The 137160-nt window shown below is 39.4% G+C and overlaps 41 protein-coding genes across 41 annotated transcripts in view; 18 read left to right on the forward strand and 23 right to left on the reverse strand.

Annotated features, from left to right (window-relative positions):
* Window positions 1–3711: 3711 nt before the first annotated feature.
* Window positions 3712–5763, forward strand: PKNH_0503100 (conserved protein, unknown function; the record flags this gene model as incomplete). Its single annotated transcript, XM_002258129.1, has 1 exon — window positions 3712–5763. The coding sequence occupies one exon, from the start codon at window positions 3712–3714 to the stop codon at window positions 5761–5763; it is 2052 nt and encodes a 683-aa protein (XP_002258165.1).
* A 103-nt stretch (window positions 5764–5866) lies between these two features.
* On the reverse strand, window positions 5867–8164 carry PKNH_0503200 (tRNA modification GTPase, putative; the record flags this gene model as incomplete). Its single annotated transcript, XM_002258130.1, has 1 exon — window positions 5867–8164. The coding sequence occupies one exon, from the start codon at window positions 8162–8164 to the stop codon at window positions 5867–5869; it is 2298 nt and encodes a 765-aa protein (XP_002258166.1).
* A 994-nt stretch (window positions 8165–9158) lies between these two features.
* PKNH_0503300 (KIR protein) lies at window positions 9159–11655 on the reverse strand (the record flags this gene model as incomplete). Its single annotated transcript, XM_002258131.1, has 4 exons — window positions 9159–9521; window positions 9633–10469; window positions 10672–11403; window positions 11647–11655. 4 exons carry the CDS (start codon window positions 11653–11655, stop codon window positions 9159–9161), a joined length of 1941 nt encoding a protein of 646 aa, XP_002258167.1.
* Window positions 11656–13512: 1857 nt separating this feature from the next.
* Window positions 13513–14814, reverse strand: PKNH_0503400 (NEDD8-activating enzyme E1 catalytic subunit, putative; the record flags this gene model as incomplete). Its single annotated transcript, XM_002258132.1, has 1 exon — window positions 13513–14814. One exon carries the CDS (start codon window positions 14812–14814, stop codon window positions 13513–13515), a length of 1302 nt encoding a protein of 433 aa, XP_002258168.1.
* Window positions 14815–15849: 1035 nt separating this feature from the next.
* On the reverse strand, window positions 15850–16668 carry PKNH_0503500 (adenylate kinase 2, putative; the record flags this gene model as incomplete). Its single annotated transcript, XM_002258133.1, has 1 exon — window positions 15850–16668. The coding sequence occupies one exon, from the start codon at window positions 16666–16668 to the stop codon at window positions 15850–15852; it is 819 nt and encodes a 272-aa protein (XP_002258169.1).
* A 1780-nt stretch (window positions 16669–18448) lies between these two features.
* On the forward strand, window positions 18449–20512 carry PKNH_0503600 (meiotic recombination protein DMC1, putative; the record flags this gene model as incomplete). Its single annotated transcript, XM_002258134.1, has 7 exons — window positions 18449–18544; window positions 18640–19035; window positions 19122–19283; window positions 19619–19694; window positions 19823–19975; window positions 20120–20246; window positions 20479–20512. The coding sequence occupies 7 exons, from the start codon at window positions 18449–18451 to the stop codon at window positions 20510–20512; spliced, it is 1044 nt and encodes a 347-aa protein (XP_002258170.1).
* A 163-nt stretch (window positions 20513–20675) lies between these two features.
* Window positions 20676–21476, reverse strand: PKNH_0503700 (trafficking protein particle complex subunit 2-like protein, putative; the record flags this gene model as incomplete). Its single annotated transcript, XM_002258135.1, has 4 exons — window positions 20676–20698; window positions 20856–20949; window positions 21067–21236; window positions 21347–21476. The coding sequence occupies 4 exons, from the start codon at window positions 21474–21476 to the stop codon at window positions 20676–20678; spliced, it is 417 nt and encodes a 138-aa protein (XP_002258171.1).
* Window positions 21477–22476: 1000 nt separating this feature from the next.
* On the forward strand, window positions 22477–25629 carry PKNH_0503800 (chaperone protein ClpB1, putative; the record flags this gene model as incomplete). The annotated part of the gene is made up of 1 exon (XM_002258136.1): window positions 22477–25629. The coding sequence occupies one exon, from the start codon at window positions 22477–22479 to the stop codon at window positions 25627–25629; it is 3153 nt and encodes a 1050-aa protein (XP_002258172.1).
* A 753-nt stretch (window positions 25630–26382) lies between these two features.
* Window positions 26383–27231, reverse strand: PKNH_0503900 (small heat shock protein HSP20, putative; the record flags this gene model as incomplete). The annotated part of the gene is made up of 3 exons (XM_002258137.2): window positions 26383–26453; window positions 26561–26933; window positions 27160–27231. The coding sequence occupies 3 exons, from the start codon at window positions 27229–27231 to the stop codon at window positions 26383–26385; spliced, it is 516 nt and encodes a 171-aa protein (XP_002258173.2).
* A 2030-nt stretch (window positions 27232–29261) lies between these two features.
* On the reverse strand, window positions 29262–30276 carry PKNH_0504000 (uncharacterized protein; the record flags this gene model as incomplete). The annotated part of the gene is made up of 3 exons (XM_002258138.1): window positions 29262–29279; window positions 29448–29611; window positions 29733–30276. 3 exons carry the CDS (start codon window positions 30274–30276, stop codon window positions 29262–29264), a joined length of 726 nt encoding a protein of 241 aa, XP_002258174.1.
* Window positions 30277–32016: 1740 nt separating this feature from the next.
* On the forward strand, window positions 32017–36031 carry PKNH_0504100 (conserved Plasmodium protein, unknown function; the record flags this gene model as incomplete). Its single annotated transcript, XM_039113902.1, has 10 exons — window positions 32017–32139; window positions 32293–32403; window positions 32521–32737; window positions 32860–32988; window positions 33111–33142; window positions 33241–33304; window positions 33441–33487; window positions 33588–33644; window positions 33943–33967; window positions 34143–36031. 10 exons carry the CDS (start codon window positions 32017–32019, stop codon window positions 36029–36031), a joined length of 2694 nt encoding a protein of 897 aa, XP_038969513.1.
* Window positions 36032–37072: 1041 nt separating this feature from the next.
* Window positions 37073–37720, forward strand: PKNH_0504200 (vacuolar protein sorting-associated protein 2, putative; the record flags this gene model as incomplete). The annotated part of the gene is made up of 1 exon (XM_002258140.1): window positions 37073–37720. The coding sequence occupies one exon, from the start codon at window positions 37073–37075 to the stop codon at window positions 37718–37720; it is 648 nt and encodes a 215-aa protein (XP_002258176.1).
* Window positions 37721–37913: 193 nt separating this feature from the next.
* On the reverse strand, window positions 37914–38787 carry PKNH_0504300 (phosphopantothenoylcysteine decarboxylase, putative; the record flags this gene model as incomplete). Its single annotated transcript, XM_002258141.1, has 3 exons — window positions 37914–38026; window positions 38157–38325; window positions 38464–38787. The coding sequence occupies 3 exons, from the start codon at window positions 38785–38787 to the stop codon at window positions 37914–37916; spliced, it is 606 nt and encodes a 201-aa protein (XP_002258177.1).
* A 971-nt stretch (window positions 38788–39758) lies between these two features.
* PKNH_0504400 (ribosome assembly protein RRB1, putative) lies at window positions 39759–41189 on the forward strand (the record flags this gene model as incomplete). The annotated part of the gene is made up of 1 exon (XM_002258142.1): window positions 39759–41189. The coding sequence occupies one exon, from the start codon at window positions 39759–39761 to the stop codon at window positions 41187–41189; it is 1431 nt and encodes a 476-aa protein (XP_002258178.1).
* A 694-nt stretch (window positions 41190–41883) lies between these two features.
* Window positions 41884–43878, reverse strand: PKNH_0504500 (dihydrolipoyl dehydrogenase, apicoplast, putative; the record flags this gene model as incomplete). The annotated part of the gene is made up of 1 exon (XM_002258143.1): window positions 41884–43878. One exon carries the CDS (start codon window positions 43876–43878, stop codon window positions 41884–41886), a length of 1995 nt encoding a protein of 664 aa, XP_002258179.1.
* A 1967-nt stretch (window positions 43879–45845) lies between these two features.
* On the forward strand, window positions 45846–49823 carry PKNH_0504600 (vacuolar protein sorting-associated protein 9, putative; the record flags this gene model as incomplete). Its single annotated transcript, XM_002258144.1, has 1 exon — window positions 45846–49823. The coding sequence occupies one exon, from the start codon at window positions 45846–45848 to the stop codon at window positions 49821–49823; it is 3978 nt and encodes a 1325-aa protein (XP_002258180.1).
* Window positions 49824–51292: 1469 nt separating this feature from the next.
* Window positions 51293–52592, forward strand: PKNH_0504700 (ubiquitin, putative; the record flags this gene model as incomplete). The annotated part of the gene is made up of 2 exons (XM_002258145.1): window positions 51293–52403; window positions 52540–52592. 2 exons carry the CDS (start codon window positions 51293–51295, stop codon window positions 52590–52592), a joined length of 1164 nt encoding a protein of 387 aa, XP_002258181.1.
* A 1421-nt stretch (window positions 52593–54013) lies between these two features.
* On the forward strand, window positions 54014–56304 carry PKNH_0504800 (eukaryotic translation initiation factor 3 subunit G, putative; the record flags this gene model as incomplete). The annotated part of the gene is made up of 9 exons (XM_002258146.1): window positions 54014–54026; window positions 54316–54378; window positions 54525–54658; window positions 54785–54877; window positions 55117–55290; window positions 55442–55507; window positions 55685–55809; window positions 55964–56075; window positions 56275–56304. The coding sequence occupies 9 exons, from the start codon at window positions 54014–54016 to the stop codon at window positions 56302–56304; spliced, it is 810 nt and encodes a 269-aa protein (XP_002258182.1).
* A 112-nt stretch (window positions 56305–56416) lies between these two features.
* Window positions 56417–58579, reverse strand: PKNH_0504900 (conserved Plasmodium protein, unknown function; the record flags this gene model as incomplete). The annotated part of the gene is made up of 5 exons (XM_002258147.1): window positions 56417–56495; window positions 56684–56822; window positions 56969–57362; window positions 57465–57784; window positions 57919–58579. 5 exons carry the CDS (start codon window positions 58577–58579, stop codon window positions 56417–56419), a joined length of 1593 nt encoding a protein of 530 aa, XP_002258183.1.
* Window positions 58580–59947: 1368 nt separating this feature from the next.
* On the forward strand, window positions 59948–60726 carry PKNH_0505000 (ATP synthase-associated protein, putative; the record flags this gene model as incomplete). Its single annotated transcript, XM_002258148.1, has 2 exons — window positions 59948–60154; window positions 60445–60726. 2 exons carry the CDS (start codon window positions 59948–59950, stop codon window positions 60724–60726), a joined length of 489 nt encoding a protein of 162 aa, XP_002258184.1.
* A 993-nt stretch (window positions 60727–61719) lies between these two features.
* On the forward strand, window positions 61720–62616 carry PKNH_0505100 (phosphoglucomutase-2, putative; the record flags this gene model as incomplete). Its single annotated transcript, XM_002258149.1, has 1 exon — window positions 61720–62616. The coding sequence occupies one exon, from the start codon at window positions 61720–61722 to the stop codon at window positions 62614–62616; it is 897 nt and encodes a 298-aa protein (XP_002258185.1).
* A 489-nt stretch (window positions 62617–63105) lies between these two features.
* Window positions 63106–64442, reverse strand: PKNH_0505200 (26S proteasome AAA-ATPase subunit RPT3, putative; the record flags this gene model as incomplete). The annotated part of the gene is made up of 2 exons (XM_002258150.1): window positions 63106–64194; window positions 64353–64442. 2 exons carry the CDS (start codon window positions 64440–64442, stop codon window positions 63106–63108), a joined length of 1179 nt encoding a protein of 392 aa, XP_002258186.1.
* Window positions 64443–65955: 1513 nt separating this feature from the next.
* Window positions 65956–67020, reverse strand: PKNH_0505300 (lysine decarboxylase-like protein, putative; the record flags this gene model as incomplete). The annotated part of the gene is made up of 1 exon (XM_002258151.1): window positions 65956–67020. One exon carries the CDS (start codon window positions 67018–67020, stop codon window positions 65956–65958), a length of 1065 nt encoding a protein of 354 aa, XP_002258187.1.
* A 2202-nt stretch (window positions 67021–69222) lies between these two features.
* Window positions 69223–70077, forward strand: PKNH_0505400 (50S ribosomal protein L10, putative; the record flags this gene model as incomplete). The annotated part of the gene is made up of 1 exon (XM_002258152.1): window positions 69223–70077. One exon carries the CDS (start codon window positions 69223–69225, stop codon window positions 70075–70077), a length of 855 nt encoding a protein of 284 aa, XP_002258188.1.
* Window positions 70078–70439: 362 nt separating this feature from the next.
* On the reverse strand, window positions 70440–73598 carry PKNH_0505500 (ubiquitin carboxyl-terminal hydrolase 13, putative; the record flags this gene model as incomplete). The annotated part of the gene is made up of 4 exons (XM_002258153.1): window positions 70440–70530; window positions 70701–70788; window positions 70936–73340; window positions 73504–73598. The coding sequence occupies 4 exons, from the start codon at window positions 73596–73598 to the stop codon at window positions 70440–70442; spliced, it is 2679 nt and encodes an 892-aa protein (XP_002258189.1).
* An 819-nt stretch (window positions 73599–74417) lies between these two features.
* On the reverse strand, window positions 74418–81466 carry PKNH_0505600 (structural maintenance of chromosomes protein 3, putative; the record flags this gene model as incomplete). The annotated part of the gene is made up of 21 exons (XM_002258154.2): window positions 74418–74444; window positions 74706–74814; window positions 74966–75016; window positions 75176–75305; window positions 75454–75540; window positions 75709–75799; window positions 75923–76030; window positions 76208–76281; window positions 76504–76564; window positions 76697–76817; window positions 76959–77083; window positions 77232–77279; window positions 77452–77544; window positions 77656–78174; window positions 78328–78714; window positions 78851–78972; window positions 79090–79192; window positions 79329–79451; window positions 79593–79709; window positions 80214–81211; window positions 81379–81466. 21 exons carry the CDS (start codon window positions 81464–81466, stop codon window positions 74418–74420), a joined length of 3582 nt encoding a protein of 1193 aa, XP_002258190.2.
* A 1048-nt stretch (window positions 81467–82514) lies between these two features.
* PKNH_0505700 (conserved Plasmodium protein, unknown function) lies at window positions 82515–87429 on the reverse strand (the record flags this gene model as incomplete). Its single annotated transcript, XM_002258155.1, has 4 exons — window positions 82515–82774; window positions 82964–83063; window positions 83196–83261; window positions 83431–87429. 4 exons carry the CDS (start codon window positions 87427–87429, stop codon window positions 82515–82517), a joined length of 4425 nt encoding a protein of 1474 aa, XP_002258191.1.
* A 7969-nt stretch (window positions 87430–95398) lies between these two features.
* Window positions 95399–96353, reverse strand: PKNH_0505800 (centrin, putative; the record flags this gene model as incomplete). Its single annotated transcript, XM_002258156.1, has 5 exons — window positions 95399–95414; window positions 95521–95623; window positions 95756–95926; window positions 96060–96192; window positions 96324–96353. 5 exons carry the CDS (start codon window positions 96351–96353, stop codon window positions 95399–95401), a joined length of 453 nt encoding a protein of 150 aa, XP_002258192.1.
* A 1816-nt stretch (window positions 96354–98169) lies between these two features.
* On the reverse strand, window positions 98170–99077 carry PKNH_0505900 (Rab5-interacting protein, putative; the record flags this gene model as incomplete). Its single annotated transcript, XM_002258157.1, has 4 exons — window positions 98170–98205; window positions 98419–98603; window positions 98733–98775; window positions 99009–99077. 4 exons carry the CDS (start codon window positions 99075–99077, stop codon window positions 98170–98172), a joined length of 333 nt encoding a protein of 110 aa, XP_002258193.1.
* A 1633-nt stretch (window positions 99078–100710) lies between these two features.
* PKNH_0506000 (conserved Plasmodium protein, unknown function) lies at window positions 100711–102569 on the forward strand (the record flags this gene model as incomplete). Its single annotated transcript, XM_002258158.1, has 3 exons — window positions 100711–100810; window positions 101107–101175; window positions 101533–102569. The coding sequence occupies 3 exons, from the start codon at window positions 100711–100713 to the stop codon at window positions 102567–102569; spliced, it is 1206 nt and encodes a 401-aa protein (XP_002258194.1).
* A 470-nt stretch (window positions 102570–103039) lies between these two features.
* PKNH_0506100 (RNA-binding protein, putative) lies at window positions 103040–105391 on the reverse strand (the record flags this gene model as incomplete). The annotated part of the gene is made up of 8 exons (XM_039113903.1): window positions 103040–103250; window positions 103398–103471; window positions 103610–103751; window positions 103956–104083; window positions 104259–104393; window positions 104554–104651; window positions 104793–104903; window positions 105205–105391. 8 exons carry the CDS (start codon window positions 105389–105391, stop codon window positions 103040–103042), a joined length of 1086 nt encoding a protein of 361 aa, XP_038969514.1.
* Window positions 105392–106664: 1273 nt separating this feature from the next.
* On the reverse strand, window positions 106665–107580 carry PKNH_0506200 (uncharacterized protein; the record flags this gene model as incomplete). The annotated part of the gene is made up of 2 exons (XM_002258160.1): window positions 106665–107360; window positions 107494–107580. 2 exons carry the CDS (start codon window positions 107578–107580, stop codon window positions 106665–106667), a joined length of 783 nt encoding a protein of 260 aa, XP_002258196.1.
* Window positions 107581–108932: 1352 nt separating this feature from the next.
* PKNH_0506300 (GTP-binding protein, putative) lies at window positions 108933–110804 on the forward strand (the record flags this gene model as incomplete). Its single annotated transcript, XM_002258161.1, has 1 exon — window positions 108933–110804. The coding sequence occupies one exon, from the start codon at window positions 108933–108935 to the stop codon at window positions 110802–110804; it is 1872 nt and encodes a 623-aa protein (XP_002258197.1).
* Window positions 110805–111557: 753 nt separating this feature from the next.
* On the reverse strand, window positions 111558–112208 carry PKNH_0506400 (conserved Plasmodium protein, unknown function; the record flags this gene model as incomplete). Its single annotated transcript, XM_002258162.1, has 1 exon — window positions 111558–112208. One exon carries the CDS (start codon window positions 112206–112208, stop codon window positions 111558–111560), a length of 651 nt encoding a protein of 216 aa, XP_002258198.1.
* Window positions 112209–114645: 2437 nt separating this feature from the next.
* On the forward strand, window positions 114646–117204 carry PKNH_0506500 (uncharacterized protein; the record flags this gene model as incomplete). The annotated part of the gene is made up of 11 exons (XM_002258163.1): window positions 114646–114675; window positions 114880–114955; window positions 115107–115189; window positions 115297–115396; window positions 115603–115676; window positions 115782–115836; window positions 116032–116157; window positions 116315–116381; window positions 116512–116587; window positions 116837–116917; window positions 117145–117204. The coding sequence occupies 11 exons, from the start codon at window positions 114646–114648 to the stop codon at window positions 117202–117204; spliced, it is 828 nt and encodes a 275-aa protein (XP_002258199.1).
* A 744-nt stretch (window positions 117205–117948) lies between these two features.
* On the reverse strand, window positions 117949–119082 carry PKNH_0506600 (arsenical pump-driving ATPase, putative; the record flags this gene model as incomplete). The annotated part of the gene is made up of 1 exon (XM_002258164.1): window positions 117949–119082. One exon carries the CDS (start codon window positions 119080–119082, stop codon window positions 117949–117951), a length of 1134 nt encoding a protein of 377 aa, XP_002258200.1.
* Window positions 119083–120197: 1115 nt separating this feature from the next.
* On the forward strand, window positions 120198–121400 carry PKNH_0506700 (conserved protein, unknown function; the record flags this gene model as incomplete). Its single annotated transcript, XM_002258165.1, has 1 exon — window positions 120198–121400. The coding sequence occupies one exon, from the start codon at window positions 120198–120200 to the stop codon at window positions 121398–121400; it is 1203 nt and encodes a 400-aa protein (XP_002258201.1).
* A 35-nt stretch (window positions 121401–121435) lies between these two features.
* On the reverse strand, window positions 121436–126781 carry PKNH_0506800 (conserved Plasmodium protein, unknown function; the record flags this gene model as incomplete). The annotated part of the gene is made up of 1 exon (XM_002258166.1): window positions 121436–126781. The coding sequence occupies one exon, from the start codon at window positions 126779–126781 to the stop codon at window positions 121436–121438; it is 5346 nt and encodes a 1781-aa protein (XP_002258202.1).
* Window positions 126782–129869: 3088 nt separating this feature from the next.
* PKNH_0506900 (protein kinase, putative) lies at window positions 129870–134118 on the forward strand (the record flags this gene model as incomplete). Its single annotated transcript, XM_002258167.1, has 2 exons — window positions 129870–132789; window positions 132935–134118. The coding sequence occupies 2 exons, from the start codon at window positions 129870–129872 to the stop codon at window positions 134116–134118; spliced, it is 4104 nt and encodes a 1367-aa protein (XP_002258203.1).
* A 675-nt stretch (window positions 134119–134793) lies between these two features.
* Window positions 134794–135420, reverse strand: PKNH_0507000 (coatomer subunit zeta, putative; the record flags this gene model as incomplete). Its single annotated transcript, XM_002258168.1, has 1 exon — window positions 134794–135420. One exon carries the CDS (start codon window positions 135418–135420, stop codon window positions 134794–134796), a length of 627 nt encoding a protein of 208 aa, XP_002258204.1.
* A 1515-nt stretch (window positions 135421–136935) lies between these two features.
* PKNH_0507100 (nuclear cap-binding protein subunit 2, putative) overlaps window positions 136936–137160 on the forward strand; it is a gene marked incomplete at both ends in the record, with an annotated part of 977 nt that continues 752 nt past the window's right edge. The window contains one exon of the mRNA XM_002258169.1: window positions 136936–137091. Within this exon, the coding sequence (XP_002258205.1) occupies window positions 136936–137091 (156 nt within the window). The remainder of the gene's footprint in view (window positions 137092–137160) is intronic.

Below are 137160 nucleotides of genomic sequence, written 5' to 3' on the forward strand. Positions count from 1 at the left end.
GGTTTAGGGTTTAGGGTTTAGGGTTTAGGGTTCAGGGTTCAGGGTTTAGGGTTTAGGGTTCAGGGTTTAGGTTTAGAGTTCCGGGTTCCGGGTTCCGGGTTCCGGGTTCCGGGTTCCGGGTTCCGGTTTTAGGGTTTAGAGTTTAAAGCTTAAGGGTTTAGGGTTCAGGTTTTAGGCTCTAGGGTTCAAGGCTCCGGCTTCAGGGTTCACCGTTTAGGGTTCAGGTTTTAGGGTTTTCAGGGTTTTTACGGTTTCGGTTTTTCAGGGTCTAGGGTTCAGGGTATAGGGTTTAGGGTTTAGGGTTCTTAGGGTTTCAGGTTCCTACGGTTTCGGCTTCCGGGTTTTGGGTTTAGGGTTGATGGGTTTAGGGTTCTCGGGTTTAGGGTTCTCGGGTTTAGGGTTCTCGGGTTTAGGGTTCTCGGGTTTAGGGTTCTCGGGTTTAGGGTTCTCGGGTTTAGGGTTCTCGGGTTTAGGGTTCTCGGGTTTAGGGTTCTCGGGTTTAGGGTTCTCGGGTTTAGGGTTCTCGGGTTTAGGGTTCTCGGGTTTAGGGTTCTCGGGTTTAGGGTTCTCGGGTTTAGGGTTCTCGGGTTTAGGGTTCTCGGGTTTAGGGTTCTCGGATTTAGGGTTCTCGGGTTTAGGGTTCTCGGGTTTAGGGTTCTCGGGTTTAGGGTTCTCGGGTTTAGGGTTCTCGGGTTTAGGGTTCTCGGGTTTAGGGTTCTCGGGTTTAGGGTTCTCGGGTTTAGGGTTCTCGGGTTTAGGGTTCTCGGGTTTAGGGTTCTCGGGTTTAGGGTTCTCGGGTTTAGGGTTCTCGGGTTTAGGGTTCTCGGGTTTAGGGTTCTCGGGTTTAGGGTTCTCGGGTTTAGGGTTCTCGGGTTTAGGGTTCTCGGGTTTAGGGTTCTCGGGTTTAGGGTTCTCGGGTTTAGGGTTCTCGGGTTTAGGGTTCTCGGGTTTAGGGTTCTCGGGTTTAGGGTTCTCGGGTTTAGGGTTCTCGGGTTTAGGGTTCTCGGGTTTAGGGTTCTCGGGTTTAGGGTTTAGGGTTCTCGGGTTTAGAGTTCAGGGTTTAGGGTTCAGGGTTTAGGTTCAGGGTTTAGGGTTCAGACTTTACGGTTTAAGGTTTTAGCTTCGGCGATTAGCCCTTTATAATTCAGCCTTCTAAATTCAAAGCGTAGACATAAACTATATACGTAAGAAACCTAAACCCTAAACCCTTCAAAACTCTAATCCCTATACCCTAAACCCTGAACCCTGAACCCTGAACCCTAAACCTTAAACCCTAAACCCTAAACCCTAAACCCTAAACCCTAAACCCTAAACCCTGAACCCTGAACCCTAAACCCTGAACCCTAAACCCTAAACCCTGAACCCTAAACCCTGAACCCTAAACCCTGAACCCTAAACCCGAGAACCCTAAACCCGAGAACCCTAAACCCTAAAGTCGAAACCCTAAACTGTAAAATCTATACGACTGAATCCATGAACCCGTCAATCTATGAAACCGTAAATCCATGAACCCGGTTTTCATTGTGCGTCCGCTAGACCTGTCTAATGCAGAGGAAAATTTTGCTTAAAAAAAGTAATGAGCTACGTGTTATTCGAACAGAAAGGTGTGCATTGAACAGGATAATGGAACATTGCACAACGTCGTAGGAACTTTGTTACCGATTCAGACCACCTTGTTATATAGAACGAAGGCATGTCTCCAAACCATACGTATGTGATATGCGATTATGTCAATCAATTGCAAGTACGCAAATTTATTTTTTTCCGTATATTCTTGCATTTAGCTTTAGCGTGGACGGGTCAAAGCAGAAGTTTTACACACAATAATTTTGTTCTATTTACGTAACGCGAACGGATTGGGGTGGGTGGGGGTAGAAAAAGAAAAGGAATAGAAGAAAAAGAAAAAGAAAGAAAAGGAATGAAAAGGAAAAAAAAAGGGGGGTTGCAAGGTTCATGAGTCCTTAAAAAAGGAAATTATTTAATTATACTTTTTTTTCAAAAATCCTACCCTTTTGCATGATCATATTTAAAGTGTACTTATCTTCGTTGCGCTTTGCGCGTATATGTATTTGGCGCGAGAATTCCCTTTAGAACCTCTGTCGTTTTTATGGACGTGAGCGGACGCTACACGCTTTCGCAATGTTCGTTTTTTCATTTTTTTATATTGTACTGTTTGTATTTTATTGTTTGTTTTTATTGTTTGTTTGTTTTTTTTTTCGTTAACCAACGTGTGATGCTATTGAACCAATTGGCACAGTTATCCACGGGATAACATGTTCGTGATGGAGTGTTAATGTGGGTAATGGACAAACGTATGAGCAACAACAAACTCTATGTAGCTGCAATTGCTGAAAAGATTTATCAAAGGGAATAAAAAAAAGAAGTTCACAGAAGGAAGCCTTCGTGGAGGGTTTGTGCGCAGATTGGTGGTTGTTTTAACGAACTTTTCATTTCTCTTCTTACAAGGTAATGTCGTCCCATTTATGAATCATGTAAGAAACAATATGGGCAATCGTTATTTTCAATTTCCATCTCGTTCCGTCTGCGTGAATGCGTGTTCATAGCGGCACAGTTGGTGAAGGTATAGTCAGGTATATAAACGTGTATTAAAATGCTCTTGTGCAATTATGTTCGCCGTGCACCTTTAAGGCGTTGCCCAAGTTGTGTGAGCAGCCAAGTCAGTTAAAAGCTCTTAAGTCCCGCGGTTTGCGATTGATAAAAACGAAAAAGAATGCGGAAATAAATTTAAGCAAAAACGAATTTTGCTATTTTATCATTTTACTATTTTTTTCCTTTCTCATTTTCATATATGTATATATATTTTTTTTTTTTTTTTTTTTTTCTGCATGCAGAGAAGGGACTCCTCCGCGCATTAATATTTTTTCATAACATGTGCGTTTTTTTTGGCTACATCCTCTTTTTGCCGCGTTTGTCCCTTTCTTGCCTGCTCAAGCTTTTGCGCCTTCACTTTTTTTATGCTCAATTTGGCATTTCAATTTATTTCGTACAAGCTTCTTAGTTTTAATTTGCGTTTGCCTTTGGATTTAATCTTTTGTAGGATTTTTTTTTTTTTTTTTTCTTTAATGTTAGTGTTTTTACCATCCGAGGAGGTGATTTCACAAGTGACGTGAAGTCGTGTTGCCTTCTTCCCTGTTGATCATGTTTCATCCTTCTTTTTGGAAACTTCAGTGAGTTGCCTTCATCACGCATTGCACGTCCCACCTTGCCTTCAGACGTACATGATAATGCCCATGTGGTGAATCAGAAAAAAAAAAGGGAGGGTTAGGAATTTAGCTTTTTTTTTTTTTTTTTTTTTTTTTTTTTTTGTAAAAAGCTACACAGAGAGAAGAGGTGGGATTTGCAGGAGACACTTCAGGACGATCCCTTCACGTAGCACCTGTGCGTAGAAATATATCGCCCCCTGAGGAAAGGTGGGTGTCCGTAGTAATTACTTTGAGAGGAGGACCAACGTTGGAATGAGCCCTACTTGAGTTGGAGCAGCTCATGGCATACAAAAGTGTAATGGTTCAAAGGTGTTCGGGGGAGAGGAAAAGTTTCTCTGAAACGTAATTGTTTCCACTACGTAGATGTACAACGGAAAGGCATAACTGATCCCACGTGTGCAGGGGGTGGGAAAACGCAATCTGTCACATCTACACACAGAGTTACTTGAGCGAAGGAAGGAAGGGGAAAAGGGCCCCCCCTGACGTGATGCTCCTGTTTACCCCACCCCCTATGGACCAAATGAAGAAAAACATTTTTAGGGTAAGATGCGCGGCAAGGATGTACGCCCGCGCGCGTGGAGGAGAGGCGAATGGAAGGAAAGCTGACGAAGGGCGAAAATCCATGGGAGGCACTGCTCCTGTTCCCGGGGTTGCCCCACCCCCTAGCGAAGGCAACTCATGCAGTGCCCCCCCGACGCTGGGGCGAGGGATAATATTCCCATCCATGGAAAGCGCCATAAAAAATTCACTTTGGGTACCGCACATGAGGAAATACAGAAGCGTGAAGATAAAAAGGAATGAATTTCCCTCCCTAAGTGGAATGAATCAAAGAGGAAAGGGAGTTCACAAGAGAAGATCCATGCTGTATCACTCCATTGGAAGTGACCGATCTGAGATGAGTCAAGTGTTAATTCTGTTGAACAAGTACCAAAGAGACATGTCATTTATTAAATTAATTTTCCTGGCGAACTGCGTAATTATGGTAAGTCTCATTTTGGGTTCTGTACATTTATTTTGGGGTGATTCTATGAATAAATACGTTTTGTCAAAAGTAGAAAAATTACTTACAGAGGTGAAGAACTCATCCAGAACGCAAACAATTATTAAAGGGATGGTGAACGATCTGTTGTACAGTATAGTAAATGATGAAAAGAACAAAAATATTACCGCCAAATTCGTCGTGGATACACTCCAAAGCTCAAAGACTGAAATGGGAAATGTATTCACAGATGTACTACAAACAGAGCAAGTAAGGAATAACCTGAGAAATGTCTTCATGGACATTTCCAATTACCTCTGCAATAATGACCAAGTGCAAACGAAGGTGTACCACCTACTGGCGGAAGCCATACACTTACCTATCGCTATCGAAACGTCTAAGAAGTGGTTGAACGATCTGTTCAAATCGGAGAGCGTAACCAGTAATGTAAGAAAAGTAATACGCGATGAAATCTTCAACAACGAACAGGTGCTTAACAACTCGGTTCTCTTCGTTCAAAATGCTCTCTTCAATGCCATGCAAGATAAGAAGACGAAGGAGATGAGTGAATTGTTTTTTTCTTCCCTCCTGTCTAACCCAGAGTTTCAGCAACAAATTTCTGGAAGTCTCTGGAAAATAGTTAAACTAGCTTTGTCTCCGAAGTGGATGACTTACGAGGGGGACCACCTTAACTTCAAAGTGAGTAGCCAAATACAGAACAAACGGGATGAAATTCACATGCAGAATCCGCTACTTGATGGGGGGAATAACCACTTGGGAACGATCAGTTGTGATGTTCTCCGAGACAGCGACGATGTTGTAGAGGAGGCTTCCACTAAAGAAGACATCTCTAATAGGGGAGAGTTACTACCCCTGGGGAGGAACATGGGAAGTGCACATACTGGGCGAGCCCCCTTGGAGAAGAACCCAATAGGGGATGTGGTACCAGAAGCGAAGGAAGTTATGAGTGAAATGAGACATGTGATTGACCTTTTTGAGAATACACAAATCTTTGACGGCCATACAGATGTAACGGAGTGTGAACAAACATACGTTGGACAATTGATGCAAACTGATATTGGAAGAAACTTAACAAGTGTAGACATGGAACACCTGGAGGATCTACGAACCTTTGTCTTTCCGCCCCCCACAAGTGAGAACAACTTCACCACCCTAAGTGCCATTCCTGTCTGTAAGGTTAGAAGCCTTAAGGAAGGGGGAGGTCATTTGACAAGTTTGAAAAAAGTTAACGAGTTCAATGGTTTTTATTTCGATAACAGGATAGATCCAAGTCATGTGGACGGGTGTGGGGAGATCCCCTCAGGGAAGGTACTTCCTTGTGAGGTATCCCTTGGCAAGACATCATCAAATCATGATGTAACTAACTACGCACCGAGTAGTAACCATGAAGTAATCCCCGCGAACGGTATCGCAGTGAGAGTTAAATTCTTCCTGCTCGACGCTTACAGATTCTACACACAAAAGTATTACTTCTACTACTATTACGTGGAGCGGGTCAAGGCGGTCCTTCAGAGGGCGCTGGGGGTTAAGTTTTTTTGAGGGCCTCCGACGAAACAGAGAGATGTTATCATGTGCCCTGCTCTTCTGTATATCATTGCCAGATATGTTCTGCCACATCCATGTTTTGCACATTAGTGAGAACCTACTTACCGACGCAGAAGGAGTCTAGAATCTCATTTAGTATTTTGGCCTGGCTGAATCCACCAATGATCCCATTGAGGGCTTTAACAGCTAACTTTATTTCCTCCGCGATGATGTCAAATGTTAGGAGGTGCCTATGCCGCTTTATAAACAACAGGTGCTTCAATGCCCGCCGCAGGTGGGTCTTGTGCCTCTCGAATGGGAGGAACGTGGGGGAGTGTATGTTTTCTCCTGTGTTTTCTTCTTCGTTTTTCCCTTCCAGTTTTCCTTCATTTTTTTTTTCGTTTTTTCCTTTATACCTCATTTCCATCACCTCGTTGAGACCCTTCAAGAGGGCGTCCACATTGTGTCCCTCCTTGGACGAAACGAAAAAAATGGTCTGCCAAACATTTCGATATATTCTTCTAAAATCGGGGTTCTGTAAATTCCTGTTTAGGATCTCCCATATTTTGATCCTCACCTGATCGTGCGTTTCATCAATGGATAAGTCGCACTTGTTCACGCAGATGATAAACTGGGGCAGGAGGAGGGGGGTTGTTTCCTCCATGTTGGATTTCCCCCTAAATTTGTTTTGCAGAATGGAAAGGGCAAATTTGAGCTCATCCACGTATTTCCTCACATTCAGTATGATTAGGACGCATGCGCTTTTCCGTAGGTACTTGATTGTTTTCTTTACGCCCATGCGCTCGAGTGCCCTATGTGGAGTATTCTCTCCAAAGGGGGAATCCACATTCGGGTAATCCCTACGTAGGAATTCCTCCCTTAGTACATGAGTACTAACCCCCGCAGAGTCGCAAAAGTTGTAGGACCTCCCTCCAATGCTCACTCCCTTCTGGACCACGTCAATGGTGCTCCCTTTAATCCTCGTAACGATGGAAACATCACTACCACAAATACGGTTCATCAAAGTGCTCTTCCCAGAATTGACCTGACCGAAAAGAAGAACATCAAGGGGGTTACTTAAGTCTTCCACATTTGGTTTCATTAAAATTTTCCTAATGCTTTCAATAACGTTTTCCAGATGGAGCTTTATGAATTGGTTGATATTTGTTCTCTCCTCTTTAGAGGATAAGTGTTCGTCCTCCAGGTCGATTTTAACTTGTGTGTACAGCAGAAGCTTCTTCATGTTATTGCGCAACGTTACGTAGACATTCCTTGCCTGTCCTTTTAAATAATTCAACGCAACTTTTTTTTGTTCTTTCTTCTTGCACCAAAGTAACTCCTTCAATCCTTCCACCTGGAGTAAATTCATTTTCCCATTTAAGAAAGATCTTCTGGTGAATTCTCCCTTCATACTTAACCTTATTTTGTTAAAAAAAAAATCATTTCGTGGGGTTAATAATTTGTTCCAAATTTCTTCTGAACATGTGCAGGTGAAATTTTCTTTTTTATCATTTTGGCTATAATACTTTTGCTTTTCAGTTTTCAGTAAGTTGCTGAACAGGGTATTTAATTTTTCGATCTCATCCATAATTTCATTCACAATTAGTGGAGATCCATGACAGTATATCTCAACTATGTCTTCTCCTGTGTAGGACTTGGGTCCCTTAAAGAAGGTGTACATTATCTGGTCGATCGGTTCGTTGGAATTGCTATATATCTCTCCGTGGTACATTTTCCTTTCTTCGAAGTCTTTCCTTAGCTTTATTACTTGGTCTAGGCTGTATTCTGTTTTTTTTTTCCCCGCGGGAATGTCCGGGGGGGGCTCCTCCGGGGAGAACTCACTATTTCCCTCACCGCATATCTTATTGCCTATATGATTTTCTCCTCCATGCAAGAGCACCTCCAGGACGATCCTGCTCAGGGAACCCGACATACGGACCACCGCTATGGCGCTCACGTCCCTGCCCGAGCTCAACGCATATATCGTATCTCCTTCGCTCAGCATCCTCGCAAGGTACTCCTCCCGCAGGGCCATACTGCAGGTATTAGCGGTATTACTAGTATTGGAGGTATTAGCGACATTACCATTATTGGAGTTATTAGCGGTATTACTAGTATTGGAGGTATTAGCGGTATTCATGACAGACGCGGCAACCGTGTCATTAGTGTTACCTCCCCCGGGAGAAATCTCCCTTGAGTCATTCACAGCGAATCTTCCTCCCTTCCTGTTCTCACAACTCCTCCACCTCGCTTTCCTCCCACCAGAGATGCCATTCTTCTCGTAAAAGAAATAACTCCGGGGGATGAAACAAACGAGAGCTTCTCCTCTGCGGTTACTTCTCTTTACACTGTTACAGGGGCTAACAAGGTGAGTTACAAAAAAGAACCCTACCAGTTTGGACAACGTTACATGCATGGGGATTAGTTACCCACATACAGAGGGGGGTGATTCTAACTCTGCGTGGTGATGTCGACATGGGGCGTGCCTCTCGTCTGGCTGGAAGATCCCCTGACATAACGGGCATACATTCTCACATGTGTAAATCACTCATGCGATACTTCATGCAAAGGTTCTCAAGCCCTTTTACTTGCGCAGAGGTGGTTAAAAAATGCGCCTACCCCTCAGAAAAAAAAAAATTATTCAGGTGAAACGAGCTAAAAATAACCCCGCCACCACAAAAAAAAAAAAAAAAAAAAATTTGCATCGTTTTGGCATTCCCCTTTTAGAAGGTAAAAAAAAAAAAAGAAGAAAATTATGAAAATACACATTTATACACGTGACTTGAGGACTCCTCAATTTTATTTCATTCGTCATTTCTTTAGAAGGATTTCTCATTTTATTTTTAATTGTTTTTTTTTTTTCTACTTTACTGAGGTGTTAATTTTTATGTGTACTTAATATAGGCCAAAGAACTTTTCTTCATTTCATTGGCCTTATGGTAAATACTTCACTTAACTGACTTGTCAGTGAACTTTTTACTTCACTCAGTTGCTTTCAATTTTTTCACTGACTATTCCAAATGTTCATGAAAAATTTACGCAAGCTTTTATGTTTATAATTTCTTCTCTTTAAATATTTCTTTGAAGAGGCCAACAATTCTTTGCATACTCTGTTTGGAGTACTTTCCCTTATTTAGTTAAAGATACAAGTCCAAGGGAATAAACAAAAAAAAAATAGAAGGGAAAAAACGAAAAAAAAGAAAGAATTAATGAAATAAAAAAAAAGAAGAAAGAGAATAAAGGAAGGAAGAAATGCCATTCTCCCTTCTTGCAAACTGTATATAAACTGTGCGCATGATTATTTATACATTCTTTTCCCCCTTCCTTGGGTAGGCAGAGGAAAGGAAGGGGAAATATTACACATTCATATATGTTACATACAATGTGTATTACATTCGAAATATGCGATGTTACATGCGAAAATAACTAATATTTTGGCCACTTCCATATCTATATTCATTGTCTGTTCTTTCCCTTCTTCTGGGTGGTGGCGGTCCTCGTCTTCTTCGTTGTCCTTGTTGTTGCCCACGCCGTCTGGGTTGTGATTGCGGCGATTCTTCATAATATGTGGTAGAATTATCTTCTATGGATTCTTCCAGTGGGTATACTGTCGACAGGTATGATGAATATTCCGTTGGCACTTCGGTAGAAACATCTTCTGTAAAATTACTAAAGTCAGGACCAGTGGATCTTCTCGCCCTCCTTTGACTGCTACTGATGCGGTTGCTCCTTCCACCAAATTGTTCGCGTAACCAAAAAGGTAAGGAAGTGTGCTACGATAGAGGTGTTGATGGCGGTGGTGTGTGTACATATATATATAGATATATGTAGTTGTATATATATATGTATGCATAGTACTGATTGCTGTAATTTTATTCACTTACTTTATATAAAAAATATGCAATGGCAGGAAGACCCACTAAAGCAAGTCCACTAGACGTTGCAGTGGCGGCAATGCCTTTGATGTCCGTTTCCCCTGTGGCGAAAGAGAAGGTGGTGTCTGTCGGAAGGGAGGCGGCGTTGGCCACGTTCTCTGATTCTCCGTCAATAATTAAACTTAAAATTTTCGAAAGCTCTAAACGTTCCTCTGCCAGCTGCGATGTACACTTTTCTCTTAGGAGTTCCTCAGGTTTGTTTTTTCCATACTCATTTCTGAATTTGGAGCAGTACGCTCCCTTCTTGGACGTATTGCCACTGCAGTATATATCTATAAGGTTATATCCTATGGCTGCCTCTGTCAGATATTGGTCCAATTCTGTACTACAGGAGTAATCGTCCTCCCCTAATTTTTCTTTTATTTTATCATGGTCTCTGTAATAATCATACACTCTCTTCTCCCATATGAAAAGATCCTTCTTAAAGTGGCTAAGGTCAATTTTGCATACACTCTCATCGGCAACCACATCCTTCAACTTTTCCCTCATTTTATCCATAAAGCTCCAAAATAATGTGTCATTCTGGAAGTGCCTGGAGAACGTATTCCCCACGTGATAATATAAATAATAACAAGGTGAATCATCCCCCGATAAGGTGTCTTTTTTTCCATGTGGGTAACAAAACCATTGCGCAACTTTATCGGCATCGTTTAAAAGTTCACTATGATTCTTTAATACATCCTTTACTCCTGATGTATACTTACCATCGTCCCCACAGGAGACAGTGGTACGAACAATTTCATCGTACGTCACTTTTGAAGGTAACCACTTGTTTAAATCATCTCCCTACAAATGCAATTATAAAGATGAGTACGTTTTTACGTTCTTAGTATATTGTCATGAATGGTAACATGTTACATGTGTACATAAATAATTCATTCAATGGCGAAACACACGTTAACTCAAGCGTGTATGCATGCTAAATGGGGGAAGTATGGAACCTATAGTATTTTTTCCCACCACTAATTACATCTGCTAAACCGATTACCTCTTGTTGAGCATCACTCAAAGAACCACTACTTCCTGCTTGGTTTGGATTTGGATTTGGTTTGAGACAAGTCTTCAATTGTTCTTGCAGTTCCTTCAGTTCTGTTTCACAATACTTCTTATACTTTTTATTGAAATCGTAACAGTATGTACCACTTTCATCTTCCTTCCCCCCCGGGCAATCTGCACCCACAAGCCTACATGCTGCACCAACTATTTGCAGGTACTTCAGATATTCCTCCTTCTCGTTAGTCTTATAATGGTTTGCATGCGTATTTATAGTAACATAGTCATAAAAGAAATCATGTACCATTTTCCTCAGCTTGAACATTACCCGGGGAATGTCGTCTTTGTAATTAACCTTACATCCATTTGCACAGGTAGTACCTTCGAATGCTTGGTAAATTGCATCCACGAGGTCCGAGAAATTATATCCACTCCCATCCTGAAGGAAGATATTCCCCAACCAATAATAAAAAAAACGACATGGTGCATCCTTCAGGTGCTGCTCCCCATCCTGAGTCCCGTATTCCACTTTTTTCTTACACCCATAACAATAGGCCTTCATGATTTTTTCCTTCATATTAAGAGGTCCAGGATATTCAGTTAATTTACCGCTCAGTTTATTCTCCCAATCGCTTGGCCAAACACTACTATACCCAGATTCATACTGGCCCGTGTCAAATTTATTGTAAAATTTGGTCTTGGAAGGTAAATTCTTCAAATCTGGCGCCTGCAAATATGTAATTCACAGGTAGGTGAAATATCTATATCTACATATATATAAATATAGATACATATGTACATATATACATATAAAGACATAAATACATGAGTCTCCCACATTTCCATTATTCTATACTATACTACGTGCATAAGGTACTATATATACGTATGTATAAATATATATATATGCTCCACCGTTATGTTAAAAAAAGTGGAAGTAAAAGGAGCAACCCCTTAATATGCTCATTACCGTCGACATTGTTTATGGACAGATTTATATATTTCACTATATACTTAATAAGTCTATGTTAAGAATGTGCTCTTCCTATATGTTCATGCATACAGAATTAGTATATATAGGAATTTTCGCCCCCCCTACCACCCCTCTCCTTCTGTAATAATTATGCATATAAAAAAACTATATGTGGTATTCCTGTATTTTTCACCAACCCCCCGATAATATGAATACCATTTATTCAATTTTCCCTTTCCAAGTAACGATAATGTAATATATACATATATATATTAGATATCCGTGTATATAACATATCGCAATTTATCCCTTATAAAATTTTTAGCATTTATATTATACAATAATTCCTTAAGGAGACAGAAATTGCTAATTAAAAATGCTTAATAACAATATTGCAAAATTTAAACAAAAAAGAAAAAAAAAAGAAATACATCTGCACCACCACCCTCTCTTCTTATCTCGTAATGCATACATTCTTACATATTCAGTGAAAGATATATATCATCTCACAACACAAGTAGAAAGAAAAAATAATATATATATATTATGCAAAAAGATATATGCTAAATTACTGTTCACAAAGGAACATGCTTGCCCCCATTACTGCAGTAGCTTAGGGTTTAGGGTTCAGGGTTTAGGTTTAGGGTTCAGGGCTTAGGATCTAGGGTTTCAGGTTTAGGTTTTCAGGTTTAGGGTTTCAGGTTTAGGTTTTCAGGTTAAGGTTTCAGGTTTAGGTTTTCAGGTTTAGTTTTTCAGGTTTAGGTTTTCAGGTTTAGGTTTTCAGGTTTAGGTTTTCAGGTTTAGAGTTTCAGGTTTAGGTTTCAGGTTTATGGTTTAAGGTTTAGTGTTCACGGTTTTAGGGTTTAGGGTTTAGGGTTTAGTGTTAATGGTTCAGGGTTTAAGGTTCACAGTTTAGGGTTCATGGTTCAGGGTTTAGGGTTCATGGTTTAGGTATCACGGTCTTAGAGTTCAAGGTTTAGGTTTTAGGGGTTCCGGGTTTAGGGTTTCAGGGTTTAGGGGTTTAGGGGTTTAGGGTTTCAGGTTTAGGGTTTCGGGTTTAGGGTTTCAGGTTTAGGGTTTCGGGTTTAGGTTTTCACGTTTAGGGTTTCACGTTTAGGGTTTCACGTTTAGGGTTTCACGTTTAGGGTTTCACGTTTAGGGTTTCAGGTTTAGGGTTTCAGTTTTAGGGTTTCAGATTTAGGGTTTTAGTTTTAGGGTTTCAGGTTTAGGGTTTTAGTTTTAGGGTTTCAGGTTTAGGGTTTCAGTTTTAGGGTTTCAGTTTTAGGTTTTCAGGTTTAGGGTTTCAGGTTTAGGGTTTCAGGTTTAGGGTTTCAGTTTTAGGGTTTCAGGTTTTGGGTTTCGGGTTTCAGGTTTAGGGTTTCAGGTTTAGGGTTAAGGGTTCAGGAATAAGGTTTTTATGGTGTTGGAATAAGGTTTCAGGGTTAGTTTTAGCCGGTATAGGGGGGGAAAGGAAAGGAGAAACTCCTCGCAGAGAGAACCGGGTACTGCGGTAACCGACGATGAATGTCGGGGTACATTTTCTATAGGGAGAAAAACTCTTCGAATCATCGGCCAGGCGGGCAAGTAAAGGAACTGGACATGCCTCCAACGTGGAAACGCTGATTCCGCGTTTATGTGGAAAAATTAAAAGAAAGGGAAAGAAGAAAGGTATGAAGAACGATGAATAGAGATAGAATGAAGTAAAAGGAAAAATATGGAAGAAAAGAAATGGAAGAAGTGAAAAAAGTAGAAAAAAAGGAAAAAAGATCTATGAGGTTGTCTGACGGCTGTGAAATTCTGAACGCGTAGTTTCGGCGAACTTGTAGGCCCCCTAGAATATGTTGTGCACTCCATTAACGTTGCTCATTCCAAATCTAGGAGGACAAGGAAGCTAATTTCCCCCTCCGTTTGGACATTCAGTTGGTCTCGCTCTTTCACCTTGCCACTGTCTACCAGCTGCCCGAATGTGGTACTCAGCCTCTCTTCGTAGACCTTTCCAACAAACCATCTGGACGCCATGAAGAGAATGGTAGAATCTGTGGAAATGCTCATTTGTTCTAGTCCGTACTTTTTCCTTATGTATGCAACAAATTGACTGAATTTATCGCTCCTCTTAAAAACAACATGAATCCGTTTTCTATTACATATGATACATTGTTGGTTCTTATATATCTTGTAATGGAGCAAGTAGAACCCGTTGTCTCCTACATAGAGGATGTCGCTGTAGTCCAGTGAACGTTTTGACACCACACGTAGATTTCCTCTACCCATTTGCGAAGCAATGGTTTGTATTTGACATGTCATTAGTGAAGAAGTAACCATTAGTGTACTGATGGTCGTTGGGATTGTGTTTTGAACGATCTGTCTGGTTACGTGATAGTCTTCATGGTCGATGTGAAATTGCTTAGCTCTCCTTTTGGCTTCTTCGTGAATCCACAACACATGCGTTCTATCGTTCACGTTGAGTTTCTCTTTCCTGATTTTCTCAAATGCTACGTGCATGGCGTGCAGGACACAGTGGGTGAAGTTCGTTGGTCTTCCTGCGATGGAGCATACGGGCACAGTATCGGCTTCACCTATACCCTCCCCCCCAAGGTCGTTCAGCTGGTATCCCCCCCCGGCGTAATTGCCGATGGTGCACTGCACGCAAGCGAAGTGGCTCCCTCGGTCCACAATCTTAACACTTCCGCGAAAACCCTCCACTCCACCATCGATGTAAATGACATCCTTGCGCAAAGTAAAGACTACATTATTCAGGTACATCCTACTGCTTATATTGTCCAGGCAACCCATTATAAAGTCGAAATTCTCAAAGAAATTTGTATCGAAAGATTCTACGTTCTGTACAAAGGAAGTGATATTGATGTAGGGGTACCTTTCCTTTATCTTCTCTTCAATCACGACTGCTTTGTTTCTTCCAATGTCATCACATGTGAAAAAAAATTGTCTGCTTAAGTTGCTCAATTCAACTGTGTCGTGGTCCACGACGGTTATATCCTTTACATTCTGATGTATAAGATTCTTCACGACTTCATTTCCCAGTCCTCCGCATCCTACCACTAGCACCTTCGTTGAGTCCATGTGTATGTGTGTGTATGTAACCTCTTCGCCTCGGTTGATTAACCCGCCTTTTTTTTTTTTTCTTTCCCTACGCATATGTACCATTTATTCGCAGATATCCCTCAAAATGGATAAAACTCTATAAAAGGATGATTTCCAATTACCCCTTTATTTATTTATTTATTTATTTGTTTATTTGTTTATTTCATTTCTGTAGGTGGAACTGTCTGAACTTCTCTTCACAGTACGCTGGATGAGTGCTTCTCCTTCTATTTCCCCTTCTTGGGACGAAGAAAAGGGTGTACACCATACCTCCCCCTGCGTATTGCTCCTGTTGTAATGTTTTAGGGACTTATAGATAGAAGTGCGCTGTGGCAACTGGTGGTGGTGTGAACTTCTGATCCGAGGCCATCACATATATTGGGCATACAGAATCGTTCGCCCATGCGTTGCGCTCGCGCTGGTGTGGATAGTCTTGTGCACCTTCATATCCTTATGAACGACCCTGATGTATGTCCCAGAAAAGGTGGGGAGACCACCCAGGGGATGCGAAGTGGGAAGTTCTTTCTGTTGACTCTGCTACGACGGGACAACTTACACCGCATCTACCGATGAGATGCGCCCCACATTCCTCACTCCAATTATTGTAGCGTGTATTTTTCTAAACAAAATGATGAAACCTCGGGGCCCGCAGTTTCCTTCCACCGGAGTTTTTAGCAAAAGGTATCCCCCGAGGGAGAGTTAAGCATGCATCAATCATAGGCAATTTTTTTTTTTTTTTTTTTTTTTTTTCACCTGAACCGTTCATGCAAAAAAAAAAATTAGCTATATATATATATATTTTTTTTTTCCCGAGTGAATAAAGTAGCACACAAAATTTCCCCCCTGCAGTGGGTGGCTGATGGGATTGCTCTGTCCAGTGGTTTCAGTTCCTAGTAGCGTCAAATTAGGGGGTAAGTCCCCCGAATGAAAAAAAAAAAAAAAAAAAAAAAGGTTATTGGAAGTGACCGTGCAGGCGCTTACTCAAATATTGGCATGTGCCATGTTAGAAGGGGAGAAACATGTGCAATGCACATCTCGACCGTGTAGAGTCGGCCGAGTGGGAAGGCGCCCTGATCGAAGAAGACCCTAGTCCACTTCTCAGCTGAGTCGTGTGTATTCGTGTTCCCCGTCTAGGATGGCGCATATCTGTGCGAAGGTCTCTTCGATGGACCCATTTCCGTCCACACTCCGGTAGACTGTTGGAAAAAGAGAAATAATTTTTTCCTCATTATGTTCATACAAATGAAACCTCTTTAAAAAGGTAGCCTCATCATCATCTGCTCTTTTGGATAACCTAGCAATGACTTCATCACTTATATTTTTAAATGCATCCCCCTGAGAGGATAATATGAGTCCCTCTTCTGGAGTTAAGTGTCCCCCTTGCTTTTTTTTTAACAAAACTTCCACCGCTTTCGCATTATAATTTATGTTCGTAACTGGGTCGACCATTCTGCTACTGATTCGGCTCATTAAGTTTTCCTTCTTCACCTGTATGTTGATAAAGCTTGTAACTTGGATGCCATTTTTTGCAAACAGTAGTGCCTGTTCGTATGTCCTCGGGAAACCATTAACTACAATGCCTGCACATGGTTTCTCTCCATTTATGTATTTTCCTAAACGGTGAACAAATACTTTTATAACAGTGTCGTCCGGCACTAATGACCCATCCTCCATGCACCTTTTTATTCTTTTAATATCTTCGTTTTTTTTTCCTATTTCTTCGATGGATTCATCATCTTTACTTAGACTTGTGCCCCCTCCTGTCTCTTCATTCTCCGAAACATACTCCTTTAACAACGTGCTGATTGTGATCACTGCAAAGTTGTACTTCTCTGCAATCAGCCTGCATTGGGTATCTTTTCCCGACCCCGCCGCGCCGTTCAGGATGAAAACTTTGGGTCCCTTCTTCTGCTCCATTTGGAGGTAACTGAGTCGTTAACGTGTGGAGGCGAACAACGACAAGGTGTGTATGTGTGTATGTATGCGTGTGCATCGTCCGGGCTTCTACACTGTATTAATCCTCATGCGAGTTTTATGTGTCGCGAGTAGCACCCTGCTCGAAAGAAGAGCACTTCTCTTTTTTTTATCCTGTCGTGAATTTGCACTCCTCATTTTTATTTTACTTCCGTAAGGGTGGCCCGCGTGATGATATGCTTTGCCTGGACCAATTTTTTTTTTTTTTTTTCTTCCTTTCCTCTTCGCCACTTTATGCCACTTGTTTAACCGCGCCGTGTGTATATAAAACGGAGCGGCTTCCATCCAATATACTTTTCGATGCCCCTTCGTTATGCTTTCCGCCCCCATTTTTCCTTCTTTTGCGGTTTACTATTCCCCTTTGTAATGTGAATTTCTGGAGAAGAGTTGACCAGGAATTCCCTCCAAGGAAAAAAAAAAAAGAGAGTGTAACTTGGGGGGACCATAAGACGCGCATGGGAAAGGCAAGGAGTGAGGAACACGGCTACGTTTATGTTTGTAGACCCAACATCGTTTGAAGTTACCCTTTCCGATAATTGCATTTCATCCCATCCCAGGAGGTACCACTTATTTATGATAACTATTTTTTTATATGATCGGTTATTCTCCTGTTTGGAGATTTTTCGTCGATTTAGCTAGCCATTTTTTTTTTTTTTCTGCTTCATTTGCCCTGTTAGGAAACTTTTTACCTGACCAGGCAAGGTCACTTTTGACGTCTTTTTTTTTTTTTTTTTTTAAACCCCTTTCGATCTTGCACGTCTGATTTCTTTTTTTTTTTTTATTAGAATCGGAGACATTTACACAAAAGGTGGTCTTATGGTGTGTCGAAAAGGAACAGACTATACAGGGGGCTCCATCAGTTGGTAAGGATTTCCATCGTTGCATACCCGTTCTGACAATTGTGTCATCGAGTGGTGTTCCCCCCTTTTACGACAGCTTACGCTGTTTAAATCTACTGGTGAGGTGTCTGCAAAAAGGAAAAATGGCTCAACTCCTACACACCCCTTGAAGTGTAAAGTGTGTGTAAAAAAAAAAAAAAAAAATGTACAATTGTTCACCTCTCGTAATTTGTCTGTTTTTTTTTTTTTTTTTTTTTTTGTGGCGGGGAATCAGTGAACGTACACTATTACTACTCGGGGGAAAGGAATGCAAGCTAACAAAACAGAGCATACATGAACTGTGCAAATTACCAAAACTGCCAAGAGCGCGACGCGGCAAAGGGTTTGTAAGATTAATTTCCTTTTCCTTCCGAACAAGAGGAATGAATTTTTTTTTTGTTGCGTCTTAGCAGTACATGAACGTGTTCCCTTACAACAGCGAGACATTAAAACATCTCAAAGGCCATTCGCTTGTATAATTTTTTCAAAGTGGACAAAACGGTGATTAACGCTTTAGCTTGTTTTTACTTCCCGTCTAACTCTGCGGCATTGTATTCCCCTGTTCGCAAGAGCGTCTGTGTGTTTACATTCCCAATCTGGCTCGTGTTCCCCCCTTCACTTGTTCACATAGATGTACCTCCCCTAGTGGCTAGCCCCCGATATTTAGCCGACGGAGAGCGATTTCGATTTTTTTTTCGTTCAAAAGAAAAAACAGCACCTCTCCCAAAAATTCTTTGTCGAGAAGTATCCCCACATAAGCGTATTTTTCACCTTGCCTGTTCATAACTTTTTTTCCCATTTGGGGGATTTTTTTTTTTTTTTTTTCTTTCTACGTTCGTTTAATAATGGCTACCTTACCGTCGAGCAAGTCAACCAGCAAGGTTGCTGCGACGACCCAAATGGAGGAGGAAGTCACGAAAGACCATCAATTTCAGGAAATCGTAATGAAGAAAATGTGGTCTATGTGGTGTACCAACATGGCGTGGAGAGTTCTGTCAAGTTTCCTCTTCCCTTTTTTTTACTACACCATTTATAGGAAAAGTTGCAAGACTTGGGAATCAACGCGGCAGACATAAACAAATTGAAGGGAAGCGGCTACTGCACGATACTCTCCCTGATCCAGGCAACGAAAAAAGAGCTGTGCAATGTGAAAGGTATTTCTGAAGCAAAGGTGGAGAAAATACTGGAGGTGGCATCCAAGATAGAAAACTGTTCTAGTTTCATAACGGCTAATCAGTTGGCCCATAAAAGAAGTAAGGTTCTGAAAATTACAACGGGGAGTTCCAGCCTGGACCGAACATTGGGGGGAGGGATAGAAAGCATGTCCATCACAGAACTGTTTGGGGAAAACCGCTGTGGGAAAACGCAGATATGTCACACGCTGGCGGTGTCGGCTCAGTTGCCCAGGAGCGCTGGTGGCGGCAACGGCAAGGTACGTCAGTAGACACACATTCACTGCTCCTTTGCATTATGGCCCTCGCGTTGTACGTTCATCTTTCCTTTGCTCCGTCTCCACAGGTATGCTACATCGACACTGAAGGTACCTTCAGGCCAGAGAAAATATGCAAAATAGCCGAACGTTATGGAATTGATGGAGAAGACGTGCTCGACAACATTTTATATGCGAGGGCATTTACACACGAGCACTTGTATCAGCTGCTCGCGGTGTCAGCGGCAAAGGTAATGTCTCGTGAATAACTTCCACTTTTTTTCCAATTGAGTGATTCATTATTAAAAGGTTGCGAAGAAGTAAGAAAGCGCAACTCTGGGAGAGGTTCATTTGGGGCCACTTTGTTAGATGTGCCCATTGCAATGGTCTACTGGAGGGAGTAAGGCGAGCGCCATCCTCGCCACATGACTAGCTTTATTATATATATTTTTTTTTTTTTTTATGACCTGTTCATATTTTTTTTAAAACCTTTTGGCTAGATTTTTTTTTTTTTTAAGTCTGTTCATATATATATATATATATATATATATTTTTGCACCTTCACATTGCCGCGCCGACACTGAAGATGTGTGAAGAACCCTTCGCACTACTCGTGGTGGACTCCATCATTTCTCTCTTCCGAGTGGACTTTAGTGGACGAGGTAGCTTCGCTGTGCAGCTCTCGAGTGCGGATTTGTTTTTTCCCCCTTCGCAAGATTATCTGCACGACGTCTCTATGCAAACCATATCGACCTGCACTACATTTCCCCCTCCTGTCCGCAACCTACAGGGGAACTGTCCGAACGCCAACAAAAGTTGAACAAAACCCTATCTGTACTGAGCAAACTGGGAGAGCAATTTAACATTGCCGTTTTAATAACCAACCAAGTGATGTCCGACCCAGGGGCTACCATGACTTTCGTGGCCAACCCGATGAAGCCAGGTTTGCACGACGGACTGCGCCACGCCGGTGTAGGTCTCCCCTTTTGGTCGCTCATCTTGTTGCATATTATGGACGCCTTTATGGGCACCCCCCCCTCCCCCTTTTAACCACCCCTTTTCCTCACTTCTTCCCCCCGTGGACCAGTCGGTGGACACGTCATTGGCCATGCATCCACAACCAGGCTGTCACTGAGAAAGGGCAAAGGAGATCAGCGGGTGTGCAAAGTTTACGACGCCCCCAACCTTCCCGAAGTGGATTGCATCTTCCAGCTGTAAGGGGGAGGCCAAACGCAAAAAAAGAAAAAAAAAAAATACACGTCGAACAATGGGCAGACGATGATTTACGCCACGGGGAGAAGTAAAACCCGCGGGCGACACGTGAGCATCTGCCTGTCCACCTTCCGTGGTGTACTTAGATGAGCACTCTCGCAACCCCTTATCCGCTTCATTTCATTGCTTTCTTTTTTTTCTTTTTTTTCTTTTTTTTTTTGGGGGGGTGTTCAGGTCGGAAGGTGGTGTGATTGACGCAACTGACTGAGCGAAGTGTGTGCTGCTGGACGGTTGGGAGAATAATGAAAAAAAAAAAAACGCCTTTCAAAGCAAAGCGGTGAAACGCTACACGAAAAAAGCAGAGCAGAAAGATAACATAGGCGGAGATCTATCCCCTCCAGACAAGTGAGCGTCCATCAAAGGGTCCCAACTTAGGATGTCTCTATCAATTTCTCTGGAAAAAAAAAAAAAAAAAAAAAAAAAAAAATTGTGTAATGTGTATAACCACATGGGGAGAGACCCCTCGTAACATCATTCGCAGGGTGAACCATCCACAAATGTGGAATTCACTTTTTTCTTTTTTTTTTTTTTGCTTAAAATGAATGAATTACTAATTTGTTTTTCAAAGGAGTTGCTCTCCAGGAGGTCTGTGTAGAAGGGGTTGCAAACTGCGTCCACGTAGATTCTGTGTAGCTTTATAAAAATCTGTGAAGGGGTGTGTGCATGCACCGCATGTGTAAGATGGAAGCACACGGGAGTGTTCCTGGTGAACGTGACGAACGTGATGAACGTGACGAACGTGATGATCGTGGTGGCACTCACCGATTTAAGAATATCATCTGTGTATTTATTCTTCCCGTCATCAATAGTAAGTATTATTTTCAGGTTAATTGCCTTAACGACGTATGCGTAGTTTTTGTATGCGCTAAAGAGGGAGAGGTTGATTCCTATGTATCCGACGTAAGGCTCCGTCTTCTTCTCACTCGACTCCGCTGTGTGGGGGTAGAAAATAGGTGCAGGTCGTTTGAAGAAAGTACATATAAACCTATTCAAGGAAGTAGCTCCACCTGGATGGACTGGAACTTTTTTGTTTTTCCCCTACTCAGTTTCTTCAGATTATCCAAGGCTGAAAAAACGGAGAAGCGGGAACTTAGCTCATCGCTCTTCTCCGTTGAGTGGAAAAATAAAATATCGTCGTCCTCCCCCAGGTAGCAAATACTCTTTATTGCCATTTTATATCTTCCTTGGGTCTGAAAAAAAAAAAAAAAAAAAAAAAAAAAAAAGGAGGACATCAGACGGGTGGAATAACGTGGCGTTGTAGAATTTGTACAGAGATATGGCGAGGAACTCACTTTCTCTTTATGCGTGGTCTCGGGTTGGCACTGTAGGTGAAGAAAACATGTGAATGTGCATGTGTATGAGAGGATGTATCGGTCGAGATGAAAGTGACACGAAGAGCGGGTGGCGCAAGCAGATATAAGCTCCTACTCCGCGTAGGAAAAGTTGGAGATACTCCACACTGTAGCAACGAGAAATACACACGAGGAAAGAGAAAAAGAAAAAAAAAAAAAAAATGTTGCTATGGAGTGGAATAATTTGTTCAGTTGCTCCTCCTTTGGCTTGTAACTCTGCACGAGTTGCGAAAGATTTTTTTTTTTTTTTTTTTCTTTTCTTTTTTTTCTGTCGGCGTGCTTCTGCCTTTTTCCCCCAGGGTCGCTTCCACATGTTGGGCACTCGTGACTGTGCATCGAACGAGGAAAAGAGAAAAAAAAAAAAAAAAAAAAAAAAAAAAGCATCCAGTTCTTTTCTTTTCCAAAAGGAGGAAGTTGATATTTTTCTGTACCAGTGCATCATTCGTTCTGGCTCTTTACATACCATAGAAGGGGAAAAAAAAAAAAAAAAAAAAAAAAAAAGGCAGTTAAGGAAGAACCCCAATAAAGATCCCTGCGTGTGGTGTGATGAACTGTAAAGGAGAGAAGGATCGACCCAATCAGCGGCATAATCGAATCAGCCTTAGCAGGTAGATCGGAAGGTCGTTTATCGCCGTACCATATGCAGAGAAAAAAAAACACGACGTGAGGGAAGAGAGGTGGGCATCGTTGCTCCTTTCATTTGTGTAGAATGCAACCCGCGTGTGCCAAGGAAAGCAGGTCGCTAGTGGGGCCACATGTGCATGTAGGTCCGTTTTCCTCAGCGAAGTAACAAGAGCGACAGGATAAAAAAAAAAAAAAAATGTCCCGAACGGGGAGTAGAACCACTTTGTTCCTCCTCTTTTTCCTGATTAACAGCCTTTTCTTTTGGAAGGAACAGAGTGGCAAGCGAGTGAGTTCATTTTCTGGTGTATCCCCCCTGGGGGGAAAGCGCGCCTTTTTCATCGGTGGGCCCCTGCAGAGGGAGGACCGGGGGTGGGGGGGTGGTGGCCAACGCACCAGACAAACCCTCGACGGGGCACAGAAAACGCATATCCAGGCGGACCAGGCGCTGAGTACCAAACGAAGCGCAGCGAATGGTAGGTTGTTCTACAGTTTGGGAAGGCACCCCGTGGAGCAGATTTCTGAAAATGGAGGAGCATGTGAACGATTGTCTGTTCGTCAATCGCCAGGATTATCTGCACGTTGGAATCATCCCCTGCGCATGAGCGATGAGGAGTACACGATAAATTCGGATGACTACACAGAAAAGGCATGGGAAGCAATAACTACGTTGAATAAAATAGGAGAGAAATATGAATCGGCGTATGTAGAGGCGGAGATGCTTCTCTTGGCCCTTCTGAATGACGGACCAGAAGGACTAGCGCAGAGGATTCTAAAGGAGAGTGGTATCGACACAGATCTACTCATCCAGGAAATAGATGAATACTTAAAGAAACAACCAAAAATGCCAAGTGGATTTGGAGAACAGAAAATATTAGGAAGGACACTACAATCCGTATTAGGTACAAGCAAAAGGTTGAAAAAGGAATTCCATGATGAATACATATCGATAGAGCATCTACTGCTGGGTATCGTTGCAGAGGATTCCAAGTTCACTCGTCCATGGTTATTGAAGTACAATGTGAATTATGAGAAGGTGAAGAAAGCAACGGAGAGAGTTCGTGGGAAGAAGAAGGTTACTTCTAAAACACCAGAACTAACTTACCAAGCATTGGAAAAATACAGTCGTGATTTGACAGCTTTGGCTAGAGCAGGAAAATTGGATCCTGTTATCGGTAGAGACACAGAAATAAGGAGAGCGATACAAATTTTATCCAGAAGAACAAAGAACAACCCTATCCTTTTAGGTGATCCAGGGGTCGGTAAAACTGCTATCGTGGAAGGTCTAGCCATAAAAATTGTTCAAGGAGATGTACCAGATTCTTTGAAAGGGCGAAAATTAGTATCCCTAGATTTGTCATCCTTAATTGCAGGAGCTAAGTACAGAGGAGATTTCGAGGAGAGGCTAAAAGCAATATTGAAAGAAGTCCAGGACGCCGAAGGACAGGTTGTTATGTTTATAGATGAAATTCACACTGTCGTTGGGGCTGGTGCAGTGGCTGAGGGAGCTCTGGATGCAGGAAATATACTGAAACCCATGCTCGCTAGAGGTGAGCTGAGATGTATTGGTGCAACGACGGTAAGTGAATATAGGCAGTTTATAGAAAAAGATAAGGCTTTGGAGAGAAGATTCCAGCAGATCTTGGTGGAACAACCAAGTGTTGATGAAGCCATAAGTATATTAAGAGGCCTAAAGGAAAGATATGAGGTTCACCATGGGGTACGTATATTAGACTCTGCACTCATACAAGCAGCTGTTCTCTCCGACCGATATATCAGTTATAGATTCCTTCCAGATAAAGCCATCGATCTGATCGACGAAGCTGCGTCCAATTTAAAAATCCAACTGTCGAGCAAACCAATTCAGTTGGATAACATTGAGAAACAGCTCGTACAACTGGAAATGGAGAAAATTTCTATCCTGGGAGATAGCCCTCCCCGTGGAGGCGGATCGTTTAGCACCGTATCTAGCAGTAGTAAAGATGATGATTCCACCCAGGGGGGAAAGGACCCTCCCGTTGACTACTCACAGAGCCCGAATTTTCTGAAAAAAAAAATTAACGAGAAGGAGATCAACCGACTGAAGATGATCGATCACATAATGAGTCAACTGAGGAAGGAACAGAAAAGTATTCTAGAATCGTGGTCTTGTGAAAAAACATATGTGGATAATATCAGAGCTATTAAGGAAAGAATAGATGTTGTAAAAATAGAAATAGAAAAAGCGGAGAGGTATTTCGACCTAAATAGAGCTGCTGAGTTGAGATTCGAAACTTTGCCAGATCTAGAGAAACAATTGAAGAAGGCGGAAGATAATTATCTCAGTGATATTCCAGAAAAAAATAGAATGCTCAAAGATGAAGTGACAAGTGAAGATATTATGAACATTATCAGTCTATCCACAGGGATACGATTGAATAAACTCCAAAAATCAGAGAAGGAAAAAATCCTAAATTTGGAAAATGAATTACATAAACAGATTATTGGACAAGATGATGCTGTACGTATTGTTTCGAAAGCAGTGCAACGGTCCAGGGTAGGGATGAACGATCCAAAGAGGCCCATTGCATCACTAATGTTTCTGGGACCTACTGGTGTTGGAAAAACAGAACTATCGAAAGTTTTAGCAGATGTATTGTTTGATACACCAGATGCAGTGATTCATTTCGATATGTCAGAATATATGGAGAAACACTCCATAAGTAAACTTATAGGAGCTGCGCCTGGATATGTTGGATACGAACAAGGGGGTCTGCTAACAGATGCAGTGAGGAAGAAACCATACTCCATTATCTTATTCGATGAAATAGAAAAGGCACACCCAGATGTATACAACTTGTTATTACGTGTGATTGAGGAAGGAAAATTAACAGATACTAAAGGGAATCTTGCAAATTTTAGAAATACCATTATTATTTTTACATCTAACCTTGGAAGTCAAAGCATCCTTGATCTAGCCAACGATCCAAACAAGAAAGATAAAATTAAGGAACAGGTAATGAAGTCTGTTAGAGAAACGTTTCGACCTGAATTCTACAACCGTATCGATGATCACGTTATCTTTGATAGCCTTTCTAAAAAAGAACTTAAACAAATTGCCAATATAGAAATTGAAAAAGTCGCCAACAGGCTTATTGATAAAAACTTCAAGATATCTATTGACGATGCCGTTTTCTCCTACATCGTTGATAAAGCTTATGATCCTGCCTTTGGTGCCAGACCTCTTAAGAGGGTGATACAGTCGGAGATTGAGACAGAGATTGCCGTGCGCATTTTGAACGAAACCTTCGTGGAGAACGACACCATTCGTGTGTCCCTCAAGGATGGCGGGCTGCACTTTTCGAAGGGGTAAACCAGAAAGTAACCCCGTGGCTTGGACCGGTAACTCCACTTACCCACATATAACTGTGCGCGTCCACCCACATCCACCCATGTCCACCCGCGTCCACTTTTTTGTAATTCACACTCTCTTTATCATGTTTTTACTACTAATCCTTTGACCCCCTAATTGTTAATTTTTCCTCTTTTTTTATTCCTTTTTTTTTTTTTTTTTTTTAAATGCCCTTTCGAGCAAACATTGAATAATTGTTAAACGAAGTTGACTAACGGGACGAAAGGGAGAGATGCGTGTGCATAATATCTCCTTCCCTTTTAGTCTACATTTGAAGGGAGGAAAAGAAAAAAAAAAAAAAAAAAAAAAAAAGTGGAGAAGGACAAATAAGGTGTGTACATGGACATCCGATCAGGTACGCAAATCCAACGTGCTGTCCTTACACGTTAGCAGTGCAGTGGGAACTTTTCATCAGGAGAAAGAATAGTACATGTAAAGGAAAAAAAAAAAAAAAAAAAGGAAAATTCTACTTCCACGTCTCATCTTCCATGCCTTATCTTCCATGTCTTATCTTCCATGCCTTAATGTTCCATATCTCGACTTCCCAATCGTGCAACCTCCATTTGGAAGGACTCAGCGCGTTCTCCCCCATGTCTTCATCTGTGTTCTTCGTCTGGGAAGTGGTTCATGTGCTTATCCGTTTTGACGTGTTAGCCGAGTTTACTTTTTTTTTTTTTTTTTTTTTTTTTTTTTTTATAATCCCGCATTTCCCTCCTAACCTTCATGTATTTCCACCTTGTGCATGTAGGAGAACTGCTTGCACTCCATTTTTATTTCCAGAATTCCTGTGTATTTAAAAAGTAGGGTTTACCATTAAACATTTTATGCAGTGGAAGTACACGAATGTACCGAGTAAGGATGCATTTTATTTGTGCAGTCCAGTATCGCTTACCATTCTTATATACTGCTTGCGCTGTGTCGTCGAGGATATTGTGTGGGAGCTTGAAAATCCTTTTGAAGTAACCCACCTCCCTCTCCTTTGCATGAAGGATTAAGTTATCTCCGTATGTTTCGAATAACTCTGTCTGTGATCTGGGTCCAGATACTGTGAGCATGCCCTCCCCAATTTCGACCTCAATGTCTTCAATCTTAAACCCCGGAATGTCCAACACCAAGATTCCTTGGCACTTCTCAGAATCGTACATGATATCCACCTTTGGTCTGAAGGTTATCTGCTTTTTTAAGTTTTTGTCTGGCTCTATTTCGAGGATGGTATTCGGACTGACTAGCGTGTTCTTCTTCTTGGGGATCGAGGGCTTCTCCTTCTGCGCGAGGGGGCAAGGTGTGCCACGGTGGTGGGAAGGGGGCAATTTAGCAGTGTGAAGTTAACGATGTGCAGGAAGTTGGAGATGCTCGGGTGGAGTCTGAAAAGGGCACTCATCCATTTGCCTAACGCCGCGTAAACTTGCCCGTGAGTCTCTACTTTTTTCATGTATCCAATCAGGCGAGCAACGACCAAAGCTGCGATGTCTACGACCAGGCAAAACTTACTATATCCATTCTGTGGTCTGGGACCAACTTCACTTCTCCCTTGTCAGAACAGCCGGCACATAAGCAATTCATTGTGATGAAGGGGGAGCAAGTAAGGAAGAGGAAAAAGTAAAAAAAAAAAAAAAAAAAATGGAACAAACAAACAAAATGGGTAAAATAAACAGCGGGTAGAGTAGCAAGAGAAGGATGGTGAGGGGGTGATAACGACAAGGGTGCGTCCTTCGAAAGATCCTTTTTTCGTTCTTCTTTTTTCCTTTCGTCTTCTTCACGCGATTAACAGTTGTGTAATGGTTGCGTTCACCTGATGGAGGCACAATTAACGAGTGAAAATTCAAAATAGACAAACAGGATGGTCAGAAAAAAATGGTGTAACAAGAAGATGTGTATGTGGGAGTGATAGGTTAACTGGTGAATTAAATGGTTTAAAAAAAGAGCCCCAAAAAAAAAATAAGAAAGGTAAAAAAGACAAAGAAGATAAAAAAAGACAAACAAAAAAGAAATAAAAAAAAAAAAAAAAGAAAGAAAGAAAGAAAGAAAGAAAGAAGGAAAGAAAGAAAACGAAAACACAGTTGTGTAATGCGCTAAAGGAACAACTAAGTGTGCAGTTTAGCCGAGCGGGCAAGGCTGCGTGTTCCTGTCTTTCCAATTTTGCGTGCCGCCCAGACGGGAAGGCACTGCGCAGAAATGAACAGAAGCTGCAACGGGGTGAAGGACGTAGTTGTGTGGCAACAACGGAGGGCTTAAAAAAAGACCAAAAAATTGGAAAAAATGGGAACAAATGGGAACAAATGGAAACGTAAAATAGTACTAGTGGGAACGTAAAAAAAAAAAAGCAACAAGTGGAAATGTTCAAAAAAATAGAAAGGGTTTCAGAAAAGGATAAGGAGGAAACACGTACAGAAAACAAAGTTGCTACAGAAACAAACATATGGAAGCGTTTTTCAGGCCTTTTCCTTTTTCGAGCTTAACCAAAAAAAAAAAAAAAAAAAAAAATCCTGCACCAAATTGAAAAATAAACATGCCACTGCAACTTTTGTAAGTGCTGTTGTTTTTTTTTTTTTTTTTTTATGATCTGTTCATATTTTTTTTTTTTTTTTTTTTTGTTCATACCTTTTTTTCCCCTTTAGCAACATTTCAAAATTCTATAAAGCAACGAACGAAGGGACAGAAAACGATACGTGCGCTGCGAAGCTGGAGGAAGCCTGTAGTTTCCAAGCGGAAGCAATTAACGTCTGCGCAAAGTTCGAAAATGCCATGGGTATGCATAAATGCTATGCCAGCAAGTGGGCAGAGGGTGAGATACTCACCGAATAGACACACTTTAAAGGTACACCTGTTTTAGTTATCGAACAGTGGTATTAAAAAGGAAAATACAGGCAGGGGATGCAAACCGTCTTACCTGCCTGCGTGCAACCATTTCGAGGGATGACGGACATTCCTATAACTTCGTCTGTGCGTAATCAGAAACGGCCCCCTTGGACAACCACGGTTCCTTTAACACCTGGAGTTCCTACACGCTCGTTACGCGTAACCTCATCAGAACGTGGAAAATGCAATTTTTTTGCCTGCACACAATGGCTAGCAGTGCAGAACTGCCTGAACGGAATACTTTTTTTTTCCAGGTAGCTATTAATTTTGATGTAGGAAAAAATGTTTTACCACCTTGCGTGGTCATAATTTTTTTTTTTTTTTTTTTCTTAAGAGGTATGGAAATCAAATAAGTTAGCTAGCAGGGCTACCTTCCTGCTGTACTTAAAAAAACGAATGGCCTCGGAAATTTTCTTGTCTACACAGTTGCAAAGGATGAACTAGCAGAAATGCTCTTAGAATTAACGCTATATTGAATTATATCCTTTCACTTTCTACCACCAAAAAAAATAAATAAATAAATAAAATAATAAATATAATGGTGATTTAGAGGTGCATAGGCATATGCCATATGATGAAAAAAGAAAAAAAAAATCCTGCCAATTATACTACTTTTATGTACTTCGTACTGACTTCATTCGGTGAAAATTAGTTTCTTCATAATATGTACTGGTATTAAAATAACTACATATATGTGTGTCTCTTCCTCTTTACTTTTCCTCAATATGGAGATATTATTTCTTCCCGAGCCACTGAAGGGGAAGGGGGGAGAAAATAAAAAAGCAATTTCGGTGGGCATGAATGGGACGGTGGCACGAAAATGGCCGTTACGGTTTTGCCTGCGTCAGGTACGCGACATGCATTTTGTTTCTTTTCCTTTTCCTTTTCTTCTTTTTTTTTTTTTTTTTTTCTTTGCCCACCGCCAGAAAATCTTCCAAGTCGATAGCGCCGTCTTTGTTAAAATCCATCGCGTCGAATAGCTTCTGTGAGTCTGTGTGTGTGACGCATGTGAACTCCTTGTCTTTGAGCATTTGCATGAGCTTCGTCAGGGGGATGACCTGTTTGTTCTCTTCCTTTTCGGTGACTGCGTGTAGGGTGCAAAAAAAAAAAAAAAAAGGTGATTATTCGCAGAGGTGGATGGCAGCGCATGCAAAGGTGGGTGGTTGTCGGGTAAGCTCCTCGACCCAACCCAGTGGTCCCCTTACTGGCATATTTCTGGAACTCCAATTCGATGTCTATTTTACTAAAACCCTGGAAAAAATTTTTAAAGTGCTGAGTATCAATATCGATGACGGCTTGTATGAATTCCCCAAAGTCAATGAGGTTATTCTGATCCATATCGTAGTTTTGAAATAAATTATATTTTTCCAGACTCCAATCACTCTTTTGCAAATCTGCATGTGAAATGAAATTGTCGTTGTCTCTGTCCATTTTGTTGAAGGCTTCTCTCCAGATAGCCAAGTCTTTGTCATCGTATTCGTTTAGGATTGGGAACTGTTCTCTCCATTCATTAATCTTCGAATCCTGTATTTTCTTCTTCGTGCTTTCTGCCCAATACCTTGTTAGATGTTTTTTCTCCATGCGAAAGGAACCACTGGACGCTTGGCCTATCAAGTCCGCACCCTCCTTTCCATACCCCTTCTCCAAACAGGAGAAGTTCCTCCTTGTGAATAACTTTCCTAAAACGTTCCTCCATGCCCCTTCCCTAGGTGTCCATACACGTAGCACCTTCTGTAGACCACTTTGCATGGTCCACTGTGGAGGTTCTCTCTTTGAAGGGGAGGGGGGGAGAACTCACTAGTCAAGGGTTCAGGGAAGGTGTGCTAAACTGCTTCCAATTTTTTTCAGTGGATGAGTCCTTTCGGGGATATTCTTGCTCCTCTTTTTTTTTTTTTTTTTTTTTTTTTTAGCTACGTTAATCCTTTGGTGGTTGCACTTTTCCACGTGGTGATACTGGTCGATACACTTACCAGCACCTGATCGGTGAGAAGTTACTCTGGGGAAAGGAACGAAAAGAAGAGGGGAAAAAAAAACGAACGCGGGGAAATGTAACTCCGCAGGGAAATCCAACTACATCTACCGCGCAACTAATCCTGTTAGTTCCATATATATATTTATATATATATATATTTTTTTTAGCTCCTGTGGGGCGTTACCCGCTTGGTGTTAACACCCTTTCACCCCCCCCTATTTGCACTGTACTGAGCTACTACCACCGCGAATAGCTAGAAAAAAAAAAAAAAAAAAAAAAAAAAAAGGGAACCCCGCATGTTGGCACTTCTTTCAAATGATTAATACTTTCTGGAACGGAAAGAAGCAGAGATGTGAATGCGGGAAGGAATAATTACCGTGGAGCTTCTCAAATTCTTGGGTGTGTAGTCTGGTTTACATGGCATTCGTGGCTATGTTCATTCGTACGCTTTGCGGGCATCATGCGGGAGCTCAACTGGATAGGTGGAGTGACCAGTCAACCCCACCTATTTCCGCGAGCAGATACATACTTGTGTGTAGAGAGACAGAGGGTGAGGGTCTTGCACATAGAGGGGTATTGCCGTTGGGGTAGCCTTGGGGACTCACCCGTAACCTACGGTTTATACCCCCTCCGTATCACTCAACAGAGAAAGGGGAGTAATCGCCGAAGTGAAATGACAACGTAGTAGATGTAACTTTGACCCTTCCCCATTTTTTTTTTTTTTTTTTTTTCTTTTTTCCTCCCTAAACCTAAAGCCACCTTTCTATAAACACGCAAATGCAAGCGATGGCATACACACATGTCTCTTCACAACGTTCCTGTAATTAAAGATCGCATTGAGTTCATTCTCCTCTTCACCATCCGCCCATTTGGCTTAACCCACCGAATAGCCGTACACATGTATTGCTTGTTCAGGTAAAGTGAAAGGAAGCTATGTATCCTCTCACTTGTTCTCACAAGGTATGTATGTGGGCGTGCATGTGGGGGAAGGACTCCTCCATGTGGATTCACCATGCGAAGAAATTAAACTGTGCACTCGGACGGAGGGAAAGTTAACATATGTGTTAAGTTACGTGTCATCGTTCCTAGTCATACGCTCCTATATGTGCGCGGAGGTTCTTCTGTTTTACTTTCCCCTTTTTTCTAAATGGACATACATTGGAAGAGAAAAAAGAAAGTTAGGAGACGGGACAAAAGATGTGTGCAAAAGAAGAAAAGAAAAAAGGGGAACGCTACAGAACATGTAGAAGTGACGTTATGGTTTTTCTTTTTTTTTTTTTTTTTTTTTCACCTGAACGGTTCATACAGCTAGCTATTCATTTATTATTTTTTTTATTTTTTTTTTTTTGGAGAAAGGGTCTCCATCCCGTGGGGGGGAAGATTATCAAAGGTTCCACTGAGGAGTTTGTCCTGTTTACTTACCATGTCCGCCTTTCCTTTGCATTTGTGTTGGACACTTTCTCTGTCCCCTGTAACACCAACCGTAAATTACCCACCTTCGTGAAAGACGCGCTCACATGGGGAGAGCGGGCCTGCGCACACTTGTCCTTTTCCTTCTTCTTAAGCTGGGCGTGTTTCGCACGACTGACGATGGACAACCACCGGGGGAACCCAACACCTACTCCCTCCATTTTAACAATGTCGCAAGGAAAAAGAAAAAAAAAAAAAAAATGCAACAAAACGCGGCGAAAAGCAACTCAGTTGTTGTGAAATATAATATTCCTCTCCCCTGTGTTACCCTTCGCTTATCACTTCATGACGGTGCTCGTTTTTTCCCCCCATCTACATCACAGAAGCAAAGATACGTAGTTCGCAGGGACGCGGGGTCTCCCTACAGAAGTTTCTTCCTTTACGTCGAGGAGGTTCACAAGACATCTGTCGTTTACCCCCTCAGATATGTTAATGTGAGTTTGTTGTGAAATAGCAATCGCGCAGAGGGGCCCACACCAAAGGGTTGCCACTTGCATGAACATCGCCATGTCAAAACCATGCTAACCGTGATAACTACCTCCCCCCTAAAGGACTTCCCTATTAAATATTTGGAGCAAATTTTCCCGTACACGAGGAGGGAAATAAAGAGACAAAATTTAAAGCATTTTTGTGAAGAAAAAAAAAAGCTCCATGAAAATGTGGAGGGTGGAGGGATTTGCTTCTGCTGTTACTGCAGTCCCCACCCTGTCTTTCCTCTCTACTCGTACTTAAAGTACAAAAGACAGAAGATCCTTTGCCACAGGAGGGGTAGGCTCACTAGGGATGCAGTGACGACACATAGTAGCTTTCTCTTCCCCTTCACCACATTCATTTCCTCTTTCTCCGCACTCTCTTAATTTGTTGTTCCAATATTGCCCCCACCCCCTCAGTGGCCGATGGGGAGGAGACAGTCATTCTAACTCTGAAATGCTTAAAGAAGGGCAAAAGAAAGTATCACGCCTTTTTCGTGCAGAGGAGTTCAATCTCCTTCATGCTTAAAGTTACTTTGCAGGAGTTTAGTAAGTACATCAAGCGGGCCACAAACGTGTCTATGAAGACGCCCTCTGTTTCTCTTTGTTAGTCTCCCCCCACACACTCACACACACCCCTCCTACCGTGTCATTTTTCTTCTTCTGTGCAGACCTGAACGACGAGTTTTTCCTAAGTAGAAATGTAAATCACACTGTTGTGTAGGAGTCGCACATGGGAGAAAAAAAAAAAAAAAAAAAAAAAAAAAAAAAAAAAATACATGTTTCCTTTTCCCTGCACAGGACAAGTCGGCACTGGAAAGAAGAACCTACCTACTGGACCCCTTGAATAGTGAAATTGATGACGGTGCGGATGAGGCAAGAGAACAACAGAGAGCAAAATGTAGCGAGACCATCGCAGTGTGGTGGTAGAGAGCAATAGATGAATGTTTTCTCATTTTGCCACCAGAAAACAGAACACCAACTTCTGCCCCTCCCTTTAGAGGTATTCAATGTGCGACTGAAGATTCTGGCGGAGAGAACGCACCGGGTATGTGTTCCATCGGGGTAGTACTAATCAAAGCAGAAGGAGACACGTATTCCACACCTTTTCTCAAACTGACGGATAAATCGTACCTCTTCACCCTCAGGGGGATTCAATTGAGGGGCACTATCTTTTCCTTGATTCGGATGTGTTTAAAAGGACGGTAAAAAGAATAAATAAAATAGTAAAATAATAAAATAATAAAATAGTAAAATAATAAAATAGTAAAATAATAAAATAGTAAAATAGTAAAATAATAATAGTAATAATAGTAAAATAATAAAATAATAATAGTAATAATAGTAATAATAGTAATAATAGTAATAATAGTAATAAAAATGAAGTACATCCTTTACGAATGGATGGACATGCTGAATTGAGACACCCCTTGATGTTAGCACTCGACGCCACGTTACTTTTTATCCGACCTCTTACTCTCAACGTGATTGTACCGTTTGCAGATAGAGTTGGATGATTCCTTCACAGGTTTTTTTTTTTTTTTTTTTTTTTTTTTTTTTTTTTTTTTTTTTTGCTTGTGTGTGTCTGGATATCCCTTGAACATTGTCACATGGGGGGGGTAAACGCGCGTCTACCCCCACACACACTTGGCCGTTACTTCTTCATCACTTCGTTACGTTGCCCCCTCCCACTTTCGGCGCAGATGAGCAGGTGCTGGAGAATGGCCTCATCCTTAGCGGGGACTACGTGGACGAGAAGGGCACCGAGTGCAACAAAATCACAGCGTACCCAAATGTGTGGAGAGCGAAAAGGGGTTTCTGCAAGTATGCGAAGGACCATTGCATGAAGGGGCAGATTGGCCAGTTTATCAATTTGGAGGGAAAGTTGGACGTGAAGAAGCAGCTTGGGTATAACTACTCGTTTTTCATGGGGAAGAAGACACGTTCGGGGGGGCATGCCATTGGCGGTTGGAGTAGTGGTGAGGGTGAGGGTGACGGGGAGGATCCCGCAAGTAATTCGGACAACGCAAGTAATTCGGACAACGCAAGTGATGCGGCCAACGCAAGTGATGCGAACTACATTAATGTGGGTATCACCCCGCGGGACCTGGAAGAGGAGTACTACATAAGTCTACATAAACGCTCACACAACTTTGCGGAAATAACATCTCACAACGGGGAGGGGTTGCAAATAACGTACGAAGAAGACGCCCCCGGAGAGTCAGTCTCCCTTGTACATATGTTGAGCGACTGCTACAACTTTAATAACCAAATCAATGCGTCTTGTTCGGTGTACATAAGCATATGGAATGCAGAGAACGTGAAGAAGGAAGTAAACGTTTCGATTAAATGTTCGAAGAGGATCGTGTCTGATGAGACTACACTCAGGAGAACAGTTGTATTGGCGGAGAAGGGGGAGAGCACTCTTGTGCTGAAGTTTAAACCTATTGCAGATTTGCTCCTCACCCCATGTAGGGTACTGGTGCACTGTCAGAAGGGTGCAGCCGAACCGCAGGAGCAGAAGGGGAATATCCGGGGGGAGTCTCCCCCGAGCGGCAAGGCGGAAGGTGGTAACACAGGTGGTAATAAGGGTGGTAATGGAGACAACCCAGGAGAAGTTCCAACGAACGAGCAGTACTTCAAGTTCTCCATGGAGGGCCGGGTTGAAAAGGAAGAAACAAGAGAGAGGGTTATTTGGGATAGCCCCCTCGAATTTAAGAACGTTCCTTTGGATATTATCGAAATACATAAAAAGAGACTTGAGCTTTTAGGAGATGAAGTTGATGGTTCATCCGGAGGAGGAGTTCTGATGGAGTACACAAGGAGGGTTGCAAAATACTTTATGGATTGTCGAACAGGTGTGAAGGTTTTTTTTCTCCTCCTCTGTATCATCCTTTTAGTTATCTTTATCCTTCCTAGCGTGCACCCACTCAATGGGTTCCTCCTTAAGAGGCAGTGGTTCTACACAATGAGGAAGGCTCGAATAATTACCATTTGGATGATAGAAGACTCGTGTCGATTTGTTTGTCGTATAGGAAGACGCACCATTAAAGGGGTTAGGTTTGTGTTCGTGAAAGTATACAGGGTTGTTTTCAGGAGGAGGCGTAGGAAAAGGAAAGAGAAAGAGCTCATAGGCGATTCCTACATACACAAACAGACCAGAAGGAGAAAAAGGGAGGAGAAAAAAAGAAATAAAAAAATAAAGGAGGAAAAGTTGAAAAGGGAAGAGGAGGAACTGAGGAGAAGAAGGCACAAAAGGTTGATGCTCCACGAGGCGCAATATAAGGGTGAGCATCGACACGGGAATCGAATTGAGGGAGACCACCACAGGAGGAAAGGCCAATCCAAGAGGGGGCATTCTTCCTCCGAATCGTCTGCTTCTTCCTCCACCACCCCCTACCTCGACAGAAGCAACGACTCCCGTTGCCCCAAGCCCAACGTAGAACGGGAGGAGAAGAAACACAGAACAAGACATACAGACAAAAGGGGCGAAGGGAAAAAGACACAGAAGGTAGTTGCTTCGCCCAGTAGTGAACAGAAGGAGAAACTTCACCAGGTGTGTGCAAAGGAGCAGCGATCCGATAAGGTATAACATTAAGAAGGTGCTGGTAGAAAAGCAGTTATTATTTCCTCACCAGAAGATGTTATAGCATGGAACGTGGGGGAATGCATCTCTATACAGATGAAGCAGACTCCTTCTTCTGGTACGTTGTGTCATTAGGGAGAAAATGGCTAAACCATAAGTGGACTGCATGGCGCAGTGTTCGGGTGAATACATCGTGAATGGAGGAAAAGGAGTTGACCTTCCGTTCTTCACCAATCATCATGTATTCACCTGAACACTACGCCATGCAATGCATAACTGCTCATTCCCTTTTTTTTTTTTTTTTTTTTTTTTTTTTCTGCACGATATCACTGCGTTGCCTCGCCCGTTTGACGTGTCTACACGGAGCGACACCCTTGTTAAGTGCCCACGTACAACACGCATGTGTATGCACGAACATGTGCTTACCTTTTCGTGGGAAGGATTTATCCCTTCCCCTCGGCGCGAGGCTGTGCAGAGTGGCTCGCTTACTTTCTGTTGTCTGGAGGAGCAGAGAAAACTGCGGTCGTTCGAAATAACTGGTGACGCAATACACACGCAAGGGGTGGAAGGCAGATAACCAAACTTGCAAAAAAAAAAAAAAAAAAAATATATATATATATGTATATATATAGCTATTTTTTTTTTGCATGAACGGTTCAGGTGAAAAGAATATTCCAAATAGCGTCAAAGAAAAAAAAAAAATATGAACAAAAAAAAAAAAAAAAAAAAAAAAAAAAAAAAAAAAATACATATAATATATATGTATACATGAAAATAATGGTAAACGCCTCTATGCGGAAAGGTTCCCATTTTTACTCCAAGGAAAAACTTCGTGTGGACGTGACCCCCGCAGGACAATCCGATTGGTCGTGTGAAGGCAGGGGGTTACGAGTGGGGTCCCCGTGCAACGGGTGATGGTTTGCAGAAATTGTTTCATCGTAACATATTGCCCCCATACATACACCCCAGCGTTCTGTCAGCCTTGTCCACTCCGTTTTTTTCCACTGAGGAACTGTCCGTACTGCTCATCAAAAGAGCAAAAAAAACATGGGCGGGTATCTCTCCAAAAACCTGGAGGAGTGTCTGCGCAATGAGAAGAGGAACCTGAATAAGTCGATCAGGGAGTTGGAGAGGGAGATATTTAAGCTAACAAAAGAACAGAACAGGATAGAAAAAGACATTAAAATAAATTCCAGAAAAAATGAGAACATCTCTATTGTGAGAACACTTGCAAAGGATTACATCAGCATTAAGAAAACAATTACGAAATACAACAAACTGAAATCACATTTATTTTCAATGAAGATAAAGCTACAGAGTGTTAAGTCATCGGAACAACTTGGGCGGAGTATCACCGAGATTAACGGAATTATTAAAAGAGTGAATGGGTACTTAAAGGTAACCTCCTTGAATAAATCTATTAATGAATATCAGAAGGAAAACAACGAGGTGTCCTTGAAGGAAGAAATGCTAGATGATTTGTTTGAAACATTTGATTATGATTCAGAAATGGTTGCGGAGGAAGATGAACTTGTTACAAAAGTTCTGGAAGGCATGGGGATCCAGATGAATGCCAAGTTAGATGACATTCCTTCTCCCGGCGAACTTCCCAAGGTACACGTTAACCACATCAACCATGTTGATGTCTCCGACCTGGAGGCACGCCTCAATAACCTACGCCTGGGAAAGCCATAAGGGGGGGGCGAGGGGACCAATCCCCCTCCTCACCCCGGAAGAGAAAGGCACTGGATCTTATGGAGGAGGCAAGGAAGTTCGTGTGTCTTTTTTGACCTAGTTAAAGTGGACGACTTGCTATCCCCTTGATCACTTCATTACATGTCAGAAACGTAAATTGCAAAACTTCGTGTCCGCACTTTTGGGTGCGGATTCAGCACACCTGCGTAGTGTGAATTTTTTTTTTCTCCACCTCGAGGTGGTGCCTTTTTATGTACTTGACGATCTCTCCAACGACGTCCTCCACGGGGGGCAGAGCTCCTATTCCTTTGAAGGGAGAAAAAGGAGTGCGCGGTAAATGGATTCGCGGTAAATGGATTCACCGTAAATGGATTCGCAGTAAATGAATTCGCGGTAGATGGATTCGCGGTAGATGGATGCGTTGCGCACTCCTTACCGTAGTCTCCGCAAGCGAGGAGCTTCTCCACTGGCTCCACGACCTGCACGCCCCAGGACATTATCCGCTTCATCTGCTCTCGCGTCACGGGATGCTCGTACATGTGCGTGTTCATACAGGGGAATACGAGCATTGGCTTCTTGAAATCCCAGCACCGGCAGATGCAGGTCTGTTGGGGTGATCAATGAGAAAGCGGTTACGAATAGAAGGGGGTGATGGATCAAAACGATGGTCAATCAAAAGAAGAATAAGTCATCGGGTCGAGCGGCTATTGGCTGGCGCCGCTGCACATTGTTCTTATACGCACCAGGAGGTTGGGGCAAGCCCCGGAAGACACAGACGCCAGTGTGTTTGCATCCATCGGGCAAATGACGAAGAGATCGGCCCACTTCCTCAGCTCGACATGCAAAATATCATCCCCCATCTTTTGCCATGCCCACTCGTCCTTATCCAAAAGAACCTTTTCATCAAAGTCTAGTGGTTTCAGAAAATTGTCATATGCCAGAGTGGTCGCCACGTATTTTATTTCCACGTCCAGGTTGCTCTCGGCGCACCTTTCCTTTATACGTTTTTTCACTTCACCAAGTTTGATGGCGGCGACACTTGCACTAACACCAATGAGGAGGTTCATTGGATTAGCGGAGGTAGTTAAAGTTGTGTTCCGCTTTTCTGTCCCTACCTTTCTTCTTTTTGTTCTGTACTGTTCTGTACTGTTCTGTACTGTTCTCTACGTGCCCTTGTTGGTCGTTCCTTTATTGGTCACTCTCATATGCACTTATACCTCCCCTATCTTTAGTCGTTACGAAAAAATGGTGAATATCCACTTAGGAACCTTAATTCCCGCAAATATGAAGGAGGAATATAGTGTGGCACCTTTTTTTTCGCCTAGATTTACTCAATCGTGCCTGCGCCTATAAAAAAAAACCGATTAAAATAATCTTTGTAGGGCGTTCGTGTTCTCTTTTAATTTACGGGAAACTACCCCGAGATGTGAATTTGCCCCCCTGTTGGTAGAAGCGCTTTAAGTATACCCCGACTTGACAACTCCGTTGGAAAAAAAAAAAAAAAAAAAAAAAAAAAAAGAGAAAAAAATGCGCAGAAGCGTAAGAAAGAGGAGAAATAATTTTCCTTTTCTTATCATGTATGGTTATGTCCCTGTGAGCATGTTGGAGGGTCTCTTCGTGCGACTGCGAAGGAGTATCGACGTGGTGGTTCCTTGCGAATCTCCTTCGGAGGAAAAATAAAAATTTAAGGCAACCCTTCAACTGACATATATATAAATATATATATATATATATATATAGATGAACTTTTTTTTTTTTTATTTAAAGGCCTCCAGCCCATTAAACCACCCCGTGATTTCATTTTCCCGACAAGGTTATGATAAGGTCAAGGGGGCAACAACGAAGGAAGAGAATTCTGCTTCGCGTCTCTTCTTCGGTTAGATAAATGCAACCGGGGATCTGACTCGTTAGGCGAAGTGGACAAGTGATTACGCGGCCAAGTGATTACGCAGCCAAGTAACGAAGTGGAGAGCGCGCGCACAGGAAAGCCTTTCCCTTCCCCGCATCGACTCACCCTACATAACACGTCGTTGTCAAAATGAATGAAAAACTGGACGTGGATGAGGAGGCATACGACATGCTATTCAGCCCGGTGACACCGTGGCCTTGCCTATCCTTCGACTTCATTTTGAGCAAACCTGCTGGAGCCCACCCCTCGGTAGGAGATGCCAAGAAGAAGGGTTTTTTTTCCCCCTTGACGTACCCACTCCAGGTAACTTGTGTAGCAGGGAGCCAAGCTGCAAAGAAGAGTCAAAATGAAATCTACCTCCTCAGGTGGGATAACCTGAACAAATTAAAGGATGGAGATGATAGCGACGATGATAGTGACGATGATAGTGACGACAGCAATGATGACAACAACAACGATGATAAGAATGATGATGGCGATAATGATAAGGGTGGTAGTGGCGGGCCCGCGCCAGGCAACTCGTTGGGGGAGAAACGACAAAAAGGTAAAGGAAACTCAAAGGAAGTGGACAGTCTGTGTGTAGAGAGTAAGAAGGAACAAGTCGTTTGTAAAGCGATCCAACACCCATACGGAGGATTAAACAGAATAAAGACATGCAAAAAAATAAACTCTCTTATTGCAACCTGGTGTGAAGACAGTAAGGTATATATCTATGAATTATCGGAAGAGATAAAACATTTAGATGAGCGTCCATACAATGAAGAAGTTGTGAAAAAGGCACTGCATGTGTTTGATGGCCACACCAGTGAAGGGTTCAGTTTGGATTGGAACCCCGTTTACGCGGCCAAACTGTTAAGTGGAGATAATGATGGAAACCTCTTTCTGTGGTTGCCCGATAATAGTGATAAATGGACATATGAACGGTGCACTATGGAGGTTCCCACTAACCAGAGCAAGGACAAGAATGGAGGAAAAGGAAAAGGAAGAAAGAAACACAGTATCGAAGATATTCAGTGGAGCAAAGGAGGAAATGGATTCGGACATGTATTTGCCATGTGTTCCTCAGACAAAAGTGTAAGTATAATAGATACACGCGATTTAAAGAATCAAAACAAAACAGACGGAAGGAATAACACACATATACAAATACCAGATGCCCATTCATCAGATGTTAATGTCATTTCGTGGAATGAACATGTCAATTTTTTGATAGCCTCAGGAGGGGATGATTCTCTTGTAAAAATATGGGATATAAGAAACGTTTCCAATTCTGTAGGTGCATTAAAATTTCACAGAAAATCCATTTCTGCAGTTTCCTGGGATCATAGTGATACTTATGTGATTTTGGCTTCAAGTTTGGATGACTGCATTTCCATTTGGGATCTCTCCGTTGAGACAGAGTCCTTAGAGTTTGGTCTGTCGAAGTATCCTGATCAACTTTTGTTCGAACATCAAAATCAAAAGTTCATCACAGATGCCAAGTTCCACCCCCTCCACCCAGGAGTCGTCGTCTCTACGTCCAGTGACAACTTTAACATTTTTAAGCCTTGCAATGTGTAGCTTTGTCGGGCATGGTCCGCCTTACATTTTAGCATACCTTTTGAACTTACATCTTTTGAACTTACATCTTTTGAACTTACATTATTTGAACTTACATCTTTTGAACTTACATCTTTTGAACTTACATCTTTTGAACTTACATTATTTGAACTTACATTTTTTTAACCCATTTTTTGACCCATTTTTTGAACCCATTTTTTGACCCATTTTTTGAACCCATTTTTTGACCCATTTTTTGAACTTACATTATTTGAACCTACCTTTTTTGAACCTACATTTTTTGAACCTACATTTTTTGAACCTACATTTTTTGAACCTACATTTTTTGAACCTACCTTTTTTGAACCTACCTTTTTTGAACCTGTATTTTACCTTAACGTTGAGTCTACTTTCCGACACGCAGCCAATGGCGCCGACGACGTGGAAAAGTTTTGGCCAAACAATGACCTCCTCGCAGATGCTTCACGCATGCTTAGTGGCACAACAAACGGGTTCACACGATGCACGGTTAAGTGAAGCAACGAGCGTAGGTAAGACGCCTCATCAGTTGGAAGGAGAGTCAAAGGGGTCGTTACATGCATGCAGAAATTCTCATATAGCTACGTATAAATGAGCAAAGCGCGTAAAACAAGGGAGGCATCTTCCCGTGTAGAGGTGATTCAGGCAGTCTATCCGATGAACATTTCGATCTACCTCAGTGCGTGCGAACCTGGGCGATGGCCTTGAAGGCTGTATCCAGAACCTCGCTGATGGTGGGGTGCGAGTGCACCATGTGAGCCAAATCGATAACGGACAACTTCAAGTTCAAGGCTAACACACCCTCATGAATTAGAATAGAAGCGTAACTTCCAACGATGAACAATCCAAGAATCTCTTTGCTCTCCTTTAGATAAACTATTTTTACCATACCACTTGTATTGTCAACAGTATTATACTTTCCTTTGTTGTATGAATTATTTTTCGAGCGTTCTGGAAAGGTAATGTCGTTATTTTCACAGAGCACTTTAGAGTTCGCCTTGTAAAATGAAATCTCTGTACCGATGTTCTCGGGGGGGTATAACTTCTTGGCTTCCTTTTCTGTCAATCCCACGAAAGCCAATTCAGGGGTGGTATAACACACCGAGGGAATATTCCTGTAGATGATAGGTTTACTAGCCCAATCGTTGTGAGAGGCGATTGAATGGACAGTGTTGTTGTGTGTCTCTTTCCCATTGGATATTATCCAATCGACCACCTTCAATGCTTGGTGCGATGCTGTGTGTGCCAACATTTGCTTTCCATTGGCATCACCTATGCAGAATATATTGTCGTACACCCCCTGGTCTTTTCTCTCTACTCTCAGGTGTTCGTCCACCGACACGAATCCTCTATTCATCTGTATTTGCAAGTCGTCGAGACCCATGTTATTCGTGTTCGGTTTTCTCCCGGTGGCGACAAGGCAACTGTCCACGCGCGTTTCCTTGATTTTATTATTCCTTTGAATTGGTTTATCCTCTTCCGCATCGTTTCTCTCACTGTGCCCGATGATGACTGGCTGATTTCCCTTTCCCGCTCGCACGTACTCAATGCACGTATTCAGGTGCACACGCATCGGTTTCGACTTAATAAAGACGCGCTCGAAGTAGGTCGCCACGTCTGCATCGAGCAAAGGTAACAATTGAGGAGAGTAATCAAAGGAAACGACTTCTGAACCCAGGGCTGTGTATATGTCTGTGAATTCAATTCCTATTATTCCCATGCCAACTATTCCCATGTACTTTTGCAGTCCTTCCAACTTCACTGCTTGATCACTAGTAAAAACTGTTTTTTCATCCACTTCGATGTTGTCTGGTATATTTGGAGTAGACCCTGTCGCGATAATTATATTTTTTACTTGGTATTCCTTTCCACTTTTCTCCCCTTTAATAATATTTTTTTCTACTATATGACCACGTTCATAAATTACCTGCACATGTTCAGAATTTTTGCAGAATTTTTTTTTTTTTAATCCGTTTTCAATTCCTCCCTTTAATTTGTTTATAACGCTTTGTGTGTACTCCTTTAATTTTCCGATGTCTATTTGAACAGTATCAGCTAGCAACTGGTTTCTTTCCACTGGATCTTCCTTTCCACTTTTTCTGAATGCATTAGTGTAAATACCATATGTATACAGCTTGGCTAAATTTTTTAATTCTCTGTACTTACCCGTTGCATATAGCAGTGACTTGCTCGGAATACATCCCACGTTAACGCAGGTTCCTCCTATGCTATCCTTATCTCCCGTGAAAATTATAACTTTCAATCCTCTCTCCATTGCGTTAATTGCCGCGGCGTGTCCACCAACTCCGCACCCGAGAATTCCGACATCGTATTGTTCTATGGACGGTTTCATTGGTTGTTCCTTTCCACTTCCATTCGCTCTGAGCGATTTGCACCCTTCCACTTGGTTCGCAGTTTGTCGTGTCGAACTGCTCATACCGCTTCTCATACCGTTTCTCATGCCTTTTCTCATACCGTTTCTCATACCGTTTCTCATACCGTTGCACCTGATAAACATGTTGCTTCTTATTTTTCCCCCGCGGACAGAGCTCCCTTTTTCATGTAACGAATGAAGTGTATGCCCACCCCTTGTGTGTTTCGCTATGCCATTTTGTGTGACCAGGAGGAGGAGCCAACCGATCCACATGTATGTACCTGCGCGTGCGCCCATTTGGTGCGGGTGGCAAAAAGGCGAACAGATTAAACAACGAAGAGGTGAACAGATGAACAGATGGAGCAGAAGGAAGGTGTGCGGGTCGAAGAAACCTTGTAGCTACCAGATAAATGGGTTAAGGGAACATAATACAGATTCCTCACCGTGGAAATGTGGACTCCACACACGGGGTTTCCACACTTGAGCATGCACGTTGTGTTGCAACAGGGACATGGTCCAAAGGATAAAAAAAAAAAAATTGCTCTATAAATGCAATGTTGGCAGAATACCCCCACAGGAGATATAAAGTAATGATCTCTTTAACTATTTGATTGGCTAATGAAAAGTGGAAATGGAGGAAATGTCGTTTGGGGGGGGGAGAATACACTTGGGAGGTGCGCTCCACGATGCTTCTCGTTGTGCCTTTTTTTTTTTTTTTTTTTTTTTTTAAATCAAGAACAGTGCGTTGTAGAAGAGTGCGCAGAAATTGCATGCGAGTGGGTCAACAGAGGAATTATCAAACGATCTGAAATCATAGCCACTTGGTGGTGTAACCCACACTTCATCTCACCAGAACAGTTCCTTCTACAGTTTCCTTTACAGTTCCTTTTTTACTGCTCCCCTTATCATTTTTTTTTTGGGGGGTAAATTTTTCCAAGGGGATATGTTTTCACACTTCCCTTACGTACCATCGTTGTACTTAACTGGGGGGAGGTCCTCCCCCTCCCGATAAGAACAATTTCCAAACAAGCTACAGGCATAGACTGCGTTGGCAAGTGTTGATATGAATAAACAAGGAGGAAAGGGGATCCTGCATCGCGTGCACCACCCACATTGTTACAACATGTCTCTAGAACATGCCCCCTTCCATGTAAAAAAAAAAATATATATATATATATATATACACCCCAGGAACTCACGCGCTTCTTCCATGCGGGGGCGCAACTAACCCGAAGTGGACACGACCATGTTCGCGTGGTGGGATACATGGAGTGACATATGCCCCCTGTCTGTTTGGATGCATGTCGAATAGAGAAAAGGAGGAGTTTTGTTTTTATTTTACGTTTTCGTTTCCGTCCTGGAAGTATTTCCCCCCACCCCCGCTGCATGCCCGTCTGTGTGCGCAAAAGGGGGGTGGAGCTTCTGACAAGGATTCTTTGATAAGAATTTACCCCACACCATGTGGTAAAAAAAAAAAAAAAAGAAAAAAAAAAAGAAAAAAAAAAAGAAACACAAGGAAGAAGGAAGGAGGCGTAAGTTTACATTATGCTCCAATTGGTCAGCATCTTTGGAATGTATTACCGCAGTTATTCCTCTTTTTTTTTTTTTTTTTTTTTTTTTTTTTTTTTTTTTTTTTTTCCTTTTCCGTTTGGCGAACTCAACAGGCGGTACAATTCACGAAGGGCACCTGCAGAAGGGGGGGCCTGGTTCCTTGCAAATATACAGCCTTTAACCTCGCATGGCAGTTGAGTCAATGATAATTTTGTTGTCCCGAGGTGACTGTTACTACTACATGCATGAATGATACTTAGTTTTATTTTTTTCCTTTTTTTTTTTTTCTTTTTTTTTTTTTTTTTTTTGCTTTAAGTCGGCTGGTGAGGGTAAGTACGCAGTCAATTTTTTGGCTACGTACACGCATGTCGTCTCTCTTACCCCCGAATTAGTATTTACCTGAATTAGGATGGGGATTCTTTAATAACGCTTCTTTTTCCCACTTGTGCATGTAGCATAGGTATTCGTGAGTGTGCCCCTGTGCACTCCTGTGCGTGTCGACCGATTTTGATGCATGCCAACAGAGAGTAGCGAGGCGGGAGAATCATGTAGAAGGTACCACATTGAAGATACTATAAAGGAAATAAGCTATTTGTGAGGTTACCAACCAGATCAGTTGCACAAACCGGAGAATTTTCCAGGGAAAACTGCTCGTGGAGGGAGAGCGACAAGTAGTATAAACATGCCATGCGTGATGGAGCAAATTTTTAACCATGTACTCAAGGAGCTATTTGTGCGAAGACGATGAGTGGGGGATGAACGGGGGGGGCGAAGTACCTTTTCATGCCAGAGGGAGAGAAGGAAAAGGAAATAAACTTACACGTGAAGAGGGTGAAGTTATCCGTGGTGAAGTTATTCGTGGTGAAGTTAGCCGGGGTGAAGTTAGCCGGGGGGAAGTTATCCGTGGTGAAGTGAATGGCGGAGATTTTTTTTGTGGCTATTTAGAAGGTACCCATGGGAAGGCGGCACAGTTGGATACCACTGGAAATGTATCTTCCGAATGTGAAGCCAAATTGGTAAGAGGCAATAGCAAAGAGAATCTTCCTCGGGGGGGAAATCACCACCACTCTAGGCGTTACGTTTCTGTACGACACACCTCTATCCAGGGTGGTACCTCAATGAGGTGTTCCACCGACAGGAATTCCTCAGGTAGCGCCCTGTGGTTCGACTCCAACGAGAGTGTTCCATCCCAGGGAGGAAGGAAAGGAAAGGAGAAACAGAAAGGAAAAGGGATTAACCAAGCAGTTGACAATGGACAACGTCTGAATCAGGTAGATGGAAAAATGAATTCATCCTTCGATCTGTGGGAGAGTAGCAACTCTTTGGATCACCCCAACGGAGAAGTGCAACATCTGGAAGAAGACCATCTACTCAGAAGGAAGACCAACCTGTACAATTACAAGTTTAGCGATGAAGGAGAAATTTTCAGCCAAGGAGGTACCTTTGGTGATCTCAGCCAGTGTAGCGAACCCCCCAGTGGGGAAATCAAAAGGAAGAAGGAGAATTCACATGTATGTATTAAACAGAAGTCGACGAAGGAAGTGTCCACAAGTGGAAGGAGAGGCCTCTCAAGTTCACATAGAAATGAAGGAAAGAAGATTCCCTCCACTGGAAATCTGCACCATAGTAATAGTAGCATGGGTACCCACGAAAGCGGAAATGCGAGAGGATCAGTAAGCTCACTGAGGAATCACGAGGTGGACCATCCCACAGAGGAGGAAAAAATAACGCAACCAAAAAAAGAAGGTGCGAGTGTTAAGGGTACGAATAGATTAATGAGGTCTATATCCACCACCTTATCGGAGCGGTCGGGGGATCCGAACAGACAGAGTGGCGTTATCATGAGCAGGACCAGGGGTGATGGTTTGGGTGGCACTCGAAGATCGATCGCCGGTGTCGATTCGAAGGGGGACTCAGTAAAGGTAAAGAGCAAAAGGAACAACAACAAGAATAGAAGTGAGAAGAACAATAAGAAGAGGAATAACAAGCTGGTGTCCTCGTCGGATGAGGGGGGAAATGTTCTGGACACGACGGAGATCAGCGAGGAGAGTAAATTTTTCCACGAGATTAAGGAGTACCTGAATTATAAGAACAGGATGGGAATGCTAGACGGGGAGGATGCCATTGACACGGTTAAAGCGGATAACACGATTGACGTGGTTCCCGTGGTTGATTCGGTTGATGTGGTTGATTCGGTTGATGTGGATGATCCATCGTCGGAGGTACCAACCCAGAGAGGAGACAATAACCCCCTCCAGTGGAACATGCAGTTGAGGCGATCCGAAGGTGTGGCCAAACGGATAAATGTCTCTAGGAAGAAGCAACTCACCAGGAGATCATTCCCATCCGAGGAAAACGCAATATCCAAAGAGGGTAGCTATAGTAGCAGTGGTGATGGAGTGCCAAAGTGCAGTGCAAGGGAGAAACACACCGACCTCGTCTCTCACGAAGGAAGTGGAGGAGTAAAGTTTGTCTCACAAAAAGTGGTGAACATGCATCAAAGGGAAGAGGAAGAAGGAGGTGGACACATCGCCAAAGAATGCATGGAAGGGAACGCGTGGGTGGCGTGCCCCTCCGAGGGATACACAAAGTTAACCCCAGGATTGGAAAAAAACGAACACGCCGAGGGGATGATGAACTTTTCGGAGGAGGAGAAGGAGAAGAAGATGCTGCACTCAGTGAATTATTTAGGAATCAAGGGAAAGGAACCAGTTGGAGGTGACCTTCCCCATGGTAGGATGGAGAAGAGCCACCCTTTGATCATTGATCTTGCATTGGCGGAGGAAACCGAGCGAAGTGAATGCAGGGAGGTAGCTGCAAGTACCCATGTCAGAGATGGAGATAAGCACTTCACAGAAATCAATGCGAATGACAAGCACCACGATGAAGAATTGGATAAGGTAAACAATAGTAGGTGCTACTCCCCGGAAGTAGACCTAATTAAAATGGAGAGCGTAACGGAGGAGTTGATGATGGAAGAGAGGAAGGACGACAGCACCCCAGATAGTCTCGACACACAAGAGATGGAGCAACACCCTCCTCGTACCGATGGATACACAAACAGTGTGAGGAACAACGGAGGCGAAGTCTCTTCCCATTCTGGAGGGGAAAACGGGCCGAGGATCAGATTCCCTTTTCCACATCGGGGGAGAAAATTTAAAGACATTTTCATTTCGTTCATTAGGAGGGGCGATGCGGGGAGGAATAACGAAGAGGTAACCAACCATGGTGATGTAACCAACCATGGTGATGTAACCAACCATGGTGATGTAACCAACCATGGTGATGTAACCAACCATGATGAGGTAACCAACCATGGTCAGGCAACCAATCATGATGAGCCAACCAACCATGGTGAGCCAACCAACCATGATGAGCCAACCAACCATGATGAGCCAACCAACCATGGTGAGGAGTCTAATGGAGAAGTACCCTTTAGGAGCGAAAATCGAAAGGATGAAACCCACACCGGAGAAACGAACGAGCTCTCCTTCGAAGCCAACTCAACCAACAGAAAAAAGCCCAACACACTATACAACAATTTTTTAGAAAGTTTGAAGCATCCCTCTTGTAGAAATGTGATAGACAAGGTAAGGACATTCATCCAGAAATTCCCCCAAAATGTTAGTAGAGATGTAGCAGCCAACAGAATCCATGAATTCATAAATGAGACGCAACCGATTCTACTAAATTGTGAAATCTACAAAAATGTAAACACATACCAGGCAAATGTGATAATTGAGGGATATGAAAAATTTTTACTACAGAAGTTGCACTGCTATGTATACAGAATGGATCCTAAGGACAAAGACGAAGACGAGAAAATATACACGAAAATTAATTGCCTGCAGTGGATAGAAATGAAACATTTGGAAATAGCCGAAGGAATTCAACTGGATAGACTGGAACAGGCACAAGCGGAACTTTTGCGCATACAAAAAATGAGGGCTCCAAACGATAAGCTCATTATGATACTTAACTGTTGTCGCGTTGTTACATCTGCCGTTTACGCGGCGAAGAAAAACTCAAGGCGAAAGCGGGGCGATCCAGTCGTTACGCAGGAAAACACCGAAACGACCTTTGAAAGTGATGCACTGGATTCGCAGCGTGACAAACCTGAACCAGACCTTGCGAATGCTGAACTGGATGAGGATGAGCTTCTACCCTGCGCAGATGAAGTACTCCCCGTGCTCATCTACGTTATCATCAAGACCAACCCACCAGAACTAATTTCAAACATTGCTTACATCCAAAGCTTCAGGCATCCAAACCATTTCGTGTCGGAAGAAGCCTACTCCTTCACTCAGTTCTGCAGTGGCGTGGAGTTCATTAAGGAACTTGGAAAGTCTACTTTCCTAAACATGCCCGAAGAGGAATACAGAAAAAAGGTGTCCCAAGCTGAGCAGTTTTACCTGGACGAAGTTAAGGAGAGCAACAAGAAGCTACAAGAAGCGGCGGGCAAGCTCACCAACTTCATCAAGCTCTCAAATGAGAAGAAATTGTGTGTAAACGTTATTAACAAAATAGAGGCTCTGCAGTTACGTTACGAACGGGAGGATACCTTCAATGCACTGACCGTTTCCAAGTTGGCCGACATTTTCGACGAGTACAAGCAGCTCGTGCAGCTGAAGAATGATATTTTGCGGGACATGCAGGAGCACGAGCAGGCCGTCAGTGCAGGTGACGCATGACTGCAGTTGGTGCGTCAATGCAGTTGACGCGGAGAAAAGCGCATTGGAGATATATTTATTCACCCCGTAGATCGCACACACTCAACTGGTCATCTCACCAATTTAGTAAGTATGACCACTCTTTCCGTTTGCACTTTGTGCTGATTTTTTTTTCTGTGTTTTTTTTTTTTTTTTTTTTTTTTTTGTGTGTGTGTGTGTGTGTATGTGTGTGCCTACCTTCGGTGATACTTAACTTGTTTCCACTATGGCAACGTTCCTTAAATGCCTTTCCCTCCGGATGGTTGAAGCGCTAACGTATATCAGGATGGCACAGATATAAGGTGATAGTAACTGGTTAGTAAATACGCTCTCCTATTCGTGTCATCCTGTGGTGCACTTCCAAACAATGCACATTGATGTGTTTGTCCCAACGTCACCTCCCTCAGAATTTATGTGGTGCTTTAATGGAAGGGGTTGTCGAATAGCGGCGTTCTGGGGGGAGGATAATTCACCAAATGGTGACAAGCGGTACATGAGGGCGATCTTCCATTTCGGTGGGTTTCCTCAATCACACGAATGGCAATACCAAACCATCGTGGATGAATGTACAAATAAAAGATACGTGTGACTCTCGCATAGGAGGTGCTTCAAAAGGGAAGGTAGACAAATTGCGAATGTTCCGCTCGCATAATAAACACCATCAACCATTTTTTCTACCAAGCAAAGGCGTCAGAAGAGGCCTACGGTGCTTCCATACCCATGTGTGGCACCCACCGTGGTCTGCTCCAGCATGTCGGTTTGTTGTAGTTGCCATGAAAAGGATTTGCCAAGTACCTCCTTTGTTAAAAGAAAATATTTTTAAATTTTGAATGAAGTTTGATATCGTCCCATTTTGGCTGTTTTTTTTTTCCTTTTTCCACCTGCACAAGTCAGCAAAAAAAAAAAAAAAAACAGCCAAAATGGGACGATATCAAAAAAAAAAAAAAAAAAAAAAAAAAAAAAAAAAAAAAAAAAAAAGTAACCTTCCGTGCATACTACCACAACCTACAGCCTATCCCGAATCCTTAACTTAACCAGTTTATGATAGCCCCTTGGTTTATTTCCAAAGGATGGCTGCATGTTGAATTCCATTTTCACCATGTTACGACAAAGCACGCGCCCGTGGTGAAACTCCTTTTTTTCCGCCTGACCGGTAGGAAGTTTTCGCAGAAAGGAGAAGAGAAAAGGAGGGGGGGGGAAAGAAGGCAGATAAGGAAGTGGCACATACGACGACCTGGCGCAAAACGCGAAATGCAGCAGTGAAGCCCTTGAGGGGGGGAGGTATTCCAACCGAGGCGCGGTCGACAGCACAAGTGGGAGCAAAAGCACACGTGCACTTTCATGTACTCATGCACGGGTGTGTAGAGTCAGGAAGTTCTACGGCATAAAGCCGAGCACGTCAGGGAAGGCACCCCTCACAGGCAAACTAACCGTTAAGAGAACGCCTTAAAATGGTTGGAAGGGGTGTGTGCTGGAACGCCACGATCTGCCTGTGTTGCATCGTTCTAGTGTTCTTATGCAGTGGTGTCAAACTGAGCAGGTACCAATACGGTAGGTGTTCGAAGAGGAGTTGTCTCATGGATATGTCGATCAGTGGGATGGCGCGGAGGCTACGAAAGGAGGAGAACGAGCCAATTAAGACGAGCATCAACGAAGATAACTGTAGCTCCGTAGGTAAACAAGACAAAATTTCTAGTCAGGACAACCCCGCAGGTAGGTGCACCACCGCCAATCGCTGGAGCATCCTAATCAACTGTTACGACCAGTGGGACGCCTTCCGAAACAGATTCTTCCTGACAGTAGACGAAAATGAGTGTGTGCGAGACATTAAGGAACAGATCGAACGGATCCACGGAATACCTTCATGCATCCAACAAATTTTGTATCAAGGAAAATCGCTAGCTGATGATGTGATGATAAAAAAATTAACAAAAGGCATAAAAATTCATCTTTTAAATTTAACCCTGATGACTATGTTGCCGCATATTTTTTCCTCCCGTGAAGAAAATTTAACCAATGAATGGGAAAAAAAAAAAAAAAAAAAAAAAAAAAAAAAAAAATTGGAACAGAAAATCAAGTATGTTAGCTATCTAGTTCTCCTTGAAGAATATAAAAATCTGTTAAACCATTTGGAGAAAAATAATTATGTCGTTTGTGAGGAAGACATTGCTAACTCCTTCAGTGCATTCGATAAAGGATTTCCCAAAATGGTACAAGCTAAAGGGATCAACTTGGATAAAATAAAGAAAGAAATAGAGGAACTACAACACGTGGATAGGAAAAAGCCACTACTCCGTTTGGGGGTAGACTTTCCACTAATGAGTAATCAGATAGTCGATAGATTCAAGGAGCTTGTCAACTTCTACTACTTAGGTGACATAAAGTCGGTTGTTAAATTTTCTCTTTTTTTTTTTATCCTCTACAAGTATGCTAACTACCCTCCTTATGTAAAGCGTTTCTTCCTCTACCTGTCCATTTGTTTCATCTTGGCTCCGTGGAAGGCGGTCTATATGCTCTTCCACTTTTCCTTTTTTTTCGTTCCTCGGGGGATGCTCTTTTCGGGTTAGTAAACGTTTACATGCTCCCATGAACGGCGGGGTCGCCAAGGGAGATTGCGCCATTACATTGTACCGCTGCACCGAGTCAACACATGTCTCTCTCTCCCCCACCCCCCTCCCCTTTCCGCTTTCCCCTGCAGGTCTGACGAACATCCTGTCCGCCTCCTATCAGCAGATCCTCATGTGTCAGTAAGGCCCCGCAAGGTAATACCCACATAGGGAAGAGGGGATATTCTTATTTCCATCACCACCACCATCACCACCACCATCACCACCACCATCACCACCACCATCACCACCACCATCACCACCACCATCACCACCACCATCACCACCACCATCACCACCACCATCACCACCACCATCACCACCACCATCACCACCACCATCACCACCACCATCACCACCACCATCACCACCACCACCCCCATTTGATATCACCTTGACCGTTTCGATGGCTGAACTTTCAGCCTAAATTGGGCACACTATATGTTGAGGGAGAACACCCCACGGAAAAATCAACAAGTGAAAGAAGGATGAATTTGGAGAGTTCCGTTTTCCATTTTTACCATACTGCGAACTTGTCCCTTTTTTTTTTTTTTTTTTTTTTTTTTTTTTTTTTCTCACTCCTTACGGCATGGTTGATTGTGTATACCATAACGAAGAGCTAAGGCGTACGTTTGTTTTTCGACCCTTCGTGTCAACTTTGACAGAGACATTGTGGTTTGTTCACTCGTTCGCCGGTGGGTTGAAAACAACACATTCGTAGCTCTGCGTTCACCCATGTCAGTGGTGTGTTATTCTCCCGTGGGTAGTTTTTTTTTTTTTTTTTTTTTTTTTTTTCCAAAATGAAGGGACTGCAACACATGCGGTGTTTTTAATACTTGCAGGGGTCTGATTTTTTTTTTACCTGTTCGCATATTTTTAATCTCCCCACTTGGTGAGGTGCATGAGATTTGTTTAAACGGTTCGATGGGCGCAGAAGGGAGACTGAAACTGAAAGCGGACCAAGTGGGTCGCGGAGCATGGAAACTACGTGAACCGTAAGATACGCGCGACATCATAAGGAAAAGAATTCCTTCAAAAAAAAATCTTCCATCCCGTTGCGCGTTTCCGAGGTTGACTTCATATATAAGCACAGTGAACGGGCGGCTCCAGGGGCCTATTGACCCCACGTTGTTTCTTTCACCAGATACCCATTTATAATTTCTCCTTTGCCGCTTCATTGGCCACTCCCCGGAATGGGCATTGTTTTTTTTTTTTTTTTTTTTTTTTTTTTTCTTTTTTTTTCGAACAAAGCACCGCTTGGCAACGCAACTTATCAAACTGTTTGTTTAACATTTCGCTTTTACCATGTAGTGAAAAAAAAAAAAAAAAAAAAAAAAAAAAAAATTACTGAGGAGGAAAACAAAGAAAAAGCCACAAAAGGAAAAGGCAAAGGAAAATTTACCATCACCAGAAGATACATTTCCTCTGGCAGTTACATATACACTTACCCGTTTGAGAGGTAAAGCATATGTCATAACGAATCTGTTTGCATATGCGTAGGAAAGAAAACTGCTTGCCATAAGAGAGACTTTCTAACTCCTCTGTTCCTGCGTCAACAACGCCAAGATGATACAAGCAGGTATGCCCCAACGTCATATCCCCATCTGTGTTGTTTCTACTGTTTATAAACCCCCCCCCCCCCTTTGCCAAATGGAATAACAGAAATGGGAGGGGGGAGAAACAGACTAACGGAGAAAGGATGGAAAATATTGACTCGATGAAAATTCCATGACACAGTTGCATAGCAATATCTTCACCCCTCCCCCGCCCCCCCTTTGCGTTGATCTTTTTTTTTTTTTTTTTTTTTTTTTTTAAATCCTCATTCTTTCCCCTTCCGCATACTACACTTTCCCTCTTCCGCACCGCAGAGAGGAAAAACTGGGTGGACATCGACGTAGAAGATGAAGAGTCGCAGAATGAAAATGAAAACAGTAAGTTTAGTGAATTTAGAAAAAAAAAAAATGCACGTAACTGTTTTTAATGGGTGTCCCATCGTATTGATTATTATAGCCCTCCAACATATATTACATCCTTTTTTTTTTTTTTTTTTTTTTTTTTTTTTTTTTTTTTTTTGCAGAACAGAAATGGGAAGACATAGACGCAGAGGACGACCTGGAAAGTAACAAGAAGTTGTCCTACTTTACCAATTACGAAAATGGGATCAAGGTCGTCACGAAGTATTCGGAGAATCTGAAGAAGCAAACGGTGAAGGTAGGCCCTCTGCGCACTTCTCAATGGAAGGCGTCTACCACGCGCCTACCCATTACCTTAACACAAGACCAAACCCTAAACGAATCTTCCATATTATTTACATCATTTTTGTACCCACCCCGACAGGTTACCAAGAAAATAAAAGAAGTGGTGATCAAAAAAAAACTAAACAAGGAAATCAACAACAGACTCAACTTGAAGAACTTTAACATCGACACCGTAAGGATTACCCCATGCGGCGTTCACCATGCGATGTACACCATGCGATGTACACCATGCGATGTACACCATGCGATGTACACCATGCGATGTACACCATGCGATGTACACCATGCGCGGAATGGAGTGCCAAGTGGACTACTCATTCGACTGCTTTACGTGACAACATACCGCTTTCGCAGAGACACATCTTACCCCCCCCCCCCCCCCTCCCCCTTCTGCCTTTTCCCACATTTCAGTGTAGCTCCGTCATTGTCGAACCGACAGATGTTGTAAACATTGAAGTACCCAAGAACAACCTCCTCGATTTCCTCAAGGGAACAGAGTACGACTACCTGTTTACGGAGCAGGCCGACAAGACTGCGAAGGACTTGAAGAACAGATTTAAAATATTTAAGGATGAAGATGTGGAGGTATACTTTCTTGTTGGCGAGGTGGTGCACTACTTATTTTCTCCCTTTCAGGGCATTCCCTTTAGTGATTTTTCTCTCCTTGATTGGATTATATTCCCCTCTCCCCCCCCCTTTTTTTTTTTTTTTTTTTTTTTCTACCTCCCCTTTGCAGGAAGTTAAACCGGAGGATCCCAACAAATTGGGCGCCAAGAGAGAAATGCTATTCTATCGATCACATGTAGGTTTCCTCGTCCTATTTTTGTGCACGTCGATAGGGAGACACACTCTCCAGAGTCAGACTCAATCTGTCTTATAAAAGAGAAGATACACATACAATTTACGTTTGTATATCCCATTTGATGAACCCCCCGCCACATTCTTTTCTTTTTTTATTTTTGTTCCCCCCCCCCTGAAGGAGACCCAAAACAAGGAGTGCACTGTTCGTGTGACAAACTTAAGCGAAGAAGTCAACGAAAGCGAGCTGTCCAACCTCTTTGGACGCGTTGGGCAAATATCCAGGATGTTCCTGGCCAAGCATAAGTAAGTAGCGAAGTCGGAAGCGAAAACGAAAAAGAAAAAGAAAGCGCGTGTGGATATGTACATGAATATGCATATGCGCGTCCACCTACTTATGCAGAGAAATGCGATTAATTTCTTTTTTTTTTTTTTTTTTTTTTTTTTTTCCTCTTTCCAGGGAAACGCAAAATTCGAAGGGATTTGCCTTCATCACTTATTCCAATAGGGAAGAAGCAAAGAGGGCCATCGAGAAGTTGAACAGGCACGGATTTGAAAACCTGTTGCTAAGCGTAAGTGAAAATCAGCTCCATGGGGTGGTCCTGATTCGGCGAGCATAGTTCGTGTGTTTCCTTATCCCCCCCATTTTGCACTCTTCCATTGGGATGCTCGCTCTTCATTTTTTTTTCTTTTTTTTTTTTTTTTTTTATATCGTCTCATTTTGGCTGTTTTTTTTTTTTTTTTTTTTTTTTTTTTTGCTGACTTGTGCAGGTGGAATGGGCCAAGCCGTCCAACCGATGAGGAGAAGACTTCCGGCGTGTGGTAGCTTCGTCGGACAGTATTACTCTATAACCTTTTGCTCTGCTTCGTTTTTTTTTCCTTTTTTTTTTTTTTTTTTTTTTTTTCTTCTCCCTTATTTTAAAAGGTCAACGCAGTTTAACTTGAACTGATTGTTATTTTCAATTAAGTTGTAATTCACGCCAAGGCAGTACCTGTGCAAGGGCAAGGTGGAAAACGCGGTGTGAGGAGGGAACTGGTGGGCAGTTAACAAATGAGCAGATAACAAATGACCAGTTAACAAATGACCAGTTAACAAATGACCAGTTAACAAATGACCAGTTAACAAATGAGTGATGCAAGTCATATTTTTTCTTCTTCCTTTTCCCTTTTTTGCGCCTACCACTCGAGGAGGTAGATTTCCTCAGGGCTAACCACCCTGAACTTCCGCTTTAAGTCTTCCCAGTAGGTCTTCAAATCTCTGAACCCATTTCCATACTGCATGTTATGGATGGCGACGAGCAGGTCGACGAAGTTGTTGTCTGCGTGGATGGGGAGGTGGACAAGATGAAAAAATAAATAAATAAATAAATAAATGTTTGCCCGACAACAGGGAGGTACAAAAAAAAAAAAAAAAAACCATGTTAAAAAGGGAAATCCTGTTCAATTGCCCCATCATCATTCTTACCATAATAATCATAGAGGTAGACGATTTTCCTTTTGGGGGGTTGTACCATACCTCCAAAGTAACCTCCCACTCCCAAATCGTTGGCCTTCTTCTGCGGGACCTGTTCCTCCCCAGTAGGCGTTCCCTTAAAATATTTCTTTGCACCTTCGAAGGCTGCTGTGATAATTCCCGTTGCGTTGTTGGTAACATCACCGGATGGAGTTTCCTTCTCCGTTGTCTGTTCCGATTTTGAAGTGGTGGCATTTCCCTCGCTGAGGATCCTTCCCACATCGGCTCCTTGTATAACTCCATTTACCCCCTTGTCTTCCCGCAAGGAATTCAAATACCAAGTCATGTAACAAATTTTGTTCTTCGCTTCGCTCTTCTTCATGAAATTAGCTACTTCGGCATACAACTGCATATTGGGTGGAAAATACGCAAATACAATATGTGGAGTCATCCACTTGAAAAGTAACTCTCCCCTGGATGCACCGCGTCTTTCCTCTCCAATGCTTACCTTGGCCTGGGGCACATTGTACGGATTGGTAACAAAGCTATAGTTCACTTCACTCAGGATAAAATTCTTCTGAGTGATATCTACATCAGTGGATTTTAAGTAAAAGGGTCTATACATATCAAATATTTTTTTCTCGCATTTCATCGTGTTATTATGTTTCACAAAGGACATGATCTGTATGGGGTGATCATCCAGGTTTTCTATTTTATCGAAAGGTTCCTTCCCTCCGTTCTCCTTGTATTTGTCCAATTCTTCGTTCATACTTTGTTTTAGGACCTCCTTTCTCACTTTGTGCGTTATGACATCGAAAGGGAATTTACCTGCCATATGTGTTTTTTTTTTTTTTTTTTTTTTTTGGGAAGGGAGGGGGGGGAAAGCATGCAAAGTGTCATTACAGTGAGGAACCACCACGACAGTTGGGCACTCACCAGTGATGCCCTGAATCTTCACTTACCCGTGAAGACGTAATATCCTGCGCCACTAACGTTAGGGATGAAGCGGACCTGATTCTCGTACTTGTAATTGTAAAGATCCAAATTCCCGCAGAGGTGATTCTGCCCGAAGTAGTTCTTGTAAATGTAAAAGAAGGCAAAGTAGGAGGTTGTTAAAAATAAAGTAAACAAAAACAAAGCCTTAAAGAACTCTCCAGTGGCATAGCGTTTGCTCATTTTTAATTCGCTAATCAAATTGGTACTTGAGTCGTCGGTCAGTGTCTGCGTGAAGAACTGGCTACTAAATAATTTTTTTAGATTTTTACGGTCGATTTTTATCGTCCTTATGTTTGCATCGCTCTTTCCCATCCGCCTCACGTCAGGCTCCTTCACACCAGGTTGGTTCACACCAGGTTCGTTTACACCAGATTGGTTCACACCAGGTTCGTTTACACCAGATTGGTTCACACCAGCGCATTTTTCCCCCTCCTGATCCATCTCTGGACCCTTTTCCGGATCCACCTCCGGGGTCATCTCCTCGTTTTCAAAGTTGAACTCATTACCCAAACTCCTATACACATTTTTCATTTCCCCCCTGGTTCCCTTTTTATTTTTCCCATCTGCTATTTCGAAGTTCTCCATTTTGTGCAGAAATGGAGACTCGTCTATTTTTTTCTCTGCCATGGGGTGATGAACATGGGATTGGGTTAAGGTGATCTTGCCACTCTGGTCGGGAAAACAGTTAGCCAAGCCTCACTCAGTGTGCAGCCCCTCTGAACTGCGTCAAACGAACGCAATGGAATTTGCTAAGATGGGCGAAGAGATAAAGTTCTTCCTCCCAGGAGGTGTAACTTTAAGGACTATATGAGGAAACCTTTTTTAAGAAAAAAAAAAAAAAAAAAAAAAAAAAAAAATCCTTAAAAAGGTTTTTCTCTTCCAATCTGTTCACAAGTGTGTGCAGGTCAAGCGGTTGTTTTTTGCAATCTGTTTTGCTTTCGTTCTGGGTATTCTCCTTTTCATCAGGGCTTTTCTCCTGGGTGTGCCTCTTCTGCCCAGATTTCGTGATTCATTCCTTCTGGTTCCGCTTGGTTACTCCATGGTCGCTTTGCTATTTTGCCACTTCCCTATTTTGCCATTTCGCTATTTTACCACTTCCCTATTTTGCTACTTTGCCACTTGGGTGCTTCTCCGCATTGCCCACCCCCGGTGACGCCCCGACTGGTGCATCTAAACTCAGGGGCAAGACACAATCAGGGCATGGAGTGTAAAAAGGGACTTTCGCCCCCATCCCTCTACTTGGCACAAAGGAGTTCATCGCATCGAGGGAGGAGAAAAACCCTTCTATAAATTAACTTGCACTGCCTTCAAAAAGAAAAAAAAAAAAAAAAACAACACTTTGCTTTTTTCCTTTTTAGGAGCTGGAAAAATACTGCCTTAGTGGGAAAACCAAAAAAAAAAAAAAAAAAAAAAAAAAAAAAAAAAAAAATACAACTGTGAGGCGTAATGTACCTACCAGTGTGTATGTGCGTACTGCCTTAGGTGCTCTGTTCTGGTCGGAATAGGAGAACCCAAGTGTGAAGATCTTTTTTCTAACGCTGAGGGGAATGCGTATTTCCGGGTAGGGCAAATAAAAACAATCAGTTCGTAAAGGCGCCACGTTGCGTATTTCCCTGAGTTTGGAAAAATGGTCAGGCTTTAACTGTGGTACTATTTCAAAAAAAAAAAAAAAAAAAAAAAAAAAAAGTAAACTCCTTTTTTTATTTATTTATTATTTATTATTTATTATTTTTATTTTATTTTTTTATTTTTTTTTATTTTCCCATTTGGGAAGTTTCCACTTAATAAAGTAGAGTACCCTTTTTTTTCGAGCTGCTCTTTGGCACCTCGTTGGCATATCTACAACAGGGAGTCCCCCCCCCCAAATTGGCACGATTGCTTTGAGTGCTCGTTTTAACTGTGTTTCGTTCCTCTCCGTTGTGTATCTTTTTTTTTAGGGGTAACATTGACCCCTGGCGCACCAGGAACTTCTTTTCACGACACCGCAAAGCAACCATGGCAGAGAGGAACGGACAGGTGCAGGCCTTAGGAAAGGCAGAAATCGATGAACTCATTGGAAACTCCCTCAGATCAGGGGATACAGGAGAGCACCCCTATTTTTTGCAACAGAATAATATATATTGGGAAACTGGGCATCGAACATACATTCCTTTTTTTCATTTTTTGATTCACAAGTACACAAACAAGATAGTGGACGATCAGGTATGTCCCCCTGGCGACCGCTACATCGTTGCTACGTGGTTGCTACGTGGTTGCTACATCGTTGCTATGTGGATGTTATGTGGTTGATGCGTGGTTGATGCATGGTTGATGCATGGTTGCCACATGGTTGCCACATGGTTGCCACATGGTTGATGCATGGTTGATGCATGGTTGATGCATGGTTGATGCATGGTTGATGCATGGTTGATGCATGGTTGATGCATGGTTGATGCATGGTTGATGCATGGTTGCTACACATTCTACCACACCCACTATGCCCCCCTGCGCAGATTAGGAAGTTCACCAACGGAATGCGAAGCGTGCATCACACACCCTTCGTATTTCACAAGGATGGCTATTTCAGAAATTATTATGGAGATCCGGATGTCAATATGGTTTTCCACTTAAAGAAGAGCCCCAATTTTGTGTTCAACTCCACGGGCACTTTGAATTCGTACAACCTCCTCGACAATAACTGCTCTTACGATAAGCCCACACATATTTTCAACCAAGTGATTTTGAGTGCCTTTAAAATGGACTTGAAAAATGTCCTGGGGAATGTTGTACAGTGAGAAGATAGTAAAGGCGGAGAAACATCTTAAGGTGGAGATATTCCTTCCCTTTTTCTGAATATCAATTCAATTTTCTCCATTTAGAAAGGGGCATGCTTCCTTTGCCTTTTCCGATCCTACATACCCAAAGGTGGCATAACACACCCTATTGTAATACCTGTACACAGTAGGGGATTTTTTTTTTTTTTTTTTTTTTTTTTTTTTTTTTCCACTTTTCCCGTTCATCCCGTTGCGTTAACCACCGACTAGCCAATTCTCACTGAATTACATTTCCTTATTAAGGGCATCATCCCTGTATGTGTTCTTTTTGTGTCAAGTGATCAGCCTAGTTCAGGAAGGGAGGTACACACTGATTGCTTGTCGGCGAGGCGTCTTTGCAAATTTGTGGATCATTCGATAATAGCAAGCGTTACACCTAAGCGGGGTGGTCTTCTGGCGGATTAAGGGTGTGCCGCCACCTATTTTGCCGCAGGTGTGCATCGGTTGAGAGGTCGACCCCGCAGATTGGAACCAAAACATTCGTGAACTCTGCTTCGCTTTTCGGTGCGTTCCAGCTTTCCTGGGCGTTCCTTCCTTTGTTGCACGTTTCCAACGCTTCTTATTTTTCTCCCACGCGAGGTGCCATAACGGAGGTATTGCCATCTCCCTTGGAGGAGGAATTTTTTTGAGTGCCCCGCGTGGCACGCTATTGCACTTGGGCAAGGGAAAACGAGTGCGCAAAAATGAAAAAATGAACGAACGAACAAATAAACAAACAAACGAATGTACAGGCGAATGTACAAGCGAAATAGCAAATAAATGTACCAAGGGCACACTGACCATCTTCTGATGAGTAGCCCCCCCGTAACTAACAGAAGGCACTGTCAGTAAGAAGGAGTATTCTCATTAAGCGCAAAGGAGTGAGCCCCCCCCCCTCGCACGTAAAAACACACACACACATATACATATACACACATATATATATATATTGGTAGTCTGCCCCCCGGAGCGAAGATGCGATACTACAACCTACTGAGCAAAATAAATTTCGGGAAAAACCTGAGAGCGAATCTGCAGGCGAAGCGAACGTTTAGCGGAGGGGTGAACGGAGAAAAAGGGAAATACGCCAAGGAGGGAAAGGGCAAGTACGTTCTCTGTACAGCAGTGACATCAGTGGCACTCTCAGTTGCCTTGACCTACGCATACGAAAACTATGTTCTCTACAAATGGAACCACAAGTACGACTATTCATACAATCCCCACGTGAAGACCATCGAAAATAAGTTGAAAGAAAAAAAAGAAGGAAAGAGAGAAAAAAAACATGTATCCAAAAATATAATACTCGTTCGACATGGACAGTACATACGAAAAAACGCAAATGATGAAAATGCAAAAAAATTAACCAAAGAAGGATGTAAACAAGCGGATATGACAGGAAAAAAATTAAAAGATATTTTAAAAGATAAGAAAATCAGTGTTATATACCATTCAGATTTAATTAGGGCAAAAGAAACCGCAGAGATTATTAGTAAATATTTTCCGAACGCTCAATTAATAAATGATCCAAACTTAAATGAAGGGACTCCTTTTCTACCTGATCCCATTCCTAAGAGCTCTAAATTTGATAAAAATAAAATTCAGGTGGATAATAAAAGAATCAATAAAGCGTATGAGAGTTACTTCTACCAACCACCTGGTGATGAAGATGAGTACCAGTTAGTGATATGCCATGGGAATGTCATTCGGTACTTTTTATGTAGGGCTTTACAACTTCCTTTGTTTGCTTGGCTCCGTTTTTCAAGCTACAACTGCGGTATTACTTGGCTCGTTCTAGATGACGAGGGTTCCGTCGTTCTTCGTGAATTCGGCTCCGTTTCGCACCTCCCCTTCGACAGCGTTACCTACTTCTGAGGAGGAAAGCGCTCTGCATGGGAAAATGACCGACCCACCAGCGGTGTGTGAACCCAATCAACACGGGTGTATTAGGTGAGGTGAAGGCGTAGCCGAAGTAGATGCGCATTCTCCCGTGCATCTGCCGTGTTTTCCGTTTTCACACCTCATGGAAGTAGAATTTTCCTTTTTTTTTTTTTTTTTTTTTTTTTCCCACCATATACCAAGAAGAATCCATAAAAGAAAGAAACACCGCTAGAGGGACAGATAGACTTATGCATAATAATGAAAACGATTTATAGTGGCAGTTAGTTGGAAGGGAGATGATGCCTCCGTAACGAGAAAAAGGTGTAAAAAAAAAAAAAAAAAAAAAAATTGAATAGGTGGTCCAAATGCGAGGCAAAAAAAAAAAAAAAAAAAGATACCAAATGGAGGGCAAAATGGATATCGAAAAGATTCCAAAGGGGGCCCTTTTCCCTTCCCCTCCCATTTGACCATCCCTGCTCCACCTTATATGTTGTAAAACTCATAATCCCGTAGTTGCTTTCGAACATGTGTGCGGTAACCCTGTTCAAAATCGTTAGCTGTGATGATATAGCGGTTCTTCCGTATAGCTTGCATGCCTGCCTCCTGTGCGATGGCGGCAATGTCGGCAGCGCTTATTTTATCCGTTCTGACAACGAAGTTTTCTATGTTTACATCGCTGCTGACATTCATCTTGCTAATGATGGTCTGGAAGATGAGTCTTTTTTGTTTTCTGTCGGGGAGAGGGAACTCAATTTTTCTATCAAGTCTGCCTGGTCTCAACAACGCAGGATCTAATGTATCGGCCCTGTTGGTTGCCATGATAACCTTCACATTAGTGGACTTGTCGAACCCATCCATTTGGTTGAGCAATTCGAGAAGAATTCTTTGAACCTCTCTGTCTGCTCCTGTTTGTGCATCAAACCTTTTTGTCGCTATTGCATCTACTTCATCAATAAAAATAATGGAAGGGGCATTTTCTCTGGCTAGTCTGAACACATCTCTCACCATTCTTGGACCTTCTCCTAAATACTTCTGTACAAATTCAGAACCCACAACACCGATAAAGGTAACTTTTGTCTCGTTCGCTACTGCTTTAACAAGCATTGTCTTTCCTGTACCTGGTGGTCCATATATTAAGATCCCCATGGGTGGTTCTATTCCTATTTTTTCATACAGCTCTGGGCTTTTTAGAGGCAACTCAACTGCTTCTCTCATTTCCTGTTTCTGTGTGTCTAATCCTCCCAAATCTGTGTACTTGACATTTGGTCTCTCACTCATTTGCAGTAGTTGTATGCTGCTATCGGATTCGGATGGAAGGATATTCACGATAGAATGACTATGTCGGTGCAACGCCACGCTAACTGATGGTTTTAAGTCTTCCTTATTCAGGGTAGAAAGAATTCGAACGTAGTAGTTCGATCCAGCCGTACTACTCACTATTCCATAATTGTTATCTATTATATCCAGAAATTGTCCTATGATGAGTGGCACGCTTTGTATGCGCTTGATTTCGTTCTTCGACCTGATCAGTTCTCTCTTCAGGTTTTTGTGCTCCTCCTTGATGTACTCCTCCTGCGGGGGTCACAATGATGAAGGGGCACGATAATTGCTAAAGAGTAGAGCGGATTAGGTGGGTATTTTTACACGCATATGCCCCATATGCATAACCCCCCTCAGATGGGAAAAAGCTCATCGAGGGCGGTATCTCCAATCCACACACGTACACCCACCTGTATGTTCAAGATGTCAATTTGCTTCTTCAATATTTTTAACTTAATGTAGTAATCCTCCTCCTTCAAGTACTTGCTAATATTATCCATTTTTTTTTTTTTTTTTTTTTTTTATAAAACCTTTTTAATTTTCTCGACTACTTGGTCAAATGCTTCTTTCAGGACATCCTTTCCAGGAGGGGGAGATGCTTCGACAAATACTGCTTCGTCAAAGTCTGCTTTTTTTTTTTCTTTTTTTTTTTTTATTCTCCTTTTTTCTGTGGCAGTCCTTCTGAAGAGTTCCCCAGAAGGGCATCAAACGGAATCGTAAAAAAGAAAAAAAAAAAAAAAAAAAAAAAAAGAGAAAGGCAAATTAAAAATTTAGCAATGGCATGGAAAAGTATGCCCCTTTCAGAATGACCCACCGTTCGCGGAACGATCCATTTGATTGGCGGGAAAAAGGGGAAGGAAGCGGTGAAGTGAGAAACACAATGTGAAAAAGTACAGTGAAATTATACTTAGTGCGGAACAAATTCCCGCGCACCCGGCATACTCGCTCATCTCATGTACACTCTGTGCATACAAAAAACGTTCCAGGCACCAATCGTTTCTCGGCCACGCGCAATTTCACCAACAAGGGTGGAAAAAAGGAGGAAGAGCAGGTGGACCCTTCCTTTTAAACTTCACCATATTTCCTGTGACCAACGTGCAACCGTTTTATCCTTCCTTTTTTTTCCTTCAACCGACCGACGGCACATCTGCACACGCAGTGTACGCGCCAAAGCAGTTACCTGGGTGCCACCTCAGCGTGCGCACATACATATATACATATATATACATATACATATATATACATATACATATATATACATATACATATATATGCATGTACATATATGTATATATACGCATGTGATGTATTCGCAACGCTGCAACTTTCACCATATAGCACACGGGAAAGGAGACAGACGGAACTGCCCGAGCCACTACTTCCACGGTACATAACCATTTTTGCCATTTGGAGAAACACCTACATTGAAAAGAGGAATTGTATATCCACGCCACTGGCCATAACCTATCTTTTAGGAGCAAATTTAATTAAAGAATTTAAAAAAAAAAAAAAAAAAAAAAAAAAAAAAAAAAAAAAAAAGTCTTTAGAGAAACCTGAAAAGGACGAGGAGGGAACACATTTGTGAAGTTTTTTCTTTTTACACAATGTGGAATGTACCATAAAATGCATTTAAAAAAAAAAAAAAAAAAAAAAAAAAAAAAATCAATACATTATTATTAATACATTATTTTATTTATTTGTTTTTTTTTTAATATGTATTGCTCTACAAAGTAAGTACCCGCATGGTCCTACTTCCGCCCCATAAACATGTATTTACCCGTGCCATCTGATGTAGCATCCTTTGAGGATTCACCCAAGAAGTAGGGGCACCTACGAGGGAGGCATGGGTAAATACATCCCAGCAGAATATATAAAACGCAACGGTTTTATTCAAGCGGCTTGTTTAGCTGATCCCATTATTCTGCGGGAGAGGAAAACCCAGTGTTGCTCCCACACAACTGAGAAAGGTGTGAATGGATCCTCTTACAAAAAGGGCCCCCCCCCTTAGCACCATCACGACTTGTCTGATAAACAAGAACCATACTTCAAATGGTTGATAACATAGTTGTATGCCTCCTCAATGCAGTCCGTAATGAAAATGGAATCTAGATCCTCTTGAGAAATAAGCCCATACTCAGCTAGCTTCTTAAAATTGAGAATGCTAGACCAGAAGTCTTTTCCAAAAAGAATGATAGGCACATTCCTCTTAAACTTCTTACATTGCCTTAGAGTTAGAATCTCCATCATTTCATCTAAAGTTCCGAACCCCCCTGGGAGGATGATAAAAGCTAGAGATAAATAAATTAACCAAAATTTTCTAGTAAAAAAATAATGAAATTTGAAAGATAAGTTTTCATCTACATATTTATTTGCTCCTTTTTCAAATGGCAGAGAAATCATAAAGCCTAGGGATCTTCCATTGGCGTCTCTACTGCCCTTGTTCGCTGCCTCCATAAAACCAGGTCCTCCTCCTGTACATACGGCAACAGTAAAATTGTTTGGACTTTTCTCCCCTTTTTTATTTGGCATAAAGTTATGTACCTTTGGTAAATGGATCGAAATATTATTCACTGCCTTTTGGCCTTCTTCCGTCTCAAAAAATAAAGTTAATCGTTTTGAAAGCTCATATATTTTTTCATAATATTCTGTGGTCCATTTTAATTTTTGTAATTTTTCAATGTTTTTTTTTACTCCTTCATATTCTGCTACCTGCGCGTCTGTTAATGGTATGTTGTTCTTTATTTGGTCATTAAGTTTGATAAGTTTTTTTTCTAATTTTTTTTTTCTCGATTCATATTGCTCATTACTTAATGATCTGGAGGAACCGAAAACTACGACTGTGAAAAATATTCCTTCATCTCGTAATGCGTCTTGCACTCCCACAAATTCCGACATTATTCGAACTAGTCTAGCACCCTTCCCATTAATAAAATTGCTTTTATTGTAAATCTCCTTCACTTCCACTTGGCCATTGTCACTGTCTTCTTCCGTATCGCTTTTTAAAAATTTATCCTCCTTCTGCAGTGTTTCTGCCGCCCCCAAGGGCCCCTCTCCACCCAGGGTATCCATTCCCCCCATTGTATTAACCGTTTGCACTTTTTCCCGAAGCTCCGATTCCTACACCTTCTGCTATTGCCCCCGCTATTATATATGTCCTATTTTTACCTCCTATTTTTCACTGGTACTATATTATTTTCACCCCCTTTTGCATTTTTTTCCTGACTTGTTCTTCACTCAGAATTGAGCTCCCGAGCTGGAAACACTCCCCCTAGGTGTGACGAAAAAATTGTGTGTGCCGTGTTCAACGACTACGTAGTGTGCAGATTCAGTATGCTACTACACTTGTGTGTGCTTTTTATTTTTTTCTTTTTTTTTGAATTTCCTCCGTTGTTCTAAATTTTAATCCCTTTCTCCTGTGAGCTACCAATTTCTGGTGGAGAAAAAAAAAAAAAAAAAGCTTATAGAACGTGGAATACCGTTTGGTTAGGTAGCATTAAACTCATTCACGCACGTGCACAAACGTACGGAGAACGGAATGTTAAATTGTCACCAGATTGCTTAATAATTTTGAGGTGAAATATTTCAATTTGTTCAGTTCAATTGTAAATACATGAAACAACGTGGCACAAATTATGAATAAATAGAATGCTTACAATCACATGTAACAACTCTGTGATGGTATTTTTTTTCTTTCTTTTTTTTTACCTGAAAATTTTCTCTTGTAAAAAAAAAGAAAAAAAAAAAAATAGTATGCGTAATGTGATGATATGCACCTGTGTGTTGTCGCGTAAAGATACGCACCTTCTCGCCTGAATGTTCCTTGTTTTGCGAAAAAAAAAAAAAAAAAAAAAAAAAAAAAAAAAAAAAAAAAAAGGAAAAAAAAAAAAAAAAAAAAAATACTGGAAAGTACTTTAAAAGGAGGCAAAAGTGCTCAAAAGTGCTCAAAAGTATTCAAAAGTACTTATAAATGCGGAAAAAGTGTATGACCTGTTCAGGCAAATGTGTTTTCCTTTAAAATGAATTTAAGAAATGGCTATTCATTTAGGGTACTTTTTCCTTTCTCTTGGCCGTTGAGAATTTACGTTCATTTTTCAGTTTCTCCCCTGTTCATGTGAACGCCATTTATTAATGGGCCTTTTTTTTTTTTTTTTTTTTTTTTTTTTTTGGTGAGTTCTTTTTTCCTTTTTTCTGCACACGAATTGAGAGAATACACATTTAAGGGGAATAAAACGAATTTGGGCAATGGTTGCCACCTTTTTGCTTTAACACATGTGTAGATGGACTAATTATAGTGTTCTTTATGGTTAATGGGTTGCCTATAAATGGCCCATCAAATGGTTACACCAAGGGCTTCCACAACTGCCTAGCCAACCTTTTTTTTTTTTTTTTTTTTTTTTTTTGTTCTTGTTGTTTTTCTGCTTTTGTGGCACTCTGCAAAGCGTTGTATTATTTATTTATTTTTATTTTATTTTTTTATTTTATTTTTTCTTTTGCTTCCCTTTGGCATGCCTCAAATGTACGTATACTCGTCCACACGGCACCCCACAGCAACACACTCACAATGAGTACGCAGGCACATTTACATGTCGTTGCTTAATGGTGAGGATTCCCCCTCGTGGAACACCTGACTAGGTGTAGTCATGTATGAAAAAAAGGGGAGACAAAACGAATCTCGAAAATTAGCTTCTAATTTTCTCCGTGCGCAGCAGTATGCTCTCCCCTTTATAGGAACATAATCGGAGTAGTGTGGAGAGAACTCACCTTACGTTGTACAACGATGGAATGTGTTCTCCGTCGTTGTTGCGTATGTTGTGCCAGTTAAAAGGGGAATAACTTAAAATAACATCTTTTAATGTGATAGGTTCTGGACGTAGGTGCACAATTTGACAACGCTGCGAAGGAACACGTAAATTGAAACTACTCATTTTTGAAATTGCAGAAAGGAGGGGATAACCGTACAGGTACTTCATGGATAATTTATCTATGTAGGAAGCTACCTACCCAACCCTCTTCCTGATTATTTATTTATTTATTTTATTTTTTTTGTTTTTGCCCACCAAATAAACCATTCCTCAATCATTCATTTGTGGGTTACGCCCCCCAGAGGCGATATAAAATGTGAATGTCTGCGTGAGGAGATGTTAAAGGCACTCTTCATTAAGAAGACAAAAAGGAGGGCCTACGCGCGTGTGAATATATAGAGGGGGTGTTATTGTAGGGGAAGACATATACCCCCTATGGCGCTCCTCCGCAGGTAGACATTTAAATTCATCCAAGATAATGTTCTTGAAGCAGGCAGGCAATAGACGTTTGTCCCTAACACTGCTGTGGTGTTTGCTTCACACGATATGTCTGCATAGCATCTGTGGAGGAAATATCTCCGGGGGGGTCTACAAATTCGGTGCAGTAAAGGTGCCAGTTCAGTTATCCTCTCCTTCCACAAGAATAATAACCAAGTGGAGAAAAAACATAGGAGGAAGAAGGAATGTGGACTACTCACATTTTATAAGGAATACAAATATATGTCAAAGGAAAAAGAGAAAATCTATTCCCATATATAGCAGAAAATGTAGTGGATATCGAAATACCAGAGAAGGGAAAAATGAAATGATAAGAAAAATAAAAAGAATTTTAAAAGTAACAAAACTATTGATACAGTTGAATAGTTTCAAGTTAACTCCAAATATGAGGATGGATTTGTTGATAAATTTGCCCAGACCACATGTACGTGTTCATATGGTTAAGAATACGTTAATGAAGCTAGCTGTTGAAAACACGCCATTTGAAGCAATCGTACCCTACCTGAAGGAAAGCAACATCTATATGTTTATCATGGATGAAAAATACATAGCCTTTACTCTCTATGGAAATAAATCTTTCAGTTCAATGTATAAGGAATACAAAATAAACAACTGTATCAAAATGTCTGTTTATGAAAATACAATTTTGAACAAGAGTGAAACGGAAAATTTAATAAATTTAAAAACGCACAGTTTTTATTTTGGACAAGTGGTGAACAAACTGGTCCAATTAATTGGGGACATCCCTCGCTCCATTATGCAGGTCCCCGCCTCCATAGCACGCGGTATTTATTTGCACACACAGAAGGGCACGAGTGAAGGGCAGACACAGTGATTACATTACTATGTTGCCATGGCAAAACTGTGCATTCACCCTGCGTTTCTTTTTTTTTTTTTTTTTTTTTTTTTTTTTTTTGTGCCGCATTCACTTTCAACCCTTCGGTGAACTCACACACAAACTTTGGATAACCCTCATTCATGGAGTACAACTTTTCTAGTGGAACAGAATCAAGGGGATGCCCACAGTCTTGTTGCCTTTATGCATACTCATTGTGCGCATGAAGTGTGTATATGGTGGTGGTGGGTGGGGGGGGACGGAGATGGAAAGACAGGCATGGACACCCATATTGCTATCTTGAACGCTCTCTGCAAAGGGAATTCCGCCAAAAAAAAAAAAAAAAAAAAAAAAAAATCCGCTCAGATCCTCTTGTACAAATGGATGTATGCCGTGTCCTTGCCCTTGTTCGTGTCGCATAGACCAATCTTGTTGTCGTTGTATACGTACCATCTTAAGGGAAAAAAAAAAAAATAAAATAATAATAATAGAATAGAATATAATAAAATAAAATAAAATATAGTAAAATATAATAAAATAAAAATAAATTAGTTTCCGCCCAAACTTTCATTTATTTTTTTTAGGGCGATCAGTATCTCCCCATTGAAGATGTAAATTTTTACTTAGAATCGTCCTTTATGTAGCAGATGTAGTGGCCCGAGTTAGCGTTGCTTCCCATGTGCACGATGGAAGCGACTAGTTCGTAGTTGGCTGCGGAGGGGGAGAGGAGGTGGTGGTGCATATGGATGTGTATAAATGGTCGGAGAAGTTGAGTCGCTTGTCATGCGTGTGAAATGGTCACACATGTGTATGCCGCGCGTGTAACAAATGTGGATGACTTATCGGGGAGTATCCTACCCAATCCGTCTTCGCACTTGTTACTGTTCACTATCGCAGCGCATTTGCTCTCTGTGAGATCATCCAGATTGGAGAAAATATAATCAATAGATTTTTGCAAGTCGTTTTTGTTTATAAGGAGAGCAGCCATAGCTACGTTCTTGTTCACGCCCATGTTGACGATGGAATTTAAATTTTCTGAATTAACCTCTGTTCCTTGGCTTATTTCTTGGGGATCTAGTTCTACGGAGTCTTCTCCATAAATGTAGGAGATACAGTTGTTCACATTTTTTACTTTCACTTTTCTAATAGATTCCAAAACTTTTTCCTTTTCAAATCCTAGATCTAGAAGAGAATCCACAAGATCCTTATATTGTTCCATGATGTACTCCTCGTTCTTTACCCCTACATGAGAAGACTCCGCAGAATTCTTATCTTGTGCTCCTTCACCATATGCACTTCTGCTATCTCCACCAACACGACTATTCTCCGATCTCATAAACTCTAAGTTGATATATTCATCGGCCTGAACGAGAACATTTATCTTCTTTGCGTTCCAGTTTTCATCCGCATAGAATCTTTTAATGTGAATAAAAAGGTAAGGAGGGAAGCTCTTAAATTTAATATCCTTCTGGGCTAAGATTTTCATTTTTTTCTCTTCACTATAGTATTCATCAATGTAATCTTTTTTTATAAAATTATTCAGGCAGTCTAGTAGCGTTACATGAGGGAGAGAGGTAGGTGAAGTTTCTCCTTCTAATTTTTTCAACACAGTATTATCCAGGGGTATGTCCAATGAGAGGATGTTGTTTTGGAAAGAGCTCCTACTTATGTTATGCTCATCACTTACAATGGTTTGTTCCATTTCGAAGGTGAAGAGATTGAAGAGGGATTTTTCGTTTTTGTGTTGGTTATCCCCTGGTGCGTTTGCGCCCTCCGATGGGGATATGTTACTGCTATTGATGTTGCTATTGCTGTTGCTATTGCTGTTGCTATTGCTGTTGTTGCTCTTTTTAAATTTCTCCTCCTTTTCAGCTTCCCCCCCGTTTTCAACATTTTCCAACTGATTGATTTTCCTCTTGTTGGAATTATTCCCGTTTAGGAGTCTATGGAAAATATTATTTTCATTTTCGATCAGTTCATTTAGGAGGTAGGTTAAAAACTCGAAAATATCCTGCTGATTATTATTGCAGAAGGAATTTCCCTTTTGATTTAAGCATGTTCGAAACATGGATGGATTGATACTTACAGAATTTTCTTCATCCACATCACTGTCGTACGTTACATCCACATTTCTCTTCTCACATTCTCCTTTAAACTTTTTTATATAATTTTTTTTTTTATTAATATAATCTTCTTTAAAAACCATGCTGCATAATTTTGCATATTGAATGAACATATCTTGGTGCGTCTTATTTTCCCTTCCCAACGTTAGTAGGAAATCTAACTGATTGTCTATATATCTGTAGCTGACCTCTTTAATGGAGAGGAATACTTGCAACGCACAATTCATGTAGCACGTATTTCCTAAGTTGATAAATCCAACCTTCCCTTCTCTACATACAAGTTCCGTATCCTTATCAAGTATAGAAGAAAAATTGATGTTCTGATTTTCTTTTATTTCTTTCTCCAAAGTGGTAACTTCTGTTTTGTTTAAATTTGTTATATTAATTCCTAGATTTTTTAGGTGTACATCTATGTACGGATCTATTACACTGTCATTTTCATCATCTGCATAGGAAAACACATCTGCTTCACCTTCCTTGGTGATGGTTCCTATTTTGACAACTAGGGGGTACTTCTTTCCACTTTCGTAATAATGCCTTAACGCTGCTCCTTCTTCATTGTTCAGACAACCACCTCCATAATTGAATATTTTCCTTCCACACCCTATGTACCCATCGGATAAATTCAGCCATATATTTTTCTTAGCTTTGCAAACTGCACATTCGAGGTTTTCATTTTTTATTGTAATATTTGGTAGTTGTACTAGATCCTTTGCGTACTTACTTTCTTTTATTTCGTTTATCCACTTGTTCGGGTTCTCCTTCTTTAGCTCATTCTTGTGACTAATTATTTTGTTACATATGCTTTTTACACGCTCGTCTTCCACTTGATCTAAACTAATATACAGATTAGTTTCCAAGTCGTACAATGAATATTCCAACTGATACTCGTACACCTTACTCTCCTTGAATCCTCCTTCCACATTCAGAGTCAGATTTTTTATTTCGCTTTTTTCTATCTTCTCCAACAATTTTTTTTTCTTCTTGATATTCAGGTAGAACCTTCCTCCGTGTACCCCTGGGCTCTGGACGCTACCCTCCTCCGCTCGCTTGTAGTTGTACTTAAGGCACTTCAGACCGAAGCTCTCGAAGGAAACGAGGTCCACGAACACGCCATCCTCGAAGATGTCCTTGTAACCGCTGCGAAGGGGGGGAGATAACCAAATTGGGCAGGTGTCCACATGGGGGGTGTGGGGGCGGGGGGGCAAAGAAATGGTTAAACGAGTAAACAAACAAACGCATTAGCCACACATAATAATGTGCCACACGTAATAATGCGCCACGCATGTACAGGGCGCCTTACGTCACGCTGCACTCGTCCAAGTATATAACATCATCCTTCGACGGTTCGCGGATACTAGCCGAAATGGAGGTCACAACGCTTTTAATGTCGGTCATGCTTGTGTTCTCTTTCTTGTTGATGAATCCTCCGGATGCGCAGAAAAAAAGAAAAAAAAAAAAGAGATAAAGAGGAGGGGGTGTTCTTTCCCTGCAGCAAAGGGTAAGTCGCGCGGTACGCTTCCGTTGACGCTATCCTTTCGATGGCACTTTGTTTTGGCTTATCCGTTTCGACTACAGGAAGTATTTAATTTGATTCCTTTTTCTTCCCGAAGGAACGTAACCCTTTTTTCCGTTCCCTTGATCGAGCAAAAATGTTTTTTCCTCACACGTTTAGCTTTATGCACCAAATGGGAAAAATGAAGGAAATGTGGAATGAAAGGAGAGAAAAAAAGTGAGCTACAGAATGTGAATTATAAAATGTGGTCTACAGAATGTGAGCTATAAAATGTGCGCTACAAAATGTGAGCTATAAAATGTGCGCTACAAAATGTAAGAAAGCAATTCTTGCACATTGGCAGTATAAGTTGGTCGCCTGTGATGGCACTCCTGTCGCATTGCCGCAACACTTGGAAGCCGATTACGCACATATATATGTGGCGTACATACCACATGTGGTCGAAATTGTGCCTTTGCGCTTTTCAAGTTAAGAAAACAAGTGGACATGCACAATGGGAAAAAATTAGGAAAAAGATATCCCTCTTAAAGCTTCGCAAATGAAAAAAGGGACACATAAAAAAGGTATATAACAAACGGTATGTAAAATACACATACGTTTACGTGTACGCCAAAGTGGACGTGGGAAAAGGAAAAAAAAAAAAAAAAAAAAAAAAGAGAGAGAGAGGGGCAAAGGAGTTCTGCTTAATCCAAAGGAATACTTTAATTTTCTATAGCGTTCTTTTCCTCCTGAAAAAGAGTAAAATAAATGAAGTGAATTTATGGTACACCGCGTATGGAAATGCTTTTATTTGGACTTTCCTCCACTTGTGTGTATTGGGTGCGCGCTTGCTCCCTTTAATAACTTTATTTAAAAACGGGGGGTCAACGTGCCAAGTGTTTAGCTCATTTTGTCAGCGTATAAGCAGTGGCATTTTTTTTTTTTTTTTTTTTTTTTTTTTATATGTGCGCGCTTTAATTATTTTTTCGCGCGATGTGGCGTGGCATTACGATGCTAATTATTTCGTAGGCTTCCTTCTTCGACCCCCTGGCAATGTAACTTTCGCGGTCCACTATCCTGACGATGTACATATTTTCGCAGTACTCCAGGAGTTCCTTCCTATAAAAGGAAAAAGGAAATGAGTGTATTTAACGGCACGGCACGGTTCGCCTGACGTTTGTCTGAGTCGTTCGTATGTTGTCCTTCGAACGTTGTCCTCCGTATGTGTTGTTTGTTTTTGAATTTTTCTGAGTCTCTTCTTTTGTCCCACCTGAATGTCGTGATTATGAACTGGGTTCCTCTTTGAGCTAGCTCCCGCAAGCTATCGCAAAAAAAAAAATAAAATAATAAAATAAAAAAATAATAATATAATAATATAATAATAATAAATAAAATTAATAAACAAATTACAGGTGTAAACGGAGCCACAATCGCACCCGTGAGCAGAAATGTGAATTGCCATTTTTTCGTTTGATCATACAGGAGTGAGAGATTGTCCCGATGGATTGTGTCCAGGGCCGCGTCAATTTCGTCGAAAAAGAAAAAGGAAAAGTTATCGATTTTGTTCAGGCACAGAAATAAGCAAATGGCTACAATGCTGCGCTCTCCTCCTGAATGGGCGAAAATTATATGCGTTGGTGGTGGGGGGGGGTAACGTGGACTAAGGATTTGCTAGTGGTTATCGAAGAAATGGATACCAGAGTACACAAGCCCAGATAGATGGGAAAGACCCAATACGGTGCATTTTTATGCCCTTACCAGACAACTCCTGAATTGTGTAACTCATTTTCTCATCCTCCTTCGAAGTGATGTTGATGGAAATGCCCGTGATTTTGTCAACGTAGGCTATTAGGGAGGGGAGGTGTGCATGGAAAAAATGGGTGAATGAACAAACGGGTAGGTATACATATAAATGGGCTGGTACATGAACGTGGGGAGTACACGTTAGAGGGGAAGTACGCCCATGTGTGTACCTCCCCCCCATCACCCATGTAGGGTATCCATTCTTCTCACCTTCGTCGTCAATCATCTTTTTCCGCGCCCTTTTTTCATTGCCGTCCCTCAAGATGTCCTTGTACTCCTGTTCGCTCATTTTTTTAAGCACCTGCGAAAGAGGTACCATTAGAATGCACATGTAACCGTGTCGCATCCTGTCTGATGCACCAAACAACTGAACGTTTTCACATGGAGGTGTCAAAGCAAGTGTGCACGTTTTTGTATCCCCTACCAAGGTAGCCTTCCGATTCTTAAAAAGCAATGAGAAATACTCGGAGAAATATTTACTGATTTTTAAGTACGTAGCCTCTAACGCTTCGTCCTTCTTCTTTCCAATATGCTGTAAGGAAAAAAAAAAAAAAAAAAAAAAAGTGGGAATGAGGGGGGGAGGAGTCACACACACGAGGGGAATGTATACAGTTTATATATGTAAAAGTGGGTCCGCAGTCTGGACAAACAAGTAAAGCAATGGAGAAGCGGGGGAAAAAAAAAAAAAAAAAAAAAAAAAAAACGGTACCTGTATCATGTCCTTAATGTTTTTATATGACGTGCTTATCTCCTCGTTCCTTTTCTTCAGCTCATTAAAATCGCCTTAAACGAAAAATAAAGTAGAACAAAATTAGCAAAATGAAACAGAATGGCGTAAAAAGGAGTGGTAAATGTGAAAGTGGAGATTTAGACAAAAATGCCTCACAGGAAAAAAAAAAAAAGGGGCTACTAGGGGAACAGCCTTAAATGGACAATCACGCTATGCACGCATCTATGCTAAAGTGCAATTTTGGCAAACACCCCCAATGTGTCGTAGTAACTTACTCATTAGTATATTCAGTCTGTCTCCAGCCTTTTCATTTACATTGGAATATTTTTTTAGTTCCTGTGAGGAGGTTAAAAAAAAAATGAGTACGAAAAGGCGAAAGACAAATGCAACACAGCTGTATTGCACACAAGAATTGCCATGTAACTAAAAAAAAAAAAAGCATGTATGCCACCGCCCCCTCTTTTTTACCAGTGTTATGGATTTAAGCTTCGCAGACAACTCTTGCTTATCGTAATTTTTATATTCATTTGGGTCTTTTATCCCTTGAGGCAAAATTATTTTTTTTTTTCGTATGTTTTCTTCCTTTCCTCTGCAAAGGTGCAAAAATGGGTAAGTTAAAGGTAAGCCGTTTTTTTTTTTTTTTTTTTTTTTTTTTCCTCTCCATTTCACGAAATGGAACATCATGTGTAACACGCAAAAATGTTTCTTCTGCGCACGCGATAAATTTTACTCCAAAATGCGAAGCTCCTCATTTATCTGATTCATCTGATGACACAGGTCCAAAATTTTCTTTTTGTGTTTCTTTTCGTTTATGTAGATTTTGTCTAAGCTCGATTTTACGCTTTCCATGTCTTTCTGCAAAATGGAAGAACGGGGTAAATGGTGGCAGGGAAGGTGAAAAAAGGGATGGCACAAACGATGGGGAGGGGGAGGAGAAAAAACAAAACATCGCGGCTTGGTTAATTCTATTCATATTTTGTCAGCCCCTCTTTTTGTTGATTACGTTAATCTGTTTTATCTTCTGTTCGTAGAGCATCTTTTCCTTTTCAATCTGAAAACGGAGGTAAAGCGCGTCCAAGTGGATACGATGAAATAAGTTAGAACGGGATGGGCGTCTATCACAAATGGTTGCACGTATGCAGATATGTACAACGAAGCGATGCGAAAGACTGATTTGCATATTCCATAAGTGATGTGATTTTTCTACTCCACAGTTTGCCAACCTTTTCGATGTTGTTCTTCTTTTCCCTCAGCTCTTTTGTGTACTCGTCTATATCGACGTCTTCGTACTCTTCCATGTAGATGTTGGAGTCATTCTGTACGTGGAGAGGAAAAATAAGCACGATAAGGACGTACCCCTAAGTAGGTGTACCGCACTGAGGTAACGCCAAATTGCTAATTTGTCATTTTACGATTTTACAACTTACCTCGCTCCTCTTCTGATACAGAAGCTCCAACTTGTTCTTAAAATCGTCGTACTCATTGGTAACTTTATTGAGTTCCTCCTTGAGTTTTTTGACTTGCTCATTCAAGGTGTTGATATCTACGGATCCTTTAGGCGACTCATCTGGGTTCACATTATTATTTCGCAGTTGCAGTATCTGCACCTTTAGCTTCTCTTTATAATCCTCCAGATGTTCTTTCTTCTCTTTAATCTGTTTTATTTTTTCGCTAGTTATTCGTATGTTTTCATCATTTGCGTGAATGTTATTCGTAATTGAATTCAGTGTCGTTAGACACCCATTTTTTTGGGCTACGGTGTTGGATTTTTTATCATAGATGATTCGTAACTCCTCGTCTATTTTATCGATACTGTTGGACATTTCTTCGATGGCGCTCTTTTCCTTCTTCTCCTTTTCCTTTAACTCTTTCAGCTTATTGTATATGGTGTAAACACCGTACTTCTTTTTGTTGTACCCTCCGTACATAAAACCCTGCTTGCTCAGCTGCGGGACGAGATGGTGTAGTAATGTGAGTGCGTAGAGGATCAAAAGAATACGGTGCATAGGAGGAGCAGGTAGAAACGGGAAGAACTGATAAACAAGCATTGGTACGCACAGAAGTATATGCAATGGCGAGAGACCCGCTTTGCCCCTTACGTAATCCCCGTCGATGTTTACGCAGTTGTAGTTATCCTCCAGATAATTTTGACAACACTCTAAAGATTTCACGATAACCGTTTTAAATAAGATGCTCTTTAAAAACTCATATATCTTGCTGTTGTAATTTACACAGTTTATTAAGGGAACCATATTTTTGTCATTAGGATATATGAAATCGCTGTACTTTCTTATGTTCAACAATGGAACGATGGTTAGTTTCCCAAAGAAGAAATCTTTAAACTCGAATTCCTTTTTTTTTTTTTCTTCCCTTTTTTTTTCTATAAATTCGACTATTTTTTTCGCCGTTTTCATGTCTTCAACGATGAGCGTGAAGTAGTGGTTTTCCAGAACGGTGTCCACGGCCTTCACGTACGTTTTGTCCACCTGCGCGGGCGGTAGGGGGATTCATGGTTGAAGCATGGGATCATAGGCATAAATACACATGTATGTATGTATGTATGTATGTGTGTGTGCACTACATACACTGTGAGGATGCGCTTTTATGTTTTTTCTTCTTTACGTTTATGTTATCAATGAGGAATCCCAAAACATTTTCCTTGTGTATGCTGGAGTCCTCCAAGATCAGCTCCACCATCTTGACAATTTCTTTGTTTGAGCTCTTTATCATTTCTTCGTATTTGTCTAAGGAGCGGTGCATGGGAGGTGCAGAGTAGGCATATGCATACGTTCATAATTATCTACAGAAACATGTGCCTATTTCCACAGGCAAGGCACGTTGCTCCATGCATTCGCCCTCACCATTCACTTCAATCAGTTGGCTTTTTACGACATTCAGATTTGCTGTTCCCTCCGAGATTTTCTGTTGATACTGCCTCTTCTGCTCGACACAGCTCTCCGATTTCTGCGAAAAGTTATGCGAAAATTGGAGAAGGATGAGAAAAGATGTATATATATGTAATGGGGGAGAAATCGCGATAGTATATTTATATGTGTTGCTTCATTTTTTTTTTTTTTTTTTTTTCAGTTAGTAGACTTACACTGTTCAGTTGGCTTATTTCATCGGCGCACTTTTCCGATAATGTCTTGTTCTCCTTAACACTGTTTTTTAAATGTTTGGACTCCTCTTCCAGCTCTTTTAAGTATTTCTCGTTTTTTATTGCCTACAAGGTGCAGTACAGAAAGGGGTGAAGCACATGCATGAGGGACGAGGCTCTTTTTTTTTTTTTCCTTTTTTTTTTTTTTTTTTTTTTGGCACATTCCCGCAGTATTTGTACTACATGTTGAGACATTTTTCCTGTTACCTCCTTCTCCAGGACGGACAACTCCGTGTTGATGTCGCCTATCATCTTCTCAATTTTTTTTACATTATGCGAATAATTCCCGTCCTTGGCGTTCTTTGTCTGGTTTGCCGATAGCAACTAAGAGGAAGTGAGAAAAAGGGAGGTACAGACATTTAGTGGTTCACTCTGCGTTGGTGCACATGTGTATGTATGTGGATGTGTATGGATGTGGATGTGTATGGATGTGGATGTGTATGGATGTGGATGTGTATGGATGTGGATGTGTATGGATGTGGATGTGTATGGATGTGGATGTGTATGGATGTGGATGTGTATGGATGTGGATGTGTATGGATGTGGATGTGTATGGATGTGGATGTGTATGGATGTGGATGTGTATGGATGTGGATGTGTATGGATGTGGATGTGTATGGATGTGGATGTGTATGGATGTGGATGTGTATGGATGTGGATGTGTATGGATGTGGATGTGTATGGATGTGGATGTGTATGGATGTGGATGTGTATGGATGTGGATGTGTGTGTATGTGAGTGGATGTGAGTGGATGTGAGTGTATGTGTGTGTATGTGAGTGGATGCTCTGTAAGTTGCAGTGAGACGCGCCTGGAAATGCGTACATACCATATTTATCTCGTTATTCTTGTCCTCTATCTCCCTCTCCTTCAAATTCATAACGCTCTTCAGGCTCTGCAGTTTCTCAGTAACGCGCAAAATGAAATCGTTAATCTGGTTGAGGTTTTCAATTTTACTTTTATTTTTGGACTCCTTTAATTTTTTCTCCTTTCTTTTTTCATCAATTAGAATTTCGAGATGTATGATATTTCTTTTGTTCTGTATTTCTTCCGACACTGATTTATCGAGCTCATTTTGGTAAGAAACAATTTCTAATTTCATTTTGTTCAATTGTTCCGTATAGTCCGACTTGGTGTTGTTGGTTAAGCTTAAGTTGTTGTCTTCGTCCTGTGTTTTATTCTTCAATTCTTGCAACTTAGATTTCAGCGTTTGTGTTTCTTTATATACATTTTTGTAATTTATTTCGTTCAAATGATATTCTAAATGAACTTTCTCTTTTTCCAATTTTTTATATTCTAAAAAATGTTCAAACTCTGCTTGTAGACTTTCCAACTTTGTATTCATTTCTTGAAACTCCTTTTCGATGGTTCCTTTTTTGGCATCACATTCTTTGAGCATTGATAACGCGTCTTTTTTTTTCTCTTCAAATATTTTCGCGCCCAATATACTCTTTAAATAATTCAAAATTTCTTCATCTTTCATGTTACTTAATTTTATTATTTGTCCTTGCTTAATTATGTTGTACAGATTATTAACGCATAATCCACAACTTTCTAGTAATTCTACGTATTGGTTTTTACTGATATTTTTTTCATTCACGTAGATTTCACATTTCATATTTTCCATAACTTTTTTTATTTTAACTTCATTTTCTTTAAACATGCTAAAATATTTTTCCGAATTGTCAAAAATTATTTCTACGTAACAGCTCCGAACTGCATTTCCTATTCCTTCGTGTAAAAAGACCTGCTTGTATTCGCACATATCACTCAGTATGAACTCGATGGCTAGCAGGATGTTACTCTTCCCGGACCCATTAAACCCAACTGTGAAGAAAAAAAGAGAAACATTTGCAAGGAATGACGAAAATGGGCCTCACATATATGCATGTGGCTTCTGTTCAGATCCAGGTCGCTTCACCCGGCCTGCTGAACGAACAAAATGAAGGTACACGAAATGATAATAACAGTCGCGGTGGCCGATATACCCATACCTATGCAATTTATCCCCTTGGTAAAATCAATGGTCGTTTCATTTTTGTAAGTCCGAAACCCTTTAAGTTTTATCTGTTTTATGTACATGGTTGCATATCGGGGGTACCGAGAACTTCACCTTTGTCTTGTTCTCCACGTTGGCGTCAGCGAAAGGGGAGCCAAGCGAGGAGTGCTTATGCGTGTCCTCTTTGTTTAGAAAAACATTCATGAAAAGTGAAAGCTCGCTAAAACAGAGCAGGGGGAGGAGAAGCAGTGCAAAACAGAAAGTGTGCAGCTGTAAAGTTCGTGATCACAAAAGGCATGGGCGAAAAGTTCACAAATGCACAAATGGAAATGTGGAAAAAAAAAAATAACCACTCGTGCGCATTTTATTATTTCCTAATTTTTCATCCTTTCCGTTTTACATAAACAAAGATGAAATGCGTTTTGCGAGTTTTTATTTGATCCAATATATGCTCGCTTCACACCCTTTTGAACATTTGTTTATACATATATTTTTACATATGTAAAAAAAAAAAAAAAAAAAAAAAAAAAAAAAAAAAAAAAAGCCCTTGTATGGGAAGGGAAAAGGACGTGTACATTTACCGAATACGCATTCCAAGGACATGATCCAAATGATAATTTTTTCCTTTTACGCTTCTGATGCTCCATTGGGTGTGCCCCTTTTTACGACCCCAATTTAAGTCATATGTTTAGCCTAATGTGCACCTTATTCTTTGTTGCATCTTGCACTTAAGGGTTACGTTTAAAGGAACATAAATGGTTACGTTAAGGAAGTAAATGTTTTGCCTTCTTTTTTTTTTTACGAAGTCTGAACTTTTTTTTTCTTTTTTTTTTTTTGGCTCACAGTATATACATACACATATATCGCACCTGTGTTTGTTTCCAAACAAATGCTTCAAGTTGAATGGAATAAAATTAAAACAAACGATAAAAAATATATTCCGTGCAAAGAATAATTGTGACTACAAATTAGCAAAGAGGCACACATAAAGGGCGATGTGCGAAAATATTAAATTGAAAAAAGCATACAAAAAAAAAGGAAAAAAGAAAAAAAGAGAGAAAAAAAAAAAAAAAAAACAGCAAAACTGCATAGTGTAAAAAAACTATAATATGTAACTCCCCCAATTTCCACTTAAAACTGCCTTTCTGTTTTACACTTGTGCAAATCGCTTTTTACATTAGCTGTCAATTTTTCCAAATCAGTAAATTTCTCATTCTTTTCAAAATTGATTAGCTCCCTGTGTAACCTGTCAATGGACTGATATAAATCTTTGTATTTCCCTTTTTTTTTCAAAATTAATAAAATGCCTTCAAAGAAGTTTAAGGGAAGTCTTTTTATGTCAAATGATTTTAGCACAGCGTTCAAGACATTCAGGGCTACTTTAGCGTTCTCTACGAATGGTGAGGCATAAAAAGGGGGTGAAAATGGGGGTTAGGGAAGTTAAAAAAAAAAATGTTCTATCTGTAGGAAAGTGCTACACGTCACTTGTGTGACTGACATGAGCATAATAAAGGAGCATTCACAGTTGCAATTGCGCTTGTAGGTATGCGTACGCGGGATCCGCATCCTACTAAACGTACCTTCGAAGAACGCTGCCTTCATGACAATGTAATACAGTTCGAAATTTTTTGTTCCCTCAGATCGGGGAAATGATTCGAACTCTTTGAATATTAAATCGTTCTGAAAAAAAAAAGGGAGAAGAAAAAGGGGGCATAATGTCACCACGATGGAGGAATAATAGCAATACAGTGAAGGCATAGTATAAAAGCACAATGGAATCATAATTCCTTTTTTGCGGAATTTGTCCTCTACCATTTTTCTCTCGAAGTACAGGGAAAAAACGTCTACCAGCGTTTCTGTGCTCACGGGAATATTACACTGAAAACAGGAGGGGAGGAATGGAAATACGCGCTCGTTTGTAAATGGCGCCATCGGGGATGAGTAGATATAATCCGGTGTGTGCATATAGCACTATACCACACCGTACAGAGACATCCCCTTCGTAACAGATATTTGGCGAGAACAGCCATTTTTTATTTGTTCTTACCTTCCTCGACAAGTCCAACAGAGTTATAACGTTGCCCACTTTCTTTTTATTTAAATCAAAATATAGGCACATATGGATAAAATTTTCGTACTTCTTTAAAAGTTTGCATACAGTAGGACCATTTAGGATGTCTTTAAAGTATGCCTTGTCCATGGCCCTCAAAATACTAATGTATTCGTGAAAACTCACTTCTTTTGTGCCTTCACCCACGGGGTGCCCACCTGGTAATGCAATAATATCCGTAGAAGTAGCAGTTGTGACGGTAGCAGTTGTGGCAGTAGCGGTTGTGACGTTAGGAGCAGTACCCTCTTTAAGGTTTCTCCTACTTTCGAGGAAAAATATAACGGTTAGAGATGCTAACGCGCTGTCGTAAACCAAACTAAGCTTTTCATAAACGTTAAGGTAGTCTCTCGAGTTTAAATATATTATATTGTTGTAGGTGAAAAATATATCACTCAATGTGGTGATTAACGCATCTATGTTTTTACTATTTACGTGGATTCTCAGCTTGTTGAATAAAAAATCTTTCAGAGAATCTTCGCTGATGGTGTCTGAACCAATTGTATATTTTAGCTTCACAAATACATTTGCAACGTTACTATATGTGGTAGAAGGCGGAGCGCTCTGTTCAGTGCTCCCGTTCTGTTCACTGTAATTTTTTTCAATTACGTCTCTATATAAGTAGTTTTTTCCTTTTGCATGAACACTCACATTTTCCGTAACTTGATTGTTGTTGCTTTTTTGCTTATCATACAGATCCTTCTCCATCGTTTTATCACACATAATTAAATTGTTCTTTAAAAGTAGAAATATGGACATTATATTTTTGCAATTTACTGCCGGGGCAAGAATAACATTTTTATTAAAATCACTTGAATCGAAATGCCATTCGGATGAAATGATGTCTTTCAAATTGTGAGCATTCTTCAAATGATTTACAGACATGGATACAGTACGTAATATAAAATGTGGCACATAAGAATAGACATCATCGCTATTTACTTTAATTGCTTCATAATTGTTGGACAAGAAAAAGTTTAAGATGTTTTTTTTCAAAAAAGTAGAATATTTTAAATCCTTTTTTGTGTATCTTGTCACATAATAATTTAAAAATAGTAGAAGGAAGAAAAATATATTTACAGTTATTCTGTAGTTCTCTTTGTAAAAAAACAAGTTTATGGCCTCGAAAAATATGTTCAGTATGTTATTCACGTTTGTCAATTCACTTTCTACTATGTCGTCCGAACCATAATCAATAAAAATATACTCCGTGATAAAATTGCTTAAGATAAACAAACTCATGTCATATTTATCTTTCTTCGCAATTTCGTAAACTTTATTATATAAATTAAAATCCTCATCCGAATTTATCCCTTGGAAAATGTAATGAGACAGCTTGTTCTTTCGTAGATTTACTATATCCCTGTAAATTTCCATGTTCTTCTCAAAAGGGCATTTCAAGTCCTCCGCTGCGCCTTCGCTCACCGGTCTTGCCTCTTCCTCTGTAATTCCTTTCTCAGATTCATAATTCAGGTTGTTGAAAAATCTTATCAATATCACATAAGTTTTGTACGTTTTAATGTAAGAGTACTTGAGTAGAAGGAAATATAACTTCTTTATATTAATAAAGCTTTTAAATTTTATGAAATATTTTAAAAGTTCATTAAAGTTAAAAATATCGATCATTAAATTCATGTCACATTTTTTTTTTAAGTAATCACACATGTGCTTGTACAGCATCGTTTTCGCCAGTACGAAATAGCAGTCCTTAGAAAAGTATAAATTTAAGTAAGATTTACTAATTAGTTGTAATTCATTCAACACGTGCCCTTTGTCTATATCACAATTCTTAAAACTGTGTATCAAATTTTTTGCATTTAAATATTTTATAGGAATATTCTTCTTCAATTTCATCTTCTTATAAACCTTGTACACTCGATCATATTTATGATTGCTCAAAAAGGACTGAATAAACAAACTATATGTTTTGTTATTTACATATAAATTATCTCTTTTTTCTAAGCGTTCAATTTTGTCATACGATTTGTTTTTCAGCAGACGCAGAAGATATTTGTTAAACTTATCTTTCATTCTATTCGAATCTTTTGCACTTGCGTCTTTATTTTCTACGTTCTGAGTCTCTGATTCCGTCTTTTGTTCAGTGATCTGATCGCCGTCGCATTTGACAATTTCTTCCTTACTCTCGCCCTCCTTCAAAATTATGCTATTCGTGTATAGCTGCTCCTCGGCATTCTTGTTCTCATTAGAATTGTTTGTAATCTTTTTATTCATGTGATTCTTTTCATTCTCCACACTTTTAATCGATTCGCTAATATCTAAGAGTAATTTAGACATGTCGCCAGAAGTTTCTTCCCGCGTATTGTCATCTACCACTGCATTAAAAATTTTCTTCACAGCACTTAAACTTTTATCATCAAGTGCGTCAAAATTGTTTTTATATAAACTTAAAAGTAAGACTATATTAGAATAATCTCGTACTGGGTATAAGCTATCTAGCAACACAGAAAATAAATAATTAGCAATTTGCAACAAGCGATCGTCCTTATTTCGGTCTTTTATGGAATTCTTAAAATTTAATAAAATAATAGTACAAAAATAGTGATCACTGAAAAAAAAGAAAACATAAAATAATAAAAGTTTTATCAAGACATTGTCATATAGTTCTTTAAATAGTACATGTTTGCACCCCTTGACTAACGACTCTTCTTCATCATTTAATATAGCGTCTTCTCCTTCCTTCTCATTCCTTGGGTCCTTATCTAAGCTTTCATCATGCATATTGTCTTTCTTTTCCACAAAAGTGTTACCACCTTCTTTGTTATTTGCAATAATCCCTTTAATATATTCACATTCCTTTTTTTCTTTCTCAAAAATGGTGTTAAGTATATGGCTCTTATACTCATTATAATTTAAGGTATCATCATATTTCGCAACATTTTCCTTTGGATTCTCCAAATTTATTTGATTATGAATTAATAGCATTACGTAGTAAAATCGAGCTTTGCTTAAATTATAAGAATACAGAGAAAAAATACTTATAAAGAAGAAATGGGGATTTATTATGTATTCATAATGATGAATGAAATTTGGGTTATCTCGCATCAGCAAATTCAACGCTGAGAATATTTCTGTTAGGAAATGAAATACATAATTGTTATTTAAAACCACGTTGGTGTTTAACACAGAAAAGAAACTTTTAATATTCATTTTTATTGTATCATTCTTTTTTATATCTTTTATAAGATTGTGCATATTTACGAATTCATTTTTCATCCTATCACATATGTGCTTGTCATGTAAATAGTTCTGGGAGTGTTTTATGATTGTATTCATTATATTTCCGATTTCATTTTTAATAAAACTAAAAGAGACATAATTATCTTTGCAACATTTTAGTAAAAGAGAATAACTTTCTAAATGCTTAAAAAATTCATCTGTATTCATGTTATCAATTGCAACGGATCCAAGGGAAAGAAACAACGATTTTATTTTTTCAGAGTTGAAGGTGTTGTCTGCATTATTTCTCTTTTCATCAATGGACGCAAATGCTCTTTTATATTCTGCATACAAAAATTTTGTTAAGCGTGTAACATCTTTGCTGTTCATATCGTCTATCACTACTTCATTCCACATATCTGGACTTGACACAAAACTAGTAGTGAATCTATCTAGGTTCTTCGTATTGGTACTATCATTTTTACTTCTGTTAGTGAAGGGACTATTTGTAACGAACTTTTCTATATTTTCATACACATCGCTCTTATCGACGTTTGACCTTTTTAAGGATTCTCCATGGGTAGAAAACGATTTTTCTAATCTAAGGATTGCCCTTTTATAGCTGCCTCTTTGTGTGTATGACGTAAATTTTTGGTTATTAAGAAAGAGAGGTGTAGTTTTTAATTGGAAACATGTTGTAATATCATGTTCTTTAGTGAACAACAAAAGGAAAAATAGAATTGGAAGGAAAGCATGTTTCATGTTATGTTCATTTTGTCTGTTCAAAATAAAATACTCTCAAAATAAGCCTTTTCCTTTTTTTTTATTTTGTGTATGTTCTGTGCTCTGTGTATAATACCGATAAGTGTATGTAGGCACTTACACAAGTATAGGTATCTGTACGCATAAATCAAAGTTAATCTCACTTATTAATAATTCCATATTGATGTTAAAAAAAAATGATAAAGCTCATATATAAAAACATTTTTTTAATACTGTATATAAATAAATTCACCAAAACAAAATGCGCGTTTTTAACAAAATTGTACGAAAACAAAGATCCCAAAAAATGTAGAAAAAATACGCGTACGAAAAAAAAAAAAAACACATCAACCGTTATAAACAAAAATATATAATTTCTTAAAATAAGATAGGAAAAGAATTTTTAATTGTACGTTTTTGTTATAAAATAGCAATATTTTTATCATTTCACTTTGAAAAGGCAGAGGAATTAATATTTCTTAATTGATTCATCAGTTTTGCAGAACGAAAATTGTACACAATATAATTTGCGATGTTTTAATTAAATTATGATTTTGTACTGTTGCTGATTCTGAATCGTGGATTTATATTTCTTACCATTTTGACACATAAATGAAATACATATCGAAATAGGTAATAAAATGTTGCAACAAGAATGTCATTATTAAATAATAGTAAAAAATGAAAAAAAAACATAAACATCATTTAATAAATTGGTCTAATTTCTCGGAGGTTACATCTTTAAAGAAGTCAAAATAAATATATAGAAGCATAGTTTTTACAAATGGTGTGCCTGTTTTTTTGTCTACAAAATCGTAACTTCTCATTTCTTCATTATTTTCTAGAAAGATACAAAACTTAGTAAAGTGTATAGATTATAATGAAGCGTGTCAGGATAATAGCGCACAACTGAATCTAAAATGTGTTGTACTATTTGACAGTTTTACAATATTGTTCTCCACTCACGCACTACTACCTGCCATGAAAAAGTGTTTTTTTCTAAGTCTATGTTTTTCTTTTGAAATTATGCAAAAAATTTCTCTTGTCATATATAGAAACCAAGCAGGAGGATTCAAGCTTAACTATGAGCTTATTTATATATATATATAAATGCATATGTATATTTAAGAAAAGGAATGGTCATTTTTTACTCACATATAAGGCTATGCTTTAAGTAAAATGTACATTTGATTATAAACGTGTGGTTTATTTTTCCGTCTACATAATCTCCGGTTATATGGAGCATTGAAGGTCATTAAAACTTCTGAAGGCAAAATTAAATGAAAAAAGAAGCTCATAAGATAAAAAAATGATGAATATGCTTTTGCCTACATTTTATAAAAAGTAGGGGATAACGAATCAATAAGTTGTAAATGGATTGTCTCGTCAGTTATTATTTACTAAAATTAGTGTTATCTTAGAAAAGAAAAATAGAATATTAAAATCGTGGACAAGGGGAAAGGTAAAATAAACATTTGCTTTCTTTTATGAAATATGAGCTGATTTTGTCTTATAAAATATATAAAAGTCTGAAGGATATGTCTTTTATATGAAAACACAAAAAAAAAATGAATTAACAAATTATATTGATAATCGAAATATTTTTAGCCTCCGGTCGTGCGTCTTTTTATCCTTGTAATGATACACGTAAACTGGCTTAAAGCTCATTATTTTATATTAATACATATACTAAAGTTTTCTTCTACTTTTCTTCATAGGTTTGTATTGATGTGTAAAGATAAATTATGGAATACACATTCAATGCATTTTGTTTGTTGCAAAAAAAAAACATTTAGGAAAAAAAATAAATTAAGCTTTCATGATAAAATTAGATGGTACAGAAAAATTAAAAGTAAAGCATTGTAGCTTAATTAAATTGTTGTAAAAATCGTGGGCTTCAGTACCAGAGCTGTGTTTATCTTAAATGAGATATTTGAACACTGAATACAAAACAAATATTAATTATTAGTATAATTTGATAAAAGCCAAAAGTTTTAAATTTGGAATTTGGAAAATGCCCATCCACCATTCCTAAGAACATTTGAAGTTAGCATTATGTATTTTCAGAAATATAATATATTCAAAAGGATATAAAAAACGCATATTCATCATTTCATCATATATAAATATGTTCCAAACATGTAAGCACATAAAATTGTCTATGAGGTATTTCTTTTATGAATTGTCTATTCTATTTCAAATGGGATAAGGAACTCCTTAAGTGAGAAATTATAAGTTATAATACACACTTTGTTAATGATAAAACAAAAGACATTGACATCGCGCAATTAAGTTCATGTGTATTCAAACATAATTTCTGTTATGATGCGTTAACTTCATATAACCGTTAAAACAAAAGATATAGTTCCATAAAATGAATAATCTTATTATTCCAATATAATTTATTATATGTATAAAGTTGCCCTATGTTAAAGTAAATGTAAGTTCAACATTACATATATTAAAGAATGTATTTCTTTAATTTATCACTATGTAAAAGTTATGAAGTAATTCCTTCCAGAAGTTTTCTTAAGCATGTGCATTTTCAATGATACCTTGTTCATTATTCTAACAGCGGAATGATCAATAATTCAAAAATGATTAATACCATTAATTATATCACTATAAATACCCCGAAATTTTTATATTCATTAAAGACCTTTAATATAATAATTAAAAACAAGAGGCAAAAATATAATAATTTTTAAGCAAATAAATATGTATATACGACATATTACGAAATATATATACATAATATAACTCTATACAAATAATTAATATTAATGTAATTGCCAAAACAATTAAATTAAATATATAATTATTTTAAGTAAATTAGTATATTTTAATAATAATTGTCTAATAAATTAAAATAATAATTTGAAGCCTCATATTAATTTAACAAAACAATAATAATAAAATATAAAATATTAAATTATATAAAATTAATTTAATATATAATCATACAATAAATATATAAATAAAATTAAAATAATAAATAAAAACAAATGAAAAAAAATAAAATGTAGTTAATAAATGAAAATAAATATAATAATGAAAGTAAAGCATATATAATAAATAATATAAAGAAATAAAAATATTTAATTAAACAAATTAATAAAATAAGCATATTTAATAAAAATAAAATACACATATTAACTAACAAATGTGCTTATTGTTAATAATAATAATAATAATAAATATATGAAATTATAATTAAATCGAATAATATAAATTAATTTATTAAAATTAACAAAATAAATATTAATAATAACAATATTATATATAAACTTATATTAAACTGTTCTTATTTTCATTGTTTTTTTTTTTTTTTTCTAGTATATTTAAATAAATAAAAAAATACATATAATATTTTATAATTAAAATAAATATTTATATTTTTATTATTTTTTTTTTTTAATATTTATTTAGTTATATTAATAATACTAAAATATAATTAAATATATATTATAAATTATAATATATTTTTTTTTCAATTCAATATATAATTAGATTGAAATATAATTAACATTTATATAAGAACATACACAATAAATAATATTGTATGTTATATATGTAACAAATAAATTAATTTAATATATATTATTATTTTCTACGTAAATTAATTCATATATTTAACATTTTAATTAATATATTATTAAATATTAATTTATAAAATATATTTATTTTTATTAATTAAATAAATAATCTTAATTATTATTATTATTTTTTTTACTATGAAAAATATATTTATGAAAATAGAACAAGTATATAATATTTATTCTAATTTAAGGGAAAATTATAACCTTATATATTATATCAAAATAAATAATATTATTATTAAAATTAAATATATATATATAACAATTAAATAATAAATAATAATTAAAATAAAATTAATAATTATTCATCTTTAAAGAAATAATAAATTAAAAATGAATATATTAGTAGATACATAATATAATAATTAATTATTGTACTAATTAATTTAATATTAAATTAATAATTTGAACCAAATATATATAACAAAAAAAAAAAAAAAAAAAAAAGGCACAAATTAAAATATTAAAATAATTATATATATATATATATATAACTTACAATTAATTATATGCTTTTATTTATTCATTTAAAAAATATTTATAAATTAAATTAATAATAATATTAAAATAAATATAATATATTCATTAGTTTATATTAAAATGAATAGAAATAATTCCACTAGTAACTAATTATAATATTATAATTAATAATTTGATTCAACTCAGTATTGTATAATTAATAATAGTAATTCATTAATTAAATAATTTAATAATTAATTTTAATAAACAAATCGTATTTATTGGAAAATTAAATAGATATATTTTTAATTATTTAATTAATTTTTTCAAATTAAATAATATATTAATAAATCTTTTATTAAATTATATTTTTGTTAATTATATTAATATTAATAATTTATTAAACATACAAGAAATAAATAATTTACTTCTTAATTAAATAAAATTATTAAATTAATTAATATAAAATAATTTTCTTTCATAATATTATAATTAAATTAATGTGGTAATAAAAAATAAACAAGGAAATTAAAATATATTAATTAATTCATAATGAAGTTTATTTATTATATAAAATATAATATAATTATAGCTTAGATTATAAAAAAATAAATTATGTATATAAATAAATTTATTTATTATATTTATTTAAATTATATATTACTAAATTATATTTCCCATTCATTTATTTTAATTAAGTTATAAAATTAATTTAATTATATTTAATTAATTTTATTTATTAAAATAGTATTGGGCATATATATTTTTAGCATATTATTTCACATATCTCTTTGAGAATTCATTTTGTTTGTTAAAATTTGTAAAGTGGAATATTATTTTATGAGTGTATGAAATGCTATTTTTTTTTTACTTCTTTTTAATATTTAATTACTTTAATAGTTGTGATATAATCAATATTCCATGTATAATTCTTTTTATAATTAGTTCATAACTCCAATTGGAATAGTAAAAGCATTAAATTAAATTTAAACTAAATAATAAGCTGCGTGTTCGTTAAGTATGTAATGTATAATAAGCAATAATGTTTATTTTTATTTTAAAATTCCTTCCTATGCATATAGTTTCCTTTTTCTTTTTATGTTATATGTCCCATATTAATTCACTGGAAGATTGGACATTCTGATAAAGTATTTTATAAAGCTTTTTGATGTTACCAATTTTTCAATATAAATAACAGATATGGATGTAAAAGAAAAAAGATGAATAAGTTGAAGACATAATTTGTAATTGCTTTCTATACAAAATGTATATTTAGTAAAATTGTTACCTAAAGAAAGACATTATGCTTTATACAATTATTTAGACACATTCATATAACAGGGATTACCCCTAACACAAAGAGTTGCGTGTTAAATTTTTCATATTTATCCTTTTGAATATGTCATATAAAATTTATCTTACTTTATGTGACCCTTGGACTAATAACAAAACATAACTATAATAAGAAAAAATTAATAAACCTCCCCTATTTTTAAATTTGCATATATTTATTATGAATGAACATGTTTTCTGTAGGAAGTTAAAATAGTTTTTTCTTTGTCTATATAGAAGATAACCCCCCTCTTTTTTTAAAAAATATTCTCCACTATGAAATAGTCTTTAAAAATAATGTAAGCCATGTTAAATAATAAAAATAGGCACATGGACATAAGGATGCATTCATTCCTACGAGGCGAACTGAATTAAGTTACATCCCCTTGTTATTTAGGAAAATCCTTATTCACCTATTCAGATATCAGTTGTCGGCCAAATCGTGCAGAAGAAATCATTAGAGAATATTCACTTTTGAGCATAGAAATTATTTAAAAAAAAGGAAAATATTATTTTTTAAGAGAAGAAACTATGAATGTGATAACATGCACAAGCGCACGAGAATAGCATGAGTAGAAAAATTGTCTACTTTTATTACGATTTTATTAACAGCTGCAAAGTATGAAGCAGCAGTTTCACAGAGGCTAATGTCTATTAGTTAAGAGATGAAATGTCTGTGTTAAAATTCTTCGGATTCAAATTTTTTATTCATTGTTAAATTTGACTTATGTAAAAAAAATGAATGCAAAAATTGAAAAACATTATATATAGAATTCATTTGCCACGCTTTCCGAGAATTAAAAGAAGTCTTTGAAATTAATCCAAATGAAAAATTTCTTGAAGCATTAATCAAAGATTATTCTTACCTTTTGCTTAAATTACAATGTTAATATATACTTGTTCAGACCGAGATCCATTTTTTGCTCTAAAAAATGATATATATTCTATGAGATTCATTTACGTAAAATATTGTCCATTTAGTTTATATTACCTTTTGTTATGTTATACCATAGTATTAATAGCTCTTGAAGTCTTGAAAATTTTATATTTAGTTCCACCTCAATAAAATCTTGATTAAATATTTTTTATATAAAATTGTAATGCTTATCACAGGTAGAATTAGAAAAACATGTAGGACTGTGTATATATACCAATTTCCCCTCTTTGAAAGATATTGTTATATTTCTCCAACAAGAAAAACAAAAGAGTAAGACACGAAAACTCTTTTCCTAAGTATATTTTTGATGTTCATTAAGAACGTAAAATTTTAGATTGTTGCATGTACAGAAAATTTTATGGGTAAAATTTAAAAGAAATAATCCATTATAATTAGGCAAATACAATATACAATTTATTGGCAATGCAACAACTAGAAATATAAATTGCATAAATGTCATTTTCGCTTATTTGCAAAGTTTAAAAGAGACATTTGTGTGCCTGCATAACTAAGAATATTTGTCCTATTTTTTCATTTTTCATGGAATTTAAGGAACTGATTCTTATCTGCGTAAAATACTTATGTATAAATGGCAAATAGGTGATATAACTTTATTTCGTCTTTAATAATGTATTTATTTGCCTTAGAATCCCCACACTATTGGTAATTTATTAACCCATGTTAAAAATGTACCTTTTGATTAAAATTTTTTGATGAATAGAATTGTACATAATGCACTTTTTAGAAAATATAAAACCTGAATGAAGAATGGAAAGCTAAAAAAGAAAATTTACAATTGCGTCATGCATATAAAATGGTAACATGGTATCTTTTATATAACAGAATATACACATAAGACTTTTAAATGGAAACGAACCTATGGAGACAAATTCGTCAAGTGAGTTTTCCTATATAATTACATTTTTAAGACGTACCAAAATAAATGTTTTTTATGAGTATGTAGAAAATGAGAAAGCCAAGGATAAATAAAAATGATCACAAACATAACTTAAAACCTATTTTGAATACACAAAATGAAATTTTTCACTTCCTAAATGTTAACATGTTTAAGAATGTTTTTTAATGCTATCAAAACTAGAATAAGCGTTTCCAATTTTTTAAAAAGACTATACTTATATGTTGATATAGAACAAAAATTACAATGTTATTCTTATTGTTAGTTTGAGAATTTTGTACTATAAAGAAATAAAGACAAATGTGATGTACGTAGCATTTTACGTATAAACATCATTAAAAGAAAACAAGCAAACACACATTTAAATATATCATAAAATTGTTTTCTCGAAACGCATATATACCAATTTGATGAAGACAAATTCATCTTAATATAATTAAAAAAAAAATTATGTTGAAACAAGCACATCTTGGACAATGTCTATTTTCATTTGTTGAATAGATGTTATATTTAGTTCCTATGGCTTGATTCACAATTCTAAAAAGGAGGGAAATAAAAAAGTATAAATAATGCATTCAACATTTTTACTAATCTTGCAGAATATAATATTTTTTACATTTATTTACCTCTAGGGATATTTTTCATCGTTCTAGTCCAAAAAGCAGCTATATGCAAATTAAAGTGTAAAAAGGGGCGCTTTCCTCTGCTTCATTTATTTATTTCATTTCACTCTTTCAATACCCTAAGTTGTTAAATAAAGACATTCACTTGTGCTTAAATGATACAAGTACATTGTACATAAAACAAATGTGTGAATACATATATAATGAACTTGCTTTTCCGTTTACTTGTATATAAAATCATCAAATGATATGTCCTGGTTTTTATTTGCATAAAATTCTACATTTAAAAAGGCGTCTACTTCATCTTCTGTCAGCCTCACACCAGTGCCTGTATTGGAATGAATTTTTCCGGTTTCCCTTTTCTTTAATTGGAAATGTAAGACAACACGTTTGTAACCAGGGTGTTACATTAAACAACATTTTTGTATGTGGTTATAAATAGACACTTTTAGCCTCTTACCCAATGTCATCAACAAATTTTTTAGCTTCCCAATGGTAATCGTTTTAGCGCTTTCCCTTGTATGAGCTTGCAGTGACGTTAATAGCAATTTTCCAATATTTTCATCATAGTAAAATTCTTGCATAATGGAGTAGAAATTATTTAAATTTATGTTACCGTGTATCCTACATTCTACATTTTGTAAGAGCAAAAATAAATTGGAGCATTAATGTAATGTTAAACGCTATAATATACAGTATGAACTATTAAAAATACATAAAGAGCAAAATGGGGGTAATCAAAATGTAGGAAATGTTTGCTTCACCGTCCAATAAAGCCGCGGATTCGTCTTTGTTCAGGTATATGCCAATAGATTTTAGTAAATGTATTAGCTGCTTCCCATCTAATCCATTTTTATTCTTATCGAATTCGTTAAATATGGACTCTATTTCCAACCTCTTAATGGTGAGATTTAAAAGGGTAAGAAATTTATGTGAGTGTAGACAGCGCATGAAAGTAATTTGGGGTACTAACATAACAAAAGGTACACGTATATGTGTAATTATACATGTATATCTTTTAAAGTTACCCTTTCTTTGGACAAAATGTACTTATTCATTTATGGTAGCTAGAGGTAAAAAATTTAATTTTAATGAAAGAGGTTAAACAGCACTACGGCTTTTATAAAGATGCGTAAAAATAAGCGCAGTTGTAAAGAATTAAATGTTATTTTGAAGGAAAAATGGGTACACACCACAACTCCCTAAACAGAAATTCTGTATTTATTAATAATGAATAATACTAAAAATGCTTTGCACAATTGTGTTGGCCCTTTGTGGCTTATTTTGAAGCGCACATATTTGCGGGATAGTTGCAATAATTGTATATGGTAATAGCTTGAAAAGGAAAAAGTTAAAATAGCAAAAATGTTGAATCTTTTAAGCTTTGGTTATGTATATATAAAAAATTGCGCACATATGTAAGCGAATAATAGCCATTTGCTTGTTAACAATGTGAGTAATTCCTTTTGCCAGTTAGGAAGTAATTTCGCGTGGCTGTTTCGGAAATTACGTGCAAATGGAGCTCATTGAACTACCATGAATTGTTGTCTTTTGCAAATATGAAACTGAATATACACATACATATAACTGGTATTCAACGCAACAAAAATATGTTCACATGTACGCAATATAAATTTCCGTTTTCATCAAACAGGTTGAACTGTGTACATGTTGGCTTCATTCACTTTGACATTTTATGCAGTGTAATTTTTATAAATATGCGATGGGGTGTACTTCGAAAAGTGTTAATTTTTTAATTCATCATTAAATTGTAAATGCTGTTGCGTTATTAAAAAAAAAAAAAAAAAAAAAAAAAAAAATTCAAATTAGCTTTTTTGATATGTTCAGAGAGTCACTTCTCATATCATATTTGAGAGAACATTCGTTCGTTAACGTCTCGCATAAAAAAATTCTGTATATACGAAAAAAAATTATCCTTTGTTCGTGCATATTTCTCATAAGTTGAATAACGATTCTTAGTCATGCATATAAACTTTTTGATGGATGCACATATTTATGTGTAATAAATTTATATCTCTTTTGAGTGAACACAACTTCTGTTTTGTCTATATTTTACCAAATAGGATGTAGAAATTCAAAATATGAAGAGTGGAAAAAAACAAAAGGTTGCCTTAAATACGTTAAATACCTTCTTTTTTACCTTTTATAGGTTGCTAAACATTGTAGTTTTTCCTTGGCAAAACATCAAATGTTAATTATACTCAGATTGGGTTCTCTGAAAGCACAAAATAATTTGCCTTTTCATCACAGTGAACTGGCGCTTACGAATATATCTAGAGCGACTTTGTTATGACTAAAAATGTTTGTGCGTTGAAACGAAGTAACATTGTGTTGTACCACTTTGTTAAATATTTTGTGAGTACACCAGGTGAAATTATATTTTTTGGTAAAATGAAAGACGCACGCCTTCACTGTTTTTATTTTGTAAAAAAAATATCAGTTACGCTTCTTTTAAAATTTATGCTAAGAATGTGACAAAAAAAATTGCTACATTGTTAAAGGGGAAATGTTACTTCGGGGGAACAATAAAAGGTAGTATGTTGAGCTGAATTATTTTAGTCCCCATTCAAGTAAAATGGGAGGATGTTGAATTGGGCAGTTCGCTCAAAAAACTTCGTTCTATACTCTTGCTTCGTGTACGCTAGATGATATGCTTAAGAAGTATAATTTTGATGGTGTAACATATTGCTCCCAATTTTGCTACTATGAAACGCTTTCGTAAAATATACCAGTTGTGTGTTGGGCAGGTTGATAAAACTCTTCTCCTTTTGTGTGTTCATTTTCTTTGTTGCAAAAATTTATTTTCCACTTCGCATTTCCATTTCTGTTCACTTCACTGCTCATGCAACTCTCTTAAATTAACAGCGTGTTTACTGTTATCCATGATACCTTCGGTAAAGAAAATAAAAAATGAACCCCATATAATGTTTCCTTTATCTACAATTCATCACAAGGGGGATGTGTTTTTATCCCCAACAGCAGATTCAGCATTCTGCTTATCCAGGGAAATGAATACGTAATATACACATAAAAAATATATATGTACATATGTACACGTGCACATGTGAACATGCGCACACTTTTGTGCCCCTTTCCACATACCAGGAATGCAGAAAGCCCAACAAATACGTTGCTCGTTGCGATGCTATAATTGTCCATAAAATGATTTTCATCTATTTTTTTGTTGTACAGGGCAAAGGACGTAAGAAACTGGAAAACGAAAAAAAAGAGAAATCCCCAAATGCCTTTAATGTGCAAAAATCCAAATAGTATCCCCGCTGCGATGCCTACGTCGTTAAAAATGTTGACAAAGAGGAATAAAAAGGAGCACGTATACATATGCACATGACTTTTTATGCACATGTGGGTGTCTCACGTTTTCACTTTCTATGTGAGCTGAATATTTTTCCCCTTACCTATCACTTGCTTACAATAAAAAAAAGCGTCATCCATTTCGTTCTGTGGAAGAAAAAACAGAATTGAGGTTCGTATAAAAAAAGGTTTTTTCTTTGTCAAATGTGTATGCACAGACGCATGAGTAGGGACTTAAAATTGAAATACGCGTGTTTGTACACGTTGCGTGTGATACGTATATATATACATATATATATATATATATATATATATATATATTTGCATTTTCCTAATCAGTTCTGTTATTGCGAAAACGAGGAAAATTCATTTTGGTCAACCTTTGTCAATTTCTCGTGGAGCAGCTTCCTAAATAATCTGCTGTCATTTTTTTCACTTGGTTTTGTCATCTTTAAAAAATGGTAAGTTTAAAAATGTTCATCTAGTGGTGTTTTATTTATTTTCATCCCCCAGGAACAGTTTTTTATCATTCCAAGAAAAAGAATGCGTACGATTTGACAACATCTATTACGCATTCATAATATTTTGGAAAAGAAGGCTTTAAGAAAATGTTAATTCGTGTTAAAAAGCATGAGGGGAAAAAGGACCAAAAAAAAAAAAAAAAAAAGGCTAACTAAATGGTAACAAAATGGTAATAACAACATAAGCTACTATGCATTTCGTTATGTTTATTAATGTCCCAAATTTTTAAAGTGAAAAATAAAGAAAAAAAAAAAAAATCCTCAAAATTTTTTTCACTTTTGAAAATTGTAAAAAAAAACCTTGTAAGTGCCCCCGCTCTCAGTTGAAAGGTGAAATTACTTAATGTTAGGGGTTCAGAAAAAATAAGGCCTCATTGCCAGCATTGTCATAAAATTTATAAACAAACAATCGGCTATATATGCGATGCTGAATTTAGCGTAAGGGGGACACATCCCCATACATACACTCCTGCCTCTGTGCAAAGAAAAATTGCCATTGTAGTTGGAAAAGTAGTAATTTCACATCTTACAAGTCATAATGAAGGAAATGAAAAAATTTATACTGACATGTTAAAAATGGAGGAAATTTTCTTTGCAGGTCTTTTCTGAAAGTTCAATCCATCATAAGTATTAAAACAATGTACAATAGGCTTCAAAAAAAAAAAAAAAAAAAAAGGAAAAAGAAGGTTTTGGACCAGAATGCCCAAAAGCCAAAAGCGCCTTGGGCGGTGTTCGATCTACTTAACAACTGCTACTTGGACATGTTCAAAAAAAAAAAAAAAAAAATCAAGCCAAATTGCATTAAATCACTTAACGAACAAATATACTTTCATTTTAACCCAAAATTTGGAAAAAATGGAAGAAAAATGCACATTTTGTGTTGTGAACTGGCAATAAGGAGAAATGTGTGTCATAATATAATTTGTTTCACTCATAAGTTGATCCTCATTCATGGAGGAAAAATGATTTTTTTTTTTTTTTTTTTTTTTTTACAACCCCTTGGTCAACATTTGGAAATAAATTCATGCATAAAATGAAAGTGTAAAAGAAAATTTTCCTTCCTGCATTTTTCACCTTTTCAAAAAGAAAAGACAAACAAGATGTTAATGTCATATTGAGATGTAAGCATTTGAACTTTCGAATGACACATGTTTCCAGAACAATGGAAACCCACACACAAACATAACACCTGCCTTCTCCCAAATTGTAGAAATAAGATTGTTTCACATAATTTTTGTCTATTTTTTTGGCATTTTTTGTTGTTAACATAATAGTTCCATTTTTTAAAATATTGCACGGAAAAAAAAGAGGAACATTTTATGCACAACTGTAACTTTTAAAAATGTGCAAATAAATTCCTATATGCGTGTTCTGCATAAGCTTAATTCTTTTATTTTATTCCTCCCACACCAGTCCCCCATTTGTGCAAGTGCACACTTTTTTCCGTTACATATCTTGCATTTATTTTTTTTACCTGTAAAAAAAATAAATAGCAAAATAAGGTCAATAGTACCTTATCCCTTTCACCAAATGCCCCGAAGTAAATAAATAATTTTAACAAATGTTGACCAAGTACAGGAATTCCAAACGGAAGCGCATAACCGTACATACGAAAATGAGTTACACAAAGAATGCGCCATTAAAAAGATCCCCCTTCACGGGTATGCAAAATGCGTTACAACGCGTAGCTACAAACATTTCCTACTCGAATGTTACACGCTCATTCTGTGTAAATGTTTCATATATGTCTACGGGGTATCCCACTAAACTTGTCCTCCTTCTCTGCAAAAGAAAGGGACGGAGTATAACCCTCTCGATGTCTTCATAGAGTCATCAACGATGTAGTTTTATTGTCTTATCAGTACCTGTGCCAGTTGGGTGGCATCTTTTGCATGCTTATTGTGCATCCTCACCTTCTAAAAAAAAAAAAAAAAAACACCTTTTTACAATTTTTCAGGGCTTAATAGTGAAAAGGCAATTGCGGAAAACCCCAAGATTCACGCATCCATAAGGGAAAAGCAACTAAGTAAAGGAAAAAATTACCATGCATATATGCGAAACGCCGTTTATGGGTGTTCAAAGGCTGCGTTTAACCCGTTTTTTTTTTTTTTTTTTTTTGCGCATATCATATGTATATACGCATGAATGCACGATTTAAAACGGGTGCATGTGTACGCCTACATGTGCGTGACAATGTACGCACACAAATGTATCCACATATAAGTGCATACGAGGTGAAGAAAATTTGGACAAAGCTTCACGGAGCCCCCTCCCCCAAAAAAAAAAAATTCTTTTCTTCATTTTAACTGTTTTTTTTTTTTTTTTTTCTTTTTCTTTGCACCTTTTTTTTTCGCTCATTTTCTCCATCAATTTTCCCTCGTAGAAATTGCCGAGTTAATGATTTACAGGAAAAATGACAATGTGGTGAAAAAGAATGTCAACTTCCTCCCGCCAGACAAGAAAGAAGAGACCGAGAAAAAGGACGATATAGAAGAAACAAAAAAATTTAGCATATCCAACGCATCAATAGCCGAAATTCTGAACAAAAAATTATTTGGCAATCGTTCTTCCTGGAACAATAAGACTGGATCTTCTATCTACAAAACCAAAAGTGGAGAAAAATTGTCCATATTAAGCAACTACAGAAATTCATTTGCAAATAAAGAAGATTCGAACATTACTAATAAGGTGAGTGAAAGTCATAAGGAGAACCTGAAGGAATTTCTGCGAATGAAAAGTTGTGCATATTCCTCAAAAAGTATTTTTTTTGCGCAAAAAAAGTTAAGTGGTATATCCAAGAAAAGCTATTCTGCGGATAGAATAGTTTCCTTGAATTCACAGAATTCAGGGGAGGAAGTAGATGCCGGCAGGGGGGGCATATCATTAATGCAAAGGGTACGCAGTGGTCCTACTAACACGGGCACTGCTGGCGGGAGTGATGACGACCTGGACGGTGGGAGTTATTGTAATCTTAATGAGGGCATGAGTAATGGAGAAAATAGAGACAGTGATGACAACCGCGCTCATGACCACGAAGACAGTACTCCTAGCTCTCACCCTGCATACAACCAGGGCAATCAGTCCAAAAGGGACGAATTAAAAAAAAGCAAAAATGAATCTCATAAGAATACACGTTCTTACAGGTTCTTTAGAAGCCGAAAAAGTGCGAAGCCGTCACCAAGTGACGAGAACAATGCGAAAGACAAAAAAAGGAAAATCAATTCTTTTTTTGATTTTTTAAACTTAAAAAAAAGGTATAATAAAAGAAAAAATGACCTTCAGGCAGAAAATGACAAAAAAAAGAAAAATGCTTCTAAGGAACAGGAAGAAATCAACTGCCCTAGTTCAGATAGAGAGAAGTCTTCAAGTTCTTCCCATCCAAATAAAAAAAACATAAAATCTTTTTTTTGCGTTAAGTGAAACATTTTTCGCTCCCACCCTTTTGAAGACTTGAAATAGGAAATCCGCCTATTTTGTACTTTAAGTGAGCGTTTGAGTTGGTTTTATTTTTTTTTTTTGTTTTCCCCTGTGTGCATCCATTTCTTGTCTACCCATTTGTTAGAGTAAGAAAAAATTTACCCCTTTTTTTTTAGCCATTTTTACAATACCATTTATTTGCCATTTATGTAAAATATTAAGACACTTTGCAAAGAACAATGCATCGCCAACAATGTATATTAATAGGTTCCCTTTCTTGAGGAAAAAAAAAAAAAAAAAAAAAAATGATCATCACAATGGGTATTATATAACGTTAAAATTAGGGAACCATCAAAGAGACATTACAATTATCACTGAAGGTGCGCAAAAAAAAAAAAAAAAAAAAAAAAAAAAAAAAAAAAAAAAAACTAGGACTCCGCAAGTATCACATCAACGTTACAACATCGCGGCAGCTAGTTGTTATAATCTGGCGGATTCGAGTTTTCCATAGAGTTGGGATAGAAGCCATAGTTTGGATAAAAATCTGGCATGTTTTGAAATCTGTTATTAAATAAAAAGGGCATTCTACAAGCGCTGTACATAAAATTAGCCCAGTGTGCCATCGTTTCCTTGTTGCATGGGAAGGGTGCCATGAAAGGAGGGGGTTGCGCGAACTTGGAGCGGCTGTACACAGGGGAGGAAGTGGGAGCACGTGACTGTATACCAAGCGCATTCACGCGTGTGTACACAAGCACGAAACCTTTACCCTTTTCACTGCGCGTGTCCTCCGTAGGGGAGAAGGAAAAATCCGCTATTCATTTTCATGCCTACCTTTTGCTGTGTTGCCGTTTCATGGCCATCTTGGGCTTTTTGGGTTCCGCTTTTCTAACCTCGACCATCTTGTCCTAAGAAGGAAAACGAGAGTGGAAACAGAAACGAAAACGCGGTTTGATGGAATGACTGAGGAGAAACGGAATGGGACTCCTTAGCACATGCGCACTTATTTGGTTCTCTCCGGGAATTATATTTTCTCCTGCCCTTACGTAAATTTTGTGCCGCCTATGCTTCAGAACTTTGGCCACGGAGGATTCATCTGCAAAGACCACAAAGCCAAAACATCGGGATCTGCCCGAAGAATCCAACACAATTTGAACTACATCGATTTCGCCGAAAGCAGAAAAGTAGCTGCGCAAGGGTAAAAAAAAAAAAAAAAGGAGATAAATAAAAGGGGAAAAAAATTAAAAAGGTGTCCAGGGGATACACCGTTTTAAGCCCCCGTCTGTGTGTTTGTCCATGCGTAGCTATGCAGGCACACATCCATGTCGTTACGCGTAACGAGGTGCAATTTTTGAAAAGGTTATTCCTCCCCTTTTTTAAAGCAATTCATACCTTTCTAGAGTGTCCTTAGTCCAGTAGTAGTTCAGTCCTCCTACGAATATTTTACGCTGAATGTCTGAGGGGGTCGTGTTATTCTCCTCACGAACGTCCACTCTCTTCCCATTGAATTCATGCGTGTCCTGAAGGGGAACGAAAAAAAAAAAAAAAAATAATAATAATAAATGAATAAAATAAAATACACACCTATATGTATATGCATGTGAACATTTCCGCCCGCAAGTGCATGAACAGATGTCGCCACGCTGCGTAATCTACGCCTATTCATTTGAGAAACTATTCTATATTTCTATATACTATTAGGATTTTATCTTTATTTATTTGAGATGACATTGTAACGAACGCAAATCCCCTGTTTCTCTTCGTTTCGTGGTCTTGTGCGATGACTACATTCTGCACGGGTCCATATTTTTCGAAGTAATCTATTAGGTACTGCGAGGGAGTGTGGGGGGAAAATTACACCGCGAAAGTGTGCATGAGGGAGAGGTAATAGGCATCCACCTAGTAGATCGACAAACAGTGACGAAGTGGCGCATTTTGTCGAAGCGAAGAGAAGGCATGCCATGCCCTATCCAAACGGGGCGCGCGATACCTTATTTGAGATGTTCTGTGGAATACCACCGATAAAAAATTTAAAGGGTTCATTTATATTCTCCGAGATATTTGCACATTCGTTGATTCCTGTGGAGGCTGCATGTGCAAAGGGATACATGGGCTTGTGATCACTATTGTGTACGTCTGTGTGCGCGTTTGTTCTCCCCCCCTTCACACACACGCATACTTGTGCGCACACAATAGTGATCTCAGAATGAATAAAATTTTCACTCCTACCTGTGCTTAGCGTATCTGAATTCTTCACCTTAGGGGCTGAGCCACTTTTTCCAGATTTGCTGGAGCACATGGAGGTGTCTTTTTCGTGACAACAACACAGCTTTTTTTTTTCTGAACATATCAGAAATATATATATATTTTTTTTTTGATGAAAAAGGGAATGTAGATTCAAGGAGGAAGTGGGCAAAATATAATTTAACAGAAAGTACGACAGGGAGAAAACAGATAGGTATACACAAAACTGATGAATCATTGAAGCATGACAACAAGTTAGATGTGCCCATTTATATGGCAAAAAAAAAAAGTGCCTAATATGTCCATACGTGAGGTACTTGCCTCACACATATGTGTACACATGCATGTAGGTAGATGCAAAAGAAAGATGCATGCGCAATACGTCAGCATTCTTTACCTGGTCTGTACGATTCGGAAGATGAACTTCTATCCCGTTTTTCTTTGCGCTCACAATTGTCCTCGACCTCACTGCCTTTGGAAGCACAGTCTATGTTCTTTTTCTCATTTTCATCATTTTGGGATTCCCTCGTTTTGGAAGATCCATCAACATCACTTGATTCACTCGCATGGTCATTGAGAGTCATTTTTGCAGAGAGTTCTTTCTATCTATCAGAGATGAATTATATCCTCGTGCAATTTTCCTTCACATGCACATTTGCACTTTATATATTTTCTTATATAATGTTAAATGGGACATAAGTTCGTGTGAACACGTGCACATGTGCACATGCATAGAATGTGAGAGGATTGGTGGGTGGGGTATGGGAAGTGGAATATGCACAAGGGAGCTGCTCCACTCGCTTTTTTTTTTTTTTTTATTAAGTTATTTTTCGATTAGCTTCTTTCGCTAGGCATCCTTCGCGCAGAGCCCCGGCTTCCAGATTGACCCTCCTCCCAGCGCTACTCAAGATGTAAATTCAAACACGTTTTCTACATTCCGGTGAGCAGGAAAAAAAAAAAAAATAAATAAAATAATAAAATAAAATAAAAGCCTACAGTTAGATATGCAGTAATGTAAAATAGACATGCCGCTTAACTGTGTACACCCACCTTTACATGTAGGAGAAAGAGAGAAAAAAAAAAAAAAGGGAAAGAATTGCTTCACGTTCCTATTTCATTACCCACCTGTTTGAAGCGATGCTGCTATTTTTAAGCACCGTCCTTTGTGTTTTGTTAGCAATTTAAGAAAAGCACCTTTTATTTAGATTACAAAATAGATACGCAGAAAAAAAAAAAAAAAAAAAAAAAAAAGGATGCATCATACAGCGGCGATTCTTTTTTAGCATTTTATAACCCTCCGCATGCAGAAATTCGGAAAAGGGGACGAGAAAACGGTGACGTGAAAACTATGAGAGAGTCGACTAAATATGTGCATATCCACATATACGTATGTGAGTACGTGCATGGAAATTCGCGTGCCCTGGAAAACGCGGGGAAATAACACCGACGGGTGTGTGAGGGTCGGGGACTAAAAAATTACGCGGACTTAGAAACAAAAAAAGGAAAAAGGATTAAAATGAAATGAAGAAAACTAAAGGTGCCATGCCGTGTAAAGGCAAACGCTTATTCAAAAAAAAAAAAAAAAAAAAAAAAAAAAATGGAATGGAATGGAAGGATTTTCCGCAATTTTCTCCTTCTCTTTAGCGCATATTTTTTTTCCCCCCGCGTATTGTATGAAAGGAAAATTATGCTAATTAAAATGAAAAAAGAAGTTAAATAAAATTCGGGGAATCACGTCAGGGGAGTTATCCATCTAGCTAGCTATGCCTACTTTATCTTTACCCTTTTGAGAGTATTTCCACTTTGATGGTCCTCCTCTTTCTTCGCCACGAAGCCGACAGCGCCACTTCGCGTGCCCTACTTCATGCTCATTATTTTCCTAAAGGACTCTAAGTTATTCTGCCAGCTTTCCCTCTCTTCTCGGGTTTTGAAAATAAACAAATAGGTACTTATATTAACGCTACTCACTGCTATTTCTAGCGACTTGAGGTTGTCTACTTTGGTTCGTATTGAAGTTATTTTATTTAGAGAAAATGATCCTATGGGTTTTTTCTTCTCGTCTCCTTCTGCCTTTCCCTTGTACCATTCTAACATTTTTCCATCCTTTGAGCAAGTAACTTTAACAGTTTCGTGAAAAATTGCTGTCTTTATTTTTACAACCTTTGTTAACGTTTTTCTGTACTGTTTTATTTTTTCCTCTTTTATATCCTTGGCTGAAATGTGTTCATCTGAATTGTCTGTTGATAATTTTTCCTCCTCTTCCTCTTCTTCCGTTTCCAGTTTTATTTTCCTCGCCGTTGGTGAATACGTCGGCCTCCTTCTCGCATTCCTCACTGCTTTGGAGTTTATTTGATTTGTGTTGTTATAGTTCGCATTGCTGTTAACGTTCGAGCTATTGTTGTAGCTTCTATTATTCATGTTCATGTTGGGGTTCTCCCCCCCCTGGTAACCCTGGTTTGATGCGTAGCCCTTTTTACCACTTCCGTTGTATGCCTCTTCGACCGATTCGTAGTTAAAGTTTTCGAGTAAGGTTGCTAACGATCCATTGTTTGGCTAGCGAAAAAAAAAGAAAAAAAAAAGAAAAAAAAAGAAAAAAAAATGGGAAAATGGACACAAAATTGGTAGGAACATTCCGTCTAACATGAACCAATAGGGGAAACACGGAATCCCCCGTGCACCTCCTTACCGTCTGTGGATCATAATTTAAGAGGGGCCCATCCGGGGTTCTCTTCCCCCATCGCTCGTAGCAGTTATATGGAACGGTGTTTCCCATGCTGTTTGGGTGACACAGGAAGGGGGCAGAGGGCGAGGAAGACGTAAAACGGAAAAAGGAAAATTATTATGGCTTACTGGTTTGTCTGGGTTGTTCCCTCTGTTTGGTCTATTTTCCCAGGTTGATCTGCTTCGCATTATTTTACGTAATTTATCTTGCTCAAATGGAATATTTTCACATCCCAGCATGGCTCACAGACGCGGAAATAATTCGAATGCACGGCGGGTGTACTCATGTACCATGTTAATCCCTCAAACGTGAGTACACTTAAGGGTTCATTTTATTGCTTCCCTTCGCTTGTTGTGCCTCTTCAAAATTGTAATTAAATTTGGCGTCCAAACCTTCAACTGGGGGGTTTTGTTTTACACACAATTATACCTTGCCAGGTGACCAAAGGGGGAAAGGCGCAAAAAAAAAAAAAAAAAAAAAAAAAAAAGCGAAAAAAAGGAAAAAGGATGAAAAGAACGAAAAACGCGAAAAACGTGAAAAAGAGAGAGAGAAAAAAAAAGAAAACGAATGAACGAACAAATGGGTTAATTAACAAACGCTCACGCGACAAAAAAAATACTCAGGCGAATGCAAAATTGTTGGTCCATTTTTCAGATCATATTGAATGCATAAAAAAAAAAAAAAAAAAAAAAAAAAAAATCTGCGTGAAAAAATGGCATGTACGTACGCAACGGTATGCGCTCTTTCCATCAGACCTAACTGGCAAGCGGCAATTCTTAAATTGCTATCTCCAAATTGATATTTCCATACTGATAGTTCCATATTCCTTCCTCCAAATTGCTATCCCCAAGTTTTTACCTCCCCCAACTGCTCTCTCCAAATGGCAAAACCACGACGCATGAGGAACCACATGTTAATGGCACAGTTATTTAGATGCTTCTCACTGCTCCCGTGAGAAGATGTATTTCTTTGCTCGAATGAAAAATCGTTCAGCATGTTTTTATTTCCCCCCCCCCCCCAAGTTATACATATATGAATGTACATCCCTCACTGCATTTTGGCAGTGTAGTTATGTAAATCAGAAGGGAAAAGGGTGGGGCGAAAAAAAAGAAAAAAAAAAATGGGAGCTTTAAAAAGGGTGAACGTTAAGACCGCATAATGTAACATCCGATTTTCCCTTAACATGTGATATACACTCCTGTGTGTGAATGCACACGCATATGCATGTGGGAGGTGTGCCCATACGAATGAATTTTCGGATGTGCGCACGGATCTACTGCTATGGGGACGAGTAAACAGAAAGGGGGAGGTAGAGGCCAATGCAAATTTTATCGCATTAAAAAAACGTTGGTGAGGGAAGGCAAAAAGGGTTAATAATTTTAAAAAGAAAAAGAAAAAAAAAAATGATAATCGTATGCAAGGTCAAGGCCATCCTAATAGCAGTAATCATTTGTTACCACGTAGCATTTTCCTTTGTAAGACAAAATCGAATCGATAGAAACGCACTGCTTTATGTTAAGGAGTACACCCCTTCGTTTTCTCATAATTTCAAAAAGGAAAAACGCGTAAAATGTGTAAAAGGAATAAACGGGGGGAATAAAAAATGGAACGTCCCGTTACACATGACGAACGAAAAAGAAAGCGATAAAAAGAAAACGGACAAAAGGACCCCCACGGAAAGCGTAAAATTTTTTGGTTTCTCCCGCATTTATGACCATTTCAAATTGAGTAAAAGTGAGTCAGGTGCCAGTAGGGGTAACGCACATTTGTCCAGCGAAGTTGCCAGTAGCACTGCCAACAACATCGCTGGGAACGTTGCTGGGAACGTCGCTGAAAACGTCGCTGAAAACGTCGCTGAAAACGTGGCGGATAGGAGCATTGGGGAGGCGCCTCAACCCAGCAGCGACCACGTGAAGGAACAAAACAACAATCTGCTAGTCAAAGATGACCCGAACCGAATCCAAAGAATGAAGTTCGAAGACACGAAAGACTACAGCAGCATATTCAAAGAGAAGGAAAAAAAGGCGCACATCAAAACATACGTGGCTAATATCTTTCAAAAATTGCCCAAATTTAAGGACAACATAAAGGTAATTAAAGATGCACTGCTGTACCTAAAGTTTATAGAAAAGGGAAATCTATATTTAATCAAAAACGTGGACAAAAAAACTGTGAATGCAGAACCCTATGTAGATTTGGATAAGGACGGCAGGCCCAAAAATGGCACCAAAAAAGGAACCAAAAAGGACAAAATTAAATTAGAACTTACGAGCATTTACAACAACATAAATAAAGAAAAACACATGAAAAAAAGAATCTGCAAAGAATGCTGCATTAAGGTGGATCTATACACAAAGATGCTCTCTCGGCCACTGAACAACATTTATAATATGCACAAGAATCTAAAGAAATATCTACACCCATTTCAATACAGCCTGTATGAAAATGCAATAACAAATTTCTACAAAGATGGAGAAGCAACTAACTCATTAAGTGATGTCCTTAATAATATTTTACAAATTAGAAAATTGATAACTCTCACGGGAAAAACATACGCAGGACAAATGAAGTACTTAAAAACTTGCAGAGAAATTTTCTCAAAATTGAATGAAGCTATTGTAGATCTAAATATCATCTTACAGTCAGGGAGGAAATGGCTAGATGTTTACAATTCGTACATTAAATGTGTTAGAAAAATTAAATATATAGACATTACCAAGCCAGCCATTTCTATCATAGGGTGCACAAATGTAGGGAAGAGCAGTATCCTCAATTCTGTCACCAATGCAAAATCTAAGGTGGCTGATTATAATTTTACCACCAAGGAATTTAATTTAGGCCACTATTCCTTTACCAACGAAAACGATGTATTTACAACCCAAATTATGGACCTTCCAGGATTAATTAATCGACCTGAAGAAAAAAGAAACCTTATGGAGAAACTCTCCCTTTCCTCATTAAAAAATATTCCATCAGCAGTTATGTATATTTTTGATCCTCTCAAAAAGGATGACCATAAATTCTCCTCCATCAAATCACAGGTAGACATTCGCTACTACCTCAGGGGATTGTTTCCCTTCAGACCATGGATTGATGTTGTTACAAAGGCCGACTTAATTACCTGGGATGAAATTAACCTGCCGAAAGATATTAAAGAAAATGCTCTGTTCATCTCAACGGAAGATGCAAATTCGCTACTCCCCCTTCGACAGAGAATCAACGAAGTAACATTTAAGTTAACCGACTTTTTAGCGAAGCATACGATGCAGCCATGATCGCTCAGGGCACGCACTCCCTCGAGATTCGACAAATTTACAAAGGGTAGATATTTCCCCAACCACATATTCCTTTAGCTGTTTGGTTATTTATATGTTTGGCTTCTTAACCGTTTACCTGCTTATCTGTTTACGTGCTTAGCAGGTGAAGGCTGTGCAGAGGCGTATACTTATATGGATAAACGCACACGCAGCACGCATTTAGAAAAAGCCAAAAATGATAAGCCCCCCCAGAAACACAAATAAGTGTGGGGGGACTCTACACCTCGCGAGAGGGTGATTCACTTTTTTTTGTTTAGCCATTAAACAACTATTTTTAACTCCCCCTAAAATGCCACATTCACGCTTTCCTTTTTGACGAGAGTTCAAAGTGTGGAAAGCGCGAACGTGGTGCATTATTCGTTTGTCTGTACATTCATTTTTTTTTTTTTTTTTTTTTGTTCTCCTAAAAAAAAAGGGTATTAACAGCATGCATGAAAATTTGTTGTGCCATTTCTTAAACGCTGAGGTACCCCCTCCCCATCTGTACGTGCTAATTTTCCCATAGGCATGTTACATGCACAGGTGCACACTTGAAAAAGTGCGCTCCTTCCCCCACTAAATGTGCGTCAATTTCTTTTAAGCTAATTTGTGTCCACGCATTCTCGTGTGTACCTGTACACATTAGACAATTGGTCACTTTGTTTACTTGTAGACAAGGCAAATTTTTTCAATCAAAGGGGACATTTCCCCCCACAAACGTAATTTAATTTTTTAACTGCTATATCTATGCATGTCCATTAATACGCCTGGATTGTGTATATGTATATTTTTTTCTATATCCAGCTTTGGCATTTCGAAGATCCTTTCCCATTCTGCGTTTTTCAGAGTATACTTCATTTTGTCATCATGGAGAGAGACATTCTTCGCTTCCTCAGGTTTGTTGATAGATTCGTCATGCGGGAAACGAGCGCTTTTGCGTGGTAAGTCGTCTGCATATGCCAAGCCATCTTCATATGACAATCTACCTTCATATGTTAATTCATCCTTATGTGCTAAGTCATCCTCATACGCTAAACCATCCTCATATGCTAAGCCATCCTCATATGCTAAGCCATCCTCATATGCTAAGCTATCCTCATATGGCGCACCTGACCCAATTATTCGGCCGTCCTGATAAACGCATCCATGCAATTCTGTCGCTTCCATGGTTATCACAGGGTTCACCGTTTCTTCATTTTCACCATATGGAAGTGCCCCTTCACTGGGGCCCCTTTCACTCCGTTTATAATTTACGATTTTGATCGTTTTGTCCCTGAAGCAAAAGGGGTCTTTTAAGAAGTTAATGCTGATCCCATTCGCCTTCACGTTGTACCCGACGTTAATTTCAGGGATGAATGGGCCACTGAGCAGGACAGTTCGCATGGTGAGAATGGTGGAGGTGAATTGGAGAAAAAAACGAGGGAGGCAAACGAGAGGGGCCAACTGGGAGAGACAATATCACGCTTCCATTAGAAGAAAACCCCTTCAACGAGGCGCAGTTTTGCTGAGCCTTAAATGTACATGCGAACTTTAAAGACTAAAAAAAGGTATTTATTCAAAATGGTCTTTGCGTGGCCTCCTTGTTTGGATATTCCTCCATGAAATGTGTATAAATGTGTCTTACGTTAAAAAGAGTTCCTTTTTCGTACGTGGTCAGAGAGTGAAAAAAAGGAAAACGTTTAAAGAACCTTTTTAATCGTTAGGAATAGTTTTATTATGACTTTAAAAGGGGGAACTCCCTTGCAAGCAAAGCAATTATACATAGAACGTGATTTTATTTATTATTATTTTTATTTATTTTAGCCTAAATCTTAAATAAAGAAAAATAAAATAGCTAAAGTGTATGCTTTTATATGTATACACACAGGTTGGTAGCTTTTTTTGAAAATAGCTATATTTTTTTTTTTTTTTTTTTTTTACCGTCAGGTATCATTTTTGTTATTTTTTCCTGAACAGCCAAAATTTCAGCTACTCCTTGGAGATAGAAAAATAGATTAATCCTTTTCATTTATACATTTTATGCAAATCCTTTTTTGGTTAAGCATTATTACGTCTTAATTTTTGCTACGCGACGCGGTCAAACTGTAGCTCCTTCAAATTGTCTGTTCTTTGCCCTCTGCGCCGTTTGTGTGTGTTCATAATGTCTACAAGTTTGGCGTGTTTTTTTCCAAGTTAGGAGTAGCAATTTAACGCTTGCCATTGTCCTTTTCTTTTTCCTCGGGATTTTTATTTATTTTGTGAAACATAGTTAAGGTTTACTTATAACAGGGGGTCAATAAATTGATCGAATGATCAGATGATCGGATGGCCAGATGACCGAATGGAATGTGGGTCTCTCATTGACATTGCTATTTGGAAAAAAAAAAAAAAAAAAAAGAGCATTAACACGGCTGGTTAAATCTGCGAGAAAAAAAAAAAAAAAAAAAAAAAAAAAAAAAAAAAAAATTGGCATTGGGCTAGCTAAAAAGAGCTGCTTTTCCGCTTGACCAAAATATTTGCGCGAAATTGGAAAATTGACCAACGCTCGGGAAAGGAGCACCTTCATATCTACACATCGTAGCTCTCATTTTAGCTAATTTTTCCATGAACGGAAAAGAGGAAATTTGCTAAACTACTGCTGCACAACGTTGTATAAGCAAAAAAAGGGGAAGAAACATTTTCAAGAAAACATGTTGGTGCATGATAAATAAGGAGCAAATTGCGTGTACTTTGCAAGCATTTCCCAGTCCAAAAGTGAAGGGAAAAAGGTATAAACAATGTTGTTATTCCATGTACAGTTACATTTGCGCTTATACGCGAACGTTCGTAAGTTCCAGTGCCCATATATATATAAACATGTGCCACGCGTACGCTGCGCCAAAATTGTTTCTTTCCAGTTGAGAGCATAAGAGTGTGCAAATGGTTCGCGCGCACCATCCGAACCAGCGAAAAATTAGATTATTTTGCGAAACTTAATTTGCTGCGTGACACACCCCCGTACTTTGAAAAAGAGTACGCTGAGCACATTCATGTTAAGCAAGTGGCACCCCACCCGCGTAAAAAAGTGATTTCGCACTTGTCCCCCCACAGCTGTGGGGTCACCTGCGGGAACGGTTGCGGGAATTTTTGTAGGAAAAGTTGAAAAAAATTGAAAACAACTACTGAAAAACTGCTGAAAAACTGCTGGAAAACTGTTGGAAAACGGCCGAAAAATTGCGCAAGAGTTGCACGACAGTGGCAACAAATTTTGCGAAAGAAAAAAGGCTAAAGCACAGAAAGTTTTAGGAGTGTGCAAAGTTGCCACTGTGTTAATGGTTCAAAAATAAATTAACAAAACAGACACTCCTCGCGCGGGTATTGTTCGTCAAGTTTGCCCAATTTTACTTAATTTTACTTAATTTAATTTGGGGATTTTGGAAATCACAAAAATAAGAAAAAAAAATAGTTGCTGTTACACGTAGGAATGCTGCTTAAACATCTACAGTGAGCGTTACCAAACCGTGAAAAAAAAAAAAAAAAAAAAAAAAAAAAAAACGGAAAAAAATGTTACGTATATATGTACGCACTGACAGTTGACACATACACAGTTCTTATGTTTACCCTTAAAGAATGAATTTACTCATAAAATTATAATTAAATGTGATATAAATTTTTTAATTCGAGTTTTTTTCTTTTAATTGAATTTATTACCAAAGGGAGCATAGATACTTCCCACACACACACACCCAATAAGAGGAAAAAAAAAAAAAACATACCCATTGTCAGGTAGCAGCAGAACACGTGATTATGTTTTAGGTTTAATTAAAACATTATTTTGCCTTTTAACAAACCCAAAGGAATTATGGGAAATCATTGCTGTGCAGGAAGAGATGTAAGGAAAATAGAAATAAAAATGCTCAATTAAAATTGTATGAAAACTGTTCGAACTGTTGCCCCTAAATGTGTTGAGAGCGCATTCATCAAGAGTTTACGCACGAATGGGCAAGAGCACACATACGTTATCACAAATGTACACTCATAAGAATATATACCCATCTACATATCCACATACACGTGTGTGTTTTCCCCATCTAAGCTACTCTACAAAAATAAGCTGCAAGAATTTGGAATAGAGGGGTCAAAGACAATAAGAAAATTGTTATCCTTTACAAGTAAGCTCTTCCTTTTAAGCGTTTCTTGTCTACAATAATTGTTCTATTTTGATTCCGTAACGTTAGAACCTACTATAGGCGTCTTATTTCCCCTCCTCTACGCATAAAAAAAGAAACAAACAAAAAAAAAAAAACATCGCTAATTTTTTAGGTAATGACATTCTACGGTTCGACAAGGCATATGACGAGAATGACGTACAAGAGTTCGTGAATTTATGTTCGTCCACATGCGAGGTGAGGGCAATGCCAAAAGGGAAAGAACAACTGCGTGCACTTATTGCGCAACTCCGCATATATACATCCGTATCTGAGTACATAATTCTCCTATCCCCTCCCTGCAGATTGAAAAGTTAGAAGATAGAATGCACCCCTGGGCGGCTGACCCTAAAACGATAGGCGCACTGTCCGCGACGCAGTTGGCCATATTGGCCAGTAAAGAGAGTACGAAAAATAAATGAGAAAAATATATTTAAAAAGTATCCCCTTTTTTCTACTTCCAAATGGATACATTATCTCTACGTATATGTATGATAATGAGTTTGAGTGCAGAATGCGTGGATGATGTTCTAATTGAACTGATTTAAGATCCTTCGCATTATTGCTTCTCCTCATTTATTCATCTTTTCCTCTTCGCCACTCCTCCCAAGATGAACCCCATTACAAAGACGCCATTCGTGAAGCCGACGGAATACCCGTTTTTATAAATCTGCTAAAATCTCACGTAATAACTTTTTAGGGGGAGAAAAAGCTGAGTAGTTTTAAGTAAAGAGAAGATATTATTTGTGCGTTTTTCTTTCACTCTGCTTCTCTTTTTTTTGCAACACAGGAACTGGACAGAGTGCACGCGGCCGTCGTGGCGTTATCCTTTTTGTCTGTCGACAGTAAGGAGCTGGGAGAAATATATATATATATATATACATAGTATAGAGCGAGAACCCCTGGGGACCGAAAAATAAAAGGCGTCGATGAAGAAGTGCCATATACGAAGCGCAGCAGGGTTAATTCACACGTGGACGAACTTATGCACCCCCTTAGTTTCGCAATTCCCACATTCATAATTCCCCTCCTCTCCGCAGATGTGAAAAACTGCATTACGATGTTTGAGAATGGCGCCCTGCCTTACCTGATCAGTGGGATGAAATCAAACATTGACGGCATGAAGGCGGCTTGCGCCCAGACGTGTAGAAATATTTTCGTTCTGGGTGAGTGTAACTGAACATGTGTGTGTTTGTGTGTGGGGTGTAGGTATTTCCCCGGAGAGACCAACTCCACCGCATGGGAGTTTCCTCGGATGTGTCTCCCCGAGCCAGTGCCTCACTGCAAAGTTGTCCATTTCCTCCTCATTCCCCTTTTTTGCAGACAAGAAGTACAAGAAGGAATTCTTAAAATTGGGAGGAATTACACAGCTCGTTAATTTGCTTGAGATGTAATGACTGAGAGGAGCGAGGAGTGAACTGGTGCTTGCAGTTCGGTTCAACACACGCTCCGTTTGCCCCGACATCCGTGTGTTTGCCTACCCATAGATCCATTCCTTTTTTTCTCTTTTTTCCTCGCAGGCCGCGCAAGTACGACGATAGCCAGCCGCTCTATACACAGCTGGAGGCCATTTACCACTTGGAGGATTTTATACTGGTAGGCCCAGGGGGCGCACACCCATATGTATATACATATATATATATATATATTTTTATACTTTTATTTCTCGATTGTGATGGTTCCACGTAGATCCGGCGCGCCCAAAAAAAAAAAAAAAAAAAAAAAAAAAAAAAAAAAAAGGCTCATGAAATGTACCCAGATATACTCACTTGGGAAACGAAACGAATATGTCCATTCTAATTTTTTTTTTTTTTTTTCTTTTTTTTGCTCCGCGTATCTGAGCAGAATGATGGAGACGAAGTGCCCGAATTTTTGGAAGCCGTTAAAAACTCCAACGCGATTAAAAGTTTGAAAAATCTGCAACAGGTAAGAGGACGGAGTCATTTCTTTTTTGGACTTCCCCGTGGGAGCCACACAAATGTGTACATATGCAACTACAGAACGTTATGTGCACACCCTGTACAAACCACATGTCTACCAAGTTCATACCACATGCCTACCAAGTTCATACCACATGTCTACCAAGTTCATACCACATGTACCACGTGAACTACACAACATGCACACACATTGTGTTATTTCCCCACGCGCAGTGCCCCGAGCAGGACGTGGCTGAAGCCTCGAATGTTCTCCTACTGAGACTGACGGACTAAGTTTCCCCCCCTTGGCCTAATTTTTTTTCACACACATGTGGTTTACATTGGTATTTATCTGTGCACACCGCGGACGTGTATGTACTCACGTCCTTCACCTCCACACTTCTACTTTTTTTTTCGTTTGTCTTTTTTTGTCATTTTTTTTGTCACTTTTTTTGTCATTTTTTTGTCACTTTCTTTATCATTTGTAAAAGAGTGATGCTTTTGTTAAGAGTTCACGTGTCTGAGAATTCGAAGAAGTTTTGTACCTGCTTCGCCTTCATCACAAAAAAAAAAACTTTCACACAAGCATGTGCAAGTGAGCACGTGCAACTGCGCTCACGTAAGCGTATATATTTATATATGTGCACGTATGCCCATACAACGTTGTATGCATGTCAACCCCTTCCCTGCCTGGTCATTCCGACGCGCCAAGGATAAGACAGGCACCCCGCATGTACAACTTCTCAGCTGTTATTACCTGTGCCCGTTGTACCATTCCTTGTCACGTGTGCAAGAGGGGTAATATAATCAGGTTTACACGCGCATGTACAAGTGTGTACTTACATACGCACATGTGGACACGCGCGTTTGCTCTGCGCGCGGAGGATTCGTTAACTTTAATCATTACGTAATGAGAGCGATCTTCCGCAGGATCTTTAATTTTTTAAGCTAACCAGATGGGTTACATGGTTCTCTTCTTTCCTTCCGTTGGCGGCGCGAATGCCTCTTCCCTCTTGTATTTTTCCTTTGCGCAGCTTACTACCCCTCTGAACGGTATATGGGAATATCCTTAGACTCCAAAAGCATTTCGGAAAAGTTGGAGATGTTTTCTAGTCCTCGTATTTCGCTCTTCAGTTGGGGCATGCAGACGATGTGAAAGTCGTTACCATAAAGATTTTTTATCTGGGTAAGATATTTTGACTGGAGTTTTCTTCTCGATATGTACACGTCTTCAAGTTCTTTGGTTTTCTGTACAAGGCTACTAAAAGATTCTTGGATTTTTTTATCTTTAATTTGTTTGAGCAAACCTTCACAATGGGATACATTCACCGTTGGACAGTCTAGAGGAAATACCACCTGATTAACAACTATGTTGTAACAAGAAATATTCTTCTTCGTTAGTTCCTGTATCAACCGTTCCGTTTCGTATACACTTAAAAACTCAGGGATACAAACACATACAAAAGTCGTCTTTAATGGATTTTGAAAATTTGACTGAATACTAATTGACATGGCATTCAGGTGATTAATTTTTTCGTAAATTCCTTCTAATTCAACTTCATTATTTGTAAAACTTTTCAACATATTTAAAGTTCCTTTGAGTTTTTCTCTCAAACTTATTAGATACCCTAATGCCTTTTTCAATAACTCTGGAAAGGCCAACAGACGCAAAGTATGTCCCGTTGGGGCAGTATCGAACACAATAACTGAGTACTTCATATTCTTTATGGATTGCATTAGTTCAGCGAAACATAAAGCTTCATCAATTCCTGGAAAACTTTGAAGCAGTTCAGGAATTATACTGTCGAAGAATTCTGTTTTGTTCAATTTGAATGCTGTGTTTTCAGAGTACGTGGTGTCTATTTCCATGCAGTATAAATTATCGAACGAGTTGATCAGGGTTGGTTGATTGGTAAATTTCTGATTAAAGGCATCACTTGTGTTGTGTGCTGGGTCTGTGGATAGGAGTAAAACGGATTCCCTCCTTTTCGCTAGCTGTACCGCTATTGAGCAGGATGTTGTGGTTTTTCCCACGCCTCCCTTTCCTCCCACAAATATCCAGTTCAGGGTTTTATTTTCCAACAGCTTGCTCAAATTCGTATCATATTCCTCCTCATCGTATTCGTCGCTCTCCAAGGTCAGGGAGCACGACAGCGAGTCTGCGTCGCTCATCGTGGTTGGTGGTTTATTGGCAGTGGGGGGTTGTCGCCGTGTCGGCAGTGGGGGCCTGCTAACCCGTTAATCAACTCGATGTAACGGTTGATTGCACTTTGTGGGTACCTCCTCCTGCGCGCGCACCGTCACCTGGAATAGAACTTACGGACAGGTGCTGGTCCGGAGGATTCTCTTCCGTGTTGAATAAGGGGAGAGGCAAAAGTAGGGTGGCGGTAAAAAAAAAAAAAAAGAAAATTTTAAAATAATTCAAAAAGAACTCACAAAGAACTAATAATTAACTCAAAAAATAAAATAAAACAAAATAAAATAAAATAACGTAATGTAAAATAAAATTCACAAAACAAATGGGGAGGGACATGAGGACCAAGCCAATCAGTGTACTGCTCCGTGTTTTTTCCGTGGGTAAATGCCCAAATTAAGCCGCCTTAAATGGACATATATTCTGCTACACTTGCTAATCTCCGTCGCCTTGGAAAATCTCAAATGTGCTACTTAGTGTACGTCATTTACATACGTATGCTCACGTTTTGTCGTATCTGTGACATCATCAGGGTGACATTTCCATCAGATTGACATTCTTTGAAATTGTGAAAAAAAAAAAAAAAAAATAGCTATTTTCCGCGTGGCGCGCCGAACACTGTATATCTTATTTTTACAATTATGGGTGATTTTTTTTTTTTTTTTTTTTTTTTTTTTTTTTTTTTCCTTCTTTGCGCACAATTGCGGGCTCAAGGCGGTGGAAATGTTATAAGGGGTAAAAATGTTACAGGCGATAAAAATGCGGCAAGGTGGAACGTGCACTCGGAGCATTAAAAATGGTATAAGCAACCCCTCCCCCTCCACGTTTGTGAATCGCCCCCCCATCAACAGGTAGGCAAATGCGCCAATTCATTTAAACCGTTACTAATATGTTGGCAATGCCAGTTGCAAAGTACCGGGAGAGTAGAGGCGCAGTTTCCCATAAAAATGGCGATCATTCACATCTGTTATGATTGGAGTTGCCCCCTTGGACGCTACGCCGGGCACCCTCAACTCGTTTCCATCTATCTCCCCCGGTGATGGGAGTGCCCAAAATGATAAGTCGCTTTTCCTCCACATGTATCAGGAGGGGAATGCGTAAAGTACTCCTCCCCAAGGTATGCAAATCTCATTTCACCGCAGTACCCCACAAAATACACCAACTGGAGAAGCAGCCGGGGATATTCGAAAAATTAATACACATAGGCAAGTACCACATTGAGAAGGAAGAACTGAATGAGGGGGAGGAAAAAGACGGGTTACGTACTAAATTGATGAATAGGCAAATTCTAAATAAATACACAGAATGTATAAAGGCAGATTACAACAGGTTGAAAAAGGAGTTAGCGAATGGGAAGGAAAATTACGTCAAAGGAAGGTACCAGGAGTACCTATTCGACTGTATACAGAATAATGAATACTCCGACGTAATTATAGCAGATGTCATTTACGAAAAGGAGAAAAAGATTCTTTGTGTAGGAGAAGGGAATTTATCTTTTAGTACTTTACTGCAGAAGGAATTGCGTCCATGTCAAGTAGTCGCCACTTCAATGGAAAGCCCAAATGTGTTGCAAAGGAACTATGGGAGCATTTTTTCGAAGAATTTAAAAATATTAGAATCGTGTGGAGGTATCTATGTTCCTGAAGTTGATGTGGAAAAAATTGGAGAGCATTTTCTGCACAACACATTTGACGTTATCATTTTTAACTTCCCATTCGTACTTCCATCAGATGACTTCATACAAACCAAATGGAATATACAGAAGGAAAAGCTTCACAGTGACAGGAACATCTTTCTCAAGTATTACAAAAAATCTGAATACCTTCTACTCAACAAGATACTTTATTGGCTATTTAAAAATGGTTCTCTACTGCTTAAGGACGGTGGCTTTCTACACCTTCGCCTCAATGATAAGTACTTAACATGCGACTTTGCCAACACGTTCTCCTTATCTCTTGTGGAGAAAATTGATTTCTCTGCTTCCTATTTCATTTATAAATCACTGAGGTATGTCCCTAGCATGATGAATGCCTCCTGTGGATCTTCCTCGAAGGGCCCTCAGAACTGGACAAAAAATGTTATGTTCACCCCCCAGGGGAAGGTCTTCAGGAGCTTCAAGATGGGCCACACCTCCACGTTGGTCTTTCAGAAGGGGCGGAGCGACCGACTCGACCAAAGCGACGGGAGCAATGATCGAGACCATAGCAACGATCGCGACGATAGCAGCGATCACGACGGAAGCAATGATCGCGACGGAAGCAATGATCGAGACGATAGCAACGATCTCGGCGGATAGCGGTTTGCATAACAACTTCACATGAGCGCCCCATGTCACGACTTGGCGTCGCCACGCCTGCGAGGGGCCAAGTTCGCCACCTTGCTGTTCTGAAGAAGGTCGTACACCACACTGGCCGAGGAGAAGTTGAAGGGGCACCCGAAGTGGGCCATCAGGCTCCGGTACTTCTTCACCTTCTCGCAGAATATTTTGTTGCACTTTTCCATCTTCCCCTTCAAGTGGTCCTTCACCTTCGTCTCATTGATGAAGTCGTTTTTTCCGCTTGTTTGGGGGATAATGCATTCTCCCTTTTCCCGACCCGCTAGGTTCTTCTCACCCCCTCGGTTGCCTCGTCTGCCATTCCCCCTACCATCACCCCTACCATCACCCCTACCGTCTCGTTTGCTCTCCCCTTTGTCCTTTGGTATGTTGCCGTCTCTACCGCTGCTGCTCCACGCCAACCGGAAGGCGGGACTCATGAAGAGGTATTTCCTCCAGTACACAGTCATATCGACGGCAATCAAATTTATGTTCACATCATCTGACTTCACCAAAATGCAAGCGTATAAAAAAAGTTCCAAGACTTTAATGAGAATGCGTTCTCTATCCCTCCTTGCTCCTGCGTCCATATATAAATAATCACTCCTCTCACTCAGTAGGTTGCTATTTTTCTTTACCGTTAAGTCGAAAATTAATTTTTCGTTTTCTATGTGCATTTTGTCATAGCAGTCATTGACGAGAGTACGTATATCCTCCACGTCGAATTCTCTAAAGAAGTAATAGTCTTCGTTTAGCCTCTTCATCATCTTTGCCTTTCTCTCGCGCGTTGAGCTCTTCTCTTTGCGTCCATCTGTTGACTCACCACACGAGGGGATATATAACGAAGCATTAGATTCGTCGCCTAACTCGCCCCCTAACTCGTTATGTACCTGATCGCTTAAGTTGCCACTCAGCGCCCTCTCCACATCGTCATAATTTCTCATAAAAAAACGATTCATGAGATGGTCTGATATATACTCCTGCAACACATTATTGGGGAAGCTGAAGTTGAAAGTGGCTTCGTCCTCTTTTCTCGCACCTGCCTCCTTGCCGCTAATAGAGAGTTCACGATCCCCCAAGGGCTGCACATAATTCACGTATGAAGCCAGGAGATGCATCTTACTGTAGACGCTTTCGATCGAGTAGGAAAAGTCATTCAATCTGCACGTCTCAAAAAATATGCTAAAGAGTTTTTTATTCAAATTTCTTATAACACAAGAAGAAACAGAATAACATCTGTGAAATAAAGCATCTCTAGAAGGAACACCAAAATTAATGAGTACATGATTTATGTTGTCCAACAGAGGAAAAGAGAAACTCGATAAGCTATTCATCACGTAATTCTTGTCCTCATACATGCAAATACTTACATCGTTTCGAGCACTCAATTCATTGAGAGAGTTTTTGTCTAACTTATTAGCGTTATATATAGAGATTGGTTTCAACCCATGTGTGTATTTAAAAAAGTAATTGATATTTTTATACTTCTGTACTTTGCTCTCATATATTGGACATAGGTCACAGGCATAGCAGATGAGCTCGACTAATCTCTTTACTCCACAGTTTGGAGGGTACACTAGGAATATTATGTTACTTTTTTCTTGGTACATGTCTGATGGATCATATCGTTGGGCACTACCTCCCTTTGGGAAGGTCGTTCCCCTCGGGGAAGGTTCTGTTGAATGTGCAGAGGGTTTCTTCCCATTCGAGGGCTCCTCTACCCCCTCTTCTGGAAAGAGCTTCCTTAAAATTTTGTATAATTTTAGAACTTCATTTTTATGCCCAGCAATTTCGTAGAGACTGTTGGGCCGAAAAAACACTCTCCATAAATTTGTCACAATTTTTAGCTTCTCACATTTTTTCATATTATGCGTTATGCTTCTCTTGAAGGAACTCGCACTGTCATTGTTGAGTTCCTTTTCGTCGTTGGACATTTCGCCTGACTCGTCCGTGTGCTCGAAGTAGTCCTCCGCGGATATGTACTCCAGGGATGACTCATCATCATCGTCATGGTCATCGCCATGGTCATCGCCATGGTCATCGCCATGGTCATGGTTATGATCATCGCCACCACCACCACCACCATCATCATCGTGATCACCCCCTGGGATACGTATTTTCTCCTCAATGTGATTGTCTTTTTTCTTCCGTTCCGAGTTGTCTTCCTTTGACTGGCTACTCTCAGATGGATTCATCAACGGTTGGAGACTGCCTCTCGGGGAGGTGCTGGCTTCACTGTCCGTGTGATTCTCCTTGGACCCGATTTCTCCGACAGAAATACACTCTCCTCCCGTCAGATCACAAGTTAAAAAACCATCCTTGATGTAGCATGCGGAGAAAACGTCGCAGAGGTTTCGGACGAAAAGTACAAACGAGGAAGTCTCCTTGTCACTGCAGAGGGAGGGTTCCGACTGGAAAATTTTGTCACCACCACGCAGCGGAAGCATCAACTCCTGATGCTTCTTTCTGTACCAGTGCAGCAGGGAGTTCATATCGGAGTGAAATTTCCCCCTGGACAAATGCAAAAACAAAAAAAAGTCACTTAACCGTTTCGCCAAATTAGGAAGCAACATATTCTTATACTCATCATGAGGAGTGTCTAAACTTTCAGACAAGCTCTTCCGTATGGCTCTGCAAAACTGAAGCACCTTTCTTTTAATAGATTTGATCGGTGCACTATCTATATTAGACTGGTTAATTAGAAATTTGTACCGTTTTGCATTATTTTTATTTATCGGGGCAAAAAGATCAATTCGCTTTTTTACATCTACATTTAGGTGGTGTAAAATTGCCTCCTCATCAAAAATTCGACCTTTAAAATTTGCCATTTTTTTTACAAAGTCCTCACTTAAACCGTGTCCAATGATTAATGAGTTGCTTCTCCGTAAGTTGTTCGTGATTCCGTACCCTACATCTTTCAGCTTCTTCGCCAGTGCGAAATTGCTAAAGAGAGTGAACTTTCCCGCGATGAAGAAGGTGAAAGGTTTGTTTGAGTGATCTCTCAAAAGCTCTTCTGAAGCGATGCTTTTCCCGAAGGAGCATTTCCCGGTGGAACATTTTCCCGTGACACCCTTCTTCGTGACACCCTTCTGGAGACCTTTCCTTCCTTGTTGAACCTCCACGTAGTCGTTGTACTCCCTGTCAAAATAATACTTGTTTAAAATTCGAAGAATTTTGATCCTCCTCTTCTCGTTTAGAATATCATTTACGTTATCATTTATCCTAAAGCTATTTTTAATGGAGGTTAATTTTTCCTGTACGTTATTGTTCATTTGGTACAGGTTCGTTTCGAAATGGTTCCCGTGCGCGCCGTCTTTTCTCTTCTTCTTTTGTGCCTTCTTTGAGTGGTGCGCCCACGCGCCATCTGGGTGCACCATGGGGGGGAAGTCGGATTCGCCAGAGGGGCCACCATCCTCATCGGAATCATCATCATCACCATCGTTATGGTCGCTATGGTCGTTATGCTCGTTATGATCGTGATGGTCGTTATGGTCGTTATCGTCATTGTTGCCCCCGCTTATATCCACTGCGCAGGTTTTCCTCGCCTTTCTGCAGAACTCGCTAACAAAGCCAACGTTCAGGCACGTTTTTCTGTCAGCCCTGTTGGAAGAGTTCTTGTGCCCTCCCTCCGCATCGACATCCCCTTGGGCATCTGTGTCAATGCTCGTGTGCGCACCTACCCCTGTATAACTGACTCTCCCGACCCGAACCCTCTTCGTTTTGGCTCGCTCCAATTCGAACTCATGATCTGATTTTAACACTCGTTTGTTTTCTTTTACAGAATTTCTCCTTCCTGATGTTACGGGGGTGTTCGCATGTTCCTTTGGGGACAACTCATCATTGGTCTGACTCCCTTCTTCCCCTCCATCACGTCCATCGGGGCTATACCTTTCCTTTTTTTTTTTCTCCAAATAGATTTCACCATCATTTTTTCCGTATCTTTCTCCGTCGGAAATGGAATTTCTCTTGTACGATGGGTTTAGCGTTTTGATGGTGTCTGCATCGTCTCCCCCGACGCCGCGTTTAAGTATACCAGAACCAGATTTGCGTTTGGGTGTGCCATCAGCAGTGTCCTGTTTGGGTGTGCCATCAGAATTGTCCCGTTTGGGTGTGTCATAAGTATTGTCCCGTTTGGGTGTGTCATAAGTATTGTCCCGTTTGGGTGTGCCATAAGTAGTGCACCGTTTGGGTGTACCACTTCTGGCGCCATGCCTACGCTTGGACCTCCCGGTGCAGCCCAAGGTAGACCCGCTCCCGTCGGTATCCGCACTGCTAAACCCACCCTCCGAAGCACTGTCCTCATTCACATTCACAGTAATTTGAATATCATTTCCGAAAAAATTAACGAGGGAGATTTTCCTCGCCTTCACTACCTTTGCGCATTCTTCAGGGGGCGAAGAAGAGCGCACAACATTTTCCTCTTTTCCGTCTCCCCTATTTGGTTCTGAGTAAACATTTTCAATGTTATTCCCTTCTGTGGGTAATATGGAAATAAGGTCTACACGGGGTTCCTTTGACTGATCTTGCCCAGGAGTACCATCCACACCAGCCACACCATCCACACCAGCCACACCATCCACACCAGCCACACCATCCACACCAGCCACACCATCCACACCATCCTCTTCCGTTACGTTCATTTCCAGCGAGCTATTCGCACCATCCCCCTTATGCTCATCATCTGGTTCATTTTTTTTTCTTTTGAGTCCCCTTTTTGTTTTGTTCATCTCGTCTTGGGGTTCTCCATGGGGGGGTGTGCAATCGGGGCGAATTTCCTCTCGTCTTTTCTCTTCACCATCAGTTTTTATGTCCCTCTCTTTCTTCCCTTTCAAAGTCGCATCAACCGTGGGCACCCTACTGACGTCACTCGACAAAGAGGACTTCACATTGGCAATTCCACAAATTTTTGCAGACGAGTTTACATTGATGCTCTGCACCCCGCTTGTCGCTTCATTTTCTACTTCTGGTGAGGAATAAAATATGTTTTCCTCCTTTGGAGGATATTCTATTTGACTTGTCCCTTCTTCCCCCCCTGCATCTACATCAGTGAGCAACACGTTTTGGTCGCAAGTCTGGTGCATAGTTTCCTTCACTTGGGAATTCCTCGGTAGAGATTTTATACTTATGTTGGAAAGTATACCCGATGCGCCTTCGTCGGCGTGTGGGTTGTTCTCACAAATGAGAGCGTTCTGTGTCCGCAGTATTTTGGCCACTTGGCCACTCTTTACAATTTTAAAAAAGTTGGTAATTTTATTTGTGTATTTTTCGACTTTTTTTTTCTTCTTCTTATCGGTGTTTGTCTTCGTGGGGGTATCTCCCCTGATGGGTTCACTCGTGATGGATTCTCCCTTGATATCCTGCATCTCCATCCATGCAGCGGGGGTGGACGTGAATGCAACAAAAAGGTGTGTAAATATTTTTTGGCATGCTTTTCCCACCCCCTAGCTCCAGCTGAACCTTATGTCAGGATATGAAAAGAGAGTGATACCTCATGGGCTGCTTTAAAAAAAAAAAAAAAAAAATGATAAAAAGAAAAACAATAAAATTTACATTTTCGTTAAGTGAACTAACGAATGAGCACTTCGAGCTCCTCTCAGGTGTATACCCTATAGCATGCAAATGATGCACTTATTTTGTGTATTTTTTTTTTTTTTTTTTTTTTTTTTAGGAGAAAATTTCGAAGAACTTACTGTGTTTGGGAAGAGCATACGAGAGAAAAAGAAAGAAAGAAAAAAAAAATCATTGCACATTCTGGATGTATATATTTATTTTTTAAAATGTCCCCCAATTTACTGCATACGAAATGAATATTTAAACGTATCTTTCTCTTTTCCCTTCCTTTATCCGCATTATGCCTGTGCGGCATCTTTGGGCCAGTCCTTTCCCCCTGCAGAAGACAGTTAATTGGGGGCAAATAACAGGTCCAATGTTCGGAGAAAGGTTGTGTGGACATAGCCGCTTTCCCTCCTGAGCATACAGAGAGAGTTACTGCAAGGGGAGAGCCCTCCCAAAAAAAAAAAAAAAAAAAAAATGGATTGCGCGAAAAAATGTAGGAACTATCGACGGAGAGTGCCCCCAGGGTAGGCTCACGTACATGCAGACGAGTCCCTCTGCATGAGCCATGCATCACACCATTGGATTAACAATCGATCTCCGATAAGCGCCCAAAGAAAAATACACACACAAAAAAATAAAATAAAATAAAATAAAATAAAGACAAATCAATTCTCCCCCGCAGGAAGGAAATAAAAAGAAAGCCTTTAAAATGCGTACAGCGGAATTTTTTTTTTTTTTTTTTTCCCAAAGTTTACATTCCTCATGCCTGGTGTACAATGCCAGTTTTGTCTCTCCCTCACCCTTTTACAAATATTTTGGACTAGAATGAAAACCCATGAAAAACGAATGTTTCAATTTTTATATATGATAACACTTCCCCCAAGGGATAAGCTCATTCGCTCAAAATATATTTCGGTTTAGCTTTACAAGAGGGTACACCCTCCTCCCTTTCTCCACCTCCTTCGTTATCTACCCATTTGGCGTTTGTCCAACGTATTGATGCGTCTTTCCCTGGGGCCATTTTTTTTTTTTTTTTTTTTTTTTTTTAATTTATTTCAATCATAAAGATATAAACATTATTTTCGTGTTCCTACATGGGTGTATCGTCACCCACTGAGAGACGCCCTTTATTCGGTGAGAGGGGAAAAGAAGTTATGTGGACTTGCTTTATTTCTACAGTGTGAGTTATATTTTTGGAGGGGGCATATCTGGTCCATTAGGGTGGATGGCCACACCCCACAAGAGAAGGAGAAAATAAATGGTACATATCTAGCGAGGGGCACACTCTACCTACAGGATAATTCTTTCGGGGCTTTCAGGCGGGTTCAATTTAGTTACGAGTGCCCCATATTAGGGGGGGAGGGTTCTTCTTTATCGGTTCGCTTGCGCATTTTTTGCCTTCTAGGAGGAAGGTACCCACCGCTGGGGGTGCACACGAGCAGGGGTGTCTCTCCTTCTCGGCTACATTTGTGTGTCGCCATTGTAGCGAAAAGTGGAAGGACCCCCTTTAGGGGCTACAGCAGCTTTGGGGGTCGACGAACCGGTGGTGGGTTGCTCGACCATACGATGATGCATTGCCGTATCAGGTCCTGCTACTATGATCAAGCGACTCACTGCCTCTCCCCCCCCCATGGGTTCAATTTGATGAAGGTGTCCTCACTAAATGGGTGGATCCTTCAACTCATGTCACATGTTCAATGTAGATATATATTCAGAAGAAATGGAAAAATATACACATGGTTCTATGTGCGCGGTGACGCTAAGTGAATACTCGACTGAGGGATGACACTATATTGTGTGAGCTCCTATATGTTGATCACCTCCACAGAGTGTAAATGGGTAAAATTGCAACGTTATCAGGTGATGTGAATATTCAGTTGGCGAATCTTTTTTGTTTAGCTTATGCCAGTTGGATCATTATAGGAGACATTTTTTTTTTTTTTTTTTTTTTTTTTTTTCAAAATGTTTCGGTCATTCCTGTGCATGAAGTAGGAGCCACGAAATGTTGTTCTCTCCGTACTTTTTTTTTTTTTTTTTTTTTTTTTTTTTATTTTATATTATTTTTCTTTATTGAATGGCTATGCTTTACATTTTCTCCGTCAGGCATAGTAGGGCGGTAAAGTGACACATTCGAAGTGGTTTCTTTTCTTAATATTCCTTTCCTCACTATTTATTAATTTTTTTTAGTTCTTTTAGTTCTTTTGTTTTTTTAATTTTTTTTTTTTATTAATATTACGGCTTTGTTAGGCTGCGCGCAGCCGGGAACGACGAATGGGTTTCTTCTCCCCCGACGCATCACTTGCAGCGGAGTAATCGTTCGGTCGTCATTTCTGCGTGCTAAGTGGAGAGGTCCCGCCCCACCCGTCATTGCCCCACCCGTCATTGCCCCACCCGTCATTGCCGCCCCCCGCTGCTACAACGCGCTACTCCTTTCCACTGCTTCACCCCGTTGCTATACTGTCCTCACATCTGCCTTCAGAGAGGAGAAGCCACCCCCGATTGACATTTCCCCCAATCGTTGTGCAATCCATTTTGTTTTCTCCCTTTTTAACAGTCTTCATTACTGGGATCTACCTTGACGTTACCAGGAATAGTCAAGGAGGGGGGGGGGATCAATCCGTCCATGTGCGTTGCTGCACAAATTGGCTCAGCGTGTATTCTCCAGGGAGAGCACATGCATCGGTGTGCATAGCGAGTGAGGGTAAAGATTCCCGTTGTCAGTTAGACTGTGCAAATTTGCCTGTACAAAACTGACAGAACAAAAGCTTTATCCCTTTTTCCCCATCTCCTTGCCATTATGGTAACGGTGCTGCAAAAGGGATAGAGCATTTGTTTTCACATCACCGAGCGCAGGATTCACCTTCCCATGGCCGTGACATTTCAACTAGCCAAACGATGAACCAACAAAGCAATCAAGATGCAGGTCCAAAGGGAAGAAGCCAAGATCGAAGGAGGGATTTGTTCCTCGAAATATTCAGGGGTGGGCCAGGAATGCACTTCTGTTCCGGAAAAAAAAATTTCTTCCTAGAAACAAATACCCTAAAGGTAGACATAAAAAAGGAATTCCTAAAAAATGTGGATTGCTCATCATCCTTTCTATCCAGAATTTCTCTTTTCAAAAAAAAACTTATTAATGATTTTTTTATTTTAAAAAAGGAGGTAATTAAAAAACGCCTATGGGAAAGTTACCAAGAGGTTATAGACAATTTAAAAGAGGAAGACGTGAGGGAGGTGTTTAACAAGATAAATGAATTTACTTCAAGGGAAAAGGACCATGAAGAATTGTTCCTGCGTTATTTGCACGGATTTGGGAAGGTTACCATGAGGCGAAGAACAAAAGGAAGGGAAAAGAAGACGGAACAATCCTCTTTGGCGACTTCACCAGAGCAGGCGGGAATGTCTACCTCTCATTGCTGGAAGTGTAATTGCCATGGAGGAGATGAAAAAAAAAGTAATGTTTTAGAGAAAGGTGAAGAAGCGTCATTGGGGGGACCACCTAATGTAGACCCACAGAACATACTAGCCAAAATCATGTACTCAAGTAAGGATGGAAAAAAAAATGTAAAAAAAATTAGTAAAAGGTTGAACGACTTGTGGGACATGTACATGAAAGATGGTTTTCGAAATTTTCAAAATGATCAGGGTGATGATGTAACGACAGAGATTCTGGAACGGATTGTACAGAGGGGGCGCCAGGAAATAGATTTTTTGGAAGGCTCCAAGAGGGTTCATATGGGTCAAATTACCACCCTGTTAAATAAGAAGGGGATAAGGCACAGGGACGGGAACAGAACTGGTGGCAAAATAGGTGATCAAACAAATGCTGAGGTCGAATCGGAAGGCAGGGGGACCCCTTGTGGAGATGAAACTAATCCTGATCAGGTCAATCGATTGGGAAGTACCAAATATTCCATTTCGATGGACACAAGCTTGACCAACCCGATTAACTCCGTTCCTCCGAAGAACCCACGCACTTCCGATACCGCTCACACACCCAGTTCCTCCTTGGCGTCGTACATGATGAACCCACAGCACTTTACAGAAGGAAACAGCGCGGATAAGACACACCACACCAACTACCCGAATGAAGGAGGGTATAGTGTGTGCAGCACGAAGAGGGTAAGCGGCTTGTACAGCGCAGACATGAAGGAGGGTACGGTTACGAAACTATCCCGGCAGAGCATTATTCGAATCAAGAAAGAAATTTCTAGGAAGGCAAAGATGAGGAGTGCCAAAGTCGAAACAAAGAAATGTGCACAAGGTGTTCACGAAATATTAATGAATTCACTTAAAGGAGAAATAAAAATGAAGGTGAAAAATTTTGTAAAAGTGCACCAAGTAGGTCAAGGAGCTTACGGTGATGTGTGGATGGCGGAGGATATTACAAATAATAAGAGGGTGGCTTTAAAAAAATTAAAAATAAATGGAAACAAAGAAGGACTAGCGAAAACGTACATAAGAGAAATCTCCATTTTGAATTCCTTAAAGCATAAAAATATTGTGGAGTTGATGGGCGTGGTTTATACCAAAGTACCCCCCCGTGAGGATTTTCTGAAGTCGTCCTGTGACCTGATCACATCTGACCGGTTACAACAGCTCCTGCAATTGAAGAAAGTGCAACGGCGGTCTTCGTCCCGCACATCTTTCGCCAGGTCAGTTTCTTCCACGGAGGGATCCTCCAAGGGATCTTCCGCGGGGGGTGTCGGTTCCCCATCATCCAGCGTATCACCATCATCCCGTGCATCAGCATCCAGCGTATCAGCATCATCATCCAGCGTATCAGCATCATCATCCAGCGCATCATCCTGCGCATCATCGTCGTCATTCCTCAAGAAAGGCGAGGCGAACTCGTCCATCTGGATGGTGTTTGAGTACGTGCCGTTCGACCTATCAGGGTACAGCGAGCTACTGAGGGACGAGCGAACCCAGAAGGAAAGATACAAAAACGGAAATCTCTTCACCATAGGAGAGGTGAAGAACATTTTACTGCAGTTACTGAGAGCATTAAATTATTGCCACAAAAATAATATAATTCACCGGGACGTCAAAATAGCTAATTTGCTAATTGATAAAAATGGAATCTTAAAGCTAGCCGATTTTGGGCTAGCCAGATTCCACGTAGATGTAACTCCCTCAAATATGACCAACAGAGTAATTACCCTATGGTATAGGCCTCCAGAATTGCTACTAGGATCGAATTATTACACCTCGTCCGTGGACATGTGGAGCTGTGGATGTATATTAGCAGAACTACTCACTAGTAACCCCCTTTTTTCTGCAGACAACGAAACTGATATATTAAGAATTATTCTTAATAAAATAGGACCCCCCAACAGTAAGGAAATTAAATTCCTGAGGAACCTACCCAATTGGAATAATCCACTCCTAAATCCGGCGCATCCAAATAGCTTGAACAAGATAAATCAGAATAAAAAGATGGAAGTAGAAAATGCCATTAGAAGCATACCTGGGGTAGGAGATGTAGGACTAGATCTTATAAAGAATCTCCTAAAATGGAATCCCTTTGAAAGATTCTCCGCCCGCCAAGCAATGCAACACCCCTGGTTCACCACCAACCCTTTACCAGAAAAATTAGGCGAACGAAATAATATAAAAGCTGCTCATAGTTTTATGACAAAAAATTTTAAAAAAAGAGATACATCTAAATTAAATTTCAGAAAGGTTCAGGAAAATTTTAGATTCGTTAATGTAGGGAATTTTAGGAGGGCTATTTTTTACAGTCGATACGGCGAGGTCTTCATGCGGTCCGGTCCTGCATCATCTGGACCGTGCCACCCCCTGGTACCTCCAACGGGTAGGTTTACTTCGCGCTAAGATTCTTTTGTTCTGGTGAAGTGGACGCATCTGCTTGAATCACATGTATTATTAACTGCACAGGCGAATTTCCATTTATCTGCGCCACATCTCCTTCCCCCATTTTTTTTTCCCCCCCCCCTCAGCGGAGGAGAAGCTGGACAACCAAGAGGATCAAGAAAGGAAGAACAACCAAGAAGAACAAGAAAAAGAAGAGAACCAGAAAAACCATGAAATGCCCAACAGAAAAAACGGGGAAAATGTGCAAACTGTGATGGAGACAAACAAACAGACACAGTATGACATAAACGGCAAGGAAAGACGAAGAAGCGAGGAAACGCCCCCCAATAGATATAACCCGGATGAGTTAACCCATTCAAGTAGGACTGAGCTAAGTGGACGCGCCCCTCCAGGTGATGCTTTTAAAAAATCTGATCATCGAGACGCAGGTGTACAGAGAGAAAAACCACCCCTAAGAGATCGTGAAAGGGTAACAGATGCGAAGGAGAAAAAAGGGAAAACATATAAAATGAAGGAACAGCACATGGAGGAGGATCATGGACGATACGGTAAATATGGAACTCAGCGAGATGGTAGCTTCCGTGGAGACAGTCGATGGAGACGGGAGGAGAGCTCCGGAAGGAGCAGGCACTCGTCCACTCGGGAGGGCGGCGGATACCATACTAATAGTTACCGCGGAAGGGTGGGCAGAATCAGGGATAGTTCAAGTAGGGCGGAGAGGAGCATGCACGATAGGAGTAGGGAAAGGGAATGGTACAAAAGAGACTACGCAGAAAGGGGCAGGGACATGGGTAGAGAGAGAGACAGGAAAAGAGATAGAGAACGGGAAAGGGAATGGGAGCGCGACAAGCGCAGAGACATGGGAAGGGATCGAGAAAGGAAAGAAAGAAATGAATGGGATCGGGATAGGGATAGAGACCGAGAGAGGGAAAGGGAAAGGGAAAGAGACAGAGAGAGGGAAAGAGATCGAGAGAGGGAAAAAGAACGAGAGAGGGAAAAAGAACGAGAGAGGGAGCGATATAGAGAGAAGGACAGGGAAAGAGAACGGAACCGAGAAAAAGAAAGAGAGCGAGAACGGGAAAGGGAACGAGACCGAGACCGAGACCGAGACCGAGATAAGGATAGAGACCGCAAAAGATATCGAGACCAAGAAAGGGATCGAGAACGAGACCGACATAGAGAAAGGGAGCCTCATAAACGGAGAAGCAGAGACAACTCAAACAGAAACCAAGAGCACCAATTGAAGGAACAGAAAAAACACAAATTGGATTCACAGGATGCCAATCGAGAACTAAAAAGAAAGCTATAAACATGGGGTGGAAATTATACTGGGGAAGAAAATAACGCACAGCGCGAAATCGCTTGGCAGACAGTTGGCCGATTGGCTAGTTGGCGAGTTTGCGTGTGCATGCGTTTTGTGCCCAATGCTTCATTTGGAAAAATTACAGAGAAGGATAAGGGGTCTACCTACAACCACGAAATGTTGTAACGGTGCACGTGGGAAAAAGATGGATGAAGAAATTTACATCGGAGGAATTAAATGGTTCGTGTGATAATCAGTGTAAAAAGGTTCATCAAAAGGTGCAGTTGGAAAATGGGTGGTCCTACAATGTGCTTGCCTTATGGAAGTTCCCTTTCTGTTGGATCATTTTTAGGAGAGATTGCCAAAAGTTAATTAGCCCCGCATGGAGAAAATAACTTCGCTTTGTAGCTTTCTCCCCCTTTTTTTTTTTTTTTTTTTTTTTTTTTTTTTGATAACCTTTTTTCGTGTTCTCCCCTTTTAATATCGCCATAAGTAAAAAACACCGTTGTGCCACATGACAGCGTGTTAAAAATGGGAGAAGGTGGGGGGGAGAGTAACGCTTAAAAATTTTTGTCACTTAAAAAAAAAAAAAAGGAGAACATGTGTGTATGTACTGTCTTGTTGTGGCTGCAGTTTGCTAACGGATCCTGTCGAGTTGTGCTTGATACAGCTCGGCTTGCCCTATGTGCCGCTGAGCAAGCTGCGAATGATGTTCTCCTTAGCCGAGGAGATGGCCTGGTTGAGGGGTGTGTGTTCCTGCAAGTCACTCTCGTGCATGTACAACCGGTTTATAATGACATTCGGGTTGGTCTCCATAATAATTCCACTATCAGCAATTTCGTCAAGAATTAAATAGATTGAATCTAGTTTGTCGAGGAGTTGTTTCTTCCCTATCTGATTATTTGTAACATTGTCTAGGCACTGCTGTACTGTCTGCATAATCTCATGGAGAATAATTTCGTTGTCACTTTCTTCTCCTACGATGTAGATGCTTACATCATTTATTAGCAGATAGAGGATGGTGAATTTATTGAGGACTAACACTTCCGTTTCGCTGGAATCTCCACCCAACTTCCTAGCTTTTTCCGTTATATCACTTTCAAATAATTTCTGGTCTTCCACTGTGCGTAAATTATTATACGTATTTTCAAATGCGTTGCTTACTAAATCTTTGTTTGTGTTTTTCGGGACTAATTTATTTTCTCCCTTCAGTGGGGCCTGATCGTTGTAATACTTCACTGCAATTCGTTTTCCATTGTTATCTAGTATGATTATGGCACTTACCTGCCTTATCGAGACAGCCTTCATCTTTTCCAGGGGGGGGGGGGGGGGGTTGTCCCAAAAGAGTTCGTCACCCTGAACTAGCTAAATGGGAACTACTCTGTTGTGGTGACCAAAAATTCGAGAAGTTTCAAAATTTCTCGGCTTGGGATTCCCTTTTCGCCAGATAATTTGTTCGATAGCAAAGTGGACACGGGGGGAGGGAGGAGGGACTGGTTTACGTTATTCTTCCCTTGTTAGCTGTCCGGTGGGTGGCCTCACCAGCTCGTTTTCACAAACAGGCAAAGTACACTACTTCCCTTTGGTTCTGTATGAACATCTTCAGGTGTACTTTACCCAGTGTACACTACACAATCCTCCCTTTTGATAAAATAAATAAATACTTGTAAGTTCGAACTGCTGTATTGGGGTTGCTCTGTGTCGCTAAGCATAGTGCGGAGTTGGCGAGGGAGCTGGAATTTCTTTCTCCCCTCTCTTTGTCCCTTCTGCTTTACTTTCAATTTATTTTATATATATATTTTTATTTTGTTTAATTTATTTTGTTTGACTTGTTTTATTTGTTTACTTTCCCGTTTTTCTGCACCCCACATTTTTCACCACTCCCTTGTGGCAATATCTTCGTAGCTATAGCGGCCCAATTTACGAACAAACAAAAATATTCCTCGTCCACTTTGCGTTCTCTTTCAACTTCGCGTATTGAACGTGAGAACAACTTCCGCAGTGGGAGTCTCGACTTTGGAAGTTCTTTTCCTCCTTCTTCGGTTGTATGACTATAACGGGGCAAACCTCATTCATGTGGAGGGGCAAAATACGCAATATGTTCTGGCCGAATAGTTAGTTTTTTGTTTTCCCGCAGTTGCCATAGGAAGGTACTCACTATATGTATATAAGCGGTTACTCCAGTGGGAGGGCCTTTCTTTTTTTTTTTTTTTTTTTTTTTTTTTTTTATTGCACTTTGGAGTTTGCCTTACCCGTTTGGGGTGACCTTTTCATAGGAATGAATTCTTTTGGAAAAAAAAAAAAAGAAAACCTAATAAAACGAAAGCGAACTGCCTTTTCGCAGGAGCTGAGCTGTGAAGTAGGAATTTCCGCACCTCAACCAACGCAGTTGTTTTTTTTTTTTTTTTTTTTTTTTTTGAAGTGATGTGCTTGCTCAGGCTGTTTGTTTCTCCTCCATTTCGTGTGACATACATATGTATATAAAAAAGAACGATTATGTAGGCGTTAAGTCTGCATAAAATTCCTTCTTGCCAGATCAGCGATTGGGCCTTTTGGTTTACCCCCCCCATTTTTCAGTGTTATTTTGCCAAACAAGAGACTGTAGTTAGAGTCCTCGAAGGTATCCTATCGAGTAGCTAGCAGAAAAATCAATTCAGTTGGGAAGACAACATTCCTATTTTGCCAGAAACACTTGCAACAGGGCTAAGCATTCTCGTCTACGTGTTGGTGAGCGCTGCACCCTCCCCAAAGCAATCCATTCGGTCCAGCTGTTTTTCTTCAAAGCGAAAAATATATATATATATAAAAAAAAAAAAAAAAAACATGTCGCATTTGTACGAAGAGGTATACAAGAAGAGGAAGTATTACGATAGGGCCCTTTGCAACGACTATGAAGACTGGCTGAGCAAAATTCAATTTTCGAAAACCGTGTACATTGGGAATTTGTCCATTTATACAACGGAGCAGCAGATTTATGAGGTAAGGAGGGGGATCGTCACGCCCGCGTCGTTACACCTGTGTTGTCATGTTTGCGTTGTCATGTTTGCG

The sequence above is a fragment of the Plasmodium knowlesi genome (genome assembly GCF_000006355.2).
Source record: "Plasmodium knowlesi strain H genome assembly, chromosome: 5".
Lineage (NCBI taxonomy): Eukaryota > Apicomplexa > Aconoidasida > Haemosporida > Plasmodiidae > Plasmodium > Plasmodium knowlesi.